The sequence below is a fragment of the Medicago sativa genome, chromosome 7 (assembly GCF_051527215.1).
Source record: "Medicago sativa cultivar Bolivia chromosome 7, Bolivia_mono, whole genome shotgun sequence".
In the NCBI taxonomy this organism is placed as follows: domain Eukaryota; kingdom Viridiplantae; phylum Streptophyta; class Magnoliopsida; order Fabales; family Fabaceae; genus Medicago; species Medicago sativa.
The window spans coordinates 27,199,667-27,305,763 of NC_140755.1; the positions used below are offsets into that span (position 1 = coordinate 27,199,667).

Sequence of the window (106,097 nt, forward strand, 5' to 3'; positions counted from 1 at the left end):
TCTGATACGTAATGGGATGGGGATCCTTGCATTGCTTCCTTTTTGTTACGTGTCTTTATGGATTATTGTGATGAACCATTGAAATGGATTTTTTAATAAGTTGTTTATGTTGAGGCCTTTAGTGCCAAATATTGTTTAATCTTTTAAGAATTTTTCCGCTGCGATATGTTTGGAATTATTGACAGAAGTTGTTTTAAATAAAGAGTAGATTTAAACTCTATTTATATTTATTATATTTTGAAGAACGAAATGTGACATCCTGTTTGCGATGAACTTTGATTTATTTTATAATATTTATATGTTGGGAAAACGGGTTGTTACAGCCAAGACCTCTGCAATAGCTGCATCATCTCTACCACTAGCCATCTCACTTATACACAAAACCAAAACCAACAGGTAAGAACAACAAAACAAGTATCGAAGGTAACTCAATACCATTTGCATACAAACAGGAAAATCACTCAGTGTTGGTCTGGACAAGACCGACATGGCTCTGATACCGCATTCTAACACCTTAAACCCTTAGGGTCCGTTTGATTGTCAGGAAAGGGAGACAAGATATGATACATTAATCATATCCGGCTTAAATCTCATGCTTGATGCACCAAAGGCTTAGGATAAAATAAACCATATTCCTATCTTATCCTGACTTTTTTTTTTGTAATTTCTATCCTGAGTATAGGCTAGGTTAGAAATTATCATGATGGGATTAGAAAATCATTCCTTATTTATTATCTTGATATTATGTCATTTTTAAAATATTGTCATTTTTAAAATAATGATTGCATGTATTTTCTATTATAATTAATAACATGTCATTTTTACAATATTTAATTAATTATGAGAGCAGCCTTTCATTTAATTATAATGATATCCTATTTGTTATCATGTGCGCATCAAACACGTGATATGATTAATGTTTATCATGTCCTTATCATATCTTATCTCTATCCAGTTTTATATCATATTCTGCCTCTATCCTATCCTGACCATCAAACGGACCCTTAAAGCGATAAATTACGCAAATAATACAATTATACAAAGGATCTAGATGTTACTTCTTCAATAAGTTCAACATGCATAAATAATTTTCTCAAACAACGCAGCAGAATAATAACATCTCATCGGATAAATAAAACATCTCCAAGTAGCCATGTCACATAATCATACTACATCACCAAATATAAGTTTCGACTCAACAAACTGAGTGAACAAAAATCTCCATAAGTCATGATGAAAATAAACAAACAGACACCCCTAAATCAAAGCCCGACTCTATAGACTCCAAAAGCAAAATGAGGTAGCTCTAAAGCTAACCTCCAACGACTCACCAAGATAAAACAAACTATTCTTGCATGTCGTCTACCCATCCATACGAATAAGGTAGGCAGTCAACCAAACGACCATTGGGGGTTAGTTCACAATTCATAATTAAACATAATCAATCAAATTAAATAAAATAACATAATTTAATTTCACATGATTAATAAACTCAACATCATCATAAGCCCACAAGTATACAAGCACGATCAAGTAATGCATACAATTCACCTTGTTCAAGTATTCACAACAATCACCAAAAATTCACCAATGAACATATACACCGATTCACATATTCAAGTACGACTCGACTCACCAATCGATAAATGCATGCAATGTTCTAGACTCATCAAGATGCATGTGGTATCATAGGATTCTGAAGATAATTTTACCGTTAATGAATCTACCAACATAATAAACACCACCAATTATGTTCACCAGAAGCTATGTAATAAACACCACCAATTACATTCTTCAAATCACCTTAAAACGACTATGAATGCATGGACTTCAAGTAAGCACTCGACAATGCATAACTCACCGACATAGACATTAACATAATATTCACCACCAATTATATTATTCGCAAACAATTGCATTATCAAATACTTACATCCATACAATCTACAAGTCATCATTAATTTACAATCACCAAAAGAATCATCATAAACATTTAGCATCTCAAAGAAAACAATAAAGTTTCAATTTCATAATTCACCTCAAGGACATACATCTATCCACATTATGATATTCATCATATTAAACGTCCAATCATCATCAATTCATTCACATCCTATCATACCTACATGAATTCAAAGTCTCCTACAAGTTATCCGACCATAAAGTATTAATTTGACAAAGTTCGTCTAAGTTTATGAAAACTAGCATTTTCCGATTATTCCACCCAAATCAAAGTAACCAAGTTCAAAAGCCTCAACCGAGTATATACATAATTCACATATGAGTGCAGTAACATACACATATACGTTTCATAGGCCAATCCCGATAAATTCCAAAATTCACCTAAGTTCGTCTCATTTTATCATTTTTGAAAAGAATTCCATTTTAAAATAAAACCAATTTAAAGCTCATGATTACCATCCAAAACATTTTTACAAATCAAGGTTACAGTAAACAATTCTAACCCTACCCATTTCCTTTCAGAAAAACGAGTTTTAGAAAATTCGTGTTCTTGAACATTTTTCAAAAAGTTTGATTCGATTCACAAAACCAAGTTCAATCCAATTCATTTGATGTTTCCAAAGGTTTAGAAGGCTTAAATACAGTTAAATACATCAAAAGAAACAGTTTGGGGACCGCTCGGATTGACCCCCAACTGCCTGGAATGACCTGGAACATGAGTGTCTGTCCTGTGCAACTCGCTACAGCGAGCTACACCAGAATAAGTCACCATGTTCTTGGTTGTTCTCTCTCGGGAACTCCCCAAATTTCACCCCAAAATCCCATTTTTGATCCCCTTGACCCCAAATTTGACCCCAAAACTTGTACATTAGTTTGTAAATATAAAAAGACATTCAAAACAACAACAAACTTGGAATCGTAACACCAATTCACCTTAACTTCATCACCTAGTTCATTTTCCACCAAAACTCAAAAATTTCTCAATTTTCATTCAAACTTCATAAACAACCACACCAATTCAAAGCCCATATACATACAAACAGAAACAAACATTTATGAAGTGAATTCAAACATGTTTCAACAACAATCACTCACTAATTCATGATTTACACTCAATAAGAAATCATGACAAAAACTTATCGACAACAATTATGAAGTTTAAGCACATAACACAACAATTTCATGAAGTTTATCATTCCCACAAATTCACATGAATTAGGAGCAAAAAATTCATCATAAAAAATCACCAAAAGACACAATTAACATAAAAACACTTAAACCCATAATTGAAAATAGAAGATTTTTACTTAATTGATGAAAATAAACCATTCCTCTTACCTATAATCTTCAAGAATCCTAACTTTGGATTCACTTTAGCTCCTAGCTCTTCAAACCCCAAGCTCTCTTTCTCTAGATCCTCTTCTATCCTCTTGATCCACTTTCTCTCTCTACCTCTCTCAAAATATTTTGTGAAGTGCGTGAATGAAGTAAATACCAATTTCTCTCACAAGTGTTGTGTTTATATAGTCACCACATAATTGGGTTAGATTTCTAATTGTCTTAATGTGCTCAATATTCTTACCAACTAATTCCCCAAAGTTACTACTCACTTAAACCGTCAAAATAACGAATAATTACCGTCTCTAAATAAATACCCCAACTCACTAGTAACTTAGTAAAACTAATTATTCCCACTTAAAATACGAAAAATAACCCTCTTAATGAAATTACTAATTTACCCTCGCTCATCAAAAGACCAAAATACACAGGAGTCTAAAAATGACTAAAATACCCTTCTCTGCCAAAAAAACCACTAATCCCGAATAAAATACACACAGAGACAATTAATCGCATACAAGCACATATAAACACATAATAAATAATTAAAATAATTCTAGCGAAAAATGGACTGTTATAATACCTGCTGCCCAGACTGTGAGCAAATCATCATGAGAAGCAAGTGAAAATTCATAAAACCCCCAACCTAGTGAAAGCATACGCCATTGCCAACTAATTTTCCATAATTTTTGTAGCTTCGCAAATATATCCTTAGAAGAATATGGTTTGTCACCCTTGTTCAAAACTAGCCTACTCCGAAGGTTAATTTTACATGCTTATATCCATAGAAAATAAGCATATTCATAATCATGATAGACAATGTTTTCCCACAAATTGATGGTTCTGAAAGTGGGTCAGAAAATTGTACTTGAGGGCCTCAGAGGGCCTATGCAAACGACAATTTTGGAGTGGCAGCCGATGCAGGAAGAGCATGTGTTGCATTTCTGAGAGGCATGGAAGAAACGACCACTGCAGATGAGGGAGATAGTGCTGGCGCGGAACTCTACTTGCCAATGAAACATGGCGAGGTAAGCAAAGCTGCAATAATGATAAATCAAACCAGAATATTGAAATTGGTGCAAGAAACGTGACAGAAATTCAACAAAGTGATGCTTACGTGACCACTTGATATGGCAAAACGGTGGATTTGTTCAATGAAAAAGCTTTCTCACAAGTGGAGTAGTAGATTTGATATGCATTCTTCGGTTAAAAAAATCAAAGGTAAAAAATTAAAATACTCATAAGATTTATTTATTTTTTAACCAAAAATGATGAATTTTAATGTTGCAGGGAAACATATACCCTAAATATGGCCTGTGTAATGAGACACGGCTATTATGCTTTGGTTGTTTATGAATATTGGTAGGCGTTTGGCAAGTGCACCAAATACTATCGAAGTAGTAAAATATCGATCCCACGAGGACTGTTTTAATCTCAATTCAGCAATAAGGTAAAATATTTAGGATCCGTAAAAGTTGTTTTTGGTTTGCCACATAAAATTAAATAACATAAAATAAAGATTTGGTTAGAAAATAATAGAGAGATGAGATAAAATAAAGATTTGGTTAGAAAATAATAGAGAGATGAGATCAGGTCTTTCGAATCATCTATGTTCCCCTAATTGGTATACTGCACTTATTCTTATGAATGATTTTCTAGTTCCACGATAGTTAACAAAATAGTCCTAATCAATCCCTTGACTTAGGACCCTCTTCTCACACTACAGCCCCTAATCCCTTAGGTGGTCTAATAATATTTGAAGGTTTAAGCACGTTAACCTAATATCACTAACAAACGATTATCCATTCCTAGACTAACCATGTTTATTAGAACAATTCAATTAGGTCTAAGTCGAAAGCTAGGGTCAGTAGTCATTCGTTCTCACTAATTCATGTTTATATTTGATCAGAATATAAAAAGCATTATGAACAATTGAATTGAATAAAAACTAGATTGTCATTCACAATAAATAGAGTTTCACAGCATCATGTATCAATTAGGGTTACAAAGAATCATCTCAGACCTAATCTCTAAGAGATTTAGCTACTCATAATTGAGTTTACAAATAGCATAATCAATGAAAGAATTAAAACATACATAAACTGGTAAAGAATGGAGGAAATCGCCCCGTTCTTCAGTCTCCAGGTCTGCAAATCGCACTTTCTCTCTCCAGAATTCGTAACCCTTGTTTTCAGAATAGTCTTCAGCTTAAATAGGCAACAACTGCTCCTAAAATCGTGGCACGATTTAAGTAAATCGTGACACGTTTCTGTCTTGTGCAACAAACCACCAAAATTAGGGTTTCCATAATCGTGTCATGTTTTAGCCATCGTGACACGTTTTCCTCAATGTCGAAACAATGCATTATGTTTTGTGGAATCGTGGCACGTTTTTAACAAATCGTGACACATTTTGAATCTTTGCATATTCTTCAGTTTTCCTGCTTTCTTGCTGCTTAAGTTGCCTTGTGAACTCCAAAATGTGATGAAAATGACACTAAAAATATCGAATAATTGACTGTCATCACAGCCCCAAACTTGAACCATTCCTTGTCCTTAAGGAATCTACTTGCAATATTGACAATCGACAGTAAAATAACAATTACCTGATCAAGCGATAGTATCCAAAAGTTCAGCACCTTACTAGCTAAAGATGAGCTAGTTTGACTTGTACACATCCACCAATTCACAACTCCACGCAACAAATTGAAAAGGGTTCATACACAGTCGACATGCAATCTACATATTACCATACGCTTGAAAAGTTTCTAAACGTGAATCAAATCCATGTCAATGCACACTTTGAGGTCTTTAAGGGTTATAGCGGGGCTTAGGTGAAGGTGGGATACTATTTGGATAAGTAGGCTACACAAAATTTGAGTTAGGCATTCCTACGGAAGTTAAGCACAAAATTCAATCCATCATTCATTCACTTTATGGAACAACAATTCTTGCAAAGGTACTAGAGAACACTTGTAACTATTGGGACAATCGAGTTTAAAGTTACTCGGATTTTCAATGTTTTGTCCCTTTTTCATTCTATTCTTTTCTTCTTCTTTTTTTTTTTTCTCTTTTTTATATATACACCATTTTTTTGTGTATTTTTTCATGATAATGTTCTTTGTTCTCTAGTACCCCCTGCCCCAAACTTAGTTGGTTGCAAATTCCAATAGCAACCCCAAACTTAATTATTTAACAACATTCTACAATGCCTAACTCAGAAAAGCAATATGGGACAAGTCCTAAAAGTCTCTAAGCTTGTAATGTAGTTTGTCACCGAACAAAAAGTTCTAATCCTACTGGCTCAAATTGGCTAAGAAAAGGATAAAATTAACAATTAAAATCAGGGCAGGCTTCAAAAGGCTCACAGGACCAAGCACTTTTGCCTCGGTGTGCTAATGACAAAGATCAATCAACAATAGAGAAAAATTGCAAGTTCTAGAAATGTAAATGCATGGAATATTCTAATATAAGTAAACTGAAAAACAAAATTTGGCAATGAACCTTATGGCTGAGATTTCTGGGAGTTGTGACTACCTATCTTTATTGCCGTACACTTCGCCTTTGAAAACCAAGTCACTCCTCCTTTTGAACTTTTGGAATACCACTTGAACAACTATTTGTTACTAAACTGTAAAAAGTCAACAAACAAGCAAATTCATCAATAATAAACAAGTTCAGATTCAATCACATAACAGGGGGATACAACTGAGTTATTCAAACATACTGACAATTGTCTGACTCAACAATAAAAATAAAATACTGAAAGTAAAGACATAATAAAAAGGATGGGTTGCCTCCCACCAAGCGCTTTCTTTTACGTCATTGAGCTTGTCGCTTCAACCACTGTTAGGGTGGCAAATATGTCAGAAAGAACACATCATCCTTCTTCTTCCTCTTGTTTGGTAGGAATTCCATGAATTTGTAACAAAGTAGTAGATGCTCCCATGCACTCACAGTTAAACCTTTGGAATTTAAGCTCTCCCACCTTAGAGAAGGATATGCATCCATTTGCACACGAGTGATTTCCTTAACCTCCGTTGGTCCAGACTTCGGGAAAATATCAACACTCATCACTTTGGGTTTTTCTTCCACCACAACCTTGTGACACTCACTCTTCATCTGAACCAATTTCCTATGAGACTCATGTGCTTTCTCAACAAGATCACCACACTTAAGATCAAACTTCTCAAATGAAACTTGATTTGACACCAAGAAATCATCTAAAATATTTTGAAGTTGAGTATTGTAATCTATGTTGGTCACCTCTTTCTTCCCTTCGCAATTACTACCTGGTTGATTCACCTCATAATGACCATATCTCTCATTTAATAACGAGATTTTGCTGTCCACACATTTTATCTTCAAAGATAACATGTATTTTTCATATTGCAACTGTCATACCCCAAATTTTGACCACTTTTTCTTTGTTTTTAAAGTTTTATTCGTATTTCAAACGCCGAGTAATTTCTTCATCTCGAACGAAATTTCAGCAGGGAGGTATTTTAAAATACCTCATTTTTTTTGGTTCCGAAAGGGACAGCTTTAAGTGTTTATTATTTTATTCCATATCTTTATTATCTATTAACTTCCCAGTCATGTTTATTTTATTGTGTTATGTTATTTTAGTTTATTAGTTGACTTCTTATCTTTTTTTATTGTATTTTCGCTTCTCTTAATTCTCTTTTTTTAGGTGTCTAATTTTTTTAGTCCAGTCTTGTTGTCTTTTTATTCTATTGGGCCAAAGTTGGTATCCAATGCTGCAGGTTTTCAGTCCAGTCACAAGAGTACACCTCATCAGAAATTCATACAAGGGAACCCTAATTCAGCACTATAAGTAGCAAGCATTTATTGCTCACTGTTCACAGACTGACAATTGGCAGCAGCCGCACATCACAACCAAAAACCCTAATTCTCTTGCTTTCTTCACTTTTTCAGATCAAATCACAAAAGATAATCCAAAAAAGATGAACACCACATGAACAATATCCAGATTTGCAAATCATAGCAATACACATAACAATACCAAACAGATCGGTTTCCAGCATCGTACTTTTCGTTTTCGTCCTCTGTTCATACAAAGAACTCAGCCACTCAATCCAACTCACAAACAACATTCAATCCATCACAATACTCACATCCTTTTCGAATTGCAGTAATAAAACCCTTACACTCTAAAATCGAAGTTCATGAACAATTAGCCAACAACACTGATTCGGATCCGAAAGGAGAAGAACAAAGCCAAGCTAAGACAGTGAAGTACAACGAAGAAAGGCAAAGAAGGAGAAGAAGATTCGTCCAGATCAAGCTAGTAAGTGTCCAGATCGACGAAGATGCTGGCTAGATCGGAATTTTGCTGAAGCTTTCCGTCTTTCCTTCTGTTTCCTCTGATTTTGTCTAAGGTATCACCACTTCGATCTGTGTTCGAATCTCTTGTTTGATTTGTGATCTATGCTGTATGTTAAACGTTGAAATCCACTTTTAAAATCCAGATCAGTACTTCCAAACTTGAATTTCACCTTTCTGATTTCGATTTCATATTCGACTTTCATGTGTATATTTTCTTCTCTGATCCAGACGTGGCTGTTCTATATGTTTTTGTTGTTGGTGAACTTGTTTTTTTGAAAGTAAGTCTGGATATGTGTTGCTTTTATGTGAATTATGTTTGAAAAGAGAAAGGAAGAAGGAACGGTTTGGAAGAGGGGAATGTTACTTTGAATCTGTCTATGTGTGTTTGAGTATATACGTTTGAATATTTGAAAAATGAGAGAAGAAGTTTGAAAACGTTTGAGAGAAGAAGAAGAAGGTTGAGCGGCTGTTGGTTAGAATTAGGTTTAGGAATGAGCTTTCTGTGTTATATTTTGCTTATATACACCCTTTCAATCGTATATGTGTGTACTTCGCTACCTTATGGTGAGCCTTCATCAGTAACCGTTAATTCTTTGATCTTACGGCTGCTGTGAACCCTCCCATCTGATTGTATGTGCATCTGTTTAATGCTGCCTTTTGTATGCCGTCACTGCTAGCCGTCAGATCATGAATCCGACGGTCCCTGTGTCTCTGCGTTATTATCCTCTTTATTAGTGTTTATTTCACTTGTTTTTTCTGCACTCTTTGATTCATCTTATGGCTATGATGAATTTGCTGGTTATTTAATCTGGACCCTCTGATTCATCAGACGGTCCAAATTAATCCAGGCTGAGCCAATTTGCTTTGTTTGCATTTTAATCCTTTCTTTATGCCTTATTTGCGTTCCAGTCCTTCTTTTAAAATTTAAACCTATTTCTTTTAAACTCATAAATTGTTTTTCCACTATGTGTCATGCATTTTTTTTTTTTTACTTTAATCCTCACAACATGCATCTTGTAGTTAATTTTGCTTTAATGTTTGTTCTCAAAATTCGCATTTCATGCATTATTTTTATACCTAATCTCATGCATTTCTTTCTAACCCTCTTTCAAATAATTATTTCATGCATCTTAAGTGTTTTAATCTACATGACCTACATTTTTTCTAAATTTGTGTTTTAGTACTTTAAAACTCTATCTCATGCATTTTTTTTACTCTATAATGTCTTTTGTAAATTTTGCTTTAGTGTTTCAATTTCCACTTTGTGCTCTATTTCGATTTTAAGCTTTTTTATTATCTCGTTTGCTTTAATTCGTTTCTTATCATCTTGATTGCTTTAATTTGCTTTTTTTATTATCTTGTTTGCTTTAATTCTAGTATCATCTCATGCATTTTTATTATTGCAATTTATTTAAATTCCATGATGATTAGTGTGTATAACTAGGAAATGGATGTATATTCTTACCATTGGTTTGTAGCTTGGCAAAGAGGCCATAGAATGTATCTAGGATTTTTTTGTAATAATGTAGGTAACACAAGCACCGACACTTGCACCGACACTTTATTTACCGCTTTATCTTGCTTTATTTTTCCGTTACTACGTTAGCTTTCCGTTAGTTAGAAAAATCTTTTATCTCAAAAATCAAAATAAGCAAAAGCCAAATTATTTTCATAATAAACCTTGGATCCAAATCCAAGTGATTTTCCCTTTATTTTCTTAATCAAATTCCTAATTGAACTTTAATTAAACTTAGACTCAATTTCTTAACTAAAATGAAACAACCTCACTTCTATTTTTTTTCTAGTGCCTTGAGGCCCCTCAATCTCCTTCTTGAAAACCATTTTTCAAAAATAATTAAAATCAACCTAACCCACAAAAATATTTTTTAAGAACGAACTACGGCGGTTTTGATCCCTTTTAAGGGTACGTAGGCAGAGGCTTTAATCCTTTCAAATCAATCAAATAAAAATAACCAAAACTCCAACTTCTTCTCCCTCCATTCTTTCACTTCAACTTTAAACAACAAATTTTCAAATAAAATAAAGTTAGAAAGAGGTTCTCACGGAGTACCGTGAACGACGCGGGTGCCTAACACCTTCCCGAATCGTAACCAACCCCCGGATCCAAAAAGGGTTTTTCAATCTCTTTTTCCCTTCCCAAGAATAAAATCGAGCAAGTCCGGTAGATTGAAGGTTCAAGTCCAATCAATGGCTTGATACCCGAAAATCTTGGTCTACAAAAATGGCGACTTCACTGGGGATCCTACGCGGGTTTAGCCCACCTTTCTTTCTTTATTACTTTTGCTTTATCATTTGTATATACTTTGTAAATACTTTTACGTGAGTGGTGAGACAAAGTCCTATACCCGGACTCGAGTGAAACATAAGATAGGGGTGGTAGACTCATAGTGGCATACCGAGAGTATTCTCGTGTCTTGTCACACGTGAGATAACCACACTTAGCGGAGGAGCTTAAAGTGATATATGTCGGCGGGTGTTGTCACGCTTAGACTCTATTGCTTTTAAGTTTCCGTTTGTACGCTAAGGACCTTTAGTAACCCTTAACCCATCTTGGCCTTTTTTAGGATGTAGTGCAGTGGCTAAGCCGGGTGATGTCTCGGTATTAGTCTACTTGCAATGCTACACTCGAACTAGACTTTCCTACGAACGTTATTGGACCGGGTGTTGTCACGGTATCCGATAAAGTTCTGTGGCGGTTGTAATTCGGGAACCTTGGTAGAACCCTTGTTACATGGGCAATTGGAAACCATAGTCCTTACCAAATGGCGTTGTGTCCCTTAAGCTCCAACATTGTATACCTTAAACCTCATCATGTATTCTATGTATTCCTTGCATAATCATGCATACATGCATTCATCCATAAACCTTTTTTTTCATCCATTAAAAAAAATATATTGAAGGATTTAGCCAAGCTTTTTGTAAACATCAAAGGTATGAACCTTGTAAGAATGAACACCGAGCAATACAACTTCAAAAATCTCAACTAAGCTTTTGCTTTTGTTAAGAACTTCTTTCTTGGGTTCGTTCTTACCTTTTGAAATGGAAACCTATTGCAATATCTTTACAATTCTCAAATGAAACCATATTCCTTTACGATGTTTACAATTTACCTTGATAAATCCTTCGATAACAAAAAGATTGTACATTTTTTTTGCATAAACATATCATGCATCATGTTGCATTCATAGTTCTAGTCTGTGTCTCATACTTTATCTCTATGTACAAAAGGTCAATCCATCAGTCTACCCGCATCTACAACACTCGAGCAAATCAGAATGGATCATCTTGAACAAGAGAACCACAAGCTTCGTGAAGAGGTGACAACCCTCCGGGCCGAAAATGATATTTTGAGGAACTTGGTATCTGTGATGACGGTTGCACAGAGTCAGCCATTATCTCTTCCAGTTGGCAGCACTCAAGCTCAGACGGTTGCTTCCACTACTCCGATTTCAACAGTGTTTGCTAGTACTCCTCAACATGCTATGCTGGAAGGTTACCTCTGGAGTACACCTTTAAGTTCTGCTGAAGTATTCCGTCCTGGTGTCTCTAAGGTTCAGGCTCCTTTTGTGCAACAAACAACGCCTATCCCTCAATCGGGCCCTTTGATCCCTCAAGCTGCTATGATTCATACTACTCATCAGGGCCCTGGACCAATCTATCACTCAGGAAATGTGGTCGCATACGACCGGATAGCTGAACTGGAAGAAAAGTTTGACAAAATACAGTTGGAATTGAAAGCTCTTCGTGGGAAAGAACTGTTTGGGAAAAATGCTTATGATCTTTGCTTGGTTCCCAATGTCGTGATACCACCCAAATTCAAGGTCCCTGATTTTGAAAAGTACAAAGGGAACACTTGCCCTGAGCTTCATTTGATAATGTACGTGAGAAAGATGTCTGCTCAAGTAGGCAATGATGAGCTCCTTATGCACTGTTTCCAAGATAGTTTGACTGGTGTCGCACTGATATGGTATATGAGTCTGAGCAAGGATGATATCAAAACTTTCAGTGATTTGTGTGAGGCGTTCGTTCAGCGGTATAACTACAACTTGCACTTGGCCCCAAACAGAAAGGAACTACAGGCCATGACTCAGAATGATAATGAATCCTTCAAAGCTTATGCCCAACGTTGGAGAGATTTCGCTGAACAAGTCCGTCCACGTCTAGAAGAGAAAGAGTTGACTGAGATTTTTCTGGAAACTCTGGATCCGTTCTATTTTGAGCATATGCTTGCAAGTGCATCTGGCAATTTCACGGATATGATGACCGCGGGCATGCGTATTGAAGATTGGGTTCGAAAAGGACATTTGATCAAAGAAGTTGTTCCCACTAATGGTTCAGAAGAGGAAGACCAGGAAATGAGTGTGGCAGAAATTCAGCCTCAACAACAGTATCTGGCTTATCATCCTGTGGCCGCTATTATGCCTGTCACAAATGCTCCGCAAAGTTCGGGTTATCAACCCCAGTTTCAGCAATATCCACAACAACCTCGACAACGCATTTCAAGGAAACAGATTGACCCTATTCCCATGACGTATGCAGAGTTGTTTCCAAAGTTGCTTGAAAGGAATTTGGTCTCTCCCAAGGCACCTCTACCAATGCCAGCAAAATTGTCAGCCCGGCATAGGCCCGACCTCTTTTGTGCTTTCCATCAAGGGGCACCAGGTCATGATATTGAGCACTGTTGTGCGTTGCAGAAGATAGTTCAGAAGTTGATCCAGAAAAATCTCATACCTTTTGAAGAGTTTGAATTGGAATATGCAAGTTAATCCGCTATCGGATCTTGGAACCTGATGTTGATGCATTGAATGTTTAGCTGCAATTGGGTCTTTGCTGATGTTTCTTTCTACTACTCATCTGTTTAATTAATATGTTTGTTTGTTGCTTTATGTTTTTCAAAAAAAAATCCTTTCGTCCTACCCGAGACGAAAGTGAACTTGTTTAGGGCTTTTTGCTTTATGTATTTTCATCATTAATTAAAAAGTCGCTTTGATCCCGACTTTATTTTTATTTTGTGCTTTTTCTGGAAAAATGGTAATACAAAAAACCAAAAATTATTTTTCTTTAAATCATTTTCACATATCTGCATAATCATAATGTTTATATCAATAATCAAATCATGCATTAATAAACCCGTTGAACACTTTAGCCCGGTACTCTCTCTTGACTTTGAGTTCCCTGTGTCTGAGGCTGAAAAAGGGATCAAGAAGAAGTTTCCAATGTGATTTCTCGCCTACTGGGGCATCTTGGCCATCGAAGCTGTGAATATCAAGAAAGATTGTCCAGAAGAGGACTTTCATGTACAAAGACTGGCACGAGATGCTACCATCTGCCTTGCAGGGATGTTATACTTCAAGTGCACACTTCAACAGGGGCAACCCCCCCCACCATCCCTCAATATACAATATAAAAGCAGTGCCCCACATGGAGGTCAAAGTTCTGTCGACGGGAATTCCAATGAAAGCTAAGCTGGATTGAATTTAAAAGTGTTATTGCAATGTGCCCTGTACAGTTATGTCAAAAGGATAAAGCAAGTATTTGACAAAGAAGGCTCGTCCCCGTGAAAGTCAAGAAAATGGCTTTGTGCTAAAAATGTGTTACCTGATTCCAGGGGGCAATGTATGCCTAATTACCTAGGATAGTGATGAACTTGTGTTCCTATGAATGCCAGTGCAGTCAAGAAATACTTTGTTAAAATGAAAAGCTCGATAAGTCGCAAACTGGAAAAAGCGGCTTAGGCAAAAAAGAGCGTCTCGATGGATTGAAAACCTGAAAGGGCGGTCCATGCAAAAATTAGAGACATGGAAAAAAAGAAATAAAAAATCAGCTCGATAAGTCGCAAACATTAAAAAAGCGGCTTAGGCAAAAAAGAGCGTCTCGATGGACTGAAAACCCGAAAGGGCGGTCCATGCAAAAGTTAGAGACATGTAAAAAAAAAGTGATAAAAAAATGTGTTTATCCTGATAGGTTGACACCCGCAAGGGCGACCTATGCAAAAGTTAAGGATTGTGACAAAGTAACTGCATCTGGTCGGACATGACTCACTTGGGGCATTCCAGTCGTCAAAAAGACTTCCGACTTATGGCAAGGCATCTTCATCAAATCAAGTATGATTCATCTGGGGCATTTTCAACTGTCAAAAGGCCTTCGACATGAAGCATCTGCAAATCAAAGACTCGGAACAGTGGAATTCAAAGTTGTTAGAGAGCATAGCGGTTATCGTGTTCAATGTACCTTTTCCAATATAATTACCATTTTCCAAACTTTTTAAAATCTTTGGAACCATGCCTTTGGCAGGTCACCACTCCTTTACATCTAATTTGAGCCTGTGCCCATTTATTTGAAATTCTCATTTATTCTGTTTGCATAATTTTCTTCTAGTTTTGATGTGAATACTTAAAGCAAAAAATAAAAAAAAAATCTTTTTTAATGTCTTTTGAAAAGCATAAACAACAGGTACATCTTCTTTGAATTAATGAGTAGTAGAAACATACATCAACATTCGTCCCAAGGACAGTTAAACTCTGCAAGATAGTTATGGACAAGTGCTGTGTGATGACCTCTGTCAAAAAAAAAAAAAAAAAAAAAAAAAAAGAAAAAAAAAATACAAAAAAAGAAGAGCTCGCTAAGTCGAAAACCCGAAAGGGCGGCTTAAGCCAAAAATGAGCGTCCCGGTGGACTGAAAACTCGAAAAGGGCGGTCCAGGCAAAAATTAGGGGCATAAAAAAAAATATATATATACTCTCGGTGGATTGTAAACCTGAAAGGGCGATCCAGGCAAAAGTTAGGGACTTTCAAAAAAAATACAAAAAATGAAAAAAGACAGAGGTATCACAGTTCAAGTGGGTCGAATGGAAAGAAAGCACTTTGTGTTGGCTTACGAGTGGCGACTTCTGCCAGAATGATTGATTGATGGGTTTCATCCCGAGAAATGGCGACTTTTGCCGGTGATTTGATGAATGGCGACTCCTGCCTATGGTTTTGTAGACCAAGATTTTCGGGTGTCAAGCCATTGATTGGACTTGAACCTTCAATCTACCGGACTTGCTCGATTTTATTCTTGGGAAGGGAAAAAGAGATTGAAAAACCCTTTTTGGATCCGGGGGTTGGTTACGATTCGGGAAGGTGTTAGGCACCCGCGTCGTTCACGGTACTCCGTGAGAACCTCTTTCTAACTTTATTTTTATTTAGAAAATTATTGCTTAAAGTATAAGTGAAAGAATGGAGGGAGAAGAAGTTGGAGTTTTGGTTATTTTTATTTGATCGATTTGGAAGGAATAAACCCATGCCTACGTACCCTTAAAAGGGATCAAAACCGCCGTAGTTCATTCTTAAAAAGTATTTTTGTTGGTTAGGTTGATTTTAATTATTTTTTGAAAATGATTTTTGAGAAGGGTTGCGAGACCTCAAAGGTATAGAAGAATAAAATGGAAGTGAGGTGGTTTCATTTTATTTGCGAAAGATAGTCTAAGTTTGATTAAAGTTCATTAAGGGATTTGATTAAGAAAATAAAAAGGGAAAACAACTTGGACTTGGGTCCAAGGTTTATTAAGAAAATGATTTGATTTTTGTTTGTTTGATTTTTGAGATAAAAAAGGTTTTTCTAACTAACCGAAAGCTAGCGTAATAACGGAAAACATAAAGCGAGATAAAGCGGTATATAAAGTGTCGGTGCTTGTGTTACCTACATTATTACAAAAATTCCTAGATACATTCTATGGCCTCTTTGCCAAGCTACAAACCAATGATAAAAAATATATATCAATTTCCTAGTTATACACACTAAATATCATGGAATTTAAATAACTTGCGAGAATAAAGGAAATGCATGAGATTATACTAAAATTAAAGCAAACAAAATATAACAAGATAAAATGAGATTTAGAATGAATGATGTCAAAATTTTAAATCAATACTCAAACTAGAAATTGAAAGATTTTAAAGCCTAATTGACAAGAGATATCATGGAGTGAAAAATTTGAAATGCATGAAACTAGAGTTGAATTTTAAAGCTAGGTTGTAAGAATGTTTGATGAAACCACAACCAAAAGATGCATAAAATGGTTTTAAAGCCAACATATAAATTAACAATAATGCATGATGTTGAAATATCAAGGAAGTGTATGAAGTAAATATTGAAACATTAAAGCAAGAATTAACAAAGAATATTATGGAGTAAAACATTTAAAATGCATGAAGTGTAAATTAAATTATTGAATGAAAAAAAAATGCATGATATGAATAAACATGATTTTAAAAGAACACGTGGGATGACTAAACATTCATCATGTTATAAAGAATTGCAAGGAACCATGTATACCAATTTTGGTACGTAAACAAACAGTAAAGTTGTAGAGAAGTTAAACGAAACAGTAGATTTGGCTCAAATCCAGATCATATATGAACCATCAGATGAATCAGATGGCTCAGATCTGATCATAGGGAAGTTGTATCATAGCCACCAGATTAAAATCAAAGGGATAAAAACGAGGGATCATGGTAATAAAATATAAGCATGTACATGATACCACAGGGGAGTATATAAACGTTTTCTAGTAGTAAAAACTCATTTGTTTCTATACTTTCTCTTTCTAAAATTCAACTTTTCCCACTTCTCTGTAAAAAAACAAACCGCCCCCACACCTTTCTTCTCCGGCGAGCTTGTATATTCCGGCGCGGTGGCCGGTGGTGGCACCACCGCGTCGGAATCCAAACCTCCACCATTTTCAAAAATTTTCACATATTCTAACATCCTTTTCAAAGATAAAACCGAATCCAACCTCAAAAACGCGAAATCAAAACCCAAACGACATAGATCTAACACGAACATGAACACGAAACGAAGAATACCTCTTCTCCGATCTCGGTTCTGTCTTTTTCCTCCTTTGATTCCGATTTGAGCTGGCATCGAATTCTGTTCTGGTTCGTCTTCTTCCACGCTCGATTCGGCTACGGATCTGACGGCTGATCTTGATGCTGGTGTTGACGGCTTGAGCTCAGATTCGTTCAGTTTCTCCTTCACCCTAACTGGATTCGACTTCTCCTTTGATGTTTCTGTTCGTTGTTGATAAAAGCTACTGATGATAATTGTTACAAATTCGGTTTGGTTCGCTGCTTTGTTGGAACAAAGGATCCGAAAATGAGTTGTTGAAAAGATTTATGTGATTTGTGATTTTTGAATGTTTGCTATGAACATTATTGGGCTTGAACAATTTGAATGATATGGTTTTTGTATTTGTTTAATGATGAATGATTTTGTGAAAATGGAATTGTGGTTTGAATGTTATATAAAAAATGGATGTGTTACTGGAAAATTGATGAGGTGAGTGTTCTTCATGTTCTTGAGATATTTTTGTATAATTTGGGTGTTTGATCCACAAAAGTAGAAGGAGATAGGAAATTAGGGTTTCTGGCTGTTGATTGGGCTGCGGCTGAATCTGTCAGTGTGAATAGTGATCGGTTCCCCCAATGATTGCAATAATGACAGTTTAAATAGTGTCCAAAATTAGGGTTACTGAAAAATTCAGGACCAAAATGCCCCTGACTTGGGCACCACTTCTGGACAGATGGAACAAAGGACTAATAGGCTGGAGACACCTGTACATGACTAAAGACTCATTTGGACCTAAAACTTAAAACAAATGATTGAAAGGAAGTTAAATGTCACGTGAGTGACAAAGGGGACAAGATAAAAATAATAAAAACAAAATTATAAACAAAAATGGAAGAAATAAAAATGGAAACAAATAAAAAACATAAAGTGAAAAAGGAAACTAAATAAAGGGAATTAATAAAAATAAAGATGACATAAATGAACTAATAGGATGCGAAACTGTCTCTTTCGGTAACCAAATGAGGTATTTTAAAATACCTTTTTGCCGAAATTCCGTCTGAAACGATGAAATTACTTGGTGTTTAAAATACGAATAAAAACTTAAAAACAAAGAAAAGTGGTCAAAATTTGGGGTATGACAGATGCCCCTATTTAAGTTTCTTCGTCACGAAGATTTGAAAGAAGACTTTTAAATCGATGGGTCGAAGAGACTTAAATACCAAGTACACCGAATTTTGACCAATTGAAAAGCTGAGAATGCGATGAATACAATAATATGAATGCATGCGATGCGAGTATGAATGCAAAGACGACGGAAATAAACTGACTGGGGAACAAACTGATAGGTATCACTGGGGAGATAAAGCCTGCCTATTACCAACTGCCGTGATAAAGACGAACATACGGAAGATAAAGTTCGTCCATTACCAACTGTCGTAGTAAATGATGAAAATACAGAAGATAAAGCTTGGAACGGGCAATAAAGCTTAAGACGGAAAATAAAGCTTGAGACGGGAAGTAAAGCTTGTCTATTACCAACAACCCGTGGTAAAGACGGAGATACAGAAGATAAAGTTTGTCTATTACCAACTGACGCGGTAAAGACGAAAATACAGATGATAAAGCTTGTCTATTACCAATTGTCGCGGTAAAGACGAAAATACAGATGATAAAGCTTGTCGGAATATAAAGCTTGAACAGACGGTAAAGCTTGGAAGATAAAGCTCAGACAGCAAATAAAGCTTAAGACGGAAAATAAAGCTTATGACGGAGAGTAAAGCTTGAGATGGAAAGTAAAGCTTATCAATTACCAACAGCCCGTGGTAAACGATGACAATGCGGAAGATAAAGTTTGAACTGAAGATAAAGCTCAGACGGGAGATAAAGCTTGAGACTGAATATAAAGCTTGAGACAAAAGTAAAGCTTGAGGTGAGAAGTAAAGCTTATCAATTACCAACAGCCCGTGGTAAATGATGGAAATGCGGAAGATAAAGCTTGTCTACTACCAACTGCCGTGGTAAAGACGAAAATACTGATTAAAGCTTGTCTATTACCAACTGCCCGTGGTAACGACGAAAATGCAGAAGATAAAGCTTGTCTATTACCAACTGCTCGTGGTAACGACGATTAAACAAAAGATAAAGCTTGTCTATTACCAACTGCTCGTGGTAACGACGATTAAACAGAAGATAAAGCTTGTCTATTACCAACTGCCCGTGGTAAAGACGAAAGAACGGAAGATAAAGCTTGTCTATTACCAACTGCCGTGGTAAAGACGAATATACTGATTGGTATCGGTAAAGTGATTACTTGATGGGACCTGCCACTGGATCACATACTGATTGGTGACATTTATGGATTAGACACTTTGAGATTGACATCTTGTGTATTGGAGTAAGACGCAGGAAAATAATGCAACTATGCATGAATGATATTTGTATGCGTGCTATGTATGCATGGATGAATGAATGCATATGAGACTTATTTGACAGTATAATGGTGAGACTGTTGAGACCAGATTGGGCAGGTCCGAAGAAAGTGGCCCGACATCATGTTGCAAGCATCTGACGCCCTTTATTGGGGATAACATCACTGGGGATGAACCAAACACTGACGGGGTAAAGCCCTTCAAACCATTGACGGGGTAAAGCCCTTCAAACCACTGATGGGGTAAAGCCCGCATTCTTAACCATTGATGAGGTAAAAACCCAAATTCAAACCAAGCTGATGGGGTAAAGCTCATATTCAAACCAACTGATGGGGTCAAGACCCATAATCAACTACTGAAAGGGGGGAAGGGTCCAATAACCAATTACTGAAAAGAGAATGCCCCGTAATCAACCGCTTGAAGGGATAACAACCCATTGATCATACTGCTGAGGGGAGAAAGCCCCATGATCAAATCACTTGAAGAGAGAATGACACATTGATCGTACTGCTGCACGGGTAGCAACCCATTAATCATACTGCTGAGGGGAGAATGTCCCATGATCAAATCACTTGAAGAGAGAATGACACATTGATCGTACCGCTGCACGGGTAGCAACCCATTAATCATACTGCTGAGGGGAGAATGTCCCATGATCAAATCACTTGAAGAGAGAATGACACATTGATCGTACCGCTGCACTGGTAACAACTCATTAATTATGCCACTGAGGAGATACCAGATACCAACCCATTAATTGAAACACTAAAGAGGTAACGAACTCTTTAATCAGGCCACTGAAGATGTAACATACCATCAATCCGACCACTGGAGGGGTAACAACCCATTAATCATACCGCGAAGGAGTAATGACACAATAATTATACCGCTGATGGGATACAACCCAACAAACAAAACTACTGATGGGAATATGACCCAATATGACGTCTCAATTGATGGTGAAGTAATCATTCCTTGGGGTAAAGCCCGCCAATCAGAAACCTGACAGAAATCGCCATTTCTTGAGATAAAAACCCATCAATCAACGCACAAGCAAAAGATGCCATTAATCAAGCCACTGGCGGAAGTCGCCATTTGTCAAATCGCAGGCAAAAGACGTCACTGATCAAACCACAGACAGAAGTTGCCATTTCTCGGGATAAAACCCATCAATCAAAGTCTGGCAGAAGTCGCCATTTGTAAGCTAGCACAAAGTGCATTCTTCCATTTAATCCACTTGAAATTGTGATGCCTCTGTCTTTGTTGTTTTTTTTTGTTCATTTTTTGTATTTTTTTTTTGAATCCCTAATTTTTGCCTGGACCGCCCTTTCGGGTTTTCAATCCACCGGGAATATACTTCTTTTTTGTTTGCCCCTAATTTTTGCCTGGACTGCCCTTTCGGGTTTTCAATCCACCGGGACGCTCATTTTTGCCTAAGCCGCCCTTTCGGGTTTTCAACTTAGCGAGCATTTTTTTTTGCATTCTTTTCTTTTTTTTTTTGACAGAGGTCATCCCACAGCTTTTGGTCGTGATTACCCTGCAGAGTTTAACTGTTCTTAAGATGAATGTTGATGTATGTTTCTACTACTCATAAGTTCAAAGAAGATGTACCTGTTGTTTATGATATTCAAAAGACATTTAAAAAGTTTTAAAATTTTGCTTTAAGTATTCACATCAAAAATAGAAGAAAATTATGCAAACAGAATAAATGAGAATTTCAAATAAATGGGCACAGGCTCAAATTAGATGTAAAGGAGTGGTGACCTGCCAAAGGCGTGGTTCCACGGATTTTAAAAAAGTTTGGAAAATGGTAATTATATTGGAAAAGGTACATTGAACACAATAACCGCTATGCTCTCTAACAACTTTGAATTCCACTGTTCCGAGTCTTTGATTTTGCAGATGCTTCGTGTCGAAGGTCTTTTGACAGTTGAAAATGCCCCAGATGAATCATATCTGAATTAATGCAGTTACCTTGCCATAAATCGGACGTCTTTTGACGGCTGAATTGCCCCAAGTGAGTCATGTCCGACCGGATGCAGTTACTTTGTCACAATCCTTAACTTTTGCATAGGTCGCCCTTGCGGGTGTCAACCTATCAGGATAAACACATTTTTTTTATCACCTTTTTTTTTTTACATGTCTCTAACTTTTGCATGGACCGCCCTTTCGGGTTTTCAGTCCATCGAGACGCTCTTTTTTGCCTAAGCCGCTTTTTCCAGTTTGCGACTTATCGAGCTTTTCATTTTAACAAAGTATTTCTTGACTGCACTGGCATTCATAGGACACACAAGTTCATCACTATCCTTGGTAATTAGGCATACATTGCCCCTGGAATCAGGTAACACATTTTTAGTACAAAGCTACTTTCTTGACTTTCACGGGGACGAGCCTTCTTTGTCAAATACTTGCTTTATCCTTTTGACATAACCGTACATGGCACATTGCAATAACACTTTTAAATTCAATCAAGTTTAGCTTTCATTGGAACTTCTGTTGACAAGACTTTGGCCTCCATGTGGGGCACTGCTTTATATATTGTATACTGAGGGATGGTGGGGGGGTTGCCCCTGTTAAAGCGTGCACTTGAAGTACAATATCCCTGCAAGAAAAATGGTAGCATCTTGTGCCAGTCTTTGTAATTGAAAGTCCTCTTCTAGACAATCTTCCTTGGTATTTGCAGCTTCGACGGTCAAGATGCCCCAGTAGGCGAGAAATTTCATTGGTAAACTTTCACCCTCCTTTTCTTCAGTCTCGGATATAAGGAACTCAAAGTCGTGAGAGAGTACAGGGTTTAAGTGTTCAACGGGTTCATTAATGCATGATTTGATTATTGATATAAACATTATGATTATGCAGATATGTGGAAATGATTAAAGAAAATAAATTTTTGGTTTTTTTGTATTACCATTTTTCCAGAAAAAACACAAAAATAAAAACAAAGTCGGGATCAAAGCGACCTTTTAATTAATGATGAAAATACATAAAGCAAAAAGCCCTAAATAAATTCACTTCCGTCTCGGGTGGGACGAAAGGATTTTTTTTGAAAAACATAAAGCAACAAACAAACATATTAATTAAACAGATGAGTAGTAGAAATAAACATCAACAAAGACCCAAATGCAGCTAAACATTCCATGTACCAACATCAGGTTCCACGATCCGATAACAGATTAACTTGCACCTTCAAATTCAAAACTCTTCAAAAGGTATGAGATTTTTCTGGATCAACTTCTGAACTATCTTCTGCAATGCACAACAGTGCTCAATATCATGACCTGGTGCCCCTTGATGGAAAGCACAAAAGAGGTCGGGCTTGTACCAGGCTGACAATTTTGTTGGCATTGGCAGAGGTGCCTTGGTATAGACCAAATTCCTTTCAAGCAACTTTGGAAGCAACTCTGCATACTTCATGGGAATGGGATCGACCTGTTTCCTTGAAGTCTGTTGTTGATATTGCTGAAACTGAGGATGATAAACCGGATTTTGAACAGCATTGGTGATGGGCTTAATAGCAGCAACAGAGTGAGAAATCAAATACTGTTGTTGACTTTGTTGAAATTGGGGCTGATAACCCGGATTTTGAACAGTATTGATGGGCCTAACAGCGGCAACAGAGTGAGGAGCCAGATGTTGTTGACTTGGTTGAAATTGGGGCTGATAACCCGGATTTTGAACAGTATTTATGGGCTTGATAGCGGCAACAGAGTGAGAAGCCAGATGTTGTTGCTGAAGTAGCACCTTTATATCTGGGTCTTCGAAGAACTCAGTGTTATTTCCAATCAACTTTTGAACTTCTTCCTTCAAAGCGTAACATTGCTCGGCGTCATGGCCTGGTGCCCCTTGATGGAAATCACATTTGAGGTCAGGGCGATACCAAGATGGCAGCGGATTCGGCACCCGAGGAGGTGGCCTGGTTTGAACAAGTCTCTTCTTAAGCAAGATAGGAAGCAGAGTTGCGTATTTGATAGGAATTGGGTCAAACTGCGATGCTTTCCGAGCCTGATTTAGAAGAATAAGCTGCTGAGGAGCCTGACTTTGAGGGATAAGCTGCTGAGGAGCCTGATTCTGGGAAGTAAATGGCTGAGGAGCCTGATTCTGAGTAGTAAACGACTGAGGCTGTTGAGGAACCTGTTGTCGAGGTCGTTTCATGCACATTGGCTGACATAATGGCTGAGACCTTTGCTGAACAAGCGGTGAATCCTTTGCAACCATCAATGAAGATACTAGGCTAGTTAACCTCTCTACCTCAAACCGAAGTGTTGTTACCTCTCCACGAAACTCATGGACCTCTTGCTCAAGCTGATCAATCTTTTGTGTTTGCACGAGTGTTTGCATACGCGAGCCGAACTTGGATGAAGACATCGGACCACTTTACTGATGGATTGACCCCTTAGTACATAGAGATAAAGTATGAGACACGGACTAGAAACTATGAATGCAACATGATGCATGATATGTTTATGCAAAAAAAGTACAATTTTTTTTTGTTATCGAAGGATTTATCAAGGTAAATTGTAAACATTGCAGGTGAACATGGTTTCATTTTGAAGATTTGTAAAGATATTGCAATAGGTTTCCTTTTCAAAAGGTAAGAACGAACCCAAGGAAAAAGTTCTTAACAAAAGCAAAAACTTCGGTAAGATTTTTGAAGTTGTATTGCTTGGTATTCATTCTTACAAAGGTCCATTCCTTCGATGTTTACAAAACACTTGGCTAAATCCTTTGATATTTTTTTTTATGGATGAAAAAAAAGGTTTATGGATGAATGCATGTATGCATGATTATACATAGAATACATGATGAGGTTTAAGGTATACAATGTTGGAGCTTAAGGGACACAACGCCATTTGGTAAGGACTATGGTTTCACATGTAACAAGGGTTCTACCAAGTTCCCAGAGTTTTCAACCACTTACAAATTGTATCGGTTTACGAAATTACTTTCGTTCCGATATCATTCGTAAGAAAGTCTCGTCTGAGTGTAGTATCGCGTATCAACTAAATCAAGATTGACTCAAGATTAGCCACCGCACTACGTCCTAAAAAGGCCAAGTAGGGTTAAAGGTAACTAAAGGTCCTCAACTTTTAGCGGTCACTTAAAAATAAACATGTCGATCACGAATACTCATGTCAACATAGTATATCTCTAAGATCCCTAAGTTGAGTGGGGTTATCACATGTGCCACAACCAAAATTCACTCTTGGCAGGACACTATGATTATACCACCATCCTATCCTAATGTTTCTCTCAAGTCTGGGTTTTGGACTTGTCTCACCGCTCACGTTAAAAATAAACAAGTAAACACGTATTTACAAGGTAAAAGAGCACAAGTAAAAAAGGAAGAAAGGTAGGCTTAACCCGCGTAGGATTCCCCAGTGAAGTCGCCATTTTTGTAGACCAAGATTTTCGGGTGTCAAGCCATTGATTGGACTTGAACCTTCAATCTACCGGACTTGCTCGATTTTATTCTTGGGAAGGGAAAAAGAGATTGAAAAACCCTTTTTGGATCCGGGGGTTGGTTACGATTCGGGAAGGTGTTAGGCACCCGCGTCGTTCACGGTACTCCGTGAGAACCTCTTTCTAACTTTATTTTTATTTAGAAAATTATTGCTTAAAGTATAAGTGAAAGAATGGAGGGAGAAGAAGTTGGAGTTTTGGTTATTTTTATTTGATCGATTTGGAAGGAATAAACCCATGCCTACGTACCCTTAAAAGGGATCAAAACCGCCGTAGTTCATTCTTAAAAAGTATTTTTGTTGGTTAGGTTGATTTTAATTATTTTTTGAAAATGATTTTTGAGAAGGGTTGCGAGACCTCAAAGGTATAGAAGAATAAAATGGAAGTGAGGTGGTTTCATTTTATTTGCGAAAGATAGTCTAAGTTTGATTAAAGTTCATTAAGGGATTTGATTAAGAAAATAAAAAGGGAAAACAACTTGGACTTGGGTCCAAGGTTTATTAAGAAAATGATTTGATTTTTGTTTGTTTGATTTTTGAGATAAAAAAGGTTTTTCTAACTAACCGAAAGCTAGCGTAATAACGGAAAACATAAAGCGAGATAAAGCGGTATATAAAGTGTCGGTGCTTGTGTTACCTACATTATTACAAAAATTCCTAGATACATTCTATGGCCTCTTTGCCAAGCTACAAACCAATGATAAAAAATATATATCAATTTCCTAGTTATACACACTAAATATCATGGAATTTAAATAACTTGCGAGAATAAAGGAAATGCATGAGATTATACTAAAATTAAAGCAAACAAAATATAACAAGATAAAATGAGATTTAGAATGAATGATGTCAAAATTTTAAATCAATACTCAAACTAGAAATTGAAAGATTTTAAAGCCTAATTGACAAGAGATATCATGGAGTGAAAAATTTGAAATGCATGAAACTAGAGTTGAATTTTAAAGCTAGGTTGTAAGAATGTTTGATGAAACCACAACCAAAAGATGCATAAAATGGTTTTAAAGCCAACATATAAATTAACAATAATGCATGATGTTGAAATATCAAGGAAGTGTATGAAGTAAATATTGAAACATTAAAGCAAGAATTAACAAAGAATATTATGGAGTAAAACATTTAAAATGCATGAAGTGTAAATTAAATTATTGAATGAAAAAAAAATGCATGATATGAATAAACATGATTTTAAAAGAACACGTGGGATGACTAAACATTCATCATGTTATAAAGAATTGCAAGGAACCATGTATACCAATTTTGGTACGTAAACAAACAGTAAAGTTGTAGAGAAGTTAAACGAAACAGTAGATTTGGCTCAAATCCAGATCATATATGAACCATCAGATGAATCAGATGGCTCAGATCTGATCATAGGGAAGTTGTATCATAGCCACCAGATTAAAATCAAAGGGATAAAAACGAGGGATCATGGTAATAAAATATAAGCATGTACATGATACCACAGGGGAGTATATAAACGTTTTCTAGTAGTAAAAACTCATTTGTTTCTATACTTTCTCTTTCTAAAATTCAACTTTTCCCACTTCTCTGTAAAAAAACAAACCGCCCCCACACCTTTCTTCTCCGGCGAGCTTGTATATTCCGGCGCGGTGGCCGGTGGTGGCACCACCGCGTCGGAATCCAAACCTCCACCATTTTCAAAAATTTTCACATATTCTAACATCCTTTTCAAAGATAAAACCGAATCCAACCTCAAAAACGCGAAATCAAAACCCAAACGACATAGATCTAACACGAACATGAACACGAAACGAAGAATACCTCTTCTCCGATCTCGGTTCTGTCTTTTTCCTCCTTTGATTCCGATTTGAGCTGGCATCGAATTCTGTTCTGGTTCGTCTTCTTCCACGCTCGATTCGGCTACGGATCTGACGGCTGATCTTGATGCTGGTGTTGACGGCTTGAGCTCAGATTCGTTCAGTTTCTCCTTCACCCTAACTGGATTCGACTTCTCCTTTGATGTTTCTGTTCGTTGTTGATAAAAGCTACTGATGATAATTGTTACAAATTCGGTTTGGTTCGCTGCTTTGTTGGAACAAAGGATCCGAAAATGAGTTGTTGAAAAGATTTATGTGATTTGTGATTTTTGAATGTTTGCTATGAACATTATTGGGCTTGAACAATTTGAATGATATGGTTTTTGTATTTGTTTAATGATGAATGATTTTGTGAAAATGGAATTGTGGTTTGAATGTTATATAAAAAATGGATGTGTTACTGGAAAATTGATGAGGTGAGTGTTCTTCATGTTCTTGAGATATTTTTGTATAATTTGGGTGTTTGATCCACAAAAGTAGAAGGAGATAGGAAATTAGGGTTTCTGGCTGTTGATTGGGCTGCGGCTGAATCTGTCAGTGTGAATAGTGATCGGTTCCCCCAATGATTGCAATAATGACAGTTTAAATAGTGTCCAAAATTAGGGTTACTGAAAAATTCAGGACCAAAATGCCCCTGACTTGGGCACCACTTCTGGACAGATGGAACAAAGGACTAATAGGCTGGAGACACCTGTACATGACTAAAGACTCATTTGGACCTAAAACTTAAAACAAATGATTGAAAGGAAGTTAAATGTCACGTGAGTGACAAAGGGGACAAGATAAAAATAATAAAAACAAAATTATAAACAAAAATGGAAGAAATAAAAATGGAAACAAATAAAAAACATAAAGTGAAAAAGGAAACTAAATAAAGGGAATTAATAAAAATAAAGATGACATAAATGAACTAATAGGATGCGAAACTGTCTCTTTCGGTAACCAAATGAGGTATTTTAAAATACCTTTTTGCCGAAATTCCGTCTGAAACGATGAAATTACTTGGTGTTTAAAATACGAATAAAAACTTAAAAACAAAGAAAAGTGGTCAAAATTTGGGGTATGACAGGTTTAATTGACGGTGTCTCCCATCTGTGGCTTGATTAATGTATTTTATCCCTTAGAGATGGCGACTTCTGCCAAATTGTTGATTGATGAGCTGTTTCCCTAAAAGAATTGATTATTGGGCTTTCTCCCCTCAAGAGGATTGATTATGGGGCATTCTGTCTCCAAGCGGTTTGATTATGGGGCGTTCTCCCTTCCGTGGTGTGGTTATGGGTTGTTCCCCCACCAGTGGTCTGAGTATGAGCTTTACCCTGACAGTGTTTAACTCATCTCCAGTAATGTTATCCCCAATGAAGATTGCCGAGTGTTTGTACTGCGGTGTCAGCCCATCTCTCATCTTACCTATCCTCTTTTGTTTCATCAAGTTCACCTGTCAAATACAGTCATACATTCATACATTCATGTACTCATACATTCATTCATACATATATTCATGCATATAAACATTCATGCACATATTGTATGCATATAAAATATCATTGCATTTACCACCTCGTGTCTTATTTCAACTGTATCTCATAAAAGCGTCTACCCCAGTGTGTCTGGTCCAGAGATGTCATTCCCTGTAAGCCCGGTGGATTCCGGCGAACTCTTACCAAGCCCGTGGATTCCAGCAAACTTATCAAAAGCCGAGTGGATTCTCGCAACCTCTTATCAAAAGCCGAGTGGATTCTCGCAAAACTCTTATGAAGCCGAGTGGATTCTCGCAAACCTTTCATCAAAAGCCGAGTGTATGCTCGCAAACCTTTCATCAAAAGCCGAGTGTATTCTCGCAAACCTTTCATCAAAAGCCGAGTGTATTCTCGCAAACCTTTCATCAAAAGCCGAGTGTATTCTCGCAAACCTTTCATCAAAAGCCGAGTGTATGCTCGCAAACCTTTCATCAAAAGCCGAGTGTATTCTCGCAAACCTTTCATCAAAAGCCGAGTGTATTCTCGCAAGCCTTTCATCAAAAGCCGAGTGTATCCTCGCAAACCGTTCATCAAAAGCCGAGTGTATGCTCGCAAACCTTTCATCAAAAGCCGAGTGTATTCTCGCAAACCTTTCATCAAAAGCCGAGTGTATCCTCGCAAACCGTTCATCAAAAGCCGAGTGTATGCTCGCAAACCTTTCATCAAAAGCCGAGTGTATGCTCGCAAACCTTTCATCAAAAGCCGAGTGTATTCTCGCAAACCTTTCATCAAAAGCCGAGTGTATTCTCGCAAACCTTTCATCAAAAGCCGAGTGTATTCTCGCAAACCTTTCATCAAAAGCCGAGTGTATGCTCGCAAACCTTTCATCAAAAGCCGAGTGTATTCTCGCAAACCTTTCATCAAAAGCCGAGTGTATTCTCGCAAGCCTTTCATCAAAAGCCGAGTGTATCCTCGCAAACCGTTCATCAAAAGCCGAGTGTATGCTCGCAAACCTTTCATCAAAAGCCGAGTGTATTCTCGCAAACCTTTCATCAAAAGCCGAGTGTATTCTCGCAAGCCTTTCATCAAAAGCCGAGTGTATCCTCGCAAACCGTTCATCAAAAGCCGAGTGTATTCTCGCAAACCTTTCATCAAAAGCCGAGTGTATTCTCGCAAGCCTTTCATCAAAAGCCGAGTGTATCCTCGCAAACCGTTCATCAAAAGCCGAGTGTATGCTCGCAAACCTTTCATCAAAAGCCGAGTGTATGCTCGCAAACCTTTCATCAAAAGCCGAGTGTATTCTCGCAAGCCTTTCATCAAAAGCCGAGTGTATCCTCGTAAACCTTTCATCAAAAGCCGAGTGTATGCTCGCAAACCTTTCATCAAAAGCCGAGTGTATGCTCGCAAACCTTTCATCAAAAGCCGAGTGGATTTCTCTCAAACATTTCATCAAAAGTCGAGTGGATTCTCGCAAACGTTTATTTTGCTTCAAATGGTCAGTCCCAAACCACGGACAGCTTGTGTTTACCTGTCATTCCCCAGCTTGTGTTCAAGAGGCGTCACTAATCCAATACATAAAAAGGTCATCCTCAAGGTGTTTAATTCATAAATGTCACCAATTAACCTGTATTCAAAGTGGCAGGTCCCATCAAGTAATCAGTATGATCGTCTTTACCACGGGATGTTGGTAATAGACAAGCTTTACTTTCGTCTCAAGCTTTATTTTCCGTCTCAAGCTTTATCTTTCGTCTGAGCTTTATCTTCCGCATTTTCGTCTTTACCACGACTGTTGGTAAAAGACAAGCATTATCTTCCGTATGTTCGTCTTTACCACGGTAATCGGTAATAGACAAGCTTTATCTCCCCAGTGATACTTATCAGTTTATTCCCCAGTCAGTTTATTTTCGTCGTCTTTGCATTCATACTTGCATCGCATGCATTCATATCATTATATTCATCGCATTCTTAGCTTTTTCAACTGGTCAAAATTCGGTGTACTTAGTATTTAAATCTCTTCGACCCATCGATTTAAAAGTCTTCTTTCAAATCTTCGTGACGAAGAAACTTAAATAGGGGCATCTGTCATACCCCAAATTTTGACCACTTTTTCTTTGTTTTTAAAGTTTTATTCGTATTTCAAACGCCGAGTAATTTCTTCATCTCGGACGAAATTTCAGCAGGGAGGTATTTTAAAATACCTCATTTTTTTTGGTTCCGAAAGGGACAGCTTTAAGTGTTTATTATTTTATTCCATATCTTTATTATCTATTAACTTCCCAGTCATGTTTATTTTATTGTGTTATGTTATTTTAGTTTATTAGTTGACTTCTTATCTTTTTTTATTGTATTTTCGCTTCTCTTAATTCTCTTTTTTTAGGTGTCTAATTTTTTTAGTCCAGTCTTGTTGTCTTTTTATTCTATTGGGCCAAAGTTGGTATCCAATGCTGCAGGTTTTCAGTCCAGTCACAAGAGTACACCTCATCAGAAATTCATACAAGGGAACCCTAATTCAGCACTATAAGTAGCAAGCATTTATTGCTCACTGTTCACAGACTGACAATTGGCAGCAGCCGCACATCACAACCAAAAACCCTAATTCTCTTGCTTTCTTCACTTTTTCAGATCAAATCACAAAAGATAATCCAAAAAAGATGAACACCACATGAACAATATCCAGATTTGCAAATCATAGCAATACACATAACAATACCAAACAGATCGGTTTCCAGCATCGTACTTTTCGTTTTCGTCCTCTGTTCATACAAAGAACTCAGCCACTCAATCCAACTCACAAACAACATTCAATCCATCACAATACTCACATCCTTTTCGAATTGCAGTAATAAAACCCTTACACTCTAAAATCGAAGTTCATGAACAATTAGCCAACAACACTGATTCGGATCCGAAAGGAGAAGAACAAAGCCAAGCTAAGACAGTGAAGTACAACGAAGAAAGGCAAAGAAGGAGAAGAAGATTCGTCCAGATCAAGCTAGTAAGTGTCCAGATCGACGAAGATGCTGGCTAGATCGGAATTTTGCTGAAGCTTTCCGTCTTTCCTTCTGTTTCCTCTGATTTTGTCTAAGGTATCACCACTTCGATCTGTGTTCGAATCTCTTGTTTGATTTGTGATCTATGCTGTATGTTAAACGTTGAAATCCACTTTTAAAATCCAGATCAGTACTTCCAAACTTGAATTTCACCTTTCTGATTTCGATTTCATATTCGACTTTCATGTGTATATTTTCTTCTCTGATCCAGACGTGGCTGTTCTATATGTTTTTGTTGTTGGTGAACTTGTTTTTTTGAAAGTAAGTCTGGATATGTGTTGCTTTTATGTGAATTATGTTTGAAAAGAGAAAGGAAGAAGGAACGGTTTGGAAGAGGGGAATGTTACTTTGAATCTGTCTATGTGTGTTTGAGTATATACGTTTGAATATTTGAAAAATGAGAGAAGAAGTTTGAAAACGTTTGAGAGAAGAAGAAGAAGGTTGAGCGGCTGTTGGTTAGAATTAGGTTTAGGAATGAGCTTTCTGTGTTATATTTTGCTTATATACACCCTTTCAATCGTATATGTGTGTACTTCGCTACCTTATGGTGAGCCTTCATCAGTAACCGTTAATTCTTTGATCTTACGGCTGCTGTGAACCCTCCCATCTGATTGTATGTGCATCTGTTTAATGCTGCCTTTTGTATGCCGTCACTGCTAGCCGTCAGATCATGAATCCGACGGTCCCTGTGTCTCTGCGTTATTATCCTCTTTATTAGTGTTTATTTCACTTGTTTTTTCTGCACTCTTTGATTCATCTTATGGCTATGATGAATTTGCTGGTTATTTAATCTGGACCCTCTGATTCATCAGACGGTCCAAATTAATCCAGGCTGAGCCAATTTGCTTTGTTTGCATTTTAATCCTTTCTTTATGCCTTATTTGCGTTCCAGTCCTTCTTTTAAAATTTAAACCTATTTCTTTTAAACTCATAAATTGTTTTTCCACTATGTGTCATGCATTTTTTTTTTTTTACTTTAATCCTCACAACATGCATCTTGTAGTTAATTTTGCTTTAATGTTTGTTCTCAAAATTCGCATTTCATGCATTATTTTTATACCTAATCTCATGCATTTCTTTCTAACCCTCTTTCAAATAATTATTTCATGCATCTTAAGTGTTTTAATCTACATGACCTACATTTTTTCTAAATTTGTGTTTTAGTACTTTAAAACTCTATCTCATGCATTTTTTTTACTCTATAATGTCTTTTGTAAATTTTGCTTTAGTGTTTCAATTTCCACTTTGTGCTCTATTTCGATTTTAAGCTTTTTTATTATCTCGTTTGCTTTAATTCGTTTCTTATCATCTTGATTGCTTTAATTTGCTTTTTTTATTATCTTGTTTGCTTTAATTCTAGTATCATCTCATGCATTTTTATTATTGCAATTTATTTAAATTCCATGATGATTAGTGTGTATAACTAGGAAATGGATGTATATTCTTACCATTGGTTTGTAGCTTGGCAAAGAGGCCATAGAATGTATCTAGGATTTTTTTGTAATAATGTAGGTAACACAAGCACCGACACTTGCACCGACACTTTATTTACCGCTTTATCTTGCTTTATTTTTCCGTTACTACGTTAGCTTTCCGTTAGTTAGAAAAATCTTTTATCTCAAAAATCAAAATAAGCAAAAGCCAAATTATTTTCATAATAAACCTTGGATCCAAATCCAAGTGATTTTCCCTTTATTTTCTTAATCAAATTCCTAATTGAACTTTAATTAAACTTAGACTCAATTTCTTAACTAAAATGAAACAACCTCACTTCTATTTTTTTTCTAGTGCCTTGAGGCCCCTCAATCTCCTTCTTGAAAACCATTTTTCAAAAATAATTAAAATCAACCTAACCCACAAAAATATTTTTTAAGAACGAACTACGGCGGTTTTGATCCCTTTTAAGGGTACGTAGGCAGAGGCTTTAATCCTTTCAAATCAATCAAATAAAAATAACCAAAACTCCAACTTCTTCTCCCTCCATTCTTTCACTTCAACTTTAAACAACAAATTTTCAAATAAAATAAAGTTAGAAAGAGGTTCTCACGGAGTACCGTGAACGACGCGGGTGCCTAACACCTTCCCGAATCGTAACCAACCCCCGGATCCAAAAAGGGTTTTTCAATCTCTTTTTCCCTTCCCAAGAATAAAATCGAGCAAGTCCGGTAGATTGAAGGTTCAAGTCCAATCAATGGCTTGATACCCGAAAATCTTGGTCTACAGCAACGTAACAATCTCTTTTGTGTCATGGAGGTATAACCTGTCTATCATAGCTGCAAAACTTGGATAAACTTTTTAGTAGCACAGTATAATGAGAAGAAAATGAAGAGCATAAATCCTTTTTTTTTTTATTTTTTTATATATATATATACAAAAATATAAATGACAGAAATCCTAAATAAAAACAAAATTGCCAAATTGAAATGACTCAACAGTCCCCGGCAACGGTGCCAAAAACTTGATAGGCGTTTGGCAAGTGCACCAAATACTATCGAAGTAGTAAAATATCGATCCCACGAGGACTGTTTTAATCTCAATTCAGCAATAAGGTAAAATATTTAGGATGCGTAAAAGTTGTTTTTGGTTTGCCACTAGGCAGTAGATTTGGTTAGAAAATAAAGAGAGAGATGAGATCAGGTCTTTTGAATCATCTATGTTCCCCTAATTGGTATACTGCACTTATTCTTATGAATGATTTTCTAGTTCCACGATAGTTAACAAAATAGTCCTAATCAATCCCTTGACTTAGGACCCTCTTCTCACACTACAACCCCTAATCCCTTAGGTGGTCTAATAATATTTGAAGGTTTAAGCACGTTAACCTAATATCACTAACAAACGATTATCCATTCCTAGACTAACCATGTTTATTAGAACAATTCAATTAGGTCTAAGTCGAAAGCTAGGGTCAGTAGTCATTCGTTCTCACTAATTCATGTTTATATTTGATCAGAATATAAAAAGCATTATGAACAATTGAATTGAATAAAAAACTAGATTGTCATTCACAATAAATAGAGTTTCACAGCATCATGTATCAATTAGGGTTACAAAGAATCATCTCAGACCTAATCTCTAAGAGATTTAGCTACTCATAATTGAGTTTACAAATAGCATAATCAATGAAAGAATTAAAACATACATAAACTGGTAAAGAATGGAGGAAATCGCCCCGTTCTTCAGTCTCCAGGTCTGCAAATCGCACTTTCTCTCTCCAGAATTCGTAACCCTTGTTTTCAGAATAGTCTTCAGCTTAAATAGGCAACAACTGCTCCTAAAATCGTGGCACGATTTAAGTAAATCGTGACACGTTTCTGTCTTGTGCAACAAACCACCAAAATTAGGGTTTCCATAATCGTGTCAAGTTTTAGCCATCGTGACACGTTTTCCTCAATGTCGAAACAATGCATTCTGTTTTGTGGAATCGTGATCTTTGCATATTCTTCAGTTTTCCTGCTTTCTTGCTGCTTAAGTTGCCTTGTGAACTCCAAAATGTGATGAAAATGACACTAAAAATATCGAATAATTGACTGTCATCAAATATGTTGGATGTGGAAATCCTATCAAGAAATAACGCTGGAAAAGAGAATTTTTTTCTCATACTTAAATTAAAAACAAATGTGAGTTCAGAACTTCCTTTTGTGCTTAGTAGGTAAGACTAAATTTTGCTGTTACCATAAATTAATCACAACGGCAGACCATTCCTAATGTTGAAATCTATCTTCCAGGACATGTTTTTAACCATGGTCAATTATATGTAGCTTTATGAGGAGGAGTTTCTCAAAATTCAACAAAAGTTATCATCAAATAAATACAAGGAGAAGATAGAGACTTTACCAAAATCTAGTTTTAAAAGATATTCTTTTATAACAATCATAGATTTTTTCCCTTACATAAAAAGTCATTTATACATTTATCTTAACATTTTACTAATTATTATTAGAATAAACAATAAATGACCGTGTTTCTTATTTATTTTATATACAGGCAAACCAAAATATGTCGAGTTAATAAATAATTTCGTTATATGGTTTGACAATAATTTGTAGTTAAATCGATGAACGGATAAATTCCATTAATATTTAAAAATTTAATAAATTATAATCAAAATTATACAAATTATACAAACAAACATAATAAAATATACACACGCGTTTCCTTCAAAAAAAAATATACACACGCGTTAGCATAGTAAAAAGAGCAGAAAGACGATTGCCCTTCTTTTCGATATTAAATATAATTTAATTAATATTTAGAACTAAATTCTATAAAATTATTTAGTAAAATAAAATTAAAGTAAAAAAACTTCTAGAAAGTTAAACAATATATAACTTTAATGCACAATTAAGTTTTTTATTATAAATGTCATATTCGGTCAAAACTATAATTATAAAATATCAAATATTTATCCTTCAAAAAAATATCAAATCTATAAATATGTTTTTAGTACTATTATTTATTAAATCACGGTTTATGATTTTTCCTTTAATTTCGTATCCAGTGGATAAAGATGTTTGAAAACCTTATAATATAGTAATTTAATAATTGAAAGGATTTGAATGGTCAATACTATAATAATTTATTAAATCACAGTTTATGATTTTTCCTTTAAGTTCGTATCCGGTGGATAAAGATGTTTGAAAACCTTATAATATAGTAATTTAATAATTGAAAGGATTTGAATGGTCAATACTATAATAAATATGTTCATATGTAACATAAAATATTGCGTGAGAAAATAAAATCTATAAATAGGTCTCCTGAAACCAAACTTCTCATAAACAATTGTTGGCTGGCTATTAAGGGAGATGAGGAACTTGATACCCTTATCAAGGGAACAATTGCTGGTGGGTGGTGTCATTCCTCACATTCACACGTCCTTGATCAACAAAACTGCCAAAGAATGAGTTCTTTGCTTTTGTTGTTATGTGGTGCTGTTTATTTTAATTAGGAGGTATGTTTTTTATTATGACTTGAATTGATTTGATATAATGGTGATCACAATAGGGTAGTTTTAGAATTTTAAAGAATTTTAGAATGTATAGTTGTTGTTTTTTTTGACTACATAAGAACACCACCATTTACCCCATAAAATATAAATTCATTCAAAATTATAAAACTACCCTAATGTGATCACTATCATTTCAAGTCAATTCAAGTGATAATAAAAAACACACCCCTAATTAAAATAAACAACACCACATGACAACAAAAGCAAAGAACTCATTCCCTGGCAGTTTTGTTGATCAAGGACTTGTGAATGTTAGGAATGACACCACCACCAGCAATTGTTCCCTTGATAAGGGTGACAAGTTCCTCATCTCCCCTAATAGCCAACTGCAAATGCCTTGGTGTGATCCTCTTCACCTTTAAATCTTTACTTGCATTTCCAGCCAGTTCAAGAACTTCGGCAGTCAGATACGTGCAGAATTGAGGCTAGATAAACTGCAGTTGTTGCTCCCACACGTCCGTTATATTGGACTCTTTGCTTCAGCTGTCTGTGGATCCTACCACATGAAACTGGATTCCAGCACGAGAAGAGCGAGAAGTGTGTTTCTTCTTGTCTTTGTCTTTGTTAGTTGCGGTGGTTTTTGCTACAACTAGACCCTTTCCTCTTTTTCCTGCCATTGCTTAATCACCTTGGAATCGAGAAAGAGAAAGAGTGAGAAAAGAGTGAGAGCAATGTATAGTTGTTGTTTTAATCTTTCTAAGTTATATTTGTGAAAGAATTGTGTACTATACTGATTTGAATTGAGAAATATATGAAACAATTTGCACTTGCGTTTAAGTTTTGTTGTGGATCATATGTTCAATATGTTGTTTAGACGATTTTTTTAACCATATGTTGTTTAGATCATGAAAAATAAGTGCTATGTTTATTTTGTCTTCACATACACAACTACTTTAACTATTTATTTTTGATTTACTTTTGGTATACTTATTACTGACACATAATAGTCTAATTTACATTCACAGATACAAGGAAAACTAACCTTCTTGTTGAACTAGCTTATAAATAGAGGTTCATCTTAGAACCCTAACCTAAAAATATTTAGTTACCCATGGTAACTAAAAACAACATACAAAATAAATAAAACATACCCTATAAAAACTTGGAGAGATGAGAGAGAAACTCCTCCTGAAATCTCCTAGTGCTCGCCTTCCTCTTGAACTACTTCGTTCTGAACGAGAAATAATAAATGAGAAATGCGGTATTTTTAGGAAGAGTTTTCACCTGAATTTAGGCCCAAAAACCGAGCTTTTTCCTACTAAAAAGTAGGAAAAATCAATTTTTGGGCTGCACTACATAGTGCTCGGGGCACACATCTCATGACCTAGGCGCATGGTTCATACCCTAGGCGCATGTGAGTGTGTTCCGGGTCCTAAATCTCTGTTTTCCCATCCTTTTGGGTGTTTGCTTCCATATAGATGTCTTGGGACCTGGAAACAAAATTTATCCCTCTTTAAAGTCTTATGAGGCCTCTTGAATCTTCATTATTGATCTTCCGAAGGTCTTCAATAATCTTCAAATGTTTTTGCTTTGCCGACTTGCATGATTTCTTCGTGATTTATATCAAAAAGATCCTAAAATTGCTATATTTCGGGAAGAATAGAATTACAGACTCAGATATAGAAAACATTACAATTGTCCCAAAATCATAAGCAATTGTTCTAATACTCCTTTGTTCTGTTGGTAAAAACTATTGAAATTGACTGAAAAACATGCTAAGAATAATGTAAGATGACCTGTCATCAAAATGACAACCAGGAGTAACGTCTTTAAAAGGAGGATGCCAAACAGAAGTTGGAGAGTTACCTCAACAAATTTTGTGAAAGTCATCAGACTCAAAATCAAACAACAGACTTGGATGACCCATTAGATTTGAGAAAATCTTGAGGGACCTAGAATCCACATAAGTTTTGTCTTCTTCTATGAAATGTTCCTATCACAGGATCTGATAAAGCAGTTCTTTTGTCTTTTTTTGTCTACGTGTGCAAACAGAGAAAGGACCTCAAGAACAAAAGTAATGCAACATATAATTCTACTTGCAGCAAAGGAAATTTAAAGGACTATTCAACGGAATTATCCATATTTGGAAAAGGGCCAATATTCTGGATTGAAGCTTCTCAACGACCCTATTTGCGCTGACACTTTTCTCCAACTTCTGGATTGACTGCTTATATATGGAGTTGAAGACTTGAAGAAGAAGAAGAACAAGACTCTACTATTTTACTGTGCCATTACGCTGTCAAATCTAATAGCGCAAAACACTTAGGATTTTGGTATTCAAGTTCATATATTAGAAATCCTAAAGAGTATGTTCATTTGTTCAGTTTACACTATCATTGTTAAATCCAGTGTAAGAACAGATTGATTTGTTTACTTTGTAAACATTTAGAAAGTCTCTTGCATGTGTGCCTGAGCATATAATTTGTTGGTGAAACCTTGAGCATTTAGGAAGTCTCAATCAGTTGTGATTGAGCAAGGGGAAGTCTCTTGGAGTTGTCCTTGAGCAAGGAAGTCTTTAGGTAATGACCCATAACAAGGAAGTCTTGAGAAGTCTCTTGGAAGGGTCCTAAAGCAATTTTTAATCATGCGTGATTATAGTGAAATCTCTTAGAAGGACAAGGGGATTGGACTACTCCTGTATTGTGGGAGGAACCAATATAAAATTGCTTTGTGTCTGTTTTCTATCATTCTTATTGTCTCTTTACCTTTTTGTTTTGTACTTATTTGCTACATTCAGACTCTGAGCCAGAATCTATATACCTTAGATTCTGATCAGGTTATAAACACCAAGAAAAAAAAACTACAAAAAGCCAGCACAAATCAACCCCCCCTCTTGTGTTTTTCTCACCTTCAATTGGTATCAGAGCACGATCTGTGTTCTGCCACTTAATTGAGTGACATATAAAGCTCCAGTGAGAAAAACATGTATGGCGAAAATTAACTTAGCACTTCAGGGAGAAAGCACCATGCAGTTGTCTATTATGATTACAACACTTCCAAAGTTGCAAACAATAGCTACTCTAAGAAAGCACCATATTTAATGGAAATGCTACTCAATTTTATTGGTGGAAGAATAAAATGTACAATCACATCATAAGTATTGATGATGAACTGTGGGATATTGTTGAAGATGGTATTGAATTTGAAGTTGATGAAGAAGGAATGGCACATGACAGAAAGAGTATGACTGAGACTCAGAAGAAGCTCCAAAGTTGAAGGTGCGTGGAATTCTTGTAGAAGCTCTACCTCATTCAGAATACTTGAAGATTGTCAACAAATCTACTGATAAAACCATCTTTGAATCCACGTGCTCTACTTATGAGGGAAATTAACAGGTTAGTGAAGCTAAGGCTAACCATATGGTAAACCGGTATGAGCTCTTTAGAACGAGGGAAGATTAAGACATTCAAAGCATGTATTCAAGGTTTCAAATGATTAAATATGGCCTTCATGTATTGAAAAAGAGCTAAACTGTATTTGATCATGTCAAGAAGATTATGAGGATTCTTCTAGCCAGATTCAGGCCAAAAGGTAACAACCATTCATGCAGCTAGAGACTTGGATACGTTGAGTCTGGATGATCTCATAAGCTCTCTTAAAAGTCATGAGATTGAGCTTGTTGGAGATAAATCATCTGAGAAGTTCAAACCTCTAGCTCTAATAGCCAAGGACAAATCTGCTAAAGCTCTGCAGACTACTGAATCTGTAGAAGAATCCTCTGATGAAGATTATGACAGTTACTCTGACGTAGTAGAGACAACATACTTGACCAAAAGGTTTCAACACCTAACCAGAAGAAAGAAGCCCTCAAGTAGAAGTAGTAGTTCAAACAACTTAGACATCAAGGATCTTACAAGTGTTCTTAAAAAACGTGTTTAATTTGAAGAATTTTTAGAGAGCGAGGGGGAGAGAGAGAAAAAAGAGTTGAGAGTTTTCCCAAACCTGGTAAAATTGATAATGAACCAGTATAAATCGTTCTCTCTCTCTCTCTCTCTCTCTCTCTCTCTATATATATATATATATATATATATATATGCTTGTGTGCATATCTTTATGGTAAGTTAAATATTTTGATAAAAAAATATTATGTTTAACCTTTTACAAACAAGCTACCTTTTGTTGTATGTCGTCTATTTGTAATACCCCTTAGAGATATTTCTTACATTTTCGTGTAATTTGAATGGGTCGCAATATGCCCCCAAATCTATTTTGTAACATATGTTCTTCTTTATACATATAGATATTGCAAATGATTCACCATCTACTGCATTTGCCTTAAAAAATATCTTGTAACATAACAGTTTGGATATTTATCATATACGACTCGGGTGGTGTTTCTTAGATTGCTTTGGCCGATCAAATATAATAGCTAAGGAGGCAAAAAATTGAAAAAATGAGTTGAAGAAGCATAGCTAAGCATGCAAAAATTGAAAAAATGAGTTGAAGAAGCAAAGGAATACCTGATTATAAAGGAATGAAGCTTCGAACATAAGCCCAAGATGGAAAGAACCGGACTCAACGGATATCGGCGGCGAAATGAAGCAAGGAGAATGAAGAAGGAAGATGAGACGAAAATGAGAACTGAAAGAGGAAAACCCTATTATAACCCAAGCATTAAATGTCACCTCGAAAGACGCGCTAACCTTTACACTAATTGGGGGCACGTGGCAAAAATTTCAGGATTAGGACGCGTCGACAACAACAAAAGGTCACCAAATCTGAACCGTCGAAATGGGACAAACACAAAGAACATCTCGCCAGGAGATCTTTCGTAGAGAAAACAGAGCCCGCCAGGGCGAACAAAAGGAAAGATATTCATCACTTCGCCTTGTCCCAAGACTTGTGCTTGGGGGGCTGTGGACCGTCAATATATTCTTAAAGGCCTAGGAACCCTCTAGAAAGGTTTAGGCGCCCTACAAAAGGAATCTTGAGGCATAGGAGCCCCCTATAGAAAGAACCACCTAAAAAGGCTATATTCATCACTTCACATTGTCTCAAGACTTGTGCTTGGGGGGCTATGGACCGTCAATATATTCTCAAGGGTCTTGGAACCCCCTAGAAGGGCCTAGGAGCCCTGTAGAAAGGCTTAGGCGCCCTTTAGAAGGGCTCATAAGCCAAGGCGTCGCCTCAAGCAGGCTTCTGGACACATTTAGAACAAAGTAAAAGACCTAAAACCCAGCTTGCTTAGGGCTTAAGTCACGCTAGAACAAGCCCACAAACGACTATAAATACCACTCTAGGGACCATTCCCACTCTTGATAAAGAACTGTTATGTTTAACGTTTTAAAAACAAGCTACCTTTTGTTGCATGTCGTCTATTTGTAATACCCCTTAGAGATGTTTCTTACATTTTCGTGTAATTTGAATGGGTCACAATATGCCCGCAAATCTATTTTGTAACCTCTTTTCATTTTTATATATCTAGTATCTAGATATTGCAGATGATTCACCATCTACACCACATTTGCCTCAAAAAAGATCTTGTAACATAATAGTTTGAAAATTTATCATATACGACTCGGGTGGTGTTTCTTAGATTGCTTTGAGCGATCAAATATAATATTTCTATTCTTTCCATGGAGTGCTCTCTTTTTTTATTTGTCTAATATTTTAATTCTTATGAGTGGATTAGTTTCAGATGGTTTATTCTTAGGGTGTTTAGGCGTTTCTTTTGTATTGATTAACTCAAATTATCGAGAGAAAAAATGATCATAAAAAACACCATCTATATAATTTGAGTATATCAAGTTTTTGTGTTAAAATTGACCTCTTGGAGGCAGAAGAGATTGTAGAGGGTATAAAATCAACCTGTTGAAGGTAGTTTCTAGTTAGAAAATAAGGGGGATTGCATTGTATGTACCATGACTGGTTCTCAAACCCACTCCTTTGTGTTAATGCTTGATTAGGTGTTGTTTTTTGACGGATCGAGAATCCCTTATATTTATTTTGAGTTATGGGTTAACTATTTATTGTATTTTTCTTCTCTCGAATAAATTGTCATTCAAAAAGGAAAAAGTTTGGTGGGAGTTTTATTTTTTGTTTTTCTTTGATAAATTTTAAGCTTAGAAATTTAAAATAATAAAAAAATCATTGAAGTGCAAAAGATGAAGAGAAGGCAACCCAACTAGGACAGCACCCCTACCCCTAATTACATAAAACAACACCTCATAGAAATATTATTCAAAATTGTGATAGAGAACAAATAACTTAGGAGGACTAGACTAAAAATCCAATGAAGCAATTTATACAAGCAACAACCATGTTAAAAACCTTATAAGAAAAATTGAATGGGATATTCATAAAGAAATAATAACCAATACAGTTAGGTAATAGATAATAGATTGCAAATAGCGCAATATTTTACTTTAATCTCACCAAAATCCCCCTTGCAATTTTTTGTTGTTGAGAGATTCCCCTTGCAAACTAATACATATTAAAAATTATGTAAAATAACGCTAACCAGGCTTGAAAATGTGACATAAACTAAAACATATTAACAACTTCTCTTTAACAACAACAACAACAACAACAATTTGACAAACAAAAAGATAAATACCACAAAATAAGTTCAACTGGCAAGTAGCAATATAACTAACATTACAATTTAAAGCTTAAGTGTTAAATCCAGCTCAGAAGATGTGGAATTGGAGGGTTCATCTTCAATGCTTGACTTTGAATGAACATCATCCATGGTAGAAGTAGAAGCCACATTTGTAGAAGAATCTCCAATACTTGAAGTAGTTGCTCCATCAATACCTAGAATTCCATCCCTATTATTACTACCCTCAATGTTATTTCTTAATCTAACAAGAGAAGGGTTTAATATCTCTTGCAAAGACAAAGCACCATAACTATACCCAAGCCTATGTGTCGTAATCCTAGGACTTGTATAATGTTGTTTTTGAATTGTTGACTCCATTCTAACCCCAAGTACCCCATAATTATAAGGTGGAAAATGAGTTCCAGGATACTTAAAATAAGGGTTATATTGAGGCTGCCCTAAACTTAAAAAACTACCATAATACATTTGTTTATGTTGTTTTTCAAATGCACGTTCCGCTTTATGAGCATGTTGGTGTCCTCCTAACGCTTGAGAAGTAGAATATTGTGCATTGCAATAGGAGCATGCAAAAGACCTTGAATCCGAACTCTTCTTTTCCACTTTAATAGTGCTAATAAAATCGTACTCTCGTACCTTCAACCTCCCACGAACCAGATCATCATTAGAAAGCTGGACAAAATCAATAGACTTGTTAGAATTTGATCTTGAGGGTTGATCATGTTTGTTCTCGTATTTCCCTTCACTGTTGTTTTTAGCAAAACAAGATAATGAACCAACTTGAATAGGGCTAAAAAGTTCTAGCTCTTGCACCTTCGACCCACGAACAGAATCATTGTCTGATAGCTTCACAAAATCGATACAATTATCAGCATTGGCGTTTGAGGGTTGATCTTCATTCTCCTTCGTGGTCACCACTTCAATGGTGTGGAATGAGTCACCTTGATCTTGTGAAGTGGAAAAGATACTAGAGGATTTGGATGCCATGGTACAAACTAAGTATCACAAGCTATACCTTGTGGTTTTCTGATTTAATGAAAAAAGAAGCTTATAGCAAGGGTTATTTGTATTGTAAAAGAAAAAGAAAAGCAAGGGTTATTTATAAAAAAAGTTAATGCAAATCTATTTACGAATATAAGGAAAGGTACACTCTTTAGGAATATGGATTGAATTGGAAATTCGAAACGATGTGAGGAAAGAATATCGCACCGATTGATTTGTGAATGAATATTGTCTATATTTTCTTCAAGTCCAGTTGGTTTTGTAGTACGTTTAAACGTTCCAATTAATTAAGGAATATTTACCAAACTAATCCAAATTTTAAAAAAAGGACCTATTTGTAACAAATCTTTATAATTCAGAAATATTTTTTTTGGTAGAAATCTTTATAAGAAATGTTCTTTTTTTGGTAAAAATCTTTATAAAGATTTTTTTTTTTGGTTAGAAATCTTTATATATATAAAAAATTGATAAAAATCTTTTTAAAGAATTTTTATTTTGGTAGAAATCTTTATATGAAATATTTTTTTTTTTGGAAGAAATATTTATCTAGTCATAATATCTCATAAATAATATACATTCGAATAGATGGTAACAATCAGTTAAAGTAACAATCAGAAATGTACTGGCACTACTTCGAATCCAATGCATTTTTGCACATCCGGGACGCGCAGCAACACATTCGAATAATTTATTATTTTTGGTAGAAATCTTTATAAGAAATTTTTTTTGGAAAAAATCTTTAGAAGAAATATTTTTTTAGAAAAAATCTTTATAAAAAAAATTGATCTAGTCATATAGTATATCATAAATAATATACTTTCGAATAAAAATAATAATTTATGTATATACTCCTTCAAATATTGTTTTTTATCCAGAAAAGTTTAGGTAATTTGATTCCTAAAGTCTCACAAAGTTAGAGAAACTCCAACACTTAAAAAGCACCGACAAAAGTACTTGCATATAATTTACTGACTTTTACAACAATAGTGGAATTCGAGCTTAGATATTTGTGGGATATGAACTAAATACTTTATCAATTGGGCTAACTTGTGCTTTAAGCAAAGGAAAATATATGAAATTAAAAGAGAAAACTTCATAAGACCGAGGAGCAACAAACTTCTCAGTAAACTAAAAATAGCAACTCTAAAGGGTAATACAAATAGTATGAAATACACATTAGAGGATATACCCTGATGGATAATAAAAAAATCAAATAGCAAAAGAACGCAAAACACGAATGGGTTAGAAAGAAAATGTTCATAACGCTCCTCTATTTTTTAATACTAATTAGTGTAAAGATCGGCATAAACGTGTCTGCCTTTCTGTGTTTACCAGCAAGGAACGATAAAAAATTGGAAAATTATTAACACAATAGTTTTTTGTATAATTTGTAAAAAAAAAACTTGTTTTTTGTATAAGGTCAAAATAAAGCTTTCTACAGTGTTAATAATTTTTGGGCTGGATTTTAATTAGTCTAGTTATACCCTTATACGATTTGTTTTTTTTAAGAATGCTGTATTGTAGGTGTTATTTAAAAGTCACAAATATCTATATATATAATTTTAATCAAAATCAAAATAAATAAATAAATTAATCAAAATCAAAATTAAAAAAAAAATTGCTTATAATTTACAATTGTTAGCGTAGTAAAATAACAAACAAACTGATAGACAGTTTCGACAAGCGTATCAAATTGTTGCCAAGTAATAAAGTGAAAAGTGAGTGTCGTATCGACAATGATTGTCGTTCCAACTATGCAACTAGAGTTACTTATTTAAAACATAAAATAAAATAAAAAATAAATAAAAGCTGTTAATGGGAGATTTTTGCAAGTTAAGTCTGATTGCGCAGAGCGGTAATGAAGTAGTAACTTGGTTTTGATTGCAGAATGTTATCGGCGGTTAGGTTCAAATCCTCTCTATTTATATGTTGATTTAGTAATAGTCAGTTATTCAGAGATTGCTTAAATAATACTCATTTAAGTGATGAGTTTGTGGGGGTGATTACGCCCCTGCAGCTGTTGAGTTGCATTGGATTCACAAGTGGGTTATGACACTTTGCGGTATCATGGTCGTCAATCCTAAAGAGGTTCCGCACGCATTCACTAATTAATCCCAAATAATGTTTAATGTTGTAAATGCATTTTCAATATTAATATAATAAATGGAATCTTGTAGGAAATTGAACATTAGATCATGAATGTATTAGCAAAACCGTATACATAAACACATACATGGTACAAACAGTGGTATACACCATTATCATTATGGAATCATAGTGGTTTCAAGTCTAAGAGTGGTATACACTATTATCATTATGAAAATATCTTATGACAATTTCATAACATACTATGTAGTATTCTCATAGTGGGTCAATCCAGTATAAATATTACTCCTAATATTTATGCCTTTTTTTAGACTTAATATCTCATATTCATGACCAATGAGATGTGGTCATCGGTCTACATACATAATAGTCTCTATGCTTTATTATTATCCCAAATTTATATTAAAGCTTGATTACGGATATACTTCTAAGAATAGTGCTCTTTAGGTTAATGTAATCTCACGATTAAGTCTCAATTAATGTTTCATTACATGAACTGTCTATTCTAGAGACTTTATTAATCTTACAACAAGTATAATACAGAATGTCTTATTTTATTTAATAATAAGTTATGATACATTGCATAAGTTTAACATAAACTATTGGACTGTAGGGCTTAAACCAACAATAAGGTGAAGGCAAATAAGCTTAGATGAGGTGTGTGGCTTGTTTGGCATCGATCGATATGGATTATTTAGAAGACAAGAAACGAATGCATTTTCAGACACGCCCTCTAATTGCAATAGTAATGAAGGATATAGAATTTTTTTATATTTTATAAAATAATTGTTTTATATATTTTATTTGAAAATGCAGGTGTGTGTGTGCATAATTTTACATCATATAACAATGTACAATATATTTTTTTATAAAATAAACATACACAAATTATATTTTATATACAAATACTTTTTTTAGAAAGAATATTTTATATATAAATATATGATCTTTTTATTTGTGAGAAATAGATATATGATCTTATTCTTCGAAATAAAAAAAATTATATATAAAATATAATTTGAGAGCACGTTCCAGAATGTATTTATTTATTGAACATTTGCTTCTCCAAATATAGCCATAGCCAAATAGCTATATATAGTAGCCGTAATAGCAAAAAAAAAATAAAATAAACAGAACTCGTTGAAGGTGAAAAAGTTTTGATCAAAAAGAGACTTATGGAGCATCACAGTGAAGGAAGTGTTTCTTCTAAGAGACTTATGGAGCATCACAGTGAAGGAAGTGTTTCTTCTGATACTCATAAGAGGAAGAAACGTCGTTGCAACCGTCACACTGCTGATCAGATCCAAAGGCTTGAAGCGTAAGAGTTCTATCTCTGTGTTAAAAATCTATTATTTTTGCACCCTTTATTTATTTATTTATTTATACGACACTTAGGCATGCAATGTTATGATATACGGATGGGTACGAGGAAACATGTATGTGTGGATTTGACCGGGTTTTACCACTCGTGGGATTAGGGGACATGGCTTTTACGGTATTACAGACATAAAAGTTGCGTCAAGCAAACATGCCAAACATGAGAAAGCGTGTTCTAATAATCAACATGTTTTTATACTATTTGTTTTTGACACTTTTGGCTTCTATATAGAGTTCAAAGGGTCATGCACAACAATGTCATGACTCATAGGTCCATGAATGCTGTGTTTACGAAGATTGGGTTTGCAATTCAAAAAGACCTGACGGTGCAGCTTGTTGTCAGTTTGCGTTCTATTAGTGTGTAATTAATCTATGATATAATAGTTTTTAATATATAATAGTTTATACGACTTTTTTATTTTATTTTTTAGGGTGTTTAAGACATGTTCATATCCTGATGAAAAACAAAGGTTGCAGTTAGGCAAGGAATTAGCCATGGATCCTACTAAGATCAAATTTTGGTTTCAGAATAGAAGGACTCAGATGAAGGTATTTATGTGTTTTTTAAATTATATTAGGGCTTTGTGTGTGTTTTAGACATGGGATTATCATATTTATTTGTGATTTCACAATGATTCTTTGTGGTTTTGGTTTGAACAAAACAGACACAACAAGAAAGAGATGATAACCGTATACTCATAGAAGAGAATGATAAAATAAGATCTGAGAATATAGCTATGAGGCAAGCCCTTAAAAATGTTATTTGCAGCACTTGTGATGAACAAAAGTTGAGAATTGAAAATGCTCGACTCAAAGAAGAGGTATGTAAATCATTAGTACAATATCCACTAATGCAAAAGAATTATGTGTATTCATTCTTAATTAATACATGCACAATTTTAATGGTTAAATATGTTTAGTCCATACATGCCCAATATTCTCTTTGATGACATATCCGACACTTGCATGCCTTATAATGTTAGTTTAGATTTTGTAGTTTTCTTTTTGGGCTTTTGTCCTCTTTTGTACCAGAAAAAAAAAATGTTTTTAAATCTTATAATACTACCAACTACGAAGTCTCTATAAAAGCAAAATAAGGGCTAAAATTCAAAAAATATTTGTATGGACTAAACTTCAAAGATTGTGAATTAATTTTATAGGACAACAAAAAAAAATTAAACTTAGTTTAAAATTGCGGTTACAATGTAGACCTTTCTATTGTGGCAAAATATAGGAAAATGCTCTTGATGTAGTTGAAATTGTAGTTGCAATGTCGTTGCAGAGACCTTACTTTTTAAAATTCTTTTGTAATGTGGTTGCTTGTAGTGCATATCGCAATTTAAAACCATGTTTACATGTGTTGTATTTTGTATTTATGTGGTAAATTAAAATGGTGATTTGTGAACTTTTGTAGCTTGTTAGAGTATCTAGCATTGCAGCTGGATACACTGGAAAATCACTGCCACACCTTTTACCAGGAAGTTCATCAACATTGCCAAATGTTCCTTACCAACCTGCTGGTCTCTCTAATAAGGAAAAATCACTCATGTTAGGCATTGCTGAAAATGCAATGCAAGAGCTGATTTTGCTTATGGAAACTAATGAGCCTTTATGGATAAAATCAAACACTGATGGAAGAGATACTCTTAACCTTGAAACCTATGAAACAATGTTCCCTAGGGTTAATAATCAGTTAAAGAATCCCAATGTTCGCATCGAAGCTTCTAGAAATTCTGGTGATGTTATCATGAACGCCTTGACTTTGGTTGAAATGCTTATGGATCCTGTAAGAACTTCATATTCTTTAATGTTTTTTTAGATTTGAATTCACTAATTCAATTTAGTTAACTTAATTAAGCAAATTTAATGATTGATTTTTGTAGAACAAATGGATGGAGCTATTTCCAACTATTGCGACAATGGCAAAGACTATTGAAGTTATATCTTCTCGAACGAAGGATGGTCTTAGTGGTTCTTTGCAGTTGGTACGATTAATTTTTTTTCGTCGTTCGACTAGACTAACACTTATTTTAGATTTATTTTTGTATGGTGTTTCTATACGATGTCACTTAGATTCTAATTTTTCAACATGGATGCCAATTTCTCTTGCACATTGAATTAATTTTCATTCAATAATTTTTTTTAGATGTATGAAGAGTTGCAAGTGCTTTCACCACTTGTTCCTATTAGAGAATTCTACTTCCTACGTTACTGTAAACAATTTGAGAAAGGATGGGCAATAGTTGATCTTTCATATGAATTTCCTCGTAACAAACATTTTGCTTCGAAATTTCGAGGCCATCGTCTTCCTTCCGGTTGTTTCATCCAAAACATGCCTAATGGCAATTCCAAGGTAATTAACTTTTAATTGAACACTATAAAATCTCATTTTTGTTGGACACAATTTATTATTACATTAATATATATGAAGTATTTTTGAGTCACTCTTGTATATTTTAATTTATAGGTTACTTGGATTGAACATGTTGAGGTTGAAGACATAAACCCAGTTCATATGCTCTATAGAAATGTTATCTATAGTGGAGTTGCATTTGGAGCTGAAAAATGGCTCACTACACTTCAAAGAATGTGTGAAAGGCTTGCTTATCCTATGGATTCTGGCCATTCTACCGGTCATCTCGAAGGAGGTAGCGATATAATTTATAGTTTTAAATTGTAGTTGCGGCCACAATATAAATGTTTTAGAGGTCTTTGTAACCACAATTGTGGCTACATTTGTCGGTATTTTACCGCAAGATAAAGTTTCACACACACATTGCAAGAATTTCGATCATATATTTAATTTTCTTGTCTTTATCTAAGTGTGGTTATTGGAATTTTTTCAGTGATTCCATCACCTGATGGAAAGAGGATCATGATGAAGCTAACACAAAGGATGGTAACTAATTTTTGTGAAAGTATAAATGCATCAGCTAGTCATAGATGGACCACAATATCAACTTTGAATGAGATTACTGTGAGGAAGAGTCAGCCTAATAGTGAGGTGCTAAGTGCATCTACTACCATTTGGCTACCTCTCCCTCCACAGACTGTGTTCAATTTCTTGAACGATGAAAGAAAAAGATCTCAGGTTTGTTGAATACTTGATCAATACTCCCTCCAGACTCAATTATTATTATTATTATTATTATTATATATATATATATATATATATATATATATATATATATATGTATACAAAATTAAACGTTTGCTATCTTTGAAAAATGTGAAGCGGATATATATTTTTTAGTTGCCAGAATTTCACCTCTTAATATGAATAAGTGAGGATTTATGAGTTCAAACTTTGGTCCCTGCTTATTGTATTATATCTATCAATTGAGTTATTCTAACGAAGATATAGTATGATTAATATTTATTTGATGTTATATGAAATACCTTAGAGTTAAAAGGTTTTCTTATTAACATTATTTTTCAATGTTGTTGTTTAGTCGAATGTACTTTCCAATGGTAATGATGTTCAAGAGGTTGTTCATATAGCAAATGTTTCGCGCCCAGGTAACTGCATTTCCGTGTTTAAGGTAAGACATGCTTCCTCCATTTATTTGTTTTTTTTTACTTATCCATTTTTGTTTCCCATTCCTGAGGGCGTTCTTCAGCTCAACTCTAACTTAGAGGTCACAAGTTCAAATCCTAAAAATAGTCTCTCTATCTACAAAAGTAAGAACCACATGTACTAGCGACCCGTTTTTATACATTATAAAAAAAAATTGAAATTTAATAATTTTAGGGATTTATTTTTTTTAAAGATTTTTAAGAAAAGCATAAACTACTTTGTATTTGTCTACCATAATAAAAATCAAATTAAAAAAAAAAAGTAATCCTTAATAAAATATGATTTTCAATAGAAACAACTAAAAATAGCTTCTCATTTGAAATATTTTTGAGCTTTTGTTTCTAGAGAAGCTCTAACAAAAAAAAGTTTTTCTAATATCGATTGATCTCCTTAAAAGGGTCCATTTAGGACCTTATACCATTTAGAGTAACTCTAACAGATAAATGCCGTCGATCCCGTGAGTTTAGCTTAATTGTTAGGGACGTTGCATATTATATGCAGGGATCAGGTTTCGAATCCCGGACATCCTACTTCTTCACATTTAAAATGTGTGAACTCCAACCACTAGACTACTTAACCCATAAAAACAGACAATTTTTGTCGGATTTTGGTTTTGTTTCTAATGTATTTTGTTAATCTGCAAATATAGGGTTTCAACACAAGTAACAACAACATGTTGATACTACAAGAAAGTTGTGTGGACTCATCAGGTTCACTTGTGGTGTCTTGTCCTGTTGATTCATCAATAATGAGCAAGGTAGATCCTTCATACATTCAATTACTACCATCAGGTTTCGCAATTACTTCTGATGGAAAGCAAAATGATAATAATATTCAAGGAGGTAATAGTGATAATGGTGATGTTGCATCAACAAGCTCAAACCCAAACATTGGAGGATCATTGTTAACAGTTGCATTTCAAATTATGGTGAGTAGTTTACCATCTAACATGGAGTCTGTTCCAATTGTTAATGGACTTATTGGTAAGACTGTCCAACACATAAAAGCTGCTTTGAATTGTCCTATGTAGTTCCTTATTGGTATTATCAATACTTATACTAAATGGCAAAAGTATTTAGTTCATAAGATTTGGCATAAAATCTGAAGGCACCTCTCTTATTTATATTACTGTATGGATTTCTGGTTGATACTTTATTTTATTTTTTTTAAACTTATATTTGTTTATCAAATTTAAAATATTTAAGTTGTATTGTATGATGATTTTTTGTAACAACAAAATTTATTGTTCTATGGAGGGAAGTACTAATAATACTTAATCCACAACTTAGGAATAGTACAAGGGTTATTCTACCCACCGACAATCCCCTAAAATTAAAAAGTAAGGTAAAGAAGTAGAGGGTTTCAAAACCACTCAAAATACATAAAAGGCCCCCTTTTTCCTAGCTAGAAACCACCTCCAATAGGTCGCTTTGATAGTTTCTAATATCTCTTCGACCTTGAAGCTTTTTGAAAAGAAAATAACATCATTCCGTGCTTCCCAAATCTTTCAAATTGTTGCATGTCAAATAAACATAAGACATTTCTGGTGTTTTTTACTCAACGGGAGGATGTAAAGTAATTGAGAAGAGACAACACTTTCAGGTAGGATCACCCTATTCTAATCCACTTAAAATTGGAGTCCCAAATTTTTCACATCTACAAAACAAGTGATCCTCCACCTCTATTTTCCCTGGGCACCATATACAATTTGAACTAACTTCATCCAACAACATACATCTTTTATTTAAGTTTTTGCGAGTAGGAAGTCTTCCAAGAATCAATTACCAAAAAAAAACTTGAACTTTTCTTGTCCAAATTCCCCTAAGGCTCCTTCAGCTTGCCGCATTCAGTTTTGTGGGAGGAAGGAAATTACCACTCAAAATTTCATATAAAGATTTCACCGTAAAGACTTTTGAAGTTTGAAGATCCCAAATTAATCTATAATTTTCTTTTTTTAACCCCACTATTGTCTAATAGACTCTTCAACTCTCAAAGTTCTTGTTCCTCCCTACCAAATAACTCCCTTCTCAAACCAAGGTCCTAACACCATTCATAATGTACTCACCTCCCCATTTGACTCGCCTTGTTATTCCTTTGGAGGGATAAAGAGAATTACCTTGGGAGTTTAAGTGAAAGAGGTTTTCCACCCAACCAAATATCATGCCAAAAAAAATGTTGATTCTCCATTGTTAATAGTTTTGTTTTCAAACTCCATAAACCAATCTTGAGCATTTTCACTCCGCTTCCATAGTTCGAATAAATATTTGCACCAAAGAGATGAAAATTTGATTTTATCTCTAGAAAAAATATTTGAGGGGTAATGGCAATTTCCCCTTGTATTTCGCCTTCAGCACTTCTTTTCACAAAGCATTATTGTCAACACTACTTTTCACAATATCAGATCTTCAACACTTCTTCCCCCCGCTCGTTTGGTTTGCCAATCACCTCTCACTTCACCCAAGATTTTTTTTTCATGTCTCCCCACCACATAAAAATTGATGTTGAATTTGCACTATTGTCTTGCACATTTTGTTTAGCATTTTGAGAAATGAAAAAAATGTGATTGAAGCCAACACCGAGCCCTTTCGCCTAGACTAACAAATATATCCAAAAAATATATATAGGTTCATCTTAGAACCCTAGCTTAAAAATATTTAGTTACCCATGGTAACTAAAAATAACTTACAAAAGAAATAAAACATACCCTAGAAAAACTTAGAGAGATAAGAGAGAAACTCCTCCTGAAAACTCCTAGTGTTCACCTTCCTCTTTAACTACTTCCTTCTGAACGAGAAATAATGAATGAGTAATTCGGTATTAATAAGGAGAGTTTTCAACTGAAGTAGGGCCTAAAAATCGAGCTTTTCCCACTAAAAAGTAGGAAAAATCAATTTTTGCCCTGCAATACACAGTGCTTAGGGCGCACAGCACATGACCTAGGCGCATGAGTGTGTGAAAACAACTCATGCCCAAGGCGCATGACATGCCCTGGGCGCATGGTTCATACCCTAGGCGCATGTGAGTGCGTTCTGGGCCCTAAATCTCAGTTTTCCCATCCTTTTGGGTGTTTGCTTCCATATAAGATGTCTTGGACCTGGGAACAAAACTTATCCCTCTGTAAAGTCTTATGAGGCCTCTTGAATCTTCATTCTTGTTCTTCTCAAGGTCTTCACTAATCTTCAAATGTTCTTGTTTTGCCGATTTGTATGATTTCTTCGCGAATTACATCAAAAACATCCTAGAATTCCTATGTTTCGAGAAGAATAGAATTACATACTCAAATATAGAAAACATTACAAGTGTCCCAAAATCATAGACAATTGTTCTAATACTCCTTTGTTCTGCTGGTAAAACCTACTAAAATTGACTGAAAAACACGCCAAGAATAATGTAAGATGAACGGATAATTTCCATTAATATTTAAAATTTAATAATTTATAATCAAAATTTTACAAAACAACATAATAAAATATACTCACGCGTTAGCATTGTAAAAAGAGCAGAAAGACGGGACTGGAAGTGTCCGCCTTTCCGCTATTAAATATAGTTTATTTAATATTTAGATATATTAACTTATATAAAATTATCTAGTAAAGTAAAATTAAAGTAAAAATCTTCTAGAAAGTTAAACAATATATTAATTTAATGCACAATTATGTTTTTTATTTATAAATATCATATTCGGTCAAAACTATAATTATAAAATATCAAATATTTATCCTTCAAAAAAATATCAAATCTTTAAATATGTTTTTAGTACTATTATTTATTAAATCACTGTTTATGATTTTTCCTTTAATTTCGTATCGGGTGGATAAAGATATTTGAAAACCTTATAATATAGTAATTTAATAATTGAAAGGATTTGAATGGTCAATACTATAATAAATATGTTCATATGTAACATAAAATATTGTGTGCGAAAATCAAATCTATAAATAGGTTTCCTGAAACCAAACTTCTCATAAACAATCCATTTCATATAGTTGTTTTGTCCTGTGTGATGACCAATATATCTTTTAATCCATTTTTTATTCTTCCTTCAACATTTTTGTTATTTCATTTGCCTAGACCTCCTTCAATGATGATGTGTATACATCATCAAATTAATCAAATCGACGAATTACCAAGTCAAAACAACATAATACTACAAGAAAGTTGTGTGGACTCGATCAGGTTCACTTGTAGTGTTTTGTCCTGTTGATTCATCAATAATGAGCGAGGTAGATCCTTCATACATTCAGTTACTACCATCAGGATTCACAATTACTTCTGATTGAAAGCAAAATGAAAATAATATTCAAGGAGGTAATAGTGGTAATGGTGATGTTGCATCAACAAGCTCAAACACAAACATTGGAGGATCATTGTTAACAGTTGCATTGCAAATTATGGTGAGTAGTTTACCATCTAACATGGAGTTTGTTCCAATTGTTAATGGACTTATTGGTAAGACTGTTCAACACATAAAAGCCGCTTTGAATTGTCCTAAGTAGTTCCTTATTGGTGTTATCAATACTAAGTAAAATTTTAATTACACTTGCATTTGTAATTTTTTTAAGCTCAATAGTATCAGTAGTTATTGAATGTTATATACCTTTTTGGACAAAGTGTGATGTGTTATTAGCATATGATTTACAATTCATATAACCATGACTTCATAATGTAATAATATTTATATTATACAATCCAATGTTATTTATATATACTATTTCATTTAAAAATAATAATTGAACAAAAGATTTGAATATGAGATTCGCAGACAATCATTTTGGTCTATCAATGGTCAAGTATTCTGAACTGTCAATAATTTTTTTAATTATAAATGGCAAAAGTATTTAGTTGAGAAGATTTGGCATAAAATATGAAGGCACCCCTCTTATTTATATTACTATATGGATTTGTGATTGATACTTTCTACTATAATTCGTCCATCAGTCTAGCACTATTTAGTGTTATTAGGTGTTTTTTTATCTAAGTGATCTGTCAGCACTACTACAAAATTGGGAAAATATAGCGCCTCATAAATAGCGCTTTTAACACTAAAGCACTATAAATTAAAACACGGAGGTCTTAGCTAGCGCTTTTTTGAAAAAGCGCTATCTATCATTTTAAGTATATATAGCGCTTTGCATTGAAAGCGTCAGTATAGATTAAATAAAAATAATAGTTATTTGAATAAAAAACATGATTAATCGTATACGGCGCTTTTTATGAAAAGCGCTATATAAAAATCAACCTTAAATAGCGCTTATAGGTTAAAAAAAGTGCTACTGTATGCTTGAGAAAGATAGCGCTTATAGGTTAAAAAAAGCGTCATTTTATAAAGTGATTTAATGTACATTAACTAACAGGTCCCCTGTTCGATCCCCTGCATAGCATATTTCAAATATTTTTTGAATTTTTATGAAAAATGGATTGCAGTAACAAAGCACACCTTTTTTTTATTTTTATTTTGGTACAAACCTTTTTTTAATTCCTTTATCATATACATATATATATTATATAACAAACTAAATCCAAAGTTTTCAAAAAAAACAAATCCAAACTTTTTCCCTAAAAACAAATTCAAACTAAAAAAACAAATCAAATGTCATGGTCCCACTAAATCCTACTTTTCCATAAATCATATCGTCGAAAAAAAAAATTGGCTTCAAGTTCTCACACAGCTTTTTCACGTTCCTCACGTTTTCACGTTCCATAAATCAACTCCCTTTTTCCAAAAATCGCTTGCCTTAATCCCCTTCCATCACTCTCTCCCTCACAACTCTCTCTACCTCGCCGGCCGGAAAACGTACTAATTGGGTTGAAGCATTGAACTCAACTCACCGGAAAACGTCGCCGGAGTTCGTTATCGACCACCGGAGTTAGCTTTCTCTCTCTTTTTCCTGTAATTTCTTCTTCAGGTATCTCTCTTTTTCTAGTTTTCAATTTGTGTTTGTGATGTTGTTGTTAGTTGCATTTTAATGCCGTTTAGTAGTAGCTGAAGCCAACAAGATTATGTTCCTAATTTTTAAGCATACAATAGTGAACACTAGACGTGTCAATTGGCACATTTTTTTTGAAAGGATGTTGTTATGTTTTGAGACAATCATAAGAACAAAACAATGAATAATTGGAAAATTGATAAGTAATTGTACTTAATTTTTGCAATTTAACAGTACAATTGAAAAAGGGAAAAGTTGCTATATGAATTTGGCAAAAGCCAATTGAAGAATGAAGGTACTGGTGGTTTAAATTCAACAACCCTTGGCACATACACCAAGCATGAGAGCATCACGTGGGCATGTGCCACTTGAAGGGGTTGGGTTAGGGTTTGGGTTTGGCCTTGGCTTTGGTTTTGGGGTTGGGTTTGGAGTAGGGTAATAGAAACCACAAGCTGAAACAAGTGAAAAAAAGAGGAGGTTGATTGTGAGGAAAATAGCAAGGGAGGAACAAGTTTTGGAAGTCATCTTAATTAAATTACTCTTGTACTAGCTAAGTTGTTATTAGAGCTTAATTAAGAGAAGAAGGGTGGTTGTGACGATGATTTAGAGGTAATGGGGGTTTATATAGTGTTGATGGTGTTTTGGAACGCCAAGTGGGGTGAGTTGAGTTGGAACTAACCCTAAACACTAATAGGCATATTAAAAAAATTAATTGGGGTTGAGATAAGTTAAGCTTATGATGCAATCATGTTAGGAAAAAAACCATGAGTCCTAATAGCAACATGTCAATGGCATATGAGTCCTAAAGTTTGTCGCGGTTCGAGTGGTTCGACATGTCAATGTTCTGTACGATATTCGTGTCTGTACTTGCATAGTTTCTAGCTGTGCTGGTTTTTTGGAGTTGAATGGTGTTTTGATTACATTAATTTCTATGGGGTGGTTGGTATTGTGCTGCTTTTGAGACTGTTCATCATCTACTAGTCCTGATTTATTGTTCTTGCTTTCTAAATTTGTACTGTTGGCAGTATTTAGATTTACTTAATTGTGTTGACTAAGATCAAGTTAAGGTATTATTAAAGGCATTGACTAGTATATGGAGAGATTTTAAATATATTGATTTTAAGGACAACTTATTCAACTACTTCTAAATCTAAATACAACATGAAACTTTTACACACATACCTTTAGTAGTTCATAACAGGACACCATATACATAGTGAGTTAGCTACCTGGTTATTAATAATATAGATAACAAACATCCTCTGTCAGTTTAAATATCTCATTTCATAGAACAAATACTAAAAAAAGTCTTGTTCAAGATACTTTTCTTGTTATTTGAACATTTTGTCTGAATTGAATTTTGTTGGCAACCCTTAGTTAATGACTCATTTAACTCATCCACACTTTAACATGCTGTCAATAAGAAAACTCATCCACACTTTAACAAGTTGTCGATAAGAAAACTACAGCTGTGTTGTGATTGATAACTGTTAAAAAATGAAAGATAAAATGGAGTTTAGAAGGGTCCTAGAGGTAACTAAGGTGACTTAGGAGTTGTGTTATATTCTGTTGTTCCTTATGTCATTTTTGTGTTACTTAAATTGAAGTTTTTTTTTTTTTTTTTGTATTTTTGAAATATAACCTCAAAAACATTTGTTATTTATGACCATTGTTTGTATCACAGTATTTGCATACCCCATTATGATTTACTAAGTTGAATTTCAGATCTGTGATATTTGTGTCACAATATCTGCATACCCCATGTATGGACTTTAAAGTTTAAAATTTTAATTATTGCCTCAATTATTTAGAATAATAAATTGTTGCTATCTCTATGTACGAATTTTGTTGACTTATGCGTTGAAGATGAATGTTTTTTTTTTCTTTCTGCATTTGATTTTTTGAATTTGTTGTTTTAGTTAATATATTTGGATGGTTATGTTTTCCTTACATAATTTAATAAGTACTGTGTCACCCTGTTAATTCATATTTATATCTTGTAACTCGACTTAGTTTGACTCTCACTCCTCTAACATCAACCTCTCTGTAGGTACTCTTTCACAGCTCTCTCCCTCACAGCTCTCTCTCTCTCTCTCTCACGGCTCTCTCCCTCACAACTCTCTCCCTGACTGCTCTTTCTCTTTCTCCTGTAATTTCTCCAGGTATCTCTCTCTTTTTGTAATTTCTCATGTAATTTCTCTCTTTTTGTTATGAGTTTTTATTCATTTTTGTCACAGCTTCTGAATTTATAAATTTTTGTAATAATTTTTTATGTTATAGAATTACTTGTTTAATAGATGTTGTTTCATGTCACAATGCTAGGTAGAAATTACTTTTTTCTGAAGTACTTGTTTAATCCGACCTTGGTTGTTATGTGCCATGTTGCTTAGACTTGAGATTCTTATTTGAAAGTTATCGAATTTGAGAGGAATTTGCGCTGTATTCTGTTCTATTTTCTGATTGATAAAAAATTAAAATTGTACTTGCGAAAAAGTACGATAAAGGATTCTAGGGTTAAGAATCGTATGCTAGGGTTTAGACTGATGATTAGATGCCTTGAGAATGCTCTCAAGAATGGTATTTATAGCCTGCTATGGGCTTGGGTTTCTGTTGCTTGGTTCCCAAGCAACAGGGGTATTCATGTACTTTAAGCGGTTTCTAGAGGCTTCCAGAAGCCTAGAAGGGCGGTGCCTCAAGGCAAGCGCGCCAGGGTCTCAGGAGCCCTTCTGGAGGGCGCCCGAGCCCTTCTAGAGGTCTTAGAGCCTCCCTGTAGGGCTTTTAAGCCTTTAGGAATATTATGACGGTTTACAGCCCCCCAAGCACGAGTCTTGGGACAAGGCGAAGTGATGACTAAAATGATTAGTTATGTTGGGTAAATATTTAGGAGGAACTCCCTACGGCGATCGAGAAGTGCTCTGGGAAGCTCCTAAGGATACGTGTGTGGCCTGAGCTCAGGGCACCCCTCTAGGGTGTTTCCAACCTGCTTTAATAGCCCTTAAGGGTGCATATATGATGTATCGGTGATCCTTGCAGCCCCCCAAGCACGAGTCTTGGGACAAGGCGAAGTGATCTGGAGTAACAAAAAGCCTGGCGATGTGGTTCTCAGCTTGTGCACGCCATTTGGACGCTGTTGCCCATGGAGTGACGTTCAAAGCCGGTGCGATGTATTTTGGCGTGTAAGTCCACAACCCCGCTTCAACCCATATTGCCTCCACCTTACGACATTCGAAGAAAACGTGCCAATCATTCTCAAAGGATCCCTCACAATGAACACAACAATCTATGCAATGTACTCCCCTAGAAAGGAGTCGTTCCCTTGTAGGAAGACATCCCCACAGTCGGCGCCAAATGTACTTGCGAAAAAGTACGGTAAGGGATTCTGGGGTTAAGAATCGTATGCTAGGGTTTAGACTGATGATTAGATGTCGTAAGAATGCTCTCAAGAATGGTATTTATAGCCTGCTATGGGCTTGGGTTTCTGTTGCTTGGTTCCCAAGCAACAGGGGTATTCGTGTACTTTAGGCGGTTTCTAGAGGCTTCCAGAAGCCTAGAAGGGCGGTGCCTCAAGGCAAGCGCGCCAGGGTCTCAGAAGCCCTTCTGGAGGGCGCCCGAGCCCTTCTGGAGGTCTTAGAGCCTCCCTGGAGGGCTTCCAAGCCTTAAGGAATATTATGACGGTTCAAAAATTAACAAGTTTGAATTGTATATGGTTTTAGTGTTGTGCTTTCATTATTTTAGTTAATTACATGAATTGTGACAACGTGTAGAATATATTCATGTGTTGTTATATATATATATATGGTAGAAGATGTTGATACTGTAGGCGTAATAGTTTTGTAACCCTTTTGTAGATTGAAAAATCAATTGTTTCTTAAATTAACTTTAAGAAACAATGGATAAAAAATGGATGTTTACCAACCGATTTTCAAAGGAATATGAAAGTGGAGTAAAGGAGTTTGTTAAGTTTGTTGTGAAACATGCCACAGACCCAATCGAATCATATGTCCTTGCTTAGGTTGTCGTTATGGAAAAAGGGGTAATGTGGATGTGTTGCGAAATCATTTACTAGGGAAAGGAATTGATCGAAGCTACACATGTTGGACAATGCATGGTGAGATGAGTAACAATAACGTTGATTTGGGGAATAATTAGACATCTGAATCAAATGAATTTGACACAAATACATTTGACTATGATCGAGTTGACGAAATGCTAGATGTAGTTGAAGAAGATCTTCGGGATTGTCCTAAAATGTTTGAGAGATTGGTTAGTGATTCAGAGAAACTGTTATATCATGGTTACAGTAAATTCACAAGAATGTCTGCAGTATTGAAGTTGTACAATATAAAAGCGAGAAATGGATGGTCTGATAAAAGCTTCACAGAATTGTTAACCCTTCTGATATATATGTTGCCAAAGGATAATGTTCTTCCCAGTAGAAACTACGAAGCAAAAAAAATGATGTGCTCGATTGGCATGAGTTATGAAAAGATACACGCTTGTCCTAACGATTGCATTTTGTTTCGAATTGAATACGCATCGTTAAATGAGTGTCCTAAATGTAATGTCTCTCGATATAAGAAACAATTTATTCTTGCGAAAGTCGTATGGTATCTTCCTATAATACCGAGATTCAGGCGCATGTTTAGTAGTGAAGTTGATGCAAAACATTTGACATGGCACAAATATGATAGAATTAGAGATGGGAAGTTTCGACACCCTGCAGATTCGCCATAGTGGGCTAAAATTGATTATGATTATCCTTATTTTGGGAAAGAAGCAAGAAATCTACGCTTGGCACTGTCTACTGATGGAATGAACCCACATGGTTTTCAAAGTATCCCAAACACCGTATGGCCTGTGATTTTGGTGATTTATAACTTGCCTCCATGGCTATGTATGAAGCGTAAGTTCATGATGTTGTCTATGTTATATTCTGGGCGCAATCAACAAGGGAATGATATAGACGTGTACTTGGCACCTTTAATTGATGATTTGAAGCATTTGTGGGAGACATGAATGGAGGTTTATGATGGATATAAGAAAGAAAACTTCAATTTGAGGGCGATGTTGTTTGGCACCATTAATGATTTCCCAACATATGGAAAACTATCAGGATATAGTGTTAAAGGTCAGAAAGCGTGTCCTATTTGTGAAGAGGAAACTGATACGCTGCGGTTGGAAAATTGTCAGAAGAATATCTTTCTCGGTCATCATAGATTCTTGCCTTCTAATCATCGCTACCGTGGGTGGAGAAAAGCATTCAATGGAAAACCAGAAAAAGGTGTAGCTACAGTTGCATTGCGGGTGATCAACTATTTGAAAAGGTGAAGGATATGAGCAATAAATTTGGCAAACCTTTTGCAAAAGATCTTGTTAAAAGCGGGTTGAAGAAGAAGTCAATTTTCTTTGAACTCCCATATTGGAAGTCATTGTATGTAAGACATTTCCTTGATGTGATGCATATTGAAAAAAACGTATTTGATAGCATTATTGGTACGCTACTAAATGTACTTGGAAAGTCGAAGGATGGCATTAATGCGAGGTTGGACTTAATCGATATGGGAATTAGAACTGAATTGGCACCCGTGAAAGACGGAAAGCGCACATTTTTACCACCTGCGGCTCATACTTTATCAAGAAAGGAGAAAAAAGTATTGTGCCAGTTTCTTCATGAAGTTAAAGTTCCAGAAGGGTACTCATCAAACATTAGTAATTTGGTATCTATGAAAGACCTCAAGACAAGGGGTTTGAAGTCTCATGATTGTCATGTTTTGATGGAACACATGTTACCAATAGGTATACGTTCCATTTTGCCTGAAAACGTTAGAAGTGCAATCACTAAACTTTGTTTTTTCTTCAGGCGATTTGTAATAAAGTGATCAATCCAGAGAGCTTACAAACATTGCAAAGAGAAATTAGTGTTACTTTGTGTGAGCTTGAGATGTACTTCCCACCCCCATTTTTTGACATTATGGTTCATCTAACTATTCATCTAGTGAAAGAGACACAAATGTGTGGACCGGCTTATATGAGATGGATGTACCCTACTGAGCATTATATGAAAATATTAAAAGGATATGTGAAAAATAGAAGCCGGCCAGAGGGTTGTATTGTTGAACGGTACATCGTTGAAGAAGCTATTGAATTTCACACTGAATATTTGTCCAACGTTGAATCCATTGGACTTCCTAATACGTCTCATATGTCAGAAAGAATAACTGGAAAAGGGTTACTTGAAGAAAAAAAACTAATGACGATATCGAAGACTGAATTGGAGCAAGTACAATTGTATATTTTGCACAATGATGATGAGGTTGAGCCATATGTTAAAAAACACAAGGATGTACTGAATACTTTGAACCCAAATAGAAGTGAAAATTGGATAGCACGGGAACACAATCGAAATTTTGTAACATGGTTTAAAAATCATATTTATTCGAAGTTGTCTGAAGACCCTGCTTCAATTTTGTTGGGTATTTGTATTGGCTGCATTATTGCTAAAACAAATATCCTTGTTCTGTAACTTGGAACCAATGTTCCAGCATGTGGTTAGGCAGCTCTGTGAGATGTTGGATATAATGTTCCAACATCCTGGCATGGTTCAGTGTGCCTGGGTTCTGCCTTATCTGTACGCGCGTAGTTTATCCATTAAGGAAACCATATTTCCTTTACTTACTGACCAAGTAACACGCATATCTTATTAGAATCAGTTGTGGAATATTTACTAAAATAGACATTTTACTTTAGGAAATATTTGTTACGATTTGGAATGTTTTAATATAGGTTCCGACATATTAGGACTTTCCAGATTTGTATTTGATTCTATTTTGCAGGTTTGCTGAACCGATCTGCAAGTTTACTGAAGCCCAATGATTATTTAGCCCAAGCTGCTTCAGTATAAAAGGAAGACTTGAAGACCTAATTGCTCATTCAAGCCGTCACGCTAAAAAGTTTAGATTTTTAGGGTTTGAGTCTTCATGTACTCTACTCATGTATCGATTGTGATGCAGGTTTAGGATCTTTACTGTGTTCTTGCTAGTGTCGTGTTTAGATACTTTTTTAGGACTAGTTTTGTGAGTATTGATACTCTTGTGCATCAAACCGAAGTTGTGAAACAAGGTTTGGTTGTTTGTGTTGGAAGGTAACTTCTACTTTTTATTGTGTTTGAGGTCTGATAGGTCACTAGGGCAGTGACTGACCATTAGGATAGTGAGATGGGATCTCAGATCAAGGAGTTCCTAGGTTGAAGTCTGGACGTGTAGGTCCTAGGTCATATAGTGTAAACGAGGAGTTTGCTGAGAGCTATTGAATAAGGACTACACTAATGGATTTCCTTCCTGGCTTGGTAGCCCCCAGATGTAAGTGTGTTGTGCTGAACTGGGTCAACAAACTTCTTGTGTTCTTTATTTTTCTGCACTTTATTTTCTTGCTTTATTTACTGTTTATCGCATGATGTTGAAACATTAATCGGAACATCGCGAACGTTTAAACATCTGACAGAACCTAATAAAACAAGTACGCTAGAATTTCAATTGGTATCAGAGCAGGCACCCTGCCTGTTTTAGGGTGAGCTCCAGGGAGTTTTATTCTAGCACAATGGATAAGGAAGGTGGATTTGTAAACAGGCCCCCTATGTTGGATGGATCTAACGATGACTATTGGAAATCACGTATGTGTGCTTTTCTCAAATCCATTGACAGCAAAACATGGAAGGCAGTTCTGAGAGGTTGGGAACATCCTGTACAACTTGATGCTGATGGCAACAGGACTGATGTGTTGAAACCAGAAGAAGAATGGAGTGTTGATGAAGATGAATTGGCTCTTGGAAACTCAAAGGCTTTGAATGCTCTGTTTAATGGTGTTGACAAAAATATGTTCAGATTAATCAAGCAATGTACTGTGGCTAAGGATGCTTGGGCGATTCTCAAAACTGCACATGAAGGCACAACTAAGGTAAAAAGTGCTAAAATCCAACTTCTTACCACTAAATTTGAGAATCTGAAAATGTTAGAAGATGAGAGCATTCAGGATTATCATTTAAATGTCCTAGACATTGCAAACTCTTTTGAGTCTCTTGGAGAGAAAGTCTCTGAAGAAAAGCTTGTGAGGAAAATTCTCAGATCTCTACCTAAGAGATTTGACATGAAGGTCACTGCTATTGAGGAGGCTCAGGACATATCTAGTTTAAAGGTTGATGAGTTGATAGGGTCTTTGCAAAACTTTGAAATAATTGTCAACAGCAAAACTGACAAAAAGGGCAAAGGTATTGCTTTTGCTTCTAGTGTGAATACTGATGATGCACTAGTAGACATTGAAGATGATGGAGACATGGCAGAATCTCTGGCACTACTTGGGAGACAGTTTAAGAAGATCTTCAAAAGATTTGACAGAAGATCCAGACCATATGGCAGAACATCCGACCCAACATTGACAGTCAATCAAGTAAAGAGAAGATGACAATACCTGATGAAGCAGACTCTCAATACAAAGGGGTACAATGTCATGAATGTGAAGGATATGGTCATATCAGAACAGAGTGTGCCACTTTTCTTAAAAAACAGAAGAAAAGTCTGGCTGTGTCTTGGTCAGATGGGGATGACTCAGATGATGAGGTTAAAGTTGAATCTGCCAATCATGTCTCTGCCTTAGCTGGTAGAATTATGTCAGACACTGAGTCTTGTGAGGAAGAAATGTCTTATGAAGAGCTTGTTATATCCTATCATGACCTAATGGACAAAAACAGTGAACTGACTCAAAAACTTGAAGAGCAAGCAAGGGAGATTGCACAACTGCAGGATGAAAGGTTTGATAATCTGGCCCATATCTCAGAACTCAACGATGAACTGTCAAGATTGAACCTACAACTGAACCAGATTAATGAACAGACTGGGATGAAGTCAGCTGAGTCGGTGTTCCAACATTCTGAGGAACATCCCACTAAGAAGAAATCAAAGATATGGGTTTGTGATCACTGTAGAGAAAGAGGACACATCAGACCCTACTGCTTCAAACTGAAAGGTGAGTTCATGCATTCTCAGCAGAATTTATCCAGGAATGGGTGGAATCACAGAAATGCCAAGGCTGGTCTGATTGCTCATACTTCCTTGAGAGCATCATCTAAAGAAGATTGGTATTTTGATAGTGGCTGCTCAAGACATATGACTGGTGTTGAAACTTATCTGGAGGATGTGAGACCTTATGTAACCAGTTATGTCACATTTGGTGATGGAGCTAAAGGAAAGATTGTGGGAATTGGAAATCTAATAAAACATGGGTTACCAAGACTTGATGATGTGTTGCTAGTCAGAGGACTAACTGCAAACCTGATTAGCATTAGCCAGCTGTGTGATCTAGGTCTGAGAGTAAACTTCACCAAACCAGAATGTCAGATTTCAGATGAGAAAGGAGAAGTTCTTATGAGAGGTACAAGATCCAAAGACAATTGCTATTTATGGGTATCTCAGGAAGAATCTTTCATCTCAACATGTCTCTTGAGCAAAGAGGAAGAGATCAAACTGTGGCATCAAAGGTTGGGACATTTGCATCTGAAAGGGATGAGGAAGGCCATGACATCTGAAGCCATCAGAGGTTTACCAGATCTGAAGATAGTTGAAGGTAACATATGTGGTGAATGTCAGATTGGAAAACAAACGAGGATGTCTCATCCAAGGTTAGAACATCAAGCAACCTCTCAAGTTCTTGAACTTCTGCACATGGACTTGATGGGACCTATGCAAGTTGAAAGCATTGGTGGGAAGAGGTATGTTCTTGTAGTTGTAGATGATTTTTCTAGATTCACTTGGGTAAACTTTATTAGAGAAAAATCAGATACCGTTGATATGTTTAAGGAGTTATGTACACAACTGCAAAGAGAAAAGGGGTGTGGTATTATTAGAATCAGGAGTGATCATGGAACTGAATTTGAGAACTCTAGGTTCAGTGAATTCTGTGCTGAAGAAGGCATTAAACATGAATTTTCATCACCTATAACTCCTCAGCAAAATGGTGTGGTGGAAAGAAAGAATAGGACTCTCCAAGAATCAGCAAGAGTCATGCTTCATGCTAAGCACCTACCTTATCGTTTCTGGGCTGAAGCTATGAACACAGCTTGCCACATTCACAACAGGGTGACACTAAGAACTGGTACCACAACAACTCTCTATGAGCTTTGGAAGGGAAGGAAACCTACTGTTAAATATTTTCATGTGTTTGGCAGTAAATGCTATATTTTGTCTGATAGAGATTATAGAAGGAAAATAGACCCTAAGAGTGATGAAGGAATTTTTCTGGGGTACTCTACTAACAGCAGAGCCTACAGGGTTTACAATTCAAAAACTAAAACTGTGATGGAATCAATCAATGTAGTGATTGATGATGTGCCTAAAGAGAGGGTTCCTGATGTTGATGATGATGTTGCAACACCTACTGGAGAAACAAATGCACCTACTCAAGTGGTTGAGCCTGAACCAGAGAAAGATGAAAATAATGATACTGAACCAGATCAAATGTCCACTATGAAGGGTCCTTCCACACGAGTTCAGAAGAATCATCCACTAGAACTTGTTATTGGGAATCCTGGTGAAGGGGTCACTACCAGAAGATCAGTTGGAGTGATTGCCAACTCTTGTTTTGTGTCCAAGATTGAGCCAAAAAAATGTCAAAGAAGCTCTAACATATGAGTTCTGGATTGAAGCAATGCAAGAGGAACTGAATCAGTTCAAAAGAAATGAAGTGTGGGATTTAGTTCCAAGACCTGAAGGTGTAAATGTGATAGGCACCAAGTGGATCTTCAAGAACAAGTCTGATGAACATGGGACTGTGACCAGAAACAAGGCAAGACTAGTAGCTCAAGGCTACACCCAGATAGAAGGTCTGGATTTTGATGAAACATTTGCTCATGTTGCTAGATTGGAGTCTATAAGATTACTGCTAGGTGTATCTTGTATTCTCAAATTTAAGCTGTTTCAGATGGATGTTAAGAGTGCCTTTGTGAATGGGTACTTAAATGAGGAAGTCTATGTTGAGCAACCCAAAGGATTTATTGATCCTAGCTTTCCCAATCATGTGTACAGATTGAAGAAAGCTCTGTATGGATTGAAGCAGACACCTAGGGCCTGGTATGAAAGACTCACTCAATTTCTTGTAGGACAAGGATACAGGAAAGGAGGTACAGACAAGACTTTGTTTGTAAAGAAGGACAATGGGAGACTGATGATTGCACAGGTTTATGTTGATGACATTATTTTTGGTGGAATGTCGAACAAGATGGTTCAACATTTCATTCATCAGATGCAGTCAGAATTTGAAATGAGCTTAGTTGGTGAACTGACCTATTTTCTTGGACTTCAAGTTAAACAAATGGAGGACACAATCTTCATTTCTAAGAGTAAGTATGCCAAGAACATTGTGAAGAAATTTGGGTTAGATAACGGTGGTCACAAAAGAACTCCAGCTGCAACTCACTTGAAGTTGACAAAAGATGAAGGAGGCATATCCGTTGATCAAAACATGTACAGAAGCATGATTGGGAGTTTACTATACCTTACTGCAAGCAGGCCAGACACCACCTTTGCTGTAGGTGTGTGTGCAAGGTATCAAGCTGACCCAAAAATGAGTCATCTTACCCAGGTGAAGAGAATTCTGAAGTACATCAATAGCACCAGTGACTATGGAATTTTGTACTCATCCTGTGAAAATACTAAGCTGATAGGATACTGTGATGCTGACTGGGCTGGAAGTGCTGATGACAGGAAAAGTACCTCTGGAGGATGTTTCTTTCTAGGAAATAATCTGATTTCCTGGTTCAGTAAGAAACAGAATTGTGTGTCTTTATCCACTGCTGAAGCTGAATACATAGCAGCTGGAAGTAGCTGTTCTCAACTTGTTTGGATGAAGCAGATGCTGCAGGAGTATAATGTGGAGCAAGATGTTCTGACTTTATACTGTGACAACCTAAGTGCAATCAACATTTCAAAAAATCCTATTCAACATAGCAGAACCAAGCACATTGACATTCGACATCATTTCATCAGAGATCTTGTTGAAGAAAAGGTTGTGACACTTGAGCATGTAGACACAGAGGAGCAACTGGCAGATATCTTTACTAAGGCTTTGGATGCTAAACAGTTTGAACACCTAAGAGGCAAGTTAGGAATTTGCCTACATGATGAAGCCTAATCATCTGCTGTGTGAGGCGTGATGACCAAATTCTACTTTTGCACGTCTTTGTAATATGGAGTATACAAACAATGATGTGCTCCTGATGCTCTGAACATTTTTTTTTTGTTTGGCATATTTTATGGCTAAAAAGGGGGAGAAAAATTGATGTTTTCTCGCCTATACTCCCTTCTGTATATGTGCTCTGCATGTATCTATAATATGCCTATTTGTGTATGCCTGGATGTTATCTTCATGTTCTATGTTGTTGCTTTTTGCAACTATTTCAGGCTTGTGTGTAGATGTTGACCCTCATGTTGCAACATCTTGATGATGTGAGAATCTGTTCTCAGTTATTTTGTTTGTACATGTTCCATGCTGACATCCTCTGATATGTTGGAACATGTCTATGAAGACGGATGTAGATGTTAGCACTTGTGCTAGAACATCTCTATGCTTCTGAGAACTCTGGCTTTCTCAGATGTTGTACATGTTCCCTGCAAATGCTTTATCCTAGGTTGGAACATGTCTTTGAGACTCTGTGGAGATGTTGGCACTCAAGCTGCAACATCTTGGTGTAATCCTGAGAGTTTATTTTTCTTAGGATTCTTAATGTACAGGTTCCCTACTACTGTCTTATATTATGGAATCTGTCTGAATGACTTCTTAAAGTCAAAGTTGATGTGTGTGACCTTTGATAGGTCTACTAGCATGTATCTGCTGATAAAGTTGCTAGTTTGTGAATATTCCTTGAATATATGTGTCCAGATCCTGAATCTTTTATGTCTATGCATTAGGAGTTTATCTGTTCAGATTTTCAGTATGCATGTATTCAGGGGGAGTATTGGAATATTCCTGTAAGTAGTCACTCATGAGATATTATATTCAGGGGGAGTGATACTTCTATGTGTGCTTGTGCTAAGTCCAAGCTGGTTGAAGGATGTTGAGTCAAAGGTTTAAGCATCTGCATCTATCACTTGTAAGTTTGGGAACTTGTGTTTCCTGATTTCTGTTGCTGTTGGTGATAGGTATCTAAAGACATCCTAGTCTGTCACATGTAAGTATAGGAATTTAGGTTTCTGTGCTTCTATGGTTGGTGGGTGACAGTACTCTGTAGGTATGGGAAATTTATTTTTCCCTTGCCTCTATGTGTGGCAGGTTCTCCTGTCTGATGTGCTAAAAGATGTTGGAACATCCTATGTCTGTAGCATTGGAACTTGTTTTTCCTCTGCTCTTGAGAGATCTTGCTTCTCTCCACTTCTGTGTTGGAGGTTATCTTCCTTGACTGTAGCTTTGGAATTTATTTTTCCACTGCTCTTGAGAGAAATTGGTTCTCTCTTCATCGTCTGTACAAGAACTTAGGTTCCCTAGGTGTAGCTCAGGAATTTATTTTTCCTTAGCTCTTGAGACTATGCTACTGATCTGATCCGCTGCTGCATGTCTCTGATCCAGTGTAATACCTCTGCCAGCTTAAGCTGTGATTGAAGATCTGTGAGGTATTCTATGTATGCACACTTTGTTTTTCTTCTAGAGTGATACTATCTGCTACTTCTTCTTCTTGAATTTGTGTTCGTGATGACTTGAGGAAGTGTATCTATGGTGTCTCTTTGGATTTTGTGTGCTAGCTGTTTCTTCATAGGTGTGTGCTCATGCTTTTGGAGGAATGGTATTTTAATGTATCCCTCAGTTTCATAAGAATTGGGCTTAATTTGTTTTAGGCAAAAATTTGCCAAAGGGGGAGATTGTTGGGTATTTGTATTGGCTGCATTATTGCTAAAACAAATATCCTTATTCTGTAAGTTGGAACCAATGTTCCAGCATGTGGTTAGGCATCTCTGTAAGATGTTGGATACAATGTTCCAACATCCTGGCATGGTTCAGTGTGCCTGGGTTCTGCCTTATCTGTACGCGCGTAGTTTATCCATTAAGGAAACCATATTTCCTTTACTTACTGACCAAGTAACGCGCATATCTTATTAGAATCAGCTGTGGAATATTACTAAAATAGACATTTTATTTTAGGAAATATTTGTTACGATTTGGAATGTTTTAATATAGGTTCCGACATATTAGGACTTTCCAGATTTGTATCTGATTCTGTTTTGCAGGTTTGCTGAACCGATCTGCAAGTTTACTGAAGCCCAATGATTATTTAGCCCAAGCTGCTTCAGTATAAAAGGAAGACTTGAAGACATAATTGCTCATTCAAGCCGTCACGCTAAAAAGTTTAGATTTTTAGGGTTTGAGTCTTCATGTATTCAACTCATGTATCGATTGTGATGCAGGTTTAGGATCTTTACTGTGTTCTTGCTAGTGTCGTGTTTAGATACTTGTTTAGGACTAGTTTTGTGAGTATTGATACTCTTGTGCATCAAACCGAAGTTGTGAAACAAGGTTTGGTTGTTTGTGTTGGAAGGTAACTTCTACTTTTTATTGTGTTTGAGGTCTGATAGGTCACTGGGGCAGTGACTGACCATTAGGATAGTGAGATGGGATCTCAGATCTAGGAGTTCCTAGGTTGAAGTCTAGACGGGTAGGTCCTAGGTCATATAGTGTAAACGAGGAGTTTGCTGAGAGCTATTGAATAAGGACTACACTAGTGAATTTCCTTCCTGGCTTGGTAGCCCCCAGATGTAAGCGTGTTGTGCTGAACTGGGTCAACAAACTTCCTGTGTTCTTTATTTTTCTGCACTTTATTTTCTTGCTTTATTTTCTGTTTATCGCATGATGTTGAAACATTAATCGGAACATCGCGAACGTTTAAACATCTGACAGAACCTAATAAAACAAGTACGCTAGAATTTCAAATTTCAGAACGATTGACATTCTTATCACGTGGTCCAAATTCACATGCCTATTCTTACACTAGATATGCAATTAACGGCTACACATTTTATACCAAAGAACAAGATGATAAAAGCACTATGCAAAATAGTGGTGTCACCCTAGTAGCTGAATCGATGCACATCTCAAGTGCCGAGGAGACAATCCCAGCATACACAAATCTATCATATTTTGGGGTTATCAAGTGCATTCAGGAGTTTGATTACACAATGTTTCGAGTTCCTGTACTTGGGTGTACGTGGGTTGATAATAAAAATGGTGTTCGGAATGATGAGCCTGATTTTTTGATGGTGGATCTTAATAGAGTGGGGTACGAAGATGAGCCTTTCATTTTAGCATCACAAGCTAAACAAGTGTTCTATGTCACTGATCCCGCTAATGTAAAATGGTCCATGGTACTTTTGACCAACAAAGTTAGAGATGATAACAATACAAATCAAGATGATGAGGACGTTGAGGATGATCCTTTCTTAGCAAATCCACGATCACCTGAAACTGGTCCTACTATAGATGATGATTTGTATGTTAGAGATGATCATGCTGAGGGAATTTCCATCGATCCATCATTCCATGTAGTCAAGCAAAAAAAACGTATTGCCACAAAAAAAGAAAGAGATCTAAAAACTCTTAAGTTCTACAGTTGTTATTGAAGATAATATTTCTTTATACTCTTCTAATTAGTAGCTTCTTTGTGTAATAAAATTCATTGTATTCATTGTTTCTTATTGAATGGTCATTAAACCTTGATAATTTGTTGTGATTAATGTATGCCCACCCTTTCTTCTATTTTCTACTTTTGTTTGAAGAACGTATTTCTGTTATGAATGTTCGTTAAACCATGATTATGAATGTATTTCTATTATGAATGTTCATTAAACTATGAACGCATTTATGTAATTTTTTATATTTTCTTATTGCAGATCAATGGAGTATTATGATGAAGACAAGGACTATGATCTTGACAATGAGGAAAGCGACAATGAGGAAAGTGACTCCCATAATGATGGAAGCAACTCTATTGAGCGTGAGATCACGCGTAGGATAACCCTTATGAAGAATGTCATCCGCGCAAGAGATAAAGGAGTCAAATTTGAGGTTGTTCAACAATTTGTTTAAAATTAAATTATATGTGGCTTCTTTCTTCTAGACAAACCTACAGTTGTTTTATGAAATTATTAGGTGTCATGGAATGTTCGTAATCAACCAATTGGGACTTACTCTGCACCGTTTGCAAGTTTCGTTGGTGCCGATGTTCGTAGACACATTCCAATCACTTGTGATCATTGGAACCCCAAAGACAAATCAATGAATCCCCATAAAGAGTTTCTTTTTAAGGACATACATGTATCAAATAGTAGTTGATGTTTGACTGCATATAAATGCTTTTACTTATACATTTTTTTAATTTTATTTTGTAGAGTTATTTCCTTAATGTTGATGAATCACGGAAGAAATATGTACTTCAACTTGGTGGTAAATTACATTGATGTTTTCGATCTTATTTAACAACAAAGTATCTCAGAGATGCTGATGGAAATTTTGTAGATGCCGATCGTCCAGCACTTTACGAAAGCTTGATATCTCCGGAGGAATGGGAGACTTTTAAAGCTAAACAGAATACTGTTGAATTTAAAGTTAGAATAATTAATTGACAAGTGTTTTTTATTATATTATATATATAATTGAATACCATGTTTTGATAATGCTACTTGTATGTACAGGAATTGAGTGAAACAAATAGAAAGAGAGCGTTAAACCCCCAATACCCATACCTCAGGGGGCGTATGGGATATGCTCGCTTAACACAAAAAATAGTGAGTATATCTAATCAAAAACCATACCATGACGTATTAGATTGTAACAATACTTCTAATTGGTAAGCATTTTTTGTCATTTTGTAGCTAGCAGAGACTATATCAAAAGAAGAAGACATTGATGAATGTTTAAGGTGGAGGGAATGGCGTGTGAAGAAGGATGGAACGGTTGATGAAAGTGTCCAGAAAGTATATGAAGAATGTGTGTAATTCTGGCACGTTAGACTTACGATGTTCTAAACGATGTTGCAACGCAAAACATAGTAAACAGATGTTGTACACAATGTTTAGAACATTAAGCTAACCAACATAATAAAACAAAATAACAGACAGGAAAGAAAAGAGGCACAGAGAAATTGTTAACCCAGTTCGGTGCAACGTCGCCTACTCTGGGGGCTACCAAGTCAGGAAGGAAATCCACTAGTGCAGTCCGTATTCAAAAGCTATCAGCAAACCATGTTTGCACTTATGACTTAGGACCTACCCCAACAAGATTTCAACCTAGGAACTCCTAGATCTGAGATCCCATCTCACTCCCTTACAACTGATCACAAACCCCTGTGATTCTTAAATTACAGACTCAATCAAAGAGAAGTTACCTTCAGAACATAACAACATGCAACCTTGCTTAAAAGCTTATATGCAGTTCACAGACTACCTAACTCCTTGCTTAAAAGCTTCGGAGTAGTGCACAATATTACAACTCAAAGCACAGTCCTAAGCATGCATCAAAGTGATACACGAAAGGCTCACAAACAAAAGACTCAAAACCTAGATAAACTCTATTTCTCAAAATAATGTCTTGAATAATTCTTTAGGTCTTGTAGCCTCCTTTATATAATTAAGCAAAGCGCGTCATCAACTCAATCAGGCTTCAGATCAAACCGGCAACTCATTACTAAATCAACATGGCCGGATAAGGAAACTCCTAAAAAGTAGGCACATTAAAAGTCACATTATGATCACCTTAAAAACACTTTCCTAAGTCATCACCATTCCCTTAGGAAATCACATAGTTCGGATATTCTCATAACTGCATACGGTTTTGACCAACACATGCTGGCGTGGATTCCTTCAATCAAGCGAACGCGTGCGTGAACATGGGCAAGGCACAGAACATACAGACCAAGCCTGGATGTTGGAACATTGTGTTCCACATCTGAAGTGAATATTTGTTTTAAGCAAAAGTGAAGCCAACATACAAATATCCAACAATCTCCCCCTTTGGTAAATTTTTGGCTAAAACAAATTAAGGCCAATCCAATTAAAAACAGAGAGATAACACACGCAACCTTTCCTTCAATCTTCGAAAGAACTCTACCTTGAAGAAAGGTTCACAAACTCAGATTATCAAATAGATACCCAAAATACAGTTCTTCAGTCATCACACATAATCTTCAGGACATAGAAGAAGTATATTACAGATCTCTGAACCTACTTTCGCAATTTTTCACAAATCAACACATGCAATAGTAGATAGGAGAAATAGGTACCATCCTTGAAAAATCAGAGCCTTGCAGCAGCGGACATATAAGGAAAAATACATTCGTATAACATCCTAGACAGTCAACTGTCACAACACGCTACTCAGAGAAACATAGGAAAAATAAATTCCCAGACAATGTTCAGTAGCTCAAACAGGATATTCCAACATCCATAGGAACATTCAGGGACACAGAAGTTTACTCCCCCTCAAGGAGCACAAACATCATATCTATTACTCCTCTGAATATATGCATACTAGCAAAAAAAAATTATCTAAACAAACAAAAAGAATACCAGAACACCAGAATCAGATGTCTCAACATCAGTAGGCACATAGTCAGGATACATACAACATGGATACATCTACTCCCCCTTTTTAGCCATAAAATATGTCAAATGAAGGGTTTGATAAAAGCATAAATTGTAGCTAAAAATACCTGACACTTTGAACACTGGTTGCTATAATTCCTCATAAATGCAAATACCCAGCTTGCTCCTTAGCTTCTCGAATTGTTTGACATCTAAGGCTTTTGTGAAGATGTCAGCCAGTTGTTCTTCAGTTGTCACATGCTCTAGAGTTACTACCTTGTCTTCAACAAGATCCCTAATGAAGTGATGCCGGATGTCAATGTGTTTTGTTCTGCTATGTTGTATAGGATTCTTGGAGATGTTGATAGCACTTAAATTATCACAGTACAGTGTTAGAACATTCTGTTGAACATCATACTCTTCCAGCATTTGCTTCATCCAGACTAACTAAGAGCAGCTACTTCCTACAGCAATATATTCTGCTTCTGCTGTTGATAGAGACACATAATTCTGTTTCTTGCTGAACCAAGACACTAGATTGTTCCCAAGAAAGAAACAACCTCCTGAAGTACTTTTTCTGTCATCTGCACTACCTACCCAATCTGCATCACAATAACCAATCAACCTGGAATTGTCACTGTGAGAGTATAGAATCCCATAATCTGTGGTGTCGTTTATGTACTTCAGAATTCTCTTGACTTGAACCAGATGACTCATTTTAGGCTCTGCTTGATATCTAGCACAAACCCCTATAGCAAAAGTTATGTCAGGTCTGCTTGTTGTAAGATACAGGAGGCTTCCAATCATACTTCTGTACAGACTTTGATCAACAGCTACACCATTTTCATCTTTGGATAACTTTAAGTGAGTGGCTGCTGGTGTTCTCTTATGACTGGCATTGTCTAGCCCAAACTTCTTTACAATATTTTTGGCATACTTGCTCTGGGAGATGAAGATTGTATCTCCCATTTGCCTGACTTGCAGTCCAAGAAAGTAAGTCAATTCTCCTACAAGACTCATCTCAAATTCAGACTGCATCTGATGAACAAAATGTTGAACCATTTGATTCGACATTCCTCCAAACACAATGTCATCAACATAGATCTGTGCTATCATGAGTCTTCCTTTGTCCTTCTTAACAAACAGGGTCTTGTCTGTTCCTCCCTTCTTGTATCCTTGATGGGTCAAAAATTTTGTGAGTCTTTCATACCAAGCCCTAGGAGCCTGTTTCAACCCATACAGTGCCTTCTTTAGCTTGTACACATGATCAGGAAAATTTGGATCAACGAATCCCTTTGGTTGCTCAACATAGACTTCTTCATGGAGGTACCCATTTAAAAAGGCACTCTTCACATCCATCTGAAACAATTTGAACTTTAGAATACAAGCCACTCCCAAGAGTAACCTTATGGATTCCAGTCTGGCAAGGGGTGCAAATGTTTCATCAAAGTCTAATCCCTCTACTTGTGTATAACCTTGTGCTACCAGTCTTGCCTTGTTTCTGGTAACAGTGCCATTTTCATCTGACTTGTTTTTGTAGATCCATTTTGTTCCAATGACATTTATGTCATTTGGTCTTGGCACCAGATCCCATATTTCACTTCTTTTGAACTGGTTTAGTTCTTTTTGCATGGCTTCAATCCAGAAATCATCAGTGAGAGCTTCTTTCACATTTTTAGGTTCAAATTTGGACACAAAACAGGAGTTGGAGACAACATCATTAGATCTTCTGGTTCTGATTCCTTGATCTAGATCTCCAATAATGAGCTCTTGAGGATGATTCTTCTGAACTCTGATTGAGGGTCCTTTGCTTGATTCTGCATTCTCCAGCTCAGTATCTTCAGAGTTAGTCTCAGGTTCTTCAACAGTTTCAGGCATTACTTTCTCTTGAGCAGATGTTTCAGGATATGCTTTAACACCTGGTACAACTTCAAACATTGGTTCTTTAATCACATCATCTACCACCACATTGATAGATTCCATAACAACTTGAGTTCTGTTGTTAAACACTCTATAGGCTCTGCTGTTAGTAGAGTAACCCAGAAAAATTCCCTCATCACTCTTTGGGTCCATTTTTCTTCTGTAATCTCTATCTGCTAGAATGTAACACTTGCTACCAAAGACATGGAAATATTTTACAGTAGGCTTTCTTTCCTTCCATAGTTCATACAAGGTAGTTGTAGTACCTGTTCTCAAAGTGACTCTGTTATGAACATGACAAGCTGTATTCATAGCTTCAACCCAGAAATAAAGTGGAAGGTGTTTAGCATGTAGCATGGCCCTGGCTGATTCTTGTAGAGTCCTGTTCTTCCTTTCCACCACTCCATTATGTTGAGGTGTTATGGGAGATAAGAATTCATGCATGATTCCTTCATCTGCACAAAATTCATGAAATCTGAAGTTTTCAAATTCTGTCCCATTATCACTTCTTATCATGACAATACCTCTATTTTTCTCTCTTTGAAGTTGGATGCAAAGTTCCTTGAGTGATTCAAAGGTATTAGATTTCTCTCTGATAAAGTTCACCCAGGTGAATCTTGAAAAATCATCAACAACCACTAGAACATACTTCTTTCCACCAATGTTAGCTACTTGTATGGGTCCCATTAGATCAATATGAAGAAATTTAAGCGTTTTTGTAGTTCCTTGATGTTCCAACCTAGGATGGGACATTCGAGTCTGTTTACCAACTTGGCAATCACCGCAAATGCTTCTATTAGTGATTTCCAGTTTGGGTATACCTCTGATTGCTTCCAGAGAGATAGCTTTCTTCATTCCTTGCATATTCAAGTGGCCTAGTTTTTGATGCCACGGTTTTACCTCTTCAGCTTTGCTCAGCATGCAAGAGGATATGAGAGCCTGTTCTTGAGAGATCCATAAGTAACAGTTGTCCTTAGACCTAGTACCCTTCATAATCACCTTACTCTTTTCATCTAAGATCTGGCACTCAGTTTTACTAAAATTTACACTTAGCCCCTGATCACATAGTTGACTAATACTAATCAGGTTGGCTGCCAGCCCTTTGACCAACAAAACATTATTCAGTCTTGGTGATCCTTCACTAACTAAGTCTCCAATCCCCACAATCTTTCCTTTAGCACCATCCCCAAATGTGACATAACTTTTGGCATAAGGTCTGACATTTCCTAGAAAGTTGTCAATCCCTGTTATGTGACGAGAACATCCACTATCAAAGTACCAATCTTCACTGGAGGATGCTCTTAAGGAGGTATGGGCTATTAGTCCTAAGCATTTAGGTTTCCACTCCTTCTTGACTCCTCTCAAGGTTGGACTAGGTTGATGTTGTCTAGGTACACCATACATGTCATAATAGAAAGATTTTTTATGACCCTGTCTGTGGCAAAAATGACACTTCCAAGAGAGATTCTCATTTACTGAGTCGGTTTTAGGATATTGTACAGAATGTTCCAACTTTGGACCTCTATCAGGGATATTATCTGTTCTAATTGAGGCTACAAACTTAATTATCTTAACTGGTTTTCCCTTCTTGGCCTTATGATAGTGTTATAAAGCCTGAACATAGCTACTGTTTGTTGTTCCTGTTTCAGGTGTTCATGTATAAAGCCTATGCCATTTGGTTTACCTATAACTCGACCTTCTAACATCCTATCTAGAACATCAGTTCCAGTGGTCATCATTCTAACTTGTTAAAGGACATTATCAAGTTGAGAATTAAGTAACATTACCTCTTTATTTAGATTAGAGATTTTAGCCAGATGACCGATCCTCTCTCCTTGAAGATGTTTAATGATTTCTTCCTGCTCCATCACATGCCTGGAAGTGTTTGTATCATGAATGTCTTGATAATCATAAGACACAGTTACTTTCTCATGGTCAGAATCTTCATTATCAAATTCAGACCCAGATTCTACTCTCCCAGTCATAGCACTGACACGTTTAACAGCATCACTATCAACATCCCCATTTGTTCCCTCATCATCAGACCAGGACACAATCATTCCCTTCTTCTGCTTCTTGAGAAAAGTTGCACATTCAGTTCTGATGTGACCATAACCTTCACACTCATGACATTGTACTCCTTTGTAACGGTTATTCTTCTCTTCATTTCTATCATACCTTTGATTACCTTATTGCCTGTCAGTGTTCCATCTGATGTTCTGCCCATTGCTTCTAGGTCTGATGTTTACCTGTTTGAGAATCTTGTTAAACTGTCTTCCTAGCATCACCATGTCTTCCGCCAAATTCTCATCCTTAGGGCTGGCAATGAACCGAACCAACTCGACAATAGTTCGGAACTCGATTCGACAATTAACTCGTTGAACTTGGTTCATGAACCAATTGTGCTGAACATGAGCTGAAAAATAAGTTCGTTAGATAAATGAGCTGAACTTGAGCTTTATATAGTTCGACTCGGTTGGTTCATGAGTTGGCTCGATAATATATATATTAGTTTAATAAAATTAATAAATTACAAGCTTTCTCTAATATTAGGAATTATTACTAATTTAATTAACAACTAACAATAATTATAATAAAAGAAAGAAAGAGAGAAAAAACTAATAACATGCCGTGGAAGCTTTTAACCAAGCATATACTATGATTTAGTCCCACATCGGGGAGTTTAAAAGCATTAGAGATGGGGAGTAGTTATAAAAGAGAAGTGGATGCATACGCTTGTGAAGCACAGTACCACTTTTTTCATTGGTGGTCTTAAGACCAGCATGGTCTATATTTTTATCTTAGTTTAATATTTGTTTTTTATAAAATATATTAAAAGGGAAAGATATATATTTTTGATAAAAACACAAAAAAAAACTTTTGAATTATGTTACTCGAGCAAACGAGTTGAACCTAACGAGCCGAACCGAGTTGTTCGATAATTTTAAACGAGTCGAACTCGAGTTTAAAAAGAAGTTCGTATCGAACTCGAGTCAAATTTCGAGCGGAACTAATTCTTATTGAGTCGAGTCGAGCTCAGACAAGTTCGACTCGACTCGACTCATTTCCAGCCCTACATCCTCTATACCCTCTTCCAATCCTTCGTCATTAGCTGTGTTTGCTGTAAAAGCAATGCCTTTTCCCTTCTTATTAGACCTGTTATCAACAACAAGTTCAAAGTGTTGAAGAGAACCTATGAGCTCTTCCACCTGCATGTTGGACACGTCTTGAGCTTCCTCAATGGTTGTGACCTTCATGTCAAATCTCTTTGGCAGAGATCTGAGAATTTTTCTTACCAATTTTTCATCTGACAATTTTTCTCCAAGAGAATCAAACGAATTGGCAATGTCAAGAATATTCATATAGTAATCCTGTATAGTCTCATCCTCTTGCATCCTCAGACTTTCAAATTTGGTTGTCAGGAGTTGAATCCTTGAGCTTTTTACCTTAGAGGTACCTTCATGGGCTGTTTTAAGGATGTCCCAAGCATCTTTGGCAACATCACATTTTTTGATAAGTCTGAACATATTCTTGTCCACTCCATTGAAAAGAGCATTTAAAGCTTTAGAGTTGGCAAGAGACAGTTCATCTTCAGGTAATGTTCACTCATCTTCTGGCTTCAAAACCGTAGTTTTGTTGCCATCTTTGTCAAGAACAACTGGATGTTCCCAACCTTTCATCACAGCCTTCCAAGTCTTGCTGTCAATAGACTTGAGATAGGCACTCATACGTGACTTCTAGTAGTCATAATTGGTTCCGTCCAGTAACGGTGGTCTGTTAACAAAACCTCCTTCTTTCTCCATATTGCCAGAATAGATCTCTTCTGGATCTCACCCAATAACAGGCAGGGTGCCTGTTCTGATACCAATTGTAATTCTGGCATGTTAGACTTACGATGTTCTAAACAATGTTCCAACGCAAAACACAGTAAACAGATGTTGTACACAATGTTTAGAACATTAAGCTAACCAACATAATAAAACAAAATAACAGACAGGAAAGAAAAGAGGCACAGAGAAATTGTTAACCCAGTTCGGTGCAACGTCACCTACTCTGGGGGCTACCAAGCCAGGAAGGAAATCCACTAGTGCAGTCCGTATTCAAAAGCTCTCAGCAAACCACGTTTGCACTTATGACCTAGGACCTACCCCAACAAGATTTCAACCTAGGAACTCCTAGATCTGAGATCCCATCTCACTCCCTTACAACTGATCACAAACCCCTGTGATTCTTAAATTACAGACTCAATCAAAAAGAAGTTACCTTCAGAACATAACAACATGCAACCTTGCTTAAAAGCTTAGATGCAGTTCACAGACTACCTAACTCCTTGCTTAAAAGCTTCGGAGTAGTGCACAATATTACAACTCAAAGCACAGTCCTAAGCATGCATCAAAGTGATACACGAAAGGCTCACAAACAAAAGACTCAAAACCTAGATAAACTCTATTTCTCAAAATAATGTCTTGAATAATTCTTCAGGTCTTGCAGCCTCCTTTATATATTGAAGCAAAGCATTAAATGTCCGTGAGTAGGGACATACTTAACAAAGCATTAAATGTCCGTGAGTATTCTGGTCGTGTAAGGGGTATGGGGATAGGGGTCACTCAAACAGTTCTTAAAAAAGGTCAAAAGAAAAGTGAAAAAAATCTCAGTACTAGAGAATTATTGGCCATTATTCAAAACCTATCATCTGACCTTGATCAATTGAAAAAGGAAAGAGGAACAGATATCTCAAGAAGTCAACAGGATATCCGTATCCCTAGTGACAAAGATAGTACCAACATTGATGTTTTGAAGAATATTCCCGAGGTATTTAATTAATTACTTGTATATATTTCATTTATTAATTTGCTAATTATATTTGTTAATAGCTTTATGTTGATTATTGGTTTAGGGTATATCACCTTGTTCATTGTATTTGTTGTCTCCTACTTATCGCATAGTCGCTAAGGGAATGGTACACAACATCTTGGGAGATAAACTTCACCATAAGCCACTCCCTGATGGCTATTTAAAAGTATCAATTGATATTACTTTAGAACAGGATGCAGAGTTGCCCATACCTGATGAAGTTGTTGATATAAGGTTGGTTAGAGATGCAATAGGAACATATGTGGCATGGCAAAGAAACCTCATTTCCCTTAATCTTGAGGTAAAGTAAATTTCTCGTACTTTCATTTAGCAACGTCGTACATCGTACATGGTTGTGATGATTTTTCTTTTTCGAATTAGTTATGTTCGATGATTTTACTTCTATATCATGAATTACTGTGCAATTCGGATTGCAATTTATTTCTCTGTGTGTTGCAATTATAGGTGTAGTGTTATCTACTTGAAACAAACTTATTTCTCCTAGCAGGTTTCAAAAAGAATTTTAGTTAGTAACTAGCTAGTCTCATTTATAGTTTGCACTGATAAGTATAGGATTGATCTTTCAAGAGAAACAATAGTTTGTGATTCTTTGAAATGAGGGCAGAATTTGTACTTCTAAGAAGTTGTGATACTGTCTCTAATCGAAGATAGCCTTTATTTCTCCACTCATGTGCAAAAAATAAATTGATCACTGACTAAATCAATTTCACATAGATTCCTGCAACATATAAAGGCAATGGTAATGACGGGATTAGGAGGGGTGACGAGTCGGTCACTTCAAAAAAACAGGTATATTAATATACACAAGAAATGTTCATTTTACTATTCAATCATTTGTTAATCATTAACTAAATTAACTATACAATTAATATTTTAGATTCATACACAAAAATTGCATGAATGCACTAAAATCATGAAGGATAAACCAAGAAATATGTCTCAAGCACAAAAGTTGAAAGAAGTCACTAATAAGGGTAGACATAGCAATATTCCAATCACAAGACAAAAACAAGATATTGCAAAAACCAAACATCAAAAGCCCAACTCTACAAAGTGTCGTCCATCATGGGTGTCAGCTCTTAAATCACTGGTGAAAGTGCAAATGGAAAACTCAGATACGCGTCAGATAACTATGGAGGAAGGTATTTTTGGTGAAGAACAATATGATGAAGACATTACCAAAGAACAAATGTATGAGTTTTTCGAAAATACAGAAATAGGTGTCTCTGTTGTCTGCGTATATATCAGGTACTCCGAATAACTTTAAATTGACTGAACAAATTATTTTATTTGTATAAACATTTAATATATAGTATCTAATATTACATTTTCATTCTAGGTACATGTATGAGAAGTTTGTGCGCGACACTGATTTCCCAAGGAAATTCTCCTTCTTATCCCCCCATCGAATATCCTTGGTGTTAATTGAAGCAGAACAAGAATTGGTCAAAGCATACATGGTTAAGGAATTCTTGAAATATAAAGATGAGCGCAAGTTATTTATTCTACCATTTTATATACATCAGCCTGTGTAAGATTTTCTTTGAAACTTTGTTTTTGAATATTTTTTCCTCACTTTTTACCATCGTTTATAGAAGATTTTCTAATTAACTTTGACATTTGTGTAGTGGACATTAGGTGTTATTTGTCGTTAATCATATCGGAAATCATATATTTGTCATCATATGTTTTATACCATTCAAATATCTATATCAAGCAAAAAAAAAAAAATTCAAATAGCCTAGTGACAAAAATCTCTCTCTCTCTCTCTCTCACACACACACACACAAACAATATGGAGAAGATGTGCATTGCAAGGTATGAACTATGAACTTAAGCCTCAATATATCAAATGTCATTGCAACTTTTTTATCATCTTACTTTTTTAGCAGTGATTTGAGTTAATAAAGAGGAATTTTAGAGAAGTTGTTCATGGTTTAAGGGACATTTTGTAATGTTTTCATATCGAATCATGTAATTCTAGTTTTTCCCTAAACCAAGCAATTCATAGATGTTTATGACGTATTTTATTGTAAAATCATGTAATTCGGCAAATCAAGACACCTCATAAAAAAATGGAAGATATGGAATGAAAATTCAAGAGGCATCTGAAGACATTACAAGTTGGTAAAATTTTGCCCTAAGTCCCAAGACCAATTTATAAGAAGAAAGCACTCAAATACAAAGAAAAAGGCAAAATTGGCATTGGGGGCTAAAGCAACATGTGTGCGTGCCCCAAAGACCACATGTGCATGGAACAAAGAGCAAATACTCTCTGTTCCACTGCCACACACGAGGCATACCAACCCACATGGGGTGCGATGTGGTTCCGTGAAAAATAACATTTTGCTATTTTTCCTATGCTGGTTTAGAGAAAAATCATAGTTTTTCAACCCAAACCCAACGAGAATTTTGCCTATAAATACAAGATCTTTCGTTCACAAACTCTTATTTATGATTTGACAATTCAAGAGGAAAGCAAGCGCTAAGAGCATCAACATAGGAATATTTTCTCAATCTTTGTTATTAGAGTATGTTTTATTTCCTTTGTAATTTGTATTTAGTTGCCATGAATAACTAAAGACATATTGATTAGGGTTCTAAGATGAACCTCTATTTTTTTGTTAAATTTCATTAATTCAAGTCTTTTATTCAGTTATGTTTTAAGATCTATTTAATTTTTTTTATGTATCAGGCTTAATACTTTCACAACCCTAGGAAGTGTGTCATACTTAGGATAAGTGGTCGAACATAAAAATAGATTATAGAGTTACTTTTGGATTATATTCTAAGTCGTTGCATATGAATTTTATTCTTTCTCCTTGGCAAGATAAGGCTAAGCCTATTCATTTAATCCGCTAGGGACAAGGAAGGGTATGTGGTGAAATTCTAAGATTCATAAGTAAAAGTGGTTCCTTTAGATGACAATCCAGAAATTTCTACTATTATTATGTTTCAATTACATGTGAGAGTGTAAGTCCCCAACATAAATAACAGAGTGATCAGATATGGAAACCTATAGGATATACGACCTTTTACCATATAACATGCATGACCTTTAGGGTGATTAAGGAGCAACATAACATCTAAAGGGACATTAGATCCCACCGAACTAATCACTTCAATAGAACTCTTATTTCATAACTGATAATTGTTTGCAATAATCCAACAAGGAAATATAGGGTGTTATAGTCCTCGTTACATAGACAAAATATGCCTAAAAGGAATGAGAAAGCCTTTCAAGTTTTCCAAATCCCCGCTTTATAGTCAACCAAGAACGGTTCGATCAATGGTTCAATTCGCTAGAAGGTGAAAAAGAAGATTTAACACTTCAGGTAACACTTCAAGATCGAAACCACACTCGAGTGTTATCAAGTGTGTCGCCTCAATCCATGGGTTCATGGTACACCCATCAAGTATCTTACAAAAGGGTCGTTTCAGCTCTGTCATTAATGAATCTTGCACCTGCTTCTACTCAATACTCTGCAAGACAGGAAGAAAACATCTCCTGAGGAACGAGGTTGATCATAAATTGTCAAACTCATAACAAGATCTTCACATCACAAAGACAATAACAGATTGGGGGCAATTGTTCTAGACCGGACCTTAGCCCAACAACAACCCAGCGTCGAAGGCCCAGATGACATACACATCGCCTTATAGAAACTTGATGAAGGTCACCAATGTGCTTGATTGCGCGTAAAGACCACCTTAAGATGATCTTGGTCGTTCACTCGACATTCAACCATCTTTCGTAACCTACATCGGCTTACATGAGAATGGTTTGAGCCAGCTCAATTTATATAAGTGTGGCGCCTATGCCACGCCTTAAGTATGACCTCAGATTCATGCTTTACACTATCTTTCTCTAGCATACACTGACTTGAGTGTTGGAGCGGATGTATATTTTATAGGTTTTTGCCGCTTTTTTCTATAGATCCAGACTAAACCATACCAAATCACCTTTAGTGGAATATCTGTTGGAGTTTGTCCCATGGTTTTTCCCTTGGTATTAGAGGATTTTTCCCGTTTAATTTTGGTATTTAATTTTATCAGTACCATTGCGCTACAAGATCCAATCTCTATCGGACTTTGGAATTTTAATCTACAATTGAGTTAAGCTCGCCGAGCCCAACAAGTGGTATTAGAGCTCAGATTGTAGCTCGAGATTATAGTGTAAATCAACTGGAGAAAATTGGAATGATGACTAAACTCACTTCTACAAACTACACCAGTTGGAAGTTTAAAAATTAAGGATATACTTTACTACAAGGGCATGGATGGTCATGTAGAAAAAGGGTGACATGAAGCCGAACAAAGTGACATATGAAGACTGGAAAAAGTCTCATCGGAAGGTTGTCATTCTCATTAGGCAGTGGGTGGATCTTAATGTATTCCACCATGTGGCTACAAAGATGAATGGCCATACTATGTGGAAGAACATTGAAATAATGTATCAAAGAAAGAATGCACAAAACAAAACTTTTGTGATTAGAAAGTTGGTGAATCTAAAGTACATGGAGGGAAGATTTGTTGTAGAATCCAAGACTTGGCAAACCTATTGGTTGTCGTGAAGCTGGTGCTGGAAGATGAACTACATGCACTATTACTTTTGAGTTCTTTGCAGAAAGTTGGGAACCTTTAGTGGTGTCATTAAGCAACTCCTTTCCATATGGACAACTTATTTTATCTCAAGTGAAAGATAACATGTTCAATGAAGAAAGACAAAGAAAAGACTTAGTATCGAGTAGTTCGGAGGCCCTTGTCACAGAGAGCAGGGGAGAAATGCAAATGGAGAATGATTTAATGAATCTAAAGATATATCAGTGTCTCAGTTTCAAAGAAAAATTAATTGGTATCATTGTGTCAACGAAGAACATGTCGAACGAAATTGTAAAATTGGAAAGAACAAACCCATGAGAAATCAAAGACCAAACGAAGATGAAAATACCATAGCCCTAGTAGTTAATGAGGGAGGGGGGATGGTGTTGCTTTCTATTGAAGAAGCAAAGTGTCATGTCACAAATTCAAGCGTTGGAAGGGGAGACTGCACCTTATGTCCACCAGATTTCCCGACAAAGATAATTCACTCCCAAACAATGATAGAAACTTCATATCTCTAACAAGGTAACCAAACAATAAAGAATAAGAGTTTTAATTTGATACAATGTCGGAATAAACTTATTTACACTTATGTGTTTGTCTTTCAAAATAATCATAATTAAAGTCAAAATTTTAACATATGATTATTACGATTGATTGACAATGTAAAAAATATTTACGCTAACGATATATACAACTTAAATAAAAAAATAATAAAAATGGAAAAATAATTTGTTGACTAAAAAATTGATTTTTTAAGAAAAAAATAAAAAAATGTATTGTGAGTATAAACTAATTTTACCAGTAATTTTGAGAGGCAATGCTTCTGACCAAAAAAACCACTCCACAAGCCGACAAAGAATATGTACCGTAAGTATAACCTAATTTTACCCTTATAACAACTACAAATTTATTATTTTGCCACATCCATTGACTTTGGTAAGTGCAGTTTAAATTTGATGATTTAAATCGGAAAAATGAAAATTTGTATTTAATCTAAGTGTAAAATTGATTTATCATAAAAACGTATGATAATTAGATTCATAAAAATACTAACAAAGAAGAATCTAAGAAAATAATAAGAGTTAGCTGCAATGTGTTGGTCTAAGCGGTAAAAGATTTGGACCTCTCGAGAAAGTGGTTAGAGGTTCTATATCTGATTGTTGTGTACGAAAATTCAACTTGGAGGGGATAATACACCTTACCTATCCAACATGTTCTCCAATAGAAATTAGTCACCGCTAAACAGTGATAAAAACTTTGTGCATTTAACATGATAAAAGAATGAGTTTAGCTTGATACATCGTGGGGATAAAAAAATTAACAGTTCATATGCATGATTTTAAGAATAACTATGACTAAAGTTGAACATTTTAATACATGAATATTACAATTGATTAATAGTGTAAACAATATTTACACTAAATGTGTATACGACTTAAATCGAAAGAGTAAAAATGAAATATAATTCTTTATTGAAAAAACGAAAGTAACATTTTTGACTAAAAATTAAAAATAACATTTTTTTTTTCTGAAAATATGAAAGTAATATGAATACAATTATTTTGAGAAGTATGCGTCCAACCAGCAAACAACTCTAGAAGCTGACAATGAATATGTTGTAATTAATTTTACTACCATATCCGATACAAATTTATTATTTTTCCACGCCCCCTTGACTTTCGTAAGTGCAATTTAAAACTGATGATTAAACTCGTAAAATATTAACAAAGAATAAACTATAGTAAAGAATGAGAGTTACCAACAACATGTTGGTCTAAATGGTAGGAAATTTGGACCCATTCAGCAAGTGGTGAGTGATTAGATCTTATACTTTTGTATATGAAGAAGGTTTAGTTAGGATGGAAGAACCACTTCATTTGTTCAACAAATTTTTCACAGAGATTTCTTATTGCTAAACAATGGTGGAAATTCCGTACCCATAATGTAGTAGCTCGGAGAAAAAAGAATTATGATTAAAGTTAAATGTTTTTAATATCCAATCGTTACAATTGATTGACATTTTAAACAATCTTTACATAAAAAATGTATATGACTTAAATCAAAAGAGTAAACTCTAAAAATTAAAGAAAAAATATGCTATGTACCAGCAATGTAACGATTATAATGTGGCAATTTGAATAGTTTTTTTTTAAGAAAATGTTAATGAGTGCCTCCAAAACACTCTTTAAAGGTATCATGCAGTAACTTTATATGAAAACTTGTGCATTTAATGATTTGAAAATTGAACTATTTAACTATTTTAATAAATATTTTCCTAATTAGGAATGCTTAAAGAGTGCCATAAAAGCACTCCTTAACAAAACCTTTATTTTATTTTATTACCATGCTACAAATACAAAGTTTTCATGCTGTTTAGTAGTGACTTATTTTGTACCTATAATCCAGCAAAGCTTGAAAAAGGAATGAAAAAAGGAATTATAATTAAACTCATACATTTTTACAATTGATTAACATTTTAAACAATCTTTACGTAAAAAATGCATATGTCTTAAATAAAAAGACTAAATTCTTAAGACTAAAGAAATTTTTTGTTGTTATGTGTTATATTGACTCCAAAAGTAAATCTAAAGAGTTACTCCACATCCTCACCCGTCATTATATCTTAATCTAGTGGATTAGATTCAAATCTTATTATTAATCATATGACCCCATCTTTCTTGATCATTCTCACAATATTTATGTTTCTTTTTTCCTACTAATCAATATTTATCAATGCTATATATCTATTATATACTATATATATAAAGAAAATAACATGTTTTTGTCTCTTTTGGGCTGACATTTTCTCTTTCCAAAATTACCCTAAATTTTCAATACAAATATCACATATAACAAATAAATAAAAGTAAATTCAAATATTAAAATATAAGTGTAATAAACATGATATGAGTGTGTGTATCCAGTTTTTTTCCCTTTATTCTTAAAAAGTGTAGCAAACTAGACGATCCTTTAAAAGTGTAACAAATGCGTATATTTATACTTACTTTTTCATTATTCCAATTATACCATTAAACAAATTTTTATATAGTAAAAAATCGTTGTTGGTGTCATTAAAAAAAAATAAAAATTTAGATTAATTTTATTTGTTATATTGTTTGTGTAATTGAAATAGATAATCATAGTTAGTTTAGTTTGTTATAATTTGAAAGTAACAAACATTTATATTTTTAGTTTTAATCAAAATCAAAATTTCATAAAAAACACCTTTCATAATTTTCAAACGTTAGAACAATAGAAAAAAAGGAAAGACGAAATAATATTAAGTATATATCCTCATCTTTCTTGATCATTCTCACAATATTTATGTTTTCTTTTTCCTACTAATCATCAATATTTTTTTTTTGAATAAAAGACGGAATATATTAATTCAAAATGTCATGAAAGTACATATTTTGAACTTCTAAAGGGACCTCCTCTATCCAGACTCTGTTAGGACTAGAGTGGGCTAATTGGGCCATATGATGGGCCAAACTACAATTAATCCCTTACTCTCAAGTTATTGGTTAGAAATTCACATCGATTAACAAATAAGTAAGACATATGAGATTCAAACAACAACCATACATACTAAACTATGCTCACAAAAAGATTTTTCATATGTCAAAATGTTAATATAGACCTAATTTACAGCAACAATGCATCATCTATACTCAAAACAAAAATATAATTCATATGTCAAAATGTTAATATAGACCTAATTTACAGCAACAATGCATCATCTATACTCAAAACAAAAATATAATTTCTTTGACCCAAAACAAAAAAATGAAAATAACATTTTCTTGACTAAAAGAAATGAAAATATCATGAACAAATATTTAATTTTTTCAAAAAAATAAATAAAAAAAGAACATTATAATATCACAGTGTCTCGTGGTTGTTCCTGAATTGTTTTACAAACACACCCTCTCATCAGCCCCCAAACCCTTCTATTATTCTCTCTCTTCTTTCTGAGTCTCCTCTTCTTCGCATTCGTTCTATCTATCTCTCTCTCTTCTTATACAAACAAACCCTCTCTTCATTTCACAAACCCTACCCTCTCTTTCTCTCTCTACAATCTCTCTTTCTCTCTCTATCTCTCTCGCATTCGCATTCATCGCTCAACGATTTCAAATCCCTAATTTCGTTTCGATTTCCGATCTCAATCTTCTTCACATGGCGATGAGCGACGGCACCAAAATGAATCTCCCCGACGATCTCTTCTCATCCAAACTCACCGATTCGTCGCACTCTTCTCTCAAAGGTAATTCAATTCGATTCGTTCGATCCATTCTGATTCCTATTTCAATCAATTTCGTGATTCAATTCGTATTTTTAGGGTTTCGTAATTGTTTCGCAATTGTTACTTACTTGCTTTGTTTGGATCTGTTTTGAATCTGAATTCGTGATTCGTGATTTGTTTGACGTGTTAATTCAATGCTTGTTCGTATTTTTTTGATTAATTTTTTAGGTTGACTTTAGTTTTGATTTGAAGGTTGATCTATTTTTGTTAAGTAGTTTTTTTGTTAATGCTTTAGTGAGTGTGATTTTTGAACTTTATTTTGTTTTGACGAATAGTGTGAAGTTCAGTTCATTGTTGTTATTGTTAATCTGAATCTGAAATTGTCATTATTTTTTGAATTTTTCAAGTTTAGTGAATAATATTTTGATTTGATTTACGTGTTGATGTTTATTTATTTATTTTTTTATATTTTGATTTAATGTAGTTGAATTGTAATTAGTGGAGGATAATTATTTTGTTAAGCATTTATGTGAAATAGTTTTTATTGAAAACACTTCACTTTCCAGTTGTAAGAAGAATTGAAACTTTCGTTGTTATTTTAATTTTGTATTGAATACTAATCTGAATTGCTTTGTGGCTAATTGCTTACTTTTTGGTTGTGTTAGATGAAGCATCTGGAGGACACGGGGAGAAAGGCATTGCGGCACTACTCGATGATTCAAAAGGTAGTTTGTTTATGTGTTTAGAAACAGTGTTATTAAAAAATAGAGGCTATTGCATAGCAGAATTTGAACAAACCGCTATTGTTCTGTGATACGCTATTTCGTACAAATTACTGTGAAATAGCAGATACAGCGGTGCTATAGCACTGCCTAGGGGAATTTGAACTAATCATTGTTTTCTGCTATCTGCAGTTGACAACACTCTATAGAAATGAAGTTGAAACTAAAATTTAGTTGGATTTTCCTCATTTTTGCGTATATTGTGACTGTTAGTTGATGAATCTGTTTTTATTTTCAGATCAAGTGTCATCTGACAGCAGCATACCGTTATCCCCACAGTGGCTTTATTCCAAACCTGTTGATGCAAAGCCAACTGGCAATCCAGTGGGGGTATGTAACTCGCAATTTTTTACACTTCTTGCATTCTCACTATTGCTATTTATTATTCTAGAGAGTGTAGCATTGAACATGGTTTAGATGATATTCATGTGCTCATTATCTTATTTGGTGTTTTGATTTTACAATAATGCATTCCTCTTCTTTTTTAAGTGTGCTCTGTGGCTTTTCTTTATTATTCTGGAGATTGTAGTCTTTAACATGGTTCTGATGATAGTGATAGAAAGTCATAGGACACTAACCTTGTTTGAGTATTATTTGCAGTTTAAGGTTGTGATTTTTGTTTGCAATTTATCAAGGAGGCTAATGTTATAATTCAAAGCAGTGACAATGTGTCATATGTTACCCAGTCCAAATTCAAAGCTGATTCCTTTGATTTTTTTTATTCCGTGAAGATTTTCTGAATGTCTTTCATGATACTCCTGTTTTTCAAAATCATGGGATTGTTGCTAAATTATCGTCCTTCCAAGGAGTCCCCTTAGGGAATTGGTTAAGCAATTAAACAATATATTATTGACCAGTACAACATTCAATGCATTACTAAATGCTACACTTTCTAATTAAGTTTTTCCATTTTAATTCTTCACTCCAGTGCCTCTAAAAATAGGCTAGCATTTTCCTAAAACTACTAATGATGATTTGTGTGCTCAATTAGCATAATTAAAGCCATTGTGTAAGTTATATTTGTAAGGAATGAAATTTTATAATGCAAAAATGAAATTACAAGACAAGAGAGATCTGGTGTTTCCCTTGGAGCTCTGTTGTTTCTTTTGCCTATCCATATATATTCTGGTGATTAGTCACTTTACTACTAAAAATAGGTTATGCATGTTCTTTTTTTTTAAGTCTGAATGAGTGGTTCTTTTGTGTGAAGTCTAATGTAATGCTGGTGAGTGATAAGATATCCATATTTTTTTATTCTTTTGATTTTATTATGGTTTTTTGTGATCATGGCAAAGTGATTGGATATCCATATGTTTGGTTGCCTGTCTCAGGTGAATTCCAATGATCCTGTACTGAAGGATAATTGGCGTTTGGAGGGGTCTTTCGATAAGAAAGATTGGAGAAAGACTACTCCCGATGTTGAGATCAGTCGAAGGTGGCGCGAAGAGGAGAGAGAAACTAGTTTGCTCGGGAGAAGGGATCGTAGAAAAGAAGATCGTCGTTTGGAGAACACCTCAACCTCGGAGAATAGGTCCTTGCCTGCTGATCGTTGGAATGATAGCCGTGGTTCTGGCAATGACTCTCGGAGAGAGAATAAGTGGTCATCAAGATGGGGTCCTGAAGAAAAAGAAAAGGATGCTCGAAGTGAGAAAAGGAATGATGTGGAGAAGGAAGATGGCCATGCAGAAAAACAATCCACTGGTGCTAGCAACCGTGCAGTTTCTGATCGTGACACTGATTCCCGTGATAAATGGAGGCCACGACATCGCTTGGAATCTCAAGCAGCTGGTGTGGCCACATACCGTGCTGCACCTGGATTTGGGCTGGAGAAAGGACGTACAGAGGGCTCCAACGTGCGATTTTCACCAGGAAGAGGAAGGGCAAATTTCAATGGAAACCTTCAAATTGGAAGGCCTCCCATAGGCTCTAGTGGTGGATCTGTACTTATGGATACTAATAAAAATATACCGGGGAAGCCTAGCCTTGGTGCTGATTCATACTGCTACCCAAGGGGTAAGCTTCTTGACATATATCGTAAGCAAAAGGGCGATCCATCTTTTGTGAGTATGCCTTCTGAGGTGGAACAAACGTCGCCGATAACTCAAATTGATTTGGTAGAACCATTAGCATTTGTTGCTCCTGCAGACGAGGAGGAGGTATGTAGAATATAAAAGATAAAGAAACAGTTTTATTATGCCTCATTGATGTGATGTTTGTTCGTTTATATTCTTAAACAGTCACTTGCTCTATATCATTCTTATTTAGTTTGCATCTTCCTTTCAGGCTGTCCTTAAAGATATATGGAAGGGAAAAGTTACTAGCAGTGAAGTCTCAGGCTACTCTGGAGGAAAGGATGGAGGGTCAATTGGTGATATATCTGGTGATACATCTTGCATGTATTTTTATTTGTTCATTTTAAATTTTCTACTTTTTCCCGCCATGACCTGTCTCCCTTGGCTTATTCCAGGTTCTGGTGCTTTAAGTGAAGGAAAACAACTTTCAATCAGCAGTGGTGGAAAGGTTATATCAGGAAACGAAATCTTAAATGAATCTGATCAAATTTTTATTGAATCAGCATCAACTGCTGGTGGTTCTTTGACAAATGCAGCTGAGGGTGAGAATATATTATTCTTTGTTTATGTTGCTCTATTCAATTGAACAGAAAATTAAATTTTCTATATTTATGATGATTCGTTTTCAGAAGTCGCAAATTTTCAAGAAGGCAAGCAGAAACATGTGCCAACTATGGGCATGCATTGGAAAGATGAGATTATTCCCAGAAACAAGGTTGCCGAATCAGAGGCTTTTGCTTACCATCAGGGACAATTTTCTGCTTTTGAGGAACATGCTAATCAGGATGGGATCAAGTCATTGGCTTCAGAAATTAGTAAAAGCCTTCCTGATGATTCCCGCTCTCTCTTTGATTTTTCATCTCTGCGGCAAAGTCCAAGTATTAGTCAACATAATGAGAAGAAATATCCATCTGAAAATGTTGCTGCTCCCGAGGAGTTGAGTTTATGCTATCTGGACCCTCAAGGGATGATTCAAGGACCCTTCCTTGGGATTGACATCATTTTGTGGTTTGAACAAGGTTTTTTTGGGATTGACTTGCCTGTTCGCTCGTCAGATGCCCCAGAAGGATCTCCTTTTCAAGAACTTGGCGACGTTATGCCTCATTTGAGAGTCAACACAGGGTTAGGTTCTGATAGTAACATGGTTAATCAGTCAGAACCATCTGATGCCATTGGAAGAAACCTAAAAGTTGATGTAAATATATTTGACTATAATGGGTCTTCTTTTGCTGACGATCAACCATGGTCTTCATCCCGACCCGGTTCTACATCCAGTGTTGGTATTCCTTCCCAAACACCTAATCGAAGTTATCACCCTGAAATCAAGTTCTCTGATGAGCAGTACTTCAATAATATTGTTGCACAAGATGAGGGTAAGTAATTGTTTTCTCATTTTATTATTATCATCTGCTTATGTTTTGCTTTGAAGTTCATTTATGGTGTATCAGCTTGTTTATTATTGCTTATGTCGTCACCAGTTCTAAAAAAAAGCCATATTTCTATTGTATGGCCACTGCTAGTAAGACTTAATTTATGATGCTGTAAATGTCTTCTGACTCACTATTCGAATCACAATTAGATGACCTTAATTTTATGTCTTTATTTGTTATGTGTACATCATTTCTACTTTATGCTTAATTATTTGTTCATTTGTAGGTACCACAATATCAAAATTGGCTGGAAGCAACAACGGCAACCCTTTGATGAGACCTGTGGATGCCAATGCTGCATATTCCCATCATACAGGAAAACCTGTGGCAAATGAAGCTATTGGGAGTGACACTCATAATAGTGAGGCAGATAAGTTACATCCCTTTGGTTTATTGATGTCTGAACTCAGAGATGGATCTCAGTTAAGGCGTGCACAATCCTCCAACAGTTCTTTAAGATTGGGTGACCAGAGTCATTTTACTGATCCACTAATTGATAGAGATGCTCCTTTTACTGATCAAAGCTCTATGGGTGGCATGGTTAATCAGTCTTCTTTCAGGGATACCTGGACCGACGAATATGGGATAAATAGGCATTTTAATCCTAATCAGCGTGTAGGTTCACTAGAAGATCAGTTTTTGTCTCGGATTGGACCAAACTTTAATAATTTTGATGTGGCAGACCATCTTATGCTGCAGAAGCTGCAGAAGGAACGCCTTCATCAGCAGCAGGCGGAGCGACTTCAGCAGCAGCAGGCAGAACGACTTCAGCAGCAGCAGGCTGAACGTCTTCAGCAGCAGCAGGCTGAACGTCTTCAGCAGCAGCAGGCTGAACGACTTCAGCAGCAGACTAATATATCTAGTCATTTCCCTGCATATCTGAATGGGTCGGATTTAGATAGATTTCCTGGTTTCTCTCCATCTCAAAGCAATAAATCTGGCATCCAGCAAATGATGCAGAATCCTGGGACAGATTTCGAACGTCTTTTCGAACTGCAGGCTCAACAACGCCAGCTTGAGATTCAACAGCAAGATATGCACCATCAACAACTACTTCAACAATTGAAACTACAGCCCCAACAACAGTCTCAAGTTCAGCAGTTGCTTCTTGAGCAGTTAATGCATCAGCAGATGTCTGATCCGAATTTTGGACAGTCAAAACACGATCCTTCTAGGGATAACTTGCTAGATCAGGTACAATTGCGGAGATATCTGCATGACTTGCAGCAGAATCCACATTCTTTAGGGCACCTTGATCCATCAATGGAGCAGTTTATCCAAGCAAATATAGGTCTCAATGCTGCGCAAGGAAGGCAAGCTGATTTGTCAGAGCTCTTGTTGCAAGCAAGGCATGGAAATATATTGCCCTCAGACCAACAACTTCGTTTTCAGCAAGACCAGTTGCAAGCTCAGCAGTTATCTTTGGCTCTTAGACAGCAGTTAGGGCTGGATGGAGAAAGGCATTTTGGTAGGTCACGATCAATTAATGAAACTGGACAGTTAGTAAGAAATCCATCAAACCACCAACTGGGTCATTCTGCTGGATTTAATGTTTCAGAAATCCACAAACAACAGCAGATGCTTGCGGCTCAAGAGGAGCAATTAAATTTCCTGGGAAGGAATCATCTTGAGCAGAACCAAAGAGGGTTCTATGATCCTAGTTCTATAATGTTCGAGAGGTCTTTGCCTGTTAATGTGCAAGGAAGGGAATTATTAGAACGCCGTCGCTTCATGCACCCATCAGATCAACTGGGTCCTTTGTCTTCTCACCACAACCTACAATCATCTGATGATCTATTTGGTCACCATTCCCTCTCTGGGAACAATGGCCATGTGGATAATAACTGGATTGATCCACGGCTGCAGCTTCAACATCTTGAAGCTATGAGGCAGAGAAGAGAGTTGGGGGATAATATCACATCAGCAGATCTGAACATAGCTGCGTCTGCTGTAGGTCATGAAGAGAGTTCAGGACGAGGTTTTGTGGACCTTCTTCATCAGAAGCTGGGTCTTCAATCTGCACAATCATCAACTGTTGATAAGTGGAATCATCCCCTTTCGTCAAGAAGTCATGATAATAAATCTTGGCATGTTCCAGAGGCTAGCACAATACTTCATCCTTTTGAGCTTCCTCCAGATCAGCAAGCCCATTTAAATGATCCATTTCTAGAGAGGGCACAGAGTGCAAACTCCAGTGCGCTAATGCATGATCATTTAACCAACATACATATGAACGAGCATTACAAAAATCTAGGGAGTACTGAAAGAGTGCCTCTTCGGTCGAGATCTGGTTCATTACTTGAAGAACAATCACTGTTATCTGCGAACAAGGATACTTTACATCCCAATTACAGAATTCCTTTTCAGATTGGTAAATCATCTATGGAGAAAGACTTGCTTGAGTTGGATACCAATAAGGGACACAGACATGAATTTATGGGCACAATGGGAAAGTTTGTTCCTGGGATGTCAGACTTGTCAGAACAAGTGGAAAACCCCATGCCATCCATGGAAATGCCTTCTATTGCTCATAGTAGACATAGCTCGCTAAGCAGTGCAGGTAATACACCATATAACTGCTATCCTTCATTGCTTTGTGCTGCTATATATTGGTAGAATATAATGAATGAGACTCTGCAGGTGGTGATGGCGGCTCTTTTGGTCGTGAGATGGGTTTGAATAGCTCACGTGGAGACGAAGTTTCTAGTGACAGGTAACACCTTTTTTTTGGCACACCTTACTTTTTCAACAAAAAATGGTTATTTAAGAAACTCTTATCTGGTGATTCTTGAAAATGCTTTGATTTTTTTATCTTCTTTTTGGAATAGGCTTGAATTTTTTTGTTTGGATGATGTTTAAGAATTGCTTTAGACTTGCCTGATTTTATAGTCTATATGATACATTATTTTTTTATCTGCTAATTCTGTTGTTTATTTAGATTTGGTTGTTGTATTCCTATTGCGCTTTTAGCAATAGTCTTTGCATAAGTTTGCAGATTAGACGGTCAATTAATAGGTATTGTTCAGTGCAGCTGTTAGCTTTTTATTTTGTGAACCTTTTTTGTTCACAACAAACTTTTTTCTGTTCATAACTGATGTAGTTTGGACTTTGCAAATCAACATCCTTCACTTTCTGAATGCATATCTCAGAAGAATTCATTAAATGCTTTAACCAAATTAAGTATAAACTAATGTAACTTACATCTCTATCAAAAGGGTGACAATAAGAGTCACTTACAGTTAAGATGACCCTTCAAAGCATTTGTTCTGTGATGATTTTCTATGGAGTTCATCATTATAAAATGAGAGTTGATTTATATTCACTATGTATTGTATAATGTAAGAGGCTTTTGGTCCTTCAAACCAACACATTTTTATGATTGGTTCAGTTTTTTAAGTCATTTTGTCTTGATTTTCCCCCCACTTTTTAAGCGTATCAATTTTAAAGAAATAGACTTATCGTAAAAAGTGTTGATTAGTTTGTCGAATGGAGGATTACTAGCATTTGTCATCAACTGATATAGATTTATATTTACAGGATTCCTCCTTCAACAAAAGGGTTTGATAATGCTTTCCATAAGCGCCCTCACGTGTCTCGTGTTTTGTCCTCCCCAGACGTCCAGTCAGACCAACCATCTGTACCTCATGTCAGTCAGAACCAATTATTAAACCTTGCATCTAATGAAGGTATGCTATTTTTGAATTGCCTGCTTCACCTTTTTTTGTTAAAATCTTAGCAGTTGGTGAATTATAAAATTGATGTGATGGTAGGGAGGCGAGAATCCTCTGGAAATCTGTCAGCTGCCAGCATGACTGATGCTCAAGCTGCTGGGAAGAAAGAGGCTCGGTTTAGATCTTCATCCTTCAGTGAAGGTGCTATGTCAGAAGCATCATTTATAGATATGCTTAAAAAGCCCGTTCTTCCTGAGGCGGATGTGCATCAAGCCAGTGGAGCTGCGGCTGAGCCAGCTGATGGTGGTCAAGCAGGGCGAGGTGGTAAGAAGAAGGGAAAGAAAGGGAAGCAGATAGATCCTTCGCTTCTTGGTTTCAAGGTCTCCAGTAACCGAATCATGATGGGTGAGATTCAACGCCCTGATGATTAATTTTTGATAATTATAGATTTGTATAATTTTTTTTTTTTTTGCAATTCATTTCTTTTTTCATATTTTTTTTGGGGGAAGGGATTACTGGTGTATAGTCCATTAGAGCATAGCCATAATATTTCTATACAACAGTTTTTTACAATAGGTGTTGTATGTTTATTGAAACTAGTGTGTACAGTCACCGTTGAGTGTATGTATATACGAGGAAAGCTATGCATTTTAAGTTGTGTTGGGTAATGAATGTGAAGAGGATTAAATTGTCATTGTTAAATTATCTTTAAATAATATTCACCTCCAACATTAGATTGGGCAAACAAGATAAATGCGTCTGATATACGTGAAATCCAAATCCTAAATTTATAATAATGATTACATATCATTCTCGTTTAGATGATACTATGTATAGTGCTGATGGAAGGAACTTAAGCTAAATATATGAATAATTAATTTTTGCATATGATGACGAAAATCTTGAGAAAAAAAATAACTAATTTGTTCATGGGAAAATTTAAATGACTTCCCTTAGTTTCGGTTAATAAACGTGACAACTAGTTTCTCAAATACAGTAACGTCCCTCAATTTAACTCTGTTAACCGATATGAATTGCCAATCTCTAAATGGTTGAATACATTAGAGGCGGTGCTACCGATTAGGCTTACAATATTAATCCAACTTTTTTAGCAATGGCACTTTTTCAACTTGTTTTTTGATATATACTATTGTCTATATATCTTCTTATTTGTTTTCCTGCCCAGGTACTCTTTCTCAATTTTAACTTCAGACTCACAATTTTCACACAAAGAAAAGCAAATGAACTCAACATCAACTTTCACAGAAAACCCTTTTTTCGAAACACATCACAGGTTCCCAACAAATATAGGGATTTGTAAAGCATAAAACAAAAAATAAAATAAAATTGGCTTGTAGTTAATCTTGTTCATATGCAATATTGTTCTTGATATGTTATAGTATTTTTGTGTTTAAATTGATTTGTATGCTTCTAATGTAGGGTGAAGCTTTGGTTCAGACTCACGAAAATTTAGAGCATCTTGCCATGATGGAGAGGGTGCTTGGTCTGTTACCGCGGGGATTGACGAGAGTTGAGTAAGTAATTCAATTGATTGATTCGATGGGAGGAGAATATTTAAAAAAAAGAAAAGGAAATCAATTGAATGGTTTAAGATGGTGAGGACTTTAACTTCATGTTTATTTGTATTCTAACGGAAGGATAACTGGAATTAAGAGACAAGTGAGATACTTATCTATTTGATGTGAACTTAAGAGAGATGAGTGTCTATTTTAAAATTAGAGAAGATGTTTGTGTCATGTAAAGAAAATTCAAGAGAGACGGGTGTAAATAATATTGATTTGTTCTTTGTATGATTTGTTTTTGTTTTTGTATGGAACAATATCAAATGGATAAAAAAGATTCGACTTAGTTTTTATTTACAAAAGATGAACTATTTCTACGTAGCGGTGAAAGTTCAAGATTATATCATACCACAGGCTACACATTTTAAATATTTTGGGTCCCCGGTACAAAACGTTGGAGATATAGATGGAGGTGTAACAATCAAATTCAAGTTAACATGTTGAAATGGACAAGAGTCCGTGGTGTTTCATGAGATACGAAAGTACCACATAAGTTGAAGGGAAGATTTTATCGGACAACTGTAAGAACGATGATGTATTGAACATAATATTGAAAGGTAAAGAACAAACACGAGAATAAAAATAAGTGTAACCGAGATTGGAATGTTGTGTTGGATGTGTGGTAAGACTAGATGAGATACAATTAGAAATGATATTAGAGAGAATTGGGATATAACCTAGAAAATATACTTATGTGGTCTGGATATGTAGAGAGAATACCTGTTGATTTTATAATAAGAATATATTAGATAAACAATAGTTGGATGAGGAGTTTTTTGTTTTGTTTTGGAGAAGCTAAAATGTAATATATCGGACAACTGACCTTGATTTCCCGGCACATGACGTGCCATAAAATCAAAGAAAAAGTGGCAATTCCAACCAAAACAAAAACAATTGAATGACCGAAAACCAAATTAAAAGGCACCTCTTAAACACGCTAGAGGATTGAGCCACCACATATGATAATAAAAAACAAAATGAACATGACGTGCCTTCAACGACCAAAAGGTTTAAAGTTTTATTTCGTCAAGGAGGTGTTGTAAAGTTTCCTCTTTTTGTTGAAAGATTCTAGCATTTGTTTCTTTCTAAATGATCCAAACCGTTGATAACCAAATAAAAAAAGATATTGACCGATATATATATATATTTAGAAACTTCCAAAAGCACCAAACTGAAGATGATGATCTGAAAGCCTAACCAAAAAGAATCCTAACCAATTTAATACACTGCTCCAAAGTTGATTGAAAAAATCATACCGAATACATAGATGATTTATGTCTTCCGCTTTGTCACAACCACCCGCATAAAGCTAAGTAGCAACCGTATTTACTCCCCTTATGATTAAATTGTCAGTTATAGGAATGCAATTTTGGAGAAAATGCCACACGAAGATACTTACATTTAAAGGGACCTTTTTACGCCAAATAAAATTATAATCATCAGCTGTAAAGATTCGATCCACAGAGAGCAAGAAGTTATACGCACTAGTGACATTGTAATTTGTTGAGACATGTAATTTCCAAAGCGAATTGTCATTGACATTTTCCTACAAAACAATAGGATGCAACAAAACTAAACACCCCCCAACTGATCTTCCACCCGCTCCCTCAACCTCCTATGCCACTTCCAAGCTTCACCCCCTTCCCTTAGCCTAACAACTGCACATCAGTCGTTGTTGCCATTTCAAACTCAGAAAGGTAAAAAAATGTCTAAATTTATCCTTCAAAATAACCCCAGCTAACCAAGGATCCCATCAAAATAAAGTTGAATTGTTGTCCCCCACCTCACACCAAAAGTTCTCGTCGAACCACCCTCCAACTCCCAACTCAACACCATTTCTTATATTGGTTAAATTATTCTACCAAACTAAAGCCCGTCTCCCCCCTCCCCAATTTTTCCGCCCTCTTCACCATAGCTAGTTGAAAGGACTCTATACCACAAACACCAACACTCCTTTCTCAACCTCCAACACCATTTACTAAGGAAAGCAATATTAAATTCTCTTAACCGCCTAACCCCCACACCATCATACTCCTTTTTTGAACAAACTGTTTCCCAATTTAGCATCAAGGGAAGAAATGCAGTCCTTTACCTCTCTGATACGACCCTCAAGATTTTGAAAATGGTCATGATGCGCCTTCAGACACCCTTTGATCTTCTTAAGTTTTTCCTTTAACACAAACTTTGTGTTAAAGAGTTCCACCTCTCTCGGACAAACTGATTGTAACTTGGAAGATCCGTCCAACATTTTAACATATGTTGGGGGTGTGGTCCCCAATTATCGACATTAATTGATAACAACATTGGTCAGTGATAAAAAAGGCATCAGACCAAAGCTTGTTGAATACAGTTGGGTCGTTGAGCACACCAATCATCAGATAATAAAAATCTATCAAGACGACTCATAGAAATTCTATCACCCTAACTCAAAGACTATAGATGCTATATTTTCCTTCTTGCAAAATTTATCACAGGAACATGTTCAACGTATGGAAGCTATTCTTTGGAGTCTTTGGAAACATCGGAACCTTAAACTTTGGAAGAGTGAAAATGAGTTATGTGAAAATGTTTTGGATAGAGCACGTCAGCTTATAGAATACTGGCAATCTGCTAATATTCATCAAAATGCAAACAACCTTCAGCAAGCTCCTATGGTTTTGCATACTAGGGCTCTGTTTGGCTAACGTGAAACCAACATAGCGGAATTGAATATAATGGAATGAGACGGAATGGAACAAAGATTCCATTCCAATGTTTGGATAATTTATGATGGAATGGAACAAATTTTCCATACCATTGTTTGATAAATGAACGGAACGGAATGAGTTATAATTTTTTAATTAAATTTTTACCCTTTATTTAAAAAGAAATCGATATGTTGAATTCTCTGCTCAATTCAATCTACACTCTTTAGTTAATTTTCTTAGCAAATTGGCCAAAGTTTCAATTTTGGTATCATTTAAAAGAGGTGTTTTTTTTTCTTTCTTTCTTTCAAATAACATGAATTCAATATACTTTTTTTTAGGGATTCAATATAATTTTTTTTAACGAGTACTTCATAACATTTGTTCACAAACTTAATACATGTTCATAGTAACCATGATTGAAATCAAACCATTACAAGACTATGACACACAATATTATTGTTTCATTAACATAAAAATCAATCTTCAAAAATAAAAATACACACACATCACCTAAACCACTACAACAAAACAAGGTTTACAAGACTTGCCCTTGGAAGCTCCAATACGCAATCAGCTAAGGATAAAAACAGTGTCAACATCCAACAAAACCCTTAAATTGAAGCACGAGGAAAAAGCCATAGCTAAAATTTTACGAAGGAGGGAATGTAAGTTGAAGAATGGATGAAGGGGATAAGAAAAGATTGTGACATAAAAAAGGGACAAAATAGTAATTATCTTATTATTGTTTTCCATTTTATTGCATTCACCCCAAATTGGATGGAATGAAAAATTGGATAAATGAGTGGTATTAGATGAAATGGGTTCCATCACATTCCATTCCATTCCATTCATTTTTTAAAAAACCAAACAATGGAATATGACTGTATCCCACTCCATTCCATTTCACAGGTTTTGATTGTGCAAGTATTGGCATGTGTGTACATCATGATGATGGAGTTTTTGTTCTAGCAAAAACTATGACTTTTTCTCTTTTATGTCCCGTCTCTGTAGACAAAGCGCTTAGTTTGTTTTATGCTTTAGAATGGTTAAGTGACATGCAGATTGATAATGACGATTTAGTGGTGGATTCCAAAACAACCAATGATGTTTTTCACTCCAAATCGTGACATAAAAAAAGGGACAAAATAGTAATTATATTATTATTGTATTTCATTCCATTGCATACACCCCAAACTGGATGGAATGAAAAATTGGATAAATGAGTGGTATTGGATGGAATAGGTTCCATCACACTCCATTCCTTTCCATTCATTTTAAAAAAAAACCAAATTAACAATGGAATATGACTCTATTCCACTCCATTCCATTCCATCACTTACCATCAATCCAAAAATAGCCTAGAAGTACAGTGTCGTTGAGTTCCTGCTCAAGAGTGGCTTCTGATGTGCGTTGGCAGCGCCTACAACAAGGTGTAGATTGAAATGCAACATAAATGCCTTTTTTTTTTTGCAGGTTTGTAATTGTGCAAGTATTGGGATGTGTACATCATGATGATGGAGCTTTTGTTCTATCAAAAACTATGACTTTTTCTCCTTTATGTCCCGTCTCTGTAGACAAAGCACTTAGTTTGTTTTATGCTTTATAACGTTTAAGTGACATGCAGATGGATAACGACAATTTAGTGGTGGATTCCAAAACAACCGATGATGTTTTTCACTCCAATAGGTCTGATGTCTCAGAATTTGGTCATAGTATTTCAGAGTGTAAAGGACTTTTCACTTCCCAATTTACAAACTCTCGGGTGAAGTTCAATAGGCGACAAACAAATGAGGTGACTCATGCTCTAGCAGGAGAAGCCGCATTATCAGCTAGTCCACTATTTATTTTAATATCCCTAATTGTATTAACGATATCATTATTAATCAAATGTTATAAGCATCTTTTATTTATATTAAAAAGAATTTTAATCACCAATTAACTATTTTTTAGTTGAATATTTTTTTTAACAAAATCACCCTTACCAAACTCAATTCTTATCATTTAAATTTAATTCTAAATCTAAATCAATTCCAAAATTATATGAAAATTGAAAACCGATTATTTTACTTAAAAAAAATTATCTACCAATTTAGCTTTTTATAGATCGGATATTCTCTCCGCACAACTACAAAAAATAGCTTGATAGAATCATAATAGGTGGAAAATCTCTCCATATATTCGAACCCAAAACCTCTGTATAAATTGAGAGAAATCATTTATTATCTCATCCAAGTGCGTTTAGATCTACAAATTTACCCTTAATAAGTTAATTATTTTTAGAATTTAATTTTTTTTTTGTTGAGGGATTT

General features: G+C 35.6%; 7 protein-coding genes, 1 long non-coding RNA gene and 3 pseudogenes across 11 annotated transcripts; 8 read left to right on the forward strand and 3 right to left on the reverse strand.

Annotated features, from left to right (window-relative positions):
• Positions 1-9,994: 9,994 nt before the first annotated feature.
• On the forward strand, positions 9,995-13,676 carry LOC146905283 (uncharacterized). Its single transcript, XM_085723362.1, has one exon. The coding sequence runs from the start codon at positions 11,945-11,947 to the stop codon at positions 13,433-13,435; it is 1,491 nt and encodes a 496-aa protein (XP_085579488.1). The 5' UTR covers positions 9,995-11,944; the 3' UTR covers positions 13,436-13,676.
• Positions 13,677-14,953: 1,277 nt separating this feature from the next.
• Positions 14,954-28,713, forward strand: LOC146905284 (uncharacterized). The gene is made up of 2 exons (XR_015017708.1): positions 14,954-15,644; positions 28,316-28,713. It is a non-coding gene; the product is annotated as an uncharacterized LOC146905284 (long non-coding RNA).
• LOC146905285 (uncharacterized) lies at positions 22,862-24,612 on the reverse strand. Its single transcript, XM_085723363.1, has one exon. The coding sequence runs from the start codon at positions 24,291-24,293 to the stop codon at positions 23,121-23,123; it is 1,173 nt and encodes a 390-aa protein (XP_085579489.1). The 5' UTR covers positions 24,294-24,612; the 3' UTR covers positions 22,862-23,120.
• A 7,843-nt stretch (positions 28,714-36,556) lies between the features above and the next one.
• Positions 36,557-37,530, reverse strand: LOC146905286 (histone H2A variant 1 pseudogene; annotated as a pseudogene).
• Positions 37,531-43,368: 5,838 nt separating this feature from the next.
• LOC146905287 (uncharacterized) lies at positions 43,369-44,310 on the reverse strand. The gene is made up of 2 exons (XM_085728504.1): positions 44,015-44,310; positions 43,369-43,912 (listed from the first exon to the last, which is right to left on the reverse strand). The coding sequence occupies exons 1-2, from the start codon at positions 44,308-44,310 to the stop codon at positions 43,369-43,371; spliced, it is 840 nt and encodes a 279-aa protein (XP_085584630.1).
• Positions 44,311-47,606: 3,296 nt separating this feature from the next.
• LOC146905288 (homeobox-leucine zipper protein HDG11-like) lies at positions 47,607-55,881 on the forward strand. Its single transcript, XM_085728505.1, has 11 exons — positions 47,607-47,749; positions 48,240-48,357; positions 48,474-48,629; positions 49,223-49,594; positions 49,692-49,793; positions 49,955-50,161; positions 50,276-50,456; positions 50,655-50,899; positions 51,261-51,350; positions 52,035-52,242; positions 55,694-55,881. Exons 1-11 carry the CDS (start codon positions 47,607-47,609, stop codon positions 55,879-55,881), a joined length of 2,010 nt encoding a protein of 669 aa, XP_085584631.1.
• Positions 55,882-63,238: 7,357 nt separating this feature from the next.
• LOC146905289 (uncharacterized) lies at positions 63,239-72,962 on the forward strand. The gene is made up of 2 exons (XM_085728506.1): positions 63,239-63,785; positions 72,283-72,962. Exons 1-2 carry the CDS (start codon positions 63,254-63,256, stop codon positions 72,960-72,962), a joined length of 1,212 nt encoding a protein of 403 aa, XP_085584632.1. The 5' UTR covers positions 63,239-63,253.
• On the forward strand, positions 64,909-69,679 carry LOC146905290 (uncharacterized; annotated as a pseudogene). Its single transcript, XR_015019000.1, has one exon. The product of XR_015019000.1 is annotated as an uncharacterized LOC146905290 (transcript).
• Positions 72,963-73,236: 274 nt separating the features above from the next.
• On the forward strand, positions 73,237-74,336 carry LOC146905291 (uncharacterized; annotated as a pseudogene).
• Positions 74,337-82,510: 8,174 nt separating this feature from the next.
• Positions 82,511-84,353, forward strand: LOC146905292 (uncharacterized). Its single transcript, XM_085728507.1, has 5 exons — positions 82,511-82,652; positions 82,738-82,995; positions 83,430-83,504; positions 83,593-83,963; positions 84,055-84,353. The coding sequence occupies exons 2-5, from the start codon at positions 82,798-82,800 to the stop codon at positions 84,248-84,250; spliced, it is 840 nt and encodes a 279-aa protein (XP_085584633.1). The 5' UTR covers positions 82,511-82,652; positions 82,738-82,797; the 3' UTR covers positions 84,251-84,353.
• A 6,873-nt stretch (positions 84,354-91,226) lies between these two features.
• On the forward strand, positions 91,227-101,403 carry LOC146905293 (uncharacterized). Of its 3 annotated transcripts, XR_015020067.1 has the most exons (13): positions 91,227-91,584; positions 92,229-92,288; positions 92,584-92,675; positions 93,677-94,501; positions 94,629-94,725; positions 94,813-94,959; positions 95,047-95,790; positions 96,074-98,407; positions 98,488-98,560; positions 99,385-99,533; positions 99,618-99,923; positions 100,705-100,812; positions 100,959-101,403. XR_015020067.1 is itself a non-coding variant. In XM_085728188.1 (12 exons), the coding sequence occupies exons 1-12, from the start codon at positions 91,497-91,499 to the stop codon at positions 100,961-100,963; spliced, it is 4,920 nt and encodes a 1,639-aa protein (XP_085584314.1). In that variant the 5' UTR covers positions 91,227-91,496; the 3' UTR covers positions 100,964-101,403. The 3 variants fall into 3 exon arrangements, 2 of the variants coding, with proteins under 2 accessions (XP_085584314.1, XP_085584313.1); XM_085728188.1 differs by lacking the exon at positions 100,705-100,812; XM_085728187.1 differs by lacking the exons at positions 100,705-100,812; positions 100,959-101,403 and having other exon boundaries at positions 99,618-100,172.
• Positions 101,404-106,097: the final 4,694 nt, after the last annotated feature.

What these genes read in the sequence shown, in the direction of transcription:
- LOC146905288 (XM_085728505.1), top strand. Translation starts at nt 47,607, where the DNA reads ATGGAGCATCACAGTGAAGGAAGTGTTTCTTCTAAGAGACTTATGGAG. An exon ending in CAGATCCAAAGGCTTGAAGC is followed by an intron (nt 47,750 to 48,239) that starts GTAAGAGTTCTA and finishes TTTATTTTTTAG; the next exon opens with GGTGTTTAAGACATGTTCAT. An exon ending in TGCCTAATGGCAATTCCAAG is followed by an intron (nt 50,162 to 50,275) that starts GTAATTAACTTT and finishes TTTAATTTATAG; the next exon opens with GTTACTTGGATTGAACATGT.
- LOC146905283 (XM_085723362.1), top strand. Translation starts at nt 11,945, where the DNA reads ATGGATCATCTTGAACAAGAGAACCACAAGCTTCGTGAAGAGGTGACA.
- LOC146905293 (XM_085728187.1), top strand. Translation starts at nt 91,497, where the DNA reads ATGGCGATGAGCGACGGCACCAAAATGAATCTCCCCGACGATCTCTTC. An exon ending in ACTACTCGATGATTCAAAAG is followed by an intron (nt 92,289 to 92,583) that starts GTAGTTTGTTTA and finishes TTTTATTTTCAG; the next exon opens with ATCAAGTGTCATCTGACAGC. An exon ending in GTCAATTGGTGATATATCTG is followed by an intron (nt 94,726 to 94,812) that starts GTGATACATCTT and finishes GGCTTATTCCAG; the next exon opens with GTTCTGGTGCTTTAAGTGAA.
- LOC146905285 (XM_085723363.1), bottom strand. Translation starts at nt 24,293, where the DNA reads ATGTCTTCATCCAAGTTCGGCTCGCGTATGCAAACACTCGTGCAAACA.
- LOC146905292 (XM_085728507.1), top strand. Translation starts at nt 82,798, where the DNA reads ATGGTACACAACATCTTGGGAGATAAACTTCACCATAAGCCACTCCCT. An exon ending in TCATTTCCCTTAATCTTGAG is followed by an intron (nt 82,996 to 83,429) that starts GTAAAGTAAATT and finishes AATTTCACATAG; the next exon opens with ATTCCTGCAACATATAAAGG. An exon ending in CGGTCACTTCAAAAAAACAG is followed by an intron (nt 83,505 to 83,592) that starts GTATATTAATAT and finishes TTAATATTTTAG; the next exon opens with ATTCATACACAAAAATTGCA.
- LOC146905287 (XM_085728504.1), bottom strand. Translation starts at nt 44,310, where the DNA reads ATGGCATCCAAATCCTCTAGTATCTTTTCCACTTCACAAGATCAAGGT. An exon ending in TCAAGATCAAATTCTAACAA is followed by an intron (nt 43,913 to 44,014) that starts GTCTATTGATTT and finishes GGAAAAGAAGAG; the next exon opens with TTCGGATTCAAGGTCTTTTG.
- LOC146905289 (XM_085728506.1), top strand. Translation starts at nt 63,254, where the DNA reads ATGTACTTCCCACCCCCATTTTTTGACATTATGGTTCATCTAACTATT. An exon ending in CCCTGCTTCAATTTTGTTGG is followed by an intron (nt 63,786 to 72,282) that starts GTATTTGTATTG and finishes TTCAAATTTCAG; the next exon opens with AACGATTGACATTCTTATCA.